Below are 124384 nucleotides of genomic sequence, written 5' to 3'. Positions count from 1 at the left end.
GTCAGGCTGATTAGAAAAAAAAATACTAATCAAATATACCGCATTAAGGACTCATAAATTACTGACCAAAAATACATCTACATACAATGATATATAATAAAAAACTGAATAATTAATAACTATGTTTCTTAACTAAACTGTCTGTAAAAATGAAGTTCAAATTAAAATACAGCTTTACCACATTAGTACAGAAGAATGATAAATAATGATAAATGGGTTATACTTGTATAGCGCTTTTCTACCTTCAAGGTACTCAAAGCGCTTTGACAGTATTTCTACATTTACCCATTCACACACTGATGGCGGGAGCTGCCATGCAAGGCGCTAACCAGCAGCCATCAGAGGCAAAGGGTGAAGTGTCTTGCCCAAGGACACAACAGACGTGACTAGGAAGGTAGAAGGTGGGAATTGAACCCCAGTAACCAGCAACACTCCGATTGCTGGCACAGCCACTCTACCAAGTAAAAACAAAGGTGCTACAATATGCAATATGAGTTGTAGAGATGCAACATATAAGATATGAAAATTATTTTTGCTTTCTTTTTATTTCAATCGTATTACAGTATCAACATGTCAAGATATTACCATTATTGAGAATCAAATATAATGCATTGCAAAGTACCCTGAAATTTCTAGCACTGTTAGTGCAAACATTACAGTCCCATTTTAACAGGCAATTATGCTTGGTTAGCCTATTCACTACATTTAAATTAAATGAAAAAACCTCAGCTCCCATGCCTGTAGCTGTCTGATCCAGGCTTTATTTTTAAATGTGTAACAAAGTCATTTTTTGTTTTACAAAGTTGTTATCAGTGAAGAAGTGGGGCGTATACATGAGGTCATGAAAACCCAAAACTTCAAAATGACTGTCCGAACATCTGTTTTGTCTATTTCGAAACTTAAAAGTTCACAACCAACACTGACATTAATAGTGTCTATCAACTGAGGTATATTTATTTTGGAAGGAGGAACTTAATAATAATTGTATAGGCCGTTTATTAGAAGCAAGGTCAATATTTGAGAAATTATATTCTAAAGACAATATAGTAACTTTCATTTACTGCATTCTGTTTTATGAATAAGTTGCAAAATGCAAAGGATTGTGTGCAGTATCAATTGTTAGACACGCACAAAAGTACACCAGGATCACCTGATGGAACTCGACACTGATCCCATCCATTATTGATTATCTGGTTGACACGGTAGAAACGTGACACTCTCCCAATATTTTGAGTAATCAAGTCCCACCATCCAAATGGCTACATTTTTCTTTGTCACAGCATCTTTTCTTTCCTCTCTATCTTTGAATACCTAACATATGTATGTCCTTGCAACAACATTATAATAGCTAAATGACCCAACAATAGAACTGAAGCACTATTCATCCATCCATCTATTTTTTTCCGTTTATCCGAGGTCAAGTCGCGGGGATAGCAGCCTAAGCAGAAAATTACAGGCTTCCTTCTTCCCATCCACTTCGTCCGGGGGATCCCGAGGCAATCCCAGGCCAGCTGGGAGATATAGTCTGCCCAACCTGTCCTATGGTTTCCCCGAACTCCTCCCATGTCTGAATTTTTGCCTCTGCCACCGCTAAAACTGCACACTGCTTGACCTGTCAATAACTGTCCGCTGCCTCGGGAGTCCCATGAGCCAAAAGTACCCGATAGGACTCTTTCTTCAGCTTGACAGCATCCCTCACCGCTGGTGCGGGTTTTGGAATTACCGCCACGACAGGCATCAACCACCTTGGGGCCACAGCTCCGATCGGCCGCCTCAACAATAGAGGTACAGAACATGGCGTACTCGGACTCAATGTCCAGCGCCTCCCTCGTGACATTTGTAGCATATTTCTGTTGTATTTCATTTCCTGATGCAGCATTGATGTAATAGCAGCAGTTACAATTTGCAGCATTTCTCCTTTGCATTTGTTTAATGGTGTTTGTTTGTTTATGACCTGTTGGCCACTGTAAGATACTGTCCCGTGATTAACTTATATGATATTAAATAAAATAATTTGTATTTTAGTAATAGCCAACATATCCATCAAGAAGCAGGTAAAACAATATAAATCAAGATAGAAGTTATGTATATATATATATATATATATATATATATATATATATATATATATATATATATATATATATATATATATATATATATATATATATATATATATATATATGTATATGCATACATATATATACATACATATATACATACATATATACATATATATATATATATATATATATATATATATATATATATATATATATATATATATATATATATATATATATATATATATATATATATATATATATATATATATATATACTGAACCCGGAATAAGACATCATGGTTAATAAAGTAATAATAATAATTGTTCATGTAGTTATTGGCACATGATTAATCAATTCTTACAGTTCGTTAATATTAATTTAAAAAGATTGCAAAACAATTCACGCACATTTTGAACTGTCTCGTTTCTAATAAGGCTAATTAATAGAATAAATATGTTATAAGCTTTAAGAAGTATTAAACATGATTGATGATTACATTTCATGAACTTATTGGTGAAAAGCATCTTATTGCTAATCAAGCTAAATTATCAATATTTCATGTTACAAAGTAAAATAAAGCCTATATATTCCTATTGTAAGTCTGTTTGCGAGATAAACACTTCCACAAAGTGTTCATGCAGCGTTCATAAAAGCTGGAAGAAATAAACATATGACCGATTGTCCCGGAGGCAGAGGAGGAACAATGAAGCGGCAGCAGATGATATAGAGATCACGACATAAACACAAGAGATAAAGACATAAATAGAACATCCAAAACGATAAATATAATATAATATACTGTATAAAAGATGAATAGAGCGGATCTGCACGACGAGCATGTCGCCTTGGCTTTTGTTGACCGAAACGAACAACGGAGGATGCTAACGTAGATATGCTACGGTAGATACGCTATCGTAGACAGGCTAACATGCTTCAACGTGCTTGTTCCCCAAACAGAGGAAAAAGAGTGAGTTGTTTTATATGTCAGCTATTATCAACTTGATCTTAATTCCTTTCAAATATCTTACCTCTTCCCGGAGTCTTCAGCCCCGTAGGTGTCAAGCGTCCCCAGTTGATGTGTATGTGATGCTAAATGTATGATGCTATATCTTCGATGCTATATATTTGATGATGTATTTGCTGTCCCGGGCTTCGGTGCTGATTAGATCCGTTAGTCCGTCAACAAGATCAGTTGTTTGCTCGCCTGTGGTGCTGAAGTGGACAGCTCACCGAGTCATGGCTGATAACATGACGGACTGGCACACAGCGTCCTCTGTCGACGCGGAGTTTGCTTTTTTATTTTCTATATATTAATTTAAAAAAATATATTAACAGTATTATTGGAACGCACACCCATTTTATATCAATACTACAAAACAGTAAGATGAACTGTTTACATAAGAATGGGGTTTCTAGTTTTTAAAATAACTTTATTGGAACACACACACAATTTACACAAACAATACAAAACAATAGTCGTGAAAGGAATGAGATCGTTGGGAAGATATGGAACATGAGAATCTTTCATCCCACCATTTAATTCAGAATATTGTCATGAAGTTACTTTACAAAAAAATGTGTGACTGCTAAATTACATTTATTCTTAACAATACAATAACACTTATTGTCCTCCAGGGGGCGCTGACTTCAAGCGCCCTCCAGATTGGCTGCTGCTACTCTGCGGCAAAAAAAAAAAAAAAGAATCAGCGCAGGTGTGCGCAATCAGCTGCGCTTGTCATGGCTGGCAGAAGACGGGGGCAGACTGAATGCAATAGCAACGCACAAACCTTCTTTATATCCACTGTGGGCGGTCACTGTGGGGAGGTAGCACTGCAGCTAGGGAGGAACGATCGCATGTGACTGAAGTTACAAACTCGACTCTTGACTTGGACTTAGATCAGACCTGGGCAATTATTTTGACTCAGGGGCCACATTAGTTGGTAAAAATATATCTGGGGGCCGGTGTGTGTTATGTGTATATACTGTATTTATATATATATATATAACCCTGCGAGGTGGGGACTTGTCCAGGGTGTAGCCCGCCTTCCGCCTGATTGTAGCTGAGATAGGCTCCAGCACCCCCCGCGACCCCGAAAGGAATAAGTAGAAAATGGATGGATGGATGGATGGATGGAGATATATATATATATATATATATATATATATATATATATATATATATATATATATATATATATATATATATATATATATATATATATATATATACATACAAACCCCGTTTGAGTTGTGAAATTGTGTTAGATGTAAATATAAGCGGAATACAATGATTTACAAATAATTTTCAACCCATATTCAGTTGAATATGCTACAAAGACAACATATTTGATGTTCAAACTGATAAACTTTTTTTTTTTTTTTCAAATAATCATTAACTTTACAATTTGATGCCAGCAACACGTGACAAAGAAGTTGGGAAAGGTGGCAATAAATACTGATAAAGTTGAGGAATGCTCATAAAACACTTATTTGGAACATCCCACAGGTGAACAGGCAAATTGGGAACAGGTGGGTGCCATGATTGGGTATAAAAGTAGATTCCATGAAATGCTCAGTCATTCACAAACAAGGATGGGGCGAGGGTCACCACTTTGTCAACAAATGCGTGAGCAAATTGTTGAACAGTTTAAGAAAAACCTTTCTCAACCAGCTATTGCAAGGAATTTAGGGATTTCACCATCTACGGTCCGTAATAACGTAAGCAGCTAAGCCTGTGACCTTCGATCCCTCAGGCTGTACTGCATCAACAAGCGACATCAGTGTGTAAAGGATATCACCACATGGGCTCAGGAACACTTCAGAAACCCACTGTCAGTAACTACAGTTGGTCGCTACATCTGTAAGTGTAAGTTAAAACTCTCCTATGAAAGGCGAAAACCGTTCATCAACAACACCCAGAAACGCCGTCGGCTTCGCTGGGCCTGAGCTCATCTAAGATGGACTGATACAAAGTGGAAAAGTGTTCTGTGGTCTGACGAGTCCACATTTCAAATTGTTTTTGGAAACTGTGGACGTTGTGTCCTCCGGACCAAAGAGGAAAAGAACCATAGGTGCAAAGTTGAAAAGCCAGCATCTGTGATGGTATGGGGGTGTATTAGTGCCCAAGACATGGGTAACTTACACATCTGTGAAGGCGCCATTAATGCTGAAAGGTACATACAGGTTTTGGAGCAACATATGTTGCCATCCAAGCAACGTTACCATGGACGCCCCTGCTTATTTCAGCAAGACAATGCCAAGCCACGTGTTACATCAACGTGGCTTCATAGTAAAAGAGTGCGGGTACTAGACTGGCCTGCCTGTAGTCCAGACCTGTCTCCCATTGAAAATGTGTGGCGCATTATGAAGCCTAAAATGCCACAACGGAGACCCCGGACTGTTGAACAACTTAAGCTGTACATCAAGCAAGAATGGGAAAGAATTCCACCTGAGAAGCTTAAAAAATGTGTCTCCTCAGTTCCCAAACGTTTACTGAGTGTTGTTAAAAGGAAAGGCCATGTAACACAGTGGTGAACATGCCCTTTCCCAACTACTTTGGCACGTGTTGCAGCCATGAAATTCTAAGTTAATTATTATTTGCAAAAAAAAAAAAAGTTTATGAGTTTGAACATCAAATATGTTGTCTTTGTAGTGCATTCAATTGAATATGGGTTGAAAAGGATTTGCAAATCATTGTATTCCGTTTATATTTACATCTAACACATATATATATATATATATATATATATATATATATATATATATATATATATATATATATATATATATATATATATATATATATATATATATATATATATATATATATATATATATATCCCAGGCACACATACAGCAGAATGTGTGACACTTTTTACAGCTAAAATATAGTGTCAAAAAACACACAAACTGCAGGATATTTCCGTGTAAGAGAGGAGTGACTGATGAATGTGTGAAAATATTTCCCGGTCTTATTCTTATATTTATGAGTTTGTCTGTGTGTTTTTTGACACAATATTTTAGTAAAAAGTGTCACACATTCTGCTGTACATGTGCCATACATATATATATATATATATATATATATATATATATATATATATATATATATATATATATATATATATATATATATATATATATATATATATATATATATATATATATATATATATATATATGTATATATACTGTATATCAGTGACGTGCAGTCAGTGGAGGCAGGTGAGGCAGGGCCTCATGTGCCATAATGGAAAGAAAAAAATGTAAAAAGAAAAAAAATGTATTAAATTGTTATATGTATCCAGTGATTATACTATAAAGTTATTTTCCATTTAACTTCACCAGTTTTATATTATTTTTATTCAAAATCGCTGAATTTTCAAATTTGCCGTTCAAATACTGAGAAGAGACGGTGCGGTGATCAGCAGCCAGTTGAGGTACGTCACTGTGTTGTGCCTCAACATGGATTGCGGACTCGGCTAACTGCTGGCCTGCTGTGCAGTGAGACCGTATTGCTATATGAACTATATTAGACATTTCCATAGTTTAGTTAGCTGAGGTATATAATGTACAATGTATTTTGTCAACAACTGTATGTGTGTAAGTATTTCTTGTGCTGAGCAATCATAAAACGGCTGCAAAAGACGCACTGGCTGAGGCTCGCAGTAATCCCGCCTCCTGGTGGTAGAGAATGCACCCCCGCCGTAGAATGCACCCCCTTACGGGAGTGTTATATCAACTAAAGCCCACACTTAAACTTTCCACGTGCAAGATTGAATCTATTTAAACAAGTTATTTAATAAGCCAAAAAGGGCAAAAACAATAATGTTCGTGTTGGAGGAGTTGTGAATGACCACAGGGCCACAACATTAGGTACACCTGCAGACTGCAGCACGGATTTCATATTTCATTCATTCACAACTCCTCCAACACAAACATTATTGTTTTTATACTTTTTGGCTTCTTATTAAATAACCTTTTTAAATATATTCAATCTTGCACGTGGAAAGTTTAAGTGTGGGCTTTAGTTGATTTAACACACCCGTCAGGGGGTGCATTCTACGGCGGGGGTGCATTAATCCAGCACAACAGCGGCGCATGGACTTCATTTATAAGTAAAGGTAAGACCATAATAACGTTTTTTTCATTAAATGTGCTTTTTTGTGTGCTACAGTTTGTATGTGTAAAGTTAAAGTTAAGTTAAAGTACCAATGATTGTCACACACACACTAGGTTGTAATGAAATTTGTCCTCTGCATTTAACCCATCCCGTTGTTCACCCCCTGGGAGGTGAGGGGAGCAGTGGGCAGCAGCGGCGCCGCGCCCGGGAATCATTTTTGGTGATTTAACCCCCAATTCCAACCCTTGATGTTGAGTGCCAAGCAGGGAAGAATGCTGGTATGAGCTTTTAAACATAACCCGTTAACTGCTGCCAATCAAATGGTGAATAAGATACTCTTTAGGGTTCATATGTTTGTAAATCTGACTGTGATGAAGTCAGTGCCTCACCAACCATGAACCTCACCGCACGTCACTGCTGTATATATATATATATATATATATATATATATATATATATATATATATATATATATATATATATATATATATATATATATATATATATATATATATATATATATATATATACATACTGTCGTTGTCAAAAGTTTACATACACTTGTAAAGAACATAATGTCATGGCTGTCTTGAGTTTCCAATCATTTCTACAACTCTTATTTTGGAGCACATACTTGTTGGTCACAAAAACATTCATGAAGTTTGGTTCTTTTATGAATTTATCATGGATCTACTGAAAATGTGACCAAATGTGCTGTGTCAGAAGTATACATATAGCAATGTTAATATTTGGTTAAATGTCCCTTGGCAAGTTTCGCTGCAATAAGGCGCTTTTGGTAGCCATCCACAAGCTTCTGGTTTAATTTTAGACCACTCCTCTTGACAAAATTGGTGCAGTTCAGCTAAATTTGTTGGTTTTCTGACATTGACTTGTTTCTTCAGCATTGTCCACACGTCTAAGTCAGGACTTTGGGAAGGCCATTCTAAAACCGTGATAACAACATCCAAACTTTTTCCACACATACAAATAAAAGATGCGAGCACTTTGTTACGTTTTGTACATTAAATATGCTAAAACAATGCATGTCAATATTTGATAACAGAAGTTCTTAACCTTTTTCACCTGGAGACCCAACGTTTTTAGCACAAATAGTCACAATGAATGAGTAATGTTATTCAATAAATACATGTAACCTACTTACAGTTTACCTGTAGGTGTAAACATTGTCAAATGATATGAAACCATGTGTTAATCACAAAGATTATTATTTATTGAACAGATAAAGCTGTGCATACATCATGCCAACATGGTTGATTACAAAAATAAACACTAATTAATAGTCAAAAATACAGCAAAAAAAGGGACTCATAAAAGCATATACGTACAATTATTAACTATCAGGAGTGTGTATTTATGGACACATCAAGCATCACATATAATTATTAAGTATTACATAATTAATACAATTACTCATCATCATGTGTGCCCTTAAAGAAAGCGCTTCTCCTTCTTCTTTTCATGTGTCACTCAGTCAACTGACACATTACTGCCACAAGTGGTGGAAAAGTATGACAATAAGTCAGAGTCGTGTATAAAGAAAGTATGGCCAATTCGGTTTCAGGCGATTTCCTCAATGATTGGTCAAAAGGCACTCATGTAAAGTACTATCTATGTGACCCCAGGGCGCCATGACTGCTACTAACTTTGAGCTGATGCTGTGTTTGCGGTATTCCTCTTTACTTTTTCGATGTGTAAAAATGCCCTTTTGTGCAACATGGGGCTGCGCCACCCACGAAAATAGTGGAAAGCTTTTACGTTGCTTTAACCCAAACCTGGAAATAAAAACGTATGGAAAGTGCTATAAGTTAAGTAAGATATGAGCAAAATGAGGGTAATAAGTTATTTTTTGGTCGTACTGTGTATTCTTTTTACGTTTATTGCGCCTTCAGGTGCGTTTTTAGAGTACATGCTGGTCACTTAACACTGCAGGAATGTAGCAGCTAGGCTGCAAAATAATACTTTCACAAAATAAGAGCATGTTTAATTGTAAGTTATTGACCTGTAATATGTTTAAAACTATACATAGACAAATCATTTTGGTTTATTTTGTCAGACAAACTGAGGTCCAAACGACAGCAATTGCATGCATCTGGGCACAGCCGCACACGTCTTTGATAGCAGTCATGGCGCCTGTTGTTTAGTTGGCCTTTATCTCTTTATACACGACTCTGCAGTAAGTAACACATTACTGTCACTAGTGGTGAAAAAGTGTATTACAAGTGACACATAACTGCCACAAGTGGTGAATAAGTGTATTACAAGTGACACATAACTGCCACATGTTACAGAAAGGTGTATTACAAGTGACAAATTACTGCCACAAAAAAAAAGGTGGTGGAAAAGTGTTTTGTATGAAGAGAGTTTGGCCAACTAAAAAACAGGCACCATGTTTGCTACCAAGGACATGTGTGGGTGTGCTCGGAAGCATGCAATTGCTGTTGTTTTGACATTGAGTTTTCAATACATCCATCCAAAACATGCTTTTATTTCACCAAAGTAAAATGTTGCAGCCATATTTGACACACTCTGCTGCTACATTCCTGCAGTGTACGTAAAGTAATACAAAGAACCTCCTACACGTATTACCCTCATTTTGCTAACAAAATTAGCTTTGGACCAACAATCACAGAGAAATTCTGAGTTTTCCCCATATTTCTGCACAATAACTCAGATATGGTAACACTGGTGAGCACAAGAGAATATGGTGCGATTTTTAGTCCAGAGCATATTTTGCATTATTCATTATTGACATATTTCTTGCCACTTTATGTTGTATATTTTTATGAGACATCCAGTTCATTTTATCATCTATTACACCCCAAATTTGGTTTATTTTGCTGTTGCAATGTCTACTCTGTCTATTTGTGTTTGAATTTCTCTTCTACTGTTACTTAATAGCAATATTTAAGTTTCACTGAAATTCAAATATTGTCTGTTTTTGTCAAATTATCCTTTAGTTTGTTAATTTATTCTGTTTGTATTTGTAAAAGCTTCTGTGTTCTCTCCTGAACAAAATGTAGATGTTGTGTCCTGTGTTTACCTCGCACAAGACGCTGTAATTGGTAGGTGTCTAATGTTGTTCGCTGTACTTGTCTTCTTTCTGGGTTGTGAGAAAAGCGATGAAAAGCTTTCCACAAGTTTCGCAGGTGGAGCGGCCCCATGCTGCTCCACCTACGTTGAAAAAGTAACGAGGAAGCTTTGCAAACACATAGCATCAGCTCAAAGTTGGTAGCAGTCATGGTGCCCCTTAGTAGCTTTTTGACCAATCATTGGGGAGATCGCCTGAAACCGGGTTGGTCATACTCTCTTTATACGCTCTATTACAACTAAAACATTACTGCCACAAGTGGTGGAAAAGTGTATTACAAGTGACACATTATTGCCTCAGGTGGTGGAAAAGCATACTAGAACTGACAGAGAACACAACTGAAGAACAAATATTTTCGGTGGCCCTCAAAGGGGCGCTTGTGGCCCAACAATAGAGGTTAAGAAACAATATCTGAACAAATCATTCACATCTTAGCTTTGAGTTATTGATTTAAGCAAATGGGTGTAATATCAAATGATATATTCCCTTAATGAATTAGGTTAATTTTAAAATACATTTTGATAATTAGGGGTTCATAATTGACCAGCTAAGGGCTGACAATTGCCTCAAATCCAGGCTAGACTAGTCCAATACGTATATATCTTATTCTCATTCATTAAATTCTCAGTTATTTTAAACCTTTAAAGCAAAGTATTGTTACTATTATTATTTTTCCTATAGGTTGCACTTCCCAAAAGATTGTACCTTGTGGTTAACAACATGAAATTGTATGAACAATTGGAGTAACACTCAAAGGACAAACACAGTAAATAGTAAACATTCTACCTGCTGCAAATATACAGTAAGTTTAAGTTGAAATGTTTTGTATTTAATAATAAAAAAAAAATTACTCCAGTGAAACTTAGCAGTATTGAGAGACTGTCTTTCAGTCACATGTTGCGTGTGTTGTCTAAAAGAGGCTGCATGGAATCATCCAGGGCACCATCCGGTGCACCCTGGGTTACGGCAAGTGTGGCCTGCTGTGGTAGGAGGGATGGGTCGGTCAGGATGGACGTGGACGTACTCAGGAGACAGAGTGAACTCAGGACCACTGCAGTTATCATTTGTAGATGATAATTATGTGTACAAGAAATGTAAATGTTGACCACATTGATATGAAAACATTTTCAGTCAATGATGATTGTATTATATGTTGTATTTAGGGTTGTACGGTGTACCGGTACCAAAAGCACTGCGGCCTACAGCCTTTGAAAAATACCAGTATTTTTCCTCATCCGCATACTGCCGTGCTGCCGTGACGTTGCTGAACCGAGGAGCATGTTTATTGCGTTAGCGCGCGCACCCACACAGAGCGCACAAGAAGAAACATTTATGAGAGGAAAACTGGCAAATAAAGTGTGGTATACTGAATACAATTGTTATTGGGGACGGCGTGGCGAAGTTGGTAGAGTGGCTGTGCCAGCAATCGGAGTGTTGCTGGTTACTGGGGTTCAATTCCCACCTTCTACCTTCCTAGTCACGTCCGTTGTGTCCTTGGGCAAGACACTTCACCCTTTGCCTCTGATGGCTGCTGGTTAGCGCCTTGCATGGCAGCTCCCTCCATCAGTGTGTGAATGTGTGTGTGAATGGGTAAATGTGGAAATACTGTCAAAGCGCTTTGAGTGCCTTGGAGGTAGAAAAGCGCTATACAAGTATAACTCATTTATCATTTATGTTGTAAACGTGTTATTATAAGGTTTACCCAGTAGAGGGCGAACTAGCCTTTTGCTGTCTACTGTAAGCTACTGGATTGTTCAGAGCTAGAAGAACCGAAGGTACTGAAGAAATGTGTCGGTACCATGCTTACATTGGACTGAGAATTACATTTCTAACTAAACTATGGGATGTTGTGCCAAGTTATTTTGGTCACGATGCAACATAAAGGCAATTCCACTTGTTAATAAAGAGGCGGCATGAAGCGTTGTATGAAGGTATTTGGGCTTCAAAACTATCGATCAAGGTGATGCTTTAAAGCAGGCCTGGGCAATTATTTTGACTCGGGGGGCCAAATTTAGAGAAAAAAATGTGTCTGGGGGCTGGTATATCTTTTTTAGGGACACTAATACAAAACCGATTGAATGCTAAAAACGTTATGACAGACCGCCTTTAAAAACAGAATGGAATTTTAAGTTTATTTTACTGAATGAGACACCCAGAATGTACATGAAAATAAAGAGTGTGGGGTTTACAATATTAACTATGACCAATAAAATACTGAATATTGACAACATATGAACGTCACACCTAGGGTTGGGTATCGTTTGAATTCGAACGATTCCAATTCCGATTCCGATTCTTTGTTTCGATTCCGATTCCTGACAATTCTCGATTCCAATTCTTTTAAGCGGCAGGGTCAAAAAAAAGTTTAGGATATTTTAAATGAGCTAGCTAACCTACAGTCTTTCTGAATTAAATAGTCTGACATTCTCCATCAATTTTAATTCTATTAACTTTTTATGAACTTTACTATAAATTCCTCACAGGGCTGTTTTCAACTAAAATATATATATCAAATCTATGAACTTGAATATAAATATTATAAATTATGAATACATTTTCCCAGGGGTACACTTTCCTCAAGAGAGCTTTATTTTTGAAAACCTCATGAAAACACATTTACACACACAAGTGTATGATGCTGCAGGTACTTAAAAATGTTACCGTGCTCCCACTGATGGGCTAACCTGGCGCAGAAAAGCAAATAAACAATAAGAAACAACTTGCAAAACCCAGTCCAGAGTAGCAGCAGGTACAGTATAAAATCAGAGACAGTTCTTGTTTAGGAAAATGACCATATCCGCCTTCTCAGGCAGGATGCGTGAGCGTTCTGGACAGATAGTGTCTCCTGCTGTGGAAAATACACGTTCGCTGGGTGTGGAAGAAGCTTGAACGCATAAATAGGAGAAAGCGCGATCTGACAGCAAAGGATAAGTCTTTTGTTGGTTCCACCGGACCACCACCATGCAGCAGGGTCGTCAGACATAAGTATCGGTGGAACGTCCTGGTACATCTGCAGCTCTCTCTCTCTCTCCACTCTTTTCTTGATGGACATGGAGCTCTGTTATTTTGCGGTTATTTCATTTTTTTTTTTGTAAAGTAAAGCCACACTTTCGACCGCCGACGCCCGCTATCCATGCTTGAGCTTGACTGACTCGCTCGGCTATGCTAACACTTCCGGCGGTGGGCGCTTCTTCGTTGGTGCTCAGCGGCTTCTTCTTCCGCTTCGGCGGACATACTTTTTTTTTTTTTTTCCGGTCGGCGGACTGGGTTTCGAAAATAGGAATCGAAATTTAAACTTTTGAACGGTACCGGGAGAATCGGAAAGTTAGTCCCGGTTCCAATCGATACTCGATACTCGATACCCAACCCTAGTCACACCCCCTCTCGATCGACATATTTTACAATCAAGCGAAACGTAACAAAAATGCAACAAACACAGCAAAATATGAACGCGAAGGGTAAAAAAAACACATACAATCTGATATATCTGATACATCATGAAGCTTTAGAACTTTGCTGTAAAAATCTTCTTCCGCGTCTGTCCCTGACACCCGCATTTCAGGCTGGCCGCATTGGAAACACTCTGTGGAAACGCTCCCTATCCACACTGCTTGGTGCCTCGTCTGAGCTGCTGTGTCTTAGATGACCATAGAAACTAATTACATGACCATAGTAACTAATATATCATGCAAAAGGGCAAATTCCAACCATTGAAATACTTTGTATAGTTCAAGACTTAAGGTCATTTTAAAACATCACTGCCCATCTTAACGGCAGCTACAGTTTCGATCTTAAAGATCTAAAAAAAATATTTTGGAATGTCCTGCGGGCCAGATTGAAAATCTTAACGGGCCGCGTGCGGCCCCCAGGCCTTAATTTGCCCAGGTCTGCTTTAAAGCGCCATGCTACAAGCAGTGCTTTAAAACGTGATTCACCAAAGGTGGCAAGACCACCTGTGCTTCAAACTTAGGTAAAAATGTAAAGAAAAATAATCCAGACCTGCAAAACGGGTTTAAATGTAATATAGTTAATATGTTGTGCACATACAGATACATAGACCCGCACACAGCTGCTTGGTTCGATGCCAAATAATTGCAAGTGAAATTACTGAATTTTGTAACACATTGCTAAAATGTTTGTTTTACCTGCTACATGTCTTATGTGTGTACTTTTAGCCATAGTATTGATTTACTAATTATTGTATTTGTCTTAAAGCACAGACCAAAACTGCCAACCATAAATCATGAAGCATTTGATACTATGTCAGTAAAGATTTTAATTCTATTCCAACCTAATCCTAGATTATGGCAGACTATATGTAAAATATAAAATTGTAAATTGTTCTTTGAGTGCAAAACGAAAAGCCCAATGTGTTTAATGCCTTTTATTTTTGTTTTAATCTTCTAAAATTGTTATTTGAGTGCAATAGGAACCATAATGTATTGTAAGATTTTTTTTATTAAAATGTGCTCCCCTCTATTTAAAAAAATATAGAAAAGTATCAAAAAATATCGAAATACATTTTGGTACCGGTACCAAAAATATTGATATCGGGACAACCCTAGTAGTAGTAGTATATCATACTTACTGGGTCTGAGGGAAGGCAGTGAACAGTGTTGGTCCAGCCAGGACAAAGTGGACTGACACAGTAATTCCACACTGGCAGTGGACACCATTTCATTGTAGGACTCAAACAGCGGCTCCATGATGACGCTGAACTGACGCCAAGTTAAGGACATAATTTTCATTTGTGCTGCATCAACTTATTGATTTGCATTCTCACATGGAACATATATTTGTTCTGATAGGAAACATCACTGTTTAGACACGATATATGTTAAATATGCAACTTTGTTTTATTGATATTATACATAGTGCTGTTAAACAATTTTAATTTCTGATCACATTAATCACAGGGTTGTTGTGGATTCATTTAAATAGAATTAATTTTTATATTGTATTAATACAGTTATACGTGTACACAATAATAGTACTTGTATAAACTGTACATTTATACACTCATATTGCATGTATAAACTGTACATTTATACATGTATACACTAACACTACTTGTATAAACTGTACATTTATGCATTTACACACTAATACTATTTGTAAAAAGTGTACACTTAGACAGTACATGTATACACTGACACTTCTTTTATAAACTGTACACTTATATATGTACACACTAATATTAGTTGTAAAAAATATACATTTATAAAGGTCAACACTAATACTAGTTGTAAAAAATATAAATTTATAAAGGTCAACGCTAATACTACTTGCATAAAGTGTTTCATTATACATGCATACACTAACACTATTTGTATTATCACTAATTCACATTACCACATTGTTACTTTAATATATCATGATGGCAAAGAAACAAGTAAAGTTGCTTTAATAAATGTATCAATAGCTGGCCTAATAAAAAGTAGATTGTAGGTGCAATGACTATTTGACTATTTTTTGTACTTTATAAAATGCAGCAACACTGGGATGGCTCTAATCAACTAAGATTCCAAATAAGTACTAAATAGTGTGTAAAAAGTATAAAATCCTATAAGTGGGCATTTTGCTGGTGATCTACTGAGATAGTGTGTTCATTTGATTACAAGCACAAAAATGGTGCAGATCAAGATATATAAATGAGGATTGTGTGTGAAATAACTGCCGTCACCACCATGCAGACACTCCTACATGTAATGTTTTGTCATGTTTTGAAACATGCAGCACACCACTTTTTATGGACAATTTGGAAAACACTACTGCAGTGTGATCTACAGGATCATATACCTCTTAGCACGCCAACGGTGCGCTCTGAAAGATGCTGGCACTAACTGTGAAGGTGCTGCAATGATCTCGACGCAGGAAAATTTGTGTTGCAAGCATACTTGCCAACTTTGAGATCTCAGAATTAGGGAGATATTCAAAAGCGGTGAGCCTTGTGGTTTTCTGACCGTTGTGTGATTATAACCGTTCAGCCACCGTGTTTAATGGAGAAGTCAGAACTACAACATTTGCAGGCAGCATACCCAATCCCCTTCGAGCTGTCCTGGATGAATTGAAATTATTTTTTCCAATAAATTTTAAACTTGCACACGTATTTCCTCTTCTTACTCGCTATGTCTGAGATAGGCCTGAGCCGATAACTAATTTTGCTCAACCATATATTGACCTACAAATTATTGCCGATAAACAATATTATTGCCATTATTAACCAAATTTACCACTTATGTAACGATAATACATAAATAGTGCATGTATATCCTTTCAAACGCAATAAACTTGTATTGCTCGTATGTTTTAACCTTGTAATTGAAATGTAAACTTTTAAATCTCCAAGTTAAATAAAACAATTAACACTAAATATACTTTGTTAGCAACATTTTTCACTCAAATAAAAATCACGACCAAAATAAATAAAATATGTTAGGAGGGGTTGGGGGCCCTCCAATGTACACAAGCAAAACAATAAACAAAATGGCTGCTTAAAGTATTGACAAACAAAGTTGCACTTCAATATTGAACATGTACGCGAGGTAGAGTTAAGTAGAGTACCCTAAAATTGTGCTCAAGTAAGAGCACTGTTACTTTATAATAATATGACTCAAGTAAAAATAAAAAGTATTAAAAATAATTACTTGAGTAAAAGTATGTTAGTATTCCGTGAGAAAACTACTCAAATATTGAGTAACTTGTGAGTAATTTCTGATCTATTTAGTAGCTATTTTTTAATGGTTCTTGAACAATAATTGTAGTCAATTTGAGCGTGCCTGATGAAACATAAAATTCATATTCAATGTATTGCAGAAAGTTTTTTCTAGTCGGAAGTGGAGTTATTGTAGGCTGAAATGTTAACATTTCTACAGACAAAGATTACCGCACATGATATAAATGTTTTTTTTACTAGTTTGAAAGTAGTCATTGAAGATTTGTGTGCTTTGTCTGATGTCATGTCACTTTTTACAGTCAGTATGTTTTAATGCACTAATTTAAAGTCTGATTTGTCAAATAATTTAGTGGTTTCTATTTTCACACCGACACGTGAAGTTGTAGTTCCCATGCTCTTATCTCTAATGTGACTGTTAGCCATACACAGTGTGCCTCTCTACACTAGGGAGAGATGGTGGTCATTTCAGCTTGTTTAGCTATGTGGAAATGTAAATACACTATAGTAGAAGAAGACAATGCTACATGCTAATAAGCTAGTGCTAGTAACTTTCAAGCTTAGGATATAACAGATAAGTAAACATTTCCACTGCTATTTGGTGTGGTTATGTTTTAATGTGGTTTTACATGACACTTGTGGTTAGAGACATTCAAAAAGAAGACACTTTTGGTCAACTGTTTTAGGAGGTTTCTGCTTACCAGTTGTCTCAAACAGTCGGGATGTACTGGTGTCATGTCACGTAAATAATTCATTTGGGAACATTCTGACACTTGTTAAACAAGTAAGTTTCTATTTTATCATATCACTGGCTTGTTATTCCTAGCAAGACTGTTTGATTGGTGGAATGGGGTCAAACATCACTAAAGCTTACGTTGGATTGGCGAAACGGAGTCATGTGACAGTGCCTTCCGGAAAAAGGCTCGCTGACCAATGAATATGTGTTTGCAAGCCCTACTCAAAAGATTATGAATGATTGTATAAATACATTTAACGGTCGGAATGAAAATCAATATAACGGAGTAAAAGTAGTGTTTCTTCTTCACAAAAATACCCAAGTAAAAGTAAAAAGTAAGTTACATTAAAACTACTCTGACAGGTACAATTGTTTTCAAAAATGTATTTAAGTAAATAGTTTGAAGCACGTTTTAGAGATGCTAGTTTTAAAACAGTATTAAATGGCAGCATGTATTTGGTTATGTATTCAACCACACTTTTTGTGAGTGCGGGCTAAGGTTGTGTGGTAGGGCAAAAAAAAAAAAATCACGATTAATTTTTTCATATCATCCAATCTCGATTAATATTACTTTTTTTTTATGTTTTATTAAATGGCTGATTGTCCTGTGCAGTATCTTATAACATACATTTCAGTCATGTTGACAGAGGTAATATAGGCTAACAGCTGACAACTGTCATTTTTTCATGTCTATAATTATGCTTACTAGAGATGCGGTAGAGATAATCCATGTTACGGTCCATACCTGGTTTTAGGGCCTTTTTTGGTATGTTTTGTGGGGGTAAAAAAACAAGTTTTCTTCCTTTCTAAGTTATTTTGTTTTGTTTTCTTGACATTACAGAGTTTCTTTGGTGTAGTGAATACAATACTTTTTTTTTTTTCCAAGTTAAAAATTACATTTATTATTTTTTTTAAATTTTTGTATTCAAATTCTGTAGCTTATATTTAATAGAAGTACTTTGAAGTGCACTTTGAATTTGAGGTACAGTTAAATAATGTGTGCCAACACATAAAATGTGGTACATGATTATTTCAGGAACAAAATGTTTTTTATCCACAAACACAAAAATAATTTGACCAAAAAGTGTCAGAGTTTTTTAGTATGTGTTATTTCAGAGGAGTTGAATCTCTGCAGACACATAAACAAAACGTCTGATTCAGAAATATTTAGATCTAAAATGCCTTTGTTTATTCTCCCAGTCGGAACCAATACAGTATAGTTCAGTCACAAAGACATGCGAGTGCTTGCGAGTCCGCTATCAGGGCAGGATTACTGTGCACCACAACGTGAACTCAAGCAGTCAGTGAGACTGAAGTATCTGCTCCTTCAAAATGTTGTGTTTCAACTTCTATACTTCTATGCTAGTGTCAGTCATATTTCTTTATTTTATTCTTCTGGGCTGCACTTCCAGCTGTGTAAGGGGGAAGAGGCACATCACTAATTGGACATTCATTATGTCGTGACGATTTATAAATGGTTGATTTATATTCATTATGTCGTGACGAGTTTGACTTTTGCAACAGTGGAATGGGAGGTCGCGCACACACGTACAAACACACGGGAATGAACACAAACACAACAAAATTCACAGACACACACAGTATCAAGGTCAATAAAGGCAGATTGTTCCGTGCATGATCAATCATTGTTGCTTTCCTACTGTTTACTACTGCGGTATCTTCTAACATTATTTTCTATAATTTTCGGCATGCTTGATCAGGGTAAAAATGATAACAACTGATCACTGTGATCAAACTCAAATTAATCGCGATCAACGATTACGATCATATCATCGCCCAACCGTAGCGCACACTATTTTGTACCTTGGAACAAACGCGCACAGCTGCTGACATGATGTGTTTTCTTCTGCTTCCGGGAAATTTTCGGGATGGACACTGAAATTCTGGACTCTCGCGGGAAAGTCTGGAGGGTTGGCAAGTATGGTTGTAAGACTTCCCACCATTTGTGCGTAACTGTGCCAGTTTGCACAATCATTCATAACGTGCTAAATGTGGACGCAAAATAGTTTCATCCATCCATTCATCCATTTTCTTCTGCTTATCCGAGGTCCGGTCGTGGGGGCAGCAGCCTAAGCAGAAAATCCCAGACTTCCCTCTCCCCAGCCACTTCGTCCAGCTCCTCTCGGGGGATCCCGAGGCCTTCCCAGGCCAGCTGAGAGACATTGTCTTCCCAACGTGTCCTGGGTCTTCCCCGTGGCCTCCTGCCAGTCGGACGCGCCCATAACACCTCCCTAGGGAGGCGTTCGGGTAGCATCCTGAGCAGATGCCCAAACCACCTCATCTGGCTCCTCTCAATGTGGAGGAGCAGCGGCTTCACTCTGAGTTCCTCCCGGATGACAGAGCGTATCTCTAAGGGAGAGACCCGCCACCCGGCGGAGGAAACACATTTCGGCCGCTTGTACCCGTGATTTTGTCCTTTCGGTCATAACCCAAAGCTCATGACCATAGGTGAGGATGGGAATGTAGATCGACCGGTAAATTGAGAGCTTTGCCTTCCGGCTCAGCTCCTTCTTCACCACAATGGATCGATACAGCGTCCGCATTACTGAAGACGCTGCACCGATCCGCCTGTCGATCTCACGATCCACTCTTCCCTCACTCGTGAACAAGACTCCTAGGTACTTGAACTCCTCCACTTGGGGCAAGATCTCCTCCCCAACCTGGAGATGGCACTCCACCCTTTCTCGGGCAAGAACCATGGACTTGGACTTGGAGGTGCTGATTCTCATCCCAGTCGCTTCACACTCGGCTGCGAACCGATCAAGTGAGAGCTGAAGATCCTGGCCAGTTGAAGCCACCAGGACCACATCATCTGCAAAAAGCAGAGACTTAATCCTGCAGCCACCAAACCGGATCCCCTCAAAGCCCTGACTGTGCCTAGAAATTCTGTCCATAAAAGTTATGAACAGAATCGGTGACAAAGGGCAGCCTTGGCGGAGTCCAACCCTCACTGGAAACGGGTCCGACTTACTGACGGCAATGCGGACCAAGCTCTGACACTGATCATACAGGGAGCGGACCGCCACAATCAGACAGTCCGATACCCCATACTCTCTGAGCACTCCCCACAGGACTTCCCGGGGGACACGGTCAAATGCCTTCTCCAAGTCCACAAAGCACATGCAGACTGGTTGGGCAAACTCCCATGCACCCTCAAGGACCCTGCCAAGAGTATAGAGCTGGTCTACCGTTCCACGACCAGGACGAAAACCACACTGTTTCTCCTGGATCCGAGGTTCGTCTATCCGGTTCCCCTTCTTAAAGAGAGGAACCACCACCCCGGTCTGCCAATCCAGAGGTACCGCCCCCAATGTCCATGCGATATTGCAATGTCTTGTCAACCAAGACAGCCCCACAGCATCCAGAGCCTTAAGGAACTCCGGGCGGATCTCATCCACCCACAGGGCCTTGCCACCGAGGAGCTTTTTAACTACCTCAGCAACCTCAGCCCCAGAAATAGGAGAGCCCACCACAGATTTCCCAGGCACCGCTTCATCATAGGAAGACGTGTTGGTGGGATTGAGAAGGTCTTCAAAGTATTCCCTCCACCGATCCACAACAGCCGCAGTCGAGGTCAGCAGCACACCATCCTCACCATACACGGTGTTGACAGTGCACTGCTTCCCCCCCTGAGGCGGCGGATGGTGGTCCAGAATCGCTTCGAAACCGTCCGGAAGTCGTTTACCATGGCTTCCCCAAACTCCTCCCATGTCCGAGTTTTTGCCTCTGCGACCGCTGAAGCCGCACTTTGCTTGGCCTGTCGGTACCTGTCCGCTGCCTCCGGAGTCCCATGAGCCAAAAGGACCTGATAGGACTCTTTCTTCAGCTTGATGGCATCCCTTACTGCTGGTGTCCACCAGCGGGTTCTAGGATTACCGCCACGACAGGCACCAACCACCTTGCGGCCACAGCTCCAATCAGCCGCCTCGACAATAGAGGCACGGAACATGGTCCACTAGGACTCAATGTCCAGCACCTCCCTCGTGACATTTTCAAAGTTCTTCCGGAGGTGGGAATTGAAACTCTCTCTGATAGGAGACTCTCCCAGCAGACACTCACAATGCGTTTGGGCCTGCCAGGTCTGTCCGGCATCCTCCCCCACCATCGGAGCCAGCTCACCACCAGGTGGTGATCGATAGAAAGCTCTGCCCCTCTCTTCACCCGAGTGTCCAAAGCATGAGGCCGCAAATCCGATGACACAACTACAAAGTCAAACATGGAACTGCGGCCGAGGGTGTCCTGGTGCCAAGTGCACATATGGACACCCTTATGTTTGAACATTGTGTTTGTTATGGACAATCCGTGACGAGCACAAAAGTCCAATAACAAAGCATCACTTGGGTTCAGATCCGGGCGGCCATTCTTCCCAATCACGCCTCTCCAGGTTTCACTGTCGTTGCCAACATGAGCGTTGAAGTCCCCCAGCAGAACAAGGGAATCACCCGAGGGAGCACTCTATAGAGTGGGTACTCTGAGCTGCTGTTTGGTGCGTAAGCACAAACAACAGTCAGGACCCGTCCCCCAACCCGAAGGCAGAGGGAAGCTACCCTCTCGTCTACTGGGTTAAAGTCCAACGTGTAGGCTTTGAGCCGGGGGCAACAAGAATTGCCACCCCAGCCCTCTCATTGCTTGCAACGCCAGAGTGGAAGAAAGTCCAGCCTCTCTCGAGAGAACAGGTTCCAGAGCCCTTGCTCTGCGTCGAAGTGAGTCTGACTATATCTAGCCGGAACTTCTCCACCTCGCACACCAGCTCAGGCTCCTTCCTTCCCAGCGAGGTGACGTTCCACGTCCCAAGAGCTAGCTTATGTAGCCGAGGATCACACCGTCAAGTGCCCTGCCTTCGGCTGCCGCCCAGCTAACTGCACCCAACCTCTATGACCCCTCCCATGAGTGGTGAGCCCATTGGAGGGGGGACCCACGTTGCCTCTTCAGGCTGAGCCCGGCCAGGCCCCATGGGGACAGGACCGGCCACCAGGCGCTCGCCATCGTGCCACACCTCTGGGCCTGGCTCCAGGAGAGGAGAGGGAGAGGGAAATCAAGGTCCTCGATTTGTACTTTTCATAAAGGTATTTGAGCAAAACAGTTTCAGGTTTGTTAAATCACATTGCGAGCACTAAATGATTGCCACATTAGTGAATTTGCATCTTCTGTGTGTAATAATAATTAGCATATATTCTGCATATACATGAAGACAAACACACTGAATGGATTGTTAACTATTCTGATTATTTAACAGACACAATCCGGATTTAGTAGAATATCTTTCCGTGCTATCAAATTTGCACGTGTTCTAATACATGCAAACCTTTAGCAAATGATACTAAATGTAATGTCAGACTAAATGTTTGATAATATTTTCTTATCGAACCATTAATTTCAGCACACATAACCAATGATGTCATACATTGAAACACTGCTGAGTACAGCTGAGTATATACACAGTTCTTATAACTGTGTCTTCTTAAAAAGTATGTATACTGTGTCTAACCTAATGTATTATTACCACAGTAAGGATACAATCCAGAACTTCCAGTTTTGCAGAGTCTGTGTCTGGACGTACTCTCTGAACTTTTTCCTCATGTGGTCAAAGTGCTGGCGTGTAATGGGCACGCCGGTGGCTGGTAGCTGCTGCTGGCATGAACTGTAACGAAAAACACAGTCAAGAGTTGAGATACTGTGACATACAGTGTAAGACTTTAAAGTTCATCAGCTTGTTTTGTGTATGTGAGCAGCTAGTGATCTAGCATCGCTTTGTATTGTTTTATGTTTTTATTTTATTGAATTGTTGGGTAAGTAAAGACATATGGTAATTTTCACGAGCATACAATAACAATAAACTTTATTAGGTCTTCAATCCAAGAACTTTCTTAACCTTGAGAGGCCCAGAGTGTTGATATAGACTTAGTAGACACAACGTATATTAAGTATATTGAGTTTTATTCAGACACCGAGGCAGCCGACATGTCAACATAGTTCCCTCCATTACATGCCATCTCCCAGCAGCCCCCACTGCCCCGCCTCCAGCATGAATAGCCGTAAAGGGAAACATAGAACTGTCGTAAAGTGTTCATTGGAGAACAACACACGTTAACAATCTCCCTCTTCTTTCTTTAAAATAAGAAAAACAAAAGCCAAGTGCAACAAGGGAAAAGGCAATTGAAAAACATTCAAGAAAATAACAAAATACAATCAGCATTCTCGCCTGTGTTTTTTTTTTTTTTTTTTTTTAAACAACAATTAGGGTGAATTCCAATTAGGGTGGATTCCACAGTCCTTCACATAGTGCTTTCAAGAGCACTAGGGATGATGCCCCCTTTTTCGTCAGACAGTCAGCTAGTTGGGCTTTTGTCACTGACCAGAGCACCTTTTTGATTGTTTTACTCTGAATGAGCTCCTTGATCCCGCTTATATCCAACCGAAGTCTCTTCTCTGTGACCTGTTTAGTGGACTTAAGGGCATCATAAAGAGAGTGATTGTCAGTCACACAGACCAACGTGGGAGCATTTAATTTGGTGGTCCCAGTAGTGAGCTCCGAAAAAAGAGTAGAAAGGAAAATAGCATTGTCTATTCCATCCGACATAGCGAGTGTCTCTCCCGCAAGGGTGCTCCGCACCACACGCCTGATCCTCTTAGATTGCCAACAGAGAGGAGAAAACTTCCCGTTTTCCCCCATGAGAGTGATCAATGTCCCTCCTTGAGTACCTCCATCAGGCAAGTTTCCCAGCGAGGCATCACTGAAGACAGTCAAGTTCAAAGCATCATTATTACCCAAATGTTGAAATTTCAGAGTAACCTTTCCTGCTTTAAGTTTACGAATCACCTTATTTGCATCATGAATGGACTGCACAGTAGCATTTTTCAGAATAGATGCCAAAATACAAGCGTCAAACATAACATCAGGTCTAGTTTGTTTTGCAACCCAAAGAATTTGTCCTATTTTTGATCTCAGCTGCTCTCTTTCCGTTTCACTAAGAGCTGAATCTCTCTGTATAGCACGTGCTGGCTGCATGTTTATGGGTTGCATGTTGTCAATATAGCCCTGCTGATTCATCTCAATTACACCATTTACAGTGGCAATGTCCATTCCTACATAGCAGAAATTATCATGTTCCTCACGTCCCACACGGAACGCACACTTCAGTCGAGGAATCACATCAGTTACAAAGTTTTGTGAACCTGCCCAGAGAAAATCATCCACATGACATGCAAGTACCCCTTTAACTTTGCATTGTTCATCCAACCAATAAAAGACTGCAGGATCCACTTGTGACACTTTACCACTTGTGCTCAGCATTATTTCTTTCACTCTATTATACCAATAAAGTGATGCATCAGCAAGACCATATACACATTTCTTAAGTTTCCATAGCACCCCTTTACTGTTTGCTTCTGGGGGGGGTGAACATGAATGTCCCTTGATAACTCCATGCCTTGCAAAAAGGCAGATTTAATGTCCATAGAATGGACCTTCCACTGATTTTGGCTAATCACTGCTAGCAATAACCTCAGGGATTCAGAAGCACAGGTTGGTGAATCTTTTTGCACCTGTTGGATATTGAACTCTTCAAAACCCCTGGCTACAAGTCTAGCTTTAGGCACAATACCGTTCTCAGTTTCTTTTAGACTACAGACCCAACGGGTGGAAACACATCTTTGGCCTGTATCTTCAACTTCTTCAAAAACATTATTATTGTTCCAGTTTTCAATCTCTATTTGTTTAGCTTCATCAAATGATATGTCTTTTGTTATAAGTACATCAGCATCCATGACTTCTGAATCGGACTCAATGCTGAGACTATTCACACGTGACAGATCAACAGCTTCTTTTTGACCATGACTCCCATCATTTTCAATAAATTGCAGGTTATACCAATTTTTATACCCTCCTGTGGCTTTGCCTGCTCTACCTAGGACTTTTGCTTTACATAGAACACTTTCATCACTTTTCATAAAGGTTACAGTATGTCCCGCTTTTACCTTGACACTGGACACAGGAATAACAGGGTTATCATTATAGACATTGTGCTCCATTTGAGTTTGAATTACATCATTATGAGTCACTAACGAATGAGCTCCCTCTCCTGCATTGGACTCTCTGTCACTTTCCTGTTCGTTATCAGCATCTGTGTTTTGTGTACTGAATGAGCCACCTGTGGCTCTGTTCACTACATCTGTGTTTTCACTGTCTGCTGCTTGATTCTGTACAATTATCTCACTGTTTGTGTCATCGAGAACCTCACTTTGAGCAGTTGTGTGTAACTTATTAAGCCTCAAGTGATGTACTCTAACAAGGATACCACCATGTCTTACAAATACAACAGCCCCATCCTGACCAATAACTATCCCTGGTCCCTTCCACTCTGTACTGTCAGCTCGTTTGTAATAGACCTTGTCTCCTGTCTCATATTTTTCATCTGTGGATCTGAGCTGCTTACGTAACGCTCTCCTTATTCTCTCTGAACATTCAGCTTCAGTGAAAGCCTTCCTAGAAGCATGCAACGCTGATATGTGTTGTCCTACCCTTGCACTAACAGTAGTGCCTTCGAGTGCAGGTAGTTTATCAATTAATACAGAGGGAAGGTTAGGGTTTTGACCAAATACCAGTTGATGTGGGCTATAACCATGAACACTGTGCATACAGTTCTTAGCCATAAGAGCCCAGTCTAGGGCAGTGTGCCAGTCACATCCATTTTCCCGTCTCACCTTCAGTAGGATGTCGGTGAGAGTCTGATTGTGTCTCTCCAACAGCCCGTTGCTCCAGGGACTGTATCCTGCTGTTGTCCTCGTCTCGATGTTGAAGTTTTCGGCCATGTCACGAAACTCTTCATTATTGAACTCTCCACCGTTGTCGCTGTACAAAATACGAGGAGGGCCGTGAACACTTATCCATGTGTGGATGAGGGCGTTGACCATTTCAGAGGCCTTCTTTGTCTTCACAATGCTTCCTGCACTGAACCGGGTGAATTGGTCGATCACATGTAGATACCACACTCCTGGCTCCAACTCATGCAGGTCCACCGCCACCGTCTCATTATATTCTGTAGCTAGAGGCAGACCAACAGCTGGCCTCGGCTTCGCTTTGCTGTATCTCTGACATATGTCACAATCATGCACTATTTGTTGCAAAATAGTGAGGCAGTCCTTGTCTTTATTACCCGAGCTTTGAATTAGCCTCTGCAGCCTGTCTGCAGATGCGTGGCCAAACTGTTTGTGTAGCTTGAGAAGGATTTTGCGCTTTTCGGCTGAAGACATGTTTTCTGTCACTGTCAGGACTTCATCTTCAGCTGTCGCTGCAAGTATCACGTCATCTTTCATTTGCTGTGTTGTGCTGTTTTTGTCTCTTATGTCCACACAGTAGTGTCCTGAGCTGGTGAACTCAAGAGGAATCTGCTGTTTAAACATCACTGCTCTGTCATTCTCCATATCTAAAACAGTTCCTGCCTTCTTCAGTGAGGACTTACTCAGCAGCAGTGGAATGTCAGCGTTGACCACTTCTGTCTCAATGTGACATTTTGTTTGTCCTATTTTGGCAGGTAGTTTCACTTTTCTGGTGGAATATACTAAGTTGCCATCTCCAAAACGAAATGGTCTTGAACTGGTGTTTTCTGTCCTCATCATTTTGTCTGTCTGCTCTTGACTGAGACAACTAACATAACTGTCAAGCCATTTCTCCCCACATACTGTACGAGTGCATGCCGTGTCTATGATGGCTGATCCCAGGGATTCAGTTATGAAAATCTCAGCGTCAGACATAGGGTCATTTGTCAACAACGTTATGTTAACTTCTTCTACATTTTCGTCTTCTGTTAGTCTTACTTGTTCGTTCTTCTTGTAAGGACAGTCCTTGGCCCAATGAAATGTGCTTTGACAAACGGCACATCTTGAACGCTTACCGAACTTATCCAATGGGTTGGTGCCCGGCAACGGTGTCCTTTCACTCTTCTGTTGAAACGTGTTCCGTCTTCCCTGTCCTTGTCGTTGTCGTTGTTCAGTGAAGAAAGCTGCATCTTGGTTTAGTTGAATCCCGTGCGACAAACCTGGCGCCGTTTTCGCTCCAAAAATCCGCTTGAGTGCCGACTTCATGGACGCAAACTTTAGGTCGGGGCACGCCGTTAGTGCAAGTTGTCTGTTTTTCTCATCGAGGCAGGCCGTGTCCAACAACTTGAAGGCTAACACAGCATCTGGAAGCGCCATGTCGTACTTTTTAATTCGATTGTATCGCTGCTCAAAGTCAATTATGTAGTCTGCCATTGAAACGGAACTGTCTTTCATTAAACGATCAAACTGGGAATACGCTTCGTACGCGCGGTCCTTTTCTTCTTGCTGAAACACACCGTCCAGTTTTGCTAGTAATGTCGCCATACCAGTGTCTTTGTCCAAGTCGTCTGCTGGTATCTCCATAGCGATATCCTTGGCTCGTCCTTCCAGACCCAAAGCCACAGCAAGCGCCTGCTTCTTCTTGTCGAGTTCGGTAACTCGTGCCCATATGTTAACTTCATTTTTCCAACATTCATACGGCCTGGTTTCGTCAAACTTCGGCGGTACTCTGTAGTTCGCAGCCATCTTCAAACCATCCTCTGCTACCAATGTTGATATAGACTTAGTAGACACAACGTATATTAAGTATATTGAGTTTTATTCAGACACCGAGGCAGCCGACATGTCAACATAGTTCCCTCCATTACATGCCATCTCCCAGCAGCCCCCACTGCCCCGCCTCCAGCATGAATAGCCGTAAAGGGAAACATAGAACTGTCGTAAAGTGTTCATTGGAGAACAACACACGTTAACACAGAGCTCACTCAGGTTTTAACACTGAATTAATGATCTTACTCTTAATATTAATTGTATTGGAGAACGGCAAACTCTACACATAAAGACCTCAAGCACGGGAATCGAATCCAGGACCTTCTCGCTGTGAGGCATGCGCGCTGACCACTCCGCCACTATGCTACCACATACAATTATGTTGCGCTAAAATAAATAAACCAAATTAATAATGAATATGGTTCTTCACTGAACTGTCAATAACATTTAAGTGCAAATAAAAATGCAGTTTCAGAATTTAGTTATAATTTTTGCACTTAAGAAACTTCTCTATGACTTTAGCTGGAGACTTTATCTGTCTGTTTGATATTGTTATTACTGCCACACATGGTGGAAAACTGTGTTACAACTGAGTTGCTACGGCCCATACGGAAAACAGTTGAAAAACATATATTTTTTGGCGGCCCCCTAGGGCAGTGATCCTCAACAGGCGGACCACGGTCCATGTCCGGACCCAGCATCGTGTCCGTCCGGACCTAGCACGAATTATAGTAAAAAAAAAAATTTAAAAAAAAAAAAAACTTTTTTTATTTTTTTATAATTATTATAAAAAATAAGAATTGTATTTATCTTTGAGTTATCGCTAGCGCAAGTCAACGTTCTTTGTTGTTTTTAGTCAAATATCTCCACGTTTCGTTTACACTTCTCACTCACTCCGTCTCTCAGAGCGAGAGACGGAGTGAAAGCGAGAGAACGCCACTCTGATTGGCTGCGGAATCAGCCAATCAGAGTATGGGTTGTCATTTCTATCACAACGACGCGCTGATAGGCTGTTACCAGGCACCTGGGTCATATACAGCGATCATGCGTCATGCATGGAACCTTTCGCTGCAGGCACACAGTTGTCTCGTATCGCTACTTCGCTAACTGTTCACTCGTCAGTCACTGAATGTGAATCAAATCACAATGGCATGCTCCAAGTTGGCTCAGGCTGGTAAAAAAAAAGGTGGAGAGGGAAAACCGACGTTTCAAGGAAGAATGGACAGAGGAATATGTTTTCATCCTACCTACTGCAAGTACCAGACCAATGTGTCTAATATGCTACAGTACTGTTGCTCTGGTGAAAAGTGAAAATCTGAAACGTCACTATCTGAAAGAGCACCGCAAATTTGAAGAGACATTTCCTCATGATTCAGAGCTAAGAAAAAAAGAAATCACGAGGCTGAAAAAGTCATATGAAACATCAAGCAATATTTTTGTAAAATGTATCACACAACAACAAATAGCAACAGAGTGCTCACTCAGAGTGGCATGGGTTTTGGGTAAACACAAGAAGCCATTCTCTGGTGCAGAAATAATTAAATAATGCTTGACTGAAGTGATGGGTGCCATGTTTGAAGGCAAAGAAAAGGAGGAAATGACAGCTAAAATAAATCAAATCCCACTCTGATGCCACAGCTACCAGACGTACTGAAATATTTATTTTATTTAAGTTCTTATTTATTTTTGTTTCAAAGAAAATCTTTCATGTATTTTATTGGATATTTATTTTATTTTTGTTAATTTTAAGAAAATGTTCAACTACTACCTACCTCCTGGTACTATATAAGTTTGACCGATAATAAACGGACCCAGCCTGTTTCAAAATAACATTTGTGGACCTTCAAGATTTGTACTTGAGGACCCCTGCTCTAGGGTGAGCTTGCGGCCTATTGTTAAGAAACACTGCTCTACTGTGTCCTGTGGGTGGCGGTAAATGTCACCATTCTTTATCTCAAGGCAGCATGGCAGTTTCGCAAAGTCTCTCTTCTGCTCGCTCTCTGTCAGTGGCTTGCGCTAGCGGGCCTTGTTGAGATTAGAGTTTCATGATAAATAATATACACAGGTATATTTATATATTTTATATATATTTAAAATTTAAATATGCCAGCATACCACAAAGGATACAAACTACTTTGACTCTTGTTTGATTACTCAATGTATTAATAAAATACAGGAGAGCTTCTTACGGTGCAGCGTCCACCTGCTGCTGTTGTCCGCCTGGCATGGCCAGGAATTGTCACAGGTGACGATCCCTGCTTTCTGCACACTTTAGTCTTAGTTGCCAACTGAATTTCCATTTTGTCTCTTTTCGTATTTAAAGTTGAAGTTGTTTGAATACTATTCATCATTCATCCAAGCACATTGCGTTTGAAATAAACTAATACAGCCAGCATAGATCAAACACAAACAATCCAACCAGTGGTTTTCAGAAAACACCTCAAGTGCACAAAGTTCCCATGTCAGCATATACCAGCACGAAGAAACTGTGCAACAAAACCTAGTCCAATACATTGTTCTCTTCGGATAAAAAGTATCAGTGTCTAAAGCTGAATTTAAGAAGCAAACAAAAAAAGTCTGGTGGTCCTTCCTGCTTTCCTGGCATGATGGTGCTGTTCTTTGGTGCTTGTGCGCAGCGCAATGATTTTTTGATATTTGTTGTCCTGCTTTCGCCGCTGAGGGGGGAGTAATAATTATTTTGTGTTGATGACGCGCTTTGACATCAAGAGTGCGTTTTGTGGTGTATTTATTAACACTCAGCTATCACAGCAATCACTGCATGGAATGATGGGACTAGGATGCCAAACTGATGCTATACATATGACAATGTTTAGCAAAACATGACATTGTAGTGATCATGTTAATTACGTCCGTGCATGCGCACACACACACACACACACACACACACACACACACACACACACACACACACACACACACACACACACACACACACACACACACAAACTTTCAGAGCTCTCTCGTCTATATGAGCATTATTATCTTTGTAAAAGTATGATTTTGGAAGTAACTCTTGTATTGGATCTATTGCTGGTCTGCTAAATGTTATCTATCAGTATTGATGGACTAGCACATACCCACATGCAGAAGTCCAACCAAGCTAAGTCTTACTTGATGGCAGAGTTCAGATGTTGGATCTCATCTTGAAGTCGCCGCACCTCCTCCTGCAACAGAGATCTCTCCTGCTGCATTTTGCTGATGTGCTTTGCAGTCTTCTGCAGCGTGGTGGCTTTGCTGAACTGAACCACAGACAAGATGCTGCATTAAAACAATATAGCACACAGTTTTTTTTTTTCCATCTGTGTGTCCTTTCTCAGCACCTTTATGCTGGGCTGAGAGCTGAGTGTTGTCACAAGGTTATGTAGAGTGTCAAATCCCAGTTTGATATTGAAACGCCTCTTCTGCTCAGCTGAGATGTGAGTTATCCTCCTGCTCTTCGTTTGCTGCACAATACACAACATGCGCGTCACACAAACGTTATGCTCAAAAACATCTCCTGAATCATCGACTCCATATACCGTAATGTACAATGTACAAACCCCATTTCTATATGAGTTGGGAAATTGTGTTAGATGTAAATATAAACGGAATACAATGATTTGCAAATCATTTTCAACCCATATTCAGTTGAATATGCTATAATAAAAAAGACAATATAACATACATCCATAAACGTGGACGCATGTGAAAAAGTGCAATATATTTATCTGTACAGTAATCTATTTATTTATTTATATATATTTATATATATATTTATTTATTTTATATATATATTATATATTATTTATATATATTTATTTATTTATATATGCACCTTATTGCTTTTTTTATCCTGCACTACCATGAGCTTATGTAACGAAATTTCGTTCTTATCTGTGCTGTAAAATTCAAATTTGAATGACAATAAAAAGGAAGTCGAAGAAAGACAACATATTTGATGTTCAAACTGATAAACTTTTTTTTTTTGCAAATAATCATTAACTTTAGAATTTGATGACAGCAACACGTGACAAAGAAGTTGGGAAAGGTGGCAATAAATACGGATAAAGTTGAGGAATGCTCATCAAACACTTATTTGGAACATCCCACAGGTGAACAGGCAAATTGGGAACAGGTGGGTGCCATGATTGGGTATAAAAGTAGATTCCATGAAATGCTCAGTCATTCACAAACAAGGATGGGGCGAGGGTCACCACTTTGTCAACAAATGTGTGAGCAAATTGTTGAACAGTTTAAGAAAAAGCTTTCTCAACCAGCTATTGCAAGGAATTTAGGGATTTCACCATCTACGGTCCGTAATATCATCAAAGGGTCCAGAGAATCTGGAGAAATCACTGCACGTAAGCAGCTAAGCCCGAGACCTTCCATCCCTCAGGCTGTACTGCATCAACAAGCGACATCAGTGTGTAAAGGATATCACCACATGGGCTCAGGAACACTTCAGAAACCCACTGTCAGTAACTACAGCTGGTCGCTACATCTGTAAGTGCAAGTTAAAACTCTCCTATGCAAGGCGAAAACCGTTTATCAACAACACCCAGAAACGCCGTCGGCTTCGCTGGGCCTGAGCTCATCTAAGATGGACTGATACAAAGTGGAAAAGTGTTCTGTGGTCTGACGAGTCCACATTCCAAATTGTTTTTGGAAACTGTGGACGTTGTGTCCTCCGGACCAAAGAGGAAAAGAACCATCCGGATTGTTATAGGCGCAAAGTTGAAAAGCCAGCATCTGGGATGGTATGGGGGTGTATCAGTGCCCAAGACATGGGTAACTTACACATCTGTGAAGGCGCCATTAATGCTGAAAGGTACATACAGGTTTTGGAGCAACATATGTTGCCATCCAAGCAACGTTACCATGGACGCCCCTGCTTATTTCAGCAAGACAATGCCAAGCCACTTGTTACATCAACGTGGCTTCATAGTAAAAGAGTGCGGGTACTAGACTGGCCTGCCTGTAGTCCAGACCTGTCTCCCATTGAAAATGTGTAGCGCATTATGAAGCCTAAAATACCACAATGGAGACCCCCGGACTGTTGAGCAACTTAAGCTGTACATCAAGCAAGAATGGGAAAGAATTCCACCTGAGAAGTTCCCAAACGTTTACTGAGTGTTGTTAAAAGGAAAGGCCATGTAACACAGTGGTGAACATGCCCTTTCCCAACTACTTTGGCACGTGTTGCAGCCATGAAATTCTAAGTTAATTATTATTTGCAAAAAAAAATAAAGTTTATGAGTTTGAACATCAAATATCTTGTCTTTGTAGTGCATTCAATTGAATATGGGTTGAAAAGGATTTGCAAATCATTGTATTCCGTTTATATTTACAAACGTACATCTAACACAATTTCCCAACACATATGGAAACGGGGTTTGTACTAAATGTACTTGCTTTAGGAATAACATCTTTACTGACACACACTGTTTATTATGTCTGACAGCGTGTGTTTAACTCTAATCTCATTTAACGTCTCTTAACCCCACATGCTACTTACTATTACATTATATCATCATTAGGGCTGTCAAACCGCATTTTGTCTATAGTTAACTCATAATTAATTAAGGCTAATCACAAATAAAACATTTTTTGTGTGAATGTGGACTGAATGAATAGTGCCAAGTGCTTTGGGTCTCTGGAAAAGGCAGTATTTAAATTCAATCCATTGTTATTATTTATGATGAAGTAATTTATTTTTTGGGAAAGTAACTAGTCAGTTTAATTATATTCATCCACCCATTTTCTTGACATTTATAATTTATTTGGATTTATTCTTATAGGAAAAGCACATATTAATAAACATATGTAATATGAAAATATGTCAGGTTTTAAAAAGGATAATTTCCACCTGAAATCCCCAGGCAGGTTGGTGCATACCGTACATGAAATTAAATAACATTAACATCAAATAAAAAAAACTGAGAAAGGTCACGATCACCACAGATTCATTAACATTAATAATTAAAAGAAAGCTAAAAAAATGAAAATGTAATAAAAATACAATAGAAAAGAGAAGTGTATATGTATTGCTTTACACACAGTCCAAAAAAAATGTCATGATGTAATAATGCACATAAACAAAACAAAATGTCAGGATGTAAAAAAATACAGATGACCTTTTATCATTGTGTTTATTAATTTGTGTGATCACAAATCTGGTTACTTTTAAAACAGTCCCTTAATTGAATATTTCAAAGCTGGAGGATTCCCTGTGGTAGTTTACAGTAATGTCATCATTTAGTGGGGGCGGAACTAATCCATGTAGACATGTATATATTAGACATCCATCCATCCATTTTCTACCGCGTGTCCCTCTCGGGGTCGCGGCGGTGCTGGAGCGACAGGCGTTTTTTCTTTTTTTCTTTTTTTTTTTTTTTATGATCAAAGCTTAGTTGATTGTATTTGTAAAGGATATTATAGAGATGGTAAGTAAAATATTTATTGTCCAAAATTGTCAAAGCTTTTTTGTAGAGTAATTCTATTGGTTTCAGGTTTGTTCTACCAGCTAGTTATACAATCATTTATGTAAGGAAATATCATGCAAAGCAGAAACATCATGGCAGCTTTATCAGTTAAAGACATTCTTATTTGATTAAAATGATGTGTGTTATATATATTTGTCTTGGACACCATTGTGATATGTTTTCTGAAAGAAAGGACTGAGTCCAATTTAATGTTACTCCTCTGTATTTAAGTTCCTTTACCACCTTTTGTTGTTTATTTCCAACTGAGTAATGTGTTTTTTTTTGTTTTTTTAGAAAAACATACAAACCGTTTTCTGTGTGTTTAGAAGGCAGGACGTCGTTAGACAGACTTGAACAAGTGTAAGATGAGAGTATCTAAGCAGCTTCTTCATTAGTTTTAGAACTTGTAAATATTACTGCATAATCTGCGTATAACTGTATGTCTACACTTTTAAAAATATCAGGAAGATTGTTAATATACAAGGAATATACAGTAAAATGGGGCCCAAAATGTATCATTGTGGTACCCTTACAGGACAATCTTGAAAGTATGATTTAAGTTAAGTTAAAGTACCAATGATTGTCACACACACACTAGGTGTGGTGAAATTTGTCCTTTGCATTTGACCCATCCCCTTGTTCACCCCCTGGGAGGTGAGGGGAGCAGTGATCATTTTTGGTGATTTAACCCCCAATTCCAATCCTTGACGCTGAGTGCCAAACAGGGAGGTAATGGGTCCCATTTTTATAGTCTTTGGTATGACTCAGCCGGGGTTTGAACTCTAACCACTAGGCCACTGAGTAGTAGGTTTTACCCTATTTAGGATAGTGCATTGGGTTCTGTTTGATAAATACTATTCCATCCATTTTGTGGCATTTGTGGAAAAATTTAAATATAATAATTTTGATAAAATTACATTATTGTCCACAGAATCAATTGGTTTTCTCAAATAAATAAAAAACTGTACCTACATATTTATTTATTTTTATCAGATTTACATACATGTAACATTTAAAAATATATATTGTTATTGCTGATTCAGTTGAATGATTTGCACAAAATCCAAATGTAATGGGGAGTAAAGGGGTTTGGACATCATTGAGATGTTCGATTAGTTGTTTTGCAACCCATTTTTCAAATATTTTTTGACAACACTGGGAGTATAATAATTGGCCTGTAATTATTTGTATCACTTCTGTCACCTCTGACTTATACACTAGGTGTATTTCTTTTAGTCCCCTCAGACAGTCTTATGTTTAATTGATTAATTTATTAATTTAATGATTGGACATACCAATGCTTCTGAATTCTTATACTTTCATGGAATCCAGCATCAAGATTGTATTTGTCCTCAGCTTTGGAATTCTTCAAGGTATTCATTATATAGAAAACCTTTGATACAGTTATTTGTTTTATGTTGAAAGTCTTTTGGGTATGACTTATTGAATTTTTCAATGAAAATATGGAAGTGAAAACATTTGCCTATTTCTTCCAGTGCAAAAGGGATACGTTCATAAATTTGGTCCTTACCTTACTTGAGTCTAGCTTTCCATACACAGGGAAGCTTGACTGTTGACATTCTGGATGAGAGACATTGTCTAAAGGGATGGGGGATGATGTTTGCCCCGAATACCCTACAAGAAGAAAATAAACAATCACATGTTGTAGAAATTAGTTACAATGCTACTGCAGTTGTACGTGTTTTAGTGACTCTTCTGGCTTGTATGTATCTCTGCTGATCTTACTTCAGTGGTCACTTGCCTTACTGTTTCAAGGCTTTGAGAAGTTGTATTGATCCATTGTTCATCTTTGGTGTAAAGATAATTATGTTTAAATAATTATTCTTATATTTATTGATCATTCATTGGTCATACACCTGTTCACTTTCTTGTTAGAGAACATCAGTTGTGGTGAAACATTCAACAGTTGGACGAATACATTTCAATGTTTAGAGAAGGTGAAATTAAGATGCAAAAGTTATACAGTGGAACTTCGATTTATGAACGCCTCTAGTTGCGACCTTTTCAGTCTACAAACCTTTTTTAAATCAAGCTAAATATGCCTCTGTGTGAGAACAATGTCTCGACGTACGAACGCTTCATTCATTCATTAATTTTGTGTACCCCTGGAAGCCTTATGGGGGCTACCATTTTGATGATATTCCTTTCTGTATATACGGGCACAAAACTTTTGAAGAGGCAGGGCCCCTAAATCACATCCTGTTTCCATTTTTGCAAGGACGACATGGCGACGCACGGGTTGGCTTGCAAATATGGAAGAAACAAGTCCACAATTGCAACCATTAAAAAAAGGATGTTTCTACGGTTGCTGACTTAACCAAAGGGGTTACCGTAAATATCTTTGCAAGGATAAAGAGAAAGAGTAAGACCAGGTCGGAAAGTTTTTGCTCGTGTGGGTAAATGAGAAGCAGCTAGCAGGTAACAACATTTCCGAGGCTATCATTTGTAAAAAGGCTCACGCTCTATCAAGCACTTCTAGATTTTATCGGCGAAGGGGTTTCTACCGCAGCAAGTTTTTAACTGTGATGACGTATAATACAGCTGAGGAGAAGGCACAACCAGGACATAAGCTAATAAAGGATTGCCTGTAACAACTCCAAAACTCCCCGACTATTCAAAAAAATACCACAATTATTCACCGATACAGGAACACAAGGTATAAAGGATTTTCCTTGGTTTGCTTTTTATCCTAGCAACATGGTTGGTAACGTTTTGGAGATCACCAAAGGCAAAGGGACTTTTGTGTGTGTGTGTGTGTGTGTGTGTGTGTGTGTGTGTGTGTGTGTGTGTGTGTGTGGTGTGTGTGTGTGTGCGTGTGTGTGTGCGTGTGTGTGTGTGTGTGTGTGTGTGTGTGTGTGTGTGTGTGTGTGTGTGTGTGTGTGTGTGTGTGTGTGTGTGTGTGTGTGTGTGTGTGTGCAGGCATTGGCAGTAAGCTGGCTGTTGTTGTGTTGTTTGAACAAATAAGAGATTGTTGGCCAGGCCCAGCCCTAACCAATCTGGCGCCCTAGGCAAGATTTTAGGTGGCGCCCCCCCACATCGGCAGTGAAGTGTATATACTCACAAGAAACCGAATAGCTTTGTCTTTGACCTTTTTTTTTACTTAAAGAAAGCAAATTAACAATCAGAATAGTTAACAAGATAAAAAAAAATATGAATAAATAAATGAATACAAAAAATAAAAAATGAATATCTAACAATTTATTGTCATCATTACAGTGAAATGCTGAATAGCAGAATGCAAAGTAACAGTATAATATATTATATGAGAATGTTATGTTATGATTATCTTTAACCGAATCACAGCAGTGCTCAAATTAAAAAACAGCATTCCCTCTCATGTGATATTGCTTAATTAACATTAATGATGTGCACTTTAACAACTAGGCTTACAACTATACCTAATATATAAAGGGGTGGAAAAGTGACTATTACCTGCAGGGCAAACATTAGCTAACCAGAAGGCAATAACAATGTAAACAAAAAACACCTGCTTAAAAGATCTAATACAAATGTCTCTGAGGAATGTAAGGTGGTGTTCTTTGGCAGAGTTTTTATTAACTGGCAAACACACAGAGAGCAAGTGCATACAACGTGGAATGAAAATGATAAACAGTACAACAGTGCCATCTATTGGAAAAACTACTGCATTACAACACTCCCACTTAGTTTTTTCAATGACAAAGTCCCTTTAAATAATATTATAGAGCCGTGCTCTCCTTTACAATAATATGTCAAACAACAACAACAAAATATTTTTGTTTTTTACATTGTTTTCACAGGAACTCTTTTAGTTTGTTTACAATAATTTCACTGAAACTCTGTCACACATTTTTTTCTTTTTTAACTTGCTTTGATCAGGCAGCGTTCGGCGTACACCTGTCAAGCACAACTAACCACTTTATCTAAATAGGGAAAAGTCCAATCTCACCTCTGAGATATTCAAACTTCTGTCTAGGCAGTGGTTTGGTAAGTATATCCGTCGGACAATATTGCAGTTCTATTTGTCCATTCTGCACACATTCACGGATGTAGTGATAGCGAATGTCTATGTCTTTGGTCCTGGAGTGGTTCACAGGATTCTTCGCGATTGCGATGGCTCCTTGGTTGTCTTCCAGGATCACTGTGGACATAGTTTTCACTCCGAGATCACTCAGTAATCTTTTTAGCCAGATTCCTTCTTGAGCGGCTTGACTGAGTGCGATGTACTCCGCTTCTGCTGTTGAAAGTGCAACTGTTGCTTGTTTCTTGCTGAGCCAGCTCACTGCTCCTCCACTCAGTAGAAAAACGTTGCCTGTTGTTGAGCGTCGGTCATCCTGATCTCCAGCCCAGTCAGCATCTGAGAATCCAATCAAAGCTCCAGAGTCTGACTGCTCATATTTGAGAGCAAAGTTCACTGTCCCTTTCAAGTATCGAAGTATCCTCTTCACAGCGGTCAGATGTGCAGCATCTGGATTTGCGTTGAACTTTGACACAGCACTCACTGCTTGAGCTATGTCTGGTCGTGTGGCCATTTCAGCATACAGTAGACTTCCCACCATTGACTGATAGGTATGCTGGTCCACTTGCTTACTGACACCATCACTCTTTCTCAATTTGACATTGGCATCAGCAGGAGTTGCCACAGGATTTGCATTATCCATTCCATATTTCTGAAGTATGGCTTCGATGTAATGCTTCTGATGAAGAATTACACGATTCTTCTCTTTATCTTGGATCACAGAGATGCCCAGGATATAGGACAGCTCTCCCATGTCTTTCATCTTGTAGCGCTCCTTGAGAGCCACTTTGAGCTCGTTCATGCTCTCAGTTGACTTTGTTATCACAATCAAATCATCGACGTAAACTGCGAGTATCTCAAGCTCTTTTCTTGATCTCACGAACACACAGGGGTCTGATGTGCTTTGCTTGAATCCAATTTCCATCATAAACTCTGTGAAAGCCTTGCTCCAACAGCGAGGAGACTGCTTCAGTCCATAGATTGATTTTTTTAGTTTGCATACCAGGTGTTCCTGCCCTGGTTTGATGTAGCCCTATGGCTGCTCCATGTAGATTTCTTCTTCCAAGTGCCCATTAAGGAATGCAGTTACAACATCCATCTGGTGTACATGTAAATTGTTTTGAATGGCAAAGGACAATAATGTACGAATAGAGCTGAAACGTACCACAGGTGAAAATGTTTCATCATAGTCAGCAACATACAACTGTGAGTAGCCCTTGGCAACGAGCCTGCACTTGTATCTCTCCACTCTTCCATCACTATGATGCTTGACTTTAAACACCCATCTCGATCCTACTGCCTTTCTTTCTCTTGGTAAATTCACCAAGTCCCACGTCTCATTTTCAAGCAGTGACTCATATTCCAAGTCAGCCGCCTCCTGACATTCTTTTGCATTAGGACTCACCAATGCTTCTTTTAGTGTGATTGGCTCTGTCACACGACACATATTGGCATGATGATCAACAGTCACCATATCAACAAACTCATCATATCCAAATCTCCTTGGAGCCTTTCTGATTCTTCCACTTGTTCTGACAGTGCTGTCAACTGTGACTTCATCATGTTGTGTTTCATTCTCATCTGTTTGTATGGTTATCTCATTCTCTGAACAGAATACTTTCATTTCCTGCTTCCAGCTGAAGTTTGATTCATCGAAGATGACATCACGACGGATTAGAATCCTTCTCTTCTCTTCATCATACAGGCGATATCCCTTGGCATTGTTTGCATATCCCACAAAACGAAGCTTTACAGCCTTTTTGTCCAGTTTTCTTCTTTCTTCATCTGGGATATGTGCATAAGCAATACAGCCAAACACCTTCATGTGACTCATGTCAGGTTTCTTTCCACACCATTTCTCATAGGGTGTTTCTTCCTTCAGAACCGCTGTGGGCAGCCTGTTCTGTATGTAAGCTGCGGTGGCTACAGCCTCTGGCCAGAACGTTTTTGGCAACTTTGCATGTGACAGCATGCTTCTAGCTGCTTCAACTAATGTCCTGTTTTTTCTTTCTGCAACACCATTTTGTTGTGGTGAGTGAGGTACAGTCATTTCATGGTGGATGCCTTGAGACTTCAAATATTCTTGAAACTCCTTTGATGTGTACTCACCACCATTATCTGTCCTCAGCCTTGTGACGCTTAGACCAGACTCATTTGAGAATGTTCTCTCAAATTCCTTGAATTTGCTTAGCACCTCATTTTTCTGTTTCAAGAAGTATACCTTGCAGCATCTTGTGTAATCATCAATGAAAGTCACAAAATATTTTGCTCCACCTATAGATTCAGTCTGCATGGGACCACAGACATCACTGTGAATCAGCTGCATCTTGCGTTTGGAACGAATTCCTCCAATCGACTTGAATGGCTTTTTCGCCAACTTGCCTTCCACACATCCTTCACAGAAGGGAATCTCTTTATCTGCAGAAAAGTTCACTCCGTTCACCAGATCTTTGAGTTCTTTAAGCTTGGTAGTGTGACCAAGGCGCTGGTGCCACAGGCTGGCCGCTACAGAAGCACTGTGACATACAGTTTCACTTCCTTTAATATCCAGCTGATATAGTCCATCAGCTCTTTGTGTTCCCATTCCTTGAATTGTTCCACTTTTTCCACGTATGTAGCAACGAGACTTTCTGAACTGCACTGTATTCCCTTTCTTGGTAGCAGCTCCCACTGAGAATACATTCCCAGACAGCTTTGGAACATACAGCACATCATACATTGTGACATTTTTTACATCACTTAATTTAAAAGTCATTTTCAGGTTGACATTTCCAATTCCTAGGGCGTCAACCACCCTGCCGTCACCCAGTTTCACAGACTGTGATTTCGTGAACTGCTGGTATTCTTTAATAATGCCTTTATCACACGTCATGTGTTTTGATGCTCCAGAATCAATTAACCACTCAGCCTGTTGTGGTCTGTCACTGTTTGCATCCCTGATCACAAAGGCACTTTCAGAGGAATCTTCTTCATCCTCACACATCATGTGCTTAGCCTTGTGAAATGTCTTTTTTGGTTTGTTTTTCAAGGTTGGACATTCACGCTTGATATGGCCTTCTCTACCACATTTGTAACATCTCCATTTGCTTTTGTCTGCTACTCCCACTATCTTGGAGCTATCCTGCACACTTCCCCGAAATTGTGATGACATGGCGGATGCACCACCTGACGTAGCACCACTGGAATCATTAGCATTCACTCGCTTTTGCTCTTCATTTATTAATGCTTGCTGAACAAACTTCAGTGTCAGGCTGTCAATCTTTGTTTCTAGTGCAGTGACAATTGTAGCATAACTTGGTGGCAAGCTACCCAACAGTGTTACAATTTGGTCTTCCTCCTCAATTACAGATCCAATTGCCGATAGCTGATCAGTTAGCTCCTTCATTGGTTTTAAATGATCAGTTAAAGCCTCTCCTTCCTTCATTTCACATCTGAAATATATTTTCTTCAGAAACAGTTTATTAGCCAAAGTATCCCTCTCAAAATGGGCTTTCAGCGTGGTCCACGCCTCTTTGGGAGTTTGACAGTTTGTTATCAGGTACAACTGGGGTGTACTTACATTTAGCACTAACATAGAGAACGCTTTCTCTCTCCGTCTTGTGAATTCCACCTGTGTTGCTGCATTAGCATCTGCGGCTAGCGTCTCCGTCTCCATTAGCATGCCTCATAGTCCTTTAGCCTTTAGCAAGTGTTCCATCTGAAACTTCCATGTTGCCCAATTCTCTGGTCCGCTCAGTCTGTCAATAAACATCTTATCCTCCATTGTGAGTTCCCACAATACCGTTTATCTTCACACAAAGTCCGTGCACAACAACTTTTTAGCGACGATCTGGGCCCATAACCTGTTCTTTGGCAGAATTTTTATTGACTGGCAAACACACAGAGAGCAAGTGCATACAAAGTGGAATGAAAATGATAAACAGTACAACAGTGCCATCTATTGGAAAAACTACTGCATTACAACAGGTGGGACCGTGGGAGTACAATTGCCGAATCATGTAACATTAGCTTAATGCTAAAGAGCCAGGTTACTATCACCAGTGTTGGGTTAGTTACTGAAAACCAGTAACTAGTTACAGTTACTAGTTACTTCATTTTAAAAGTAAGTCAGTTACTAACTCAGTTACTTACACCAAAAAGTAATGCGTTACTGTGAAAAGTAACTATTTAGTTACTTCTTTTTTTTTTTAAAGCTCCCATTAATGCCCTTTTAGACTTCATTTCAGTACTGTTATTGCACTGGAGCAGGGGTCACCAACCTTTTAGAAAGCAAGAGCTACTTCTTGGGTAGTGATTAATGCGAAGGGCTACCAGTTTGATACACACTTCAATAAATTGCCAGAAATAGCCAATTTGCTCAATTTACCTTTAACTCTATGTTATTATTAATAATTAATGATATTTACACTTAATCGAACGGTTTAAAAGAGGAGAAAACACGAAAAAAATGACAATTAAATTTTGAAACATAGTTTATCTTCAATTTCGACTCTTTAAAATTCAAAATTCAACCGAAAAAAAGAAGAGAAAAACTTAAAAAAAGAATTTATGGAACATCATTAGTAATTTTTCCTAATTAATATTAATTTAAAAATTTTGATGACATGTTTTAAATAGGTTAAAATCTAATCTACACTTTGTTAGAATATATAACAAATTGGACCAAGCTATATTTCTAACAAAGACAAATCATTATTTCTTCTAGATTTTCCAGAGCAAAAATTTTAAAAGAAATTCAAAAGACCTTGAAATAGGATTTAAATTTGATTCTACAGATTTTCTAGATTTGCCAGAATATTTTTTTGGAATTTTAATCATAATAAGTTTGAAGAAATATTTCACAAATATTCTTCATCGAAAAAACAGAAGCTAAAATGAAGAATTAAATTAAAATGTATTTATTATTCTTTACAATAAAAAAAATACATTTACTTGAACATTGATTTAAATTGTCAGGAAAGAAGAGGAAGGAATTCAAAAGGTAAAAAGGTATATGTGTTTAAAAATCCTAAAATCATTTTTAAGGTTGTATTTTTTCTCTAAAATTGTCTTTCTGAAAGTTATAAGAAGCAAAGTAAAAAAATTAATGAATTTATTTAAACAAGTGAAGACCAAGTCTTTAAAATATTTTCTTGGATTTTCACATTCTATTTGAGTTTTGTCTCTTTTGGAATTAAAAATGTCGAGCAAAGCGAGACCAGCTTGCTAGTAAATAAATACAATTTAAAAAATAGAGGCAGCTCACTGGTAAGTGCTGCTATTTGAGCTATTTTTAGAACAGGCCGGCGGGCTACTCATCTGGTCCTTACGGGCTACCTGGTGCCCGCGGGCACCGCGTTGGTGACCCCTGCACTGGAGAATAATACAATGTGTTGATCAACTTGACATGCATTTGCATCACTGAACTCTGCTAAGCAATGTGCTCTACATTCAACACACAAAGACAAAGATATGTTTCAAAGGGCCAATTTGTTTTTGGCCAGAACAAATTGACAAAACTATTTTAAATAGCTGCAACATAACATACATAAGTAACAAACAGCATAATAACAGCTTAGCTGTAAAGCAAGAAAGGCACACACTACATACACAAAGCCTAACCATGCATTTTTTCCTCAAGGAATTCTGACACAAAATCATGTCTGAAGCCCAGGACACTCTACACATTTCCCCAGTTTTAGTTTACAGATAAGGAAAGATTGGCCTGGCCCTCTAGCATCCCTCTTTATGTTTGTGAACTTTATAGTCTATACATTTAGAGTGATGTGATAATCAAACACTCTAGAACAGTGGTCCCCAACCTTTTTGTACTTGTAAAAAAAAACTTTTTTTTTTGGTTTTGTTTTTTTTGTCATAAAGAAATACAATCATGTGTGCTTACGGACTGTATCCCTGCAGAATGTATTGATTTATATTGATATATAATGTATATATTGTGTTTTTTATGTTGATTTAATTTAAAAAATATATATATTTATTTATTTATTTATTTTTATTTGTTGTGCGGCCGCGGTACCGGTACCGGGCCGCGGCCCGGTGGTTGGGGACCACTGCTCTAGAAGTCTAGAATGAAAGAGTATACAAGAGAATTGACAGCAACGTTCCCTCTAAGGTGCGCGCATGTGCAATTGCGCACTGCTCCAGCGTCCTCTGCACACGGCAAATCTATGCCACGCACAAAATCAAATAAAAAAATAAGTGCATAACAATTTTCGACACACGGACACGACAGAGAAAACAGTTTTCGTCATCATTGTTCAAATATTGTAATGTCTGTCGAGACGCTTTGAGGACTTGAACTCCATCCATCACTTTACTGAGCAAAACTCTTTATTGTCGGCCATAAACACATCACCAAAACATTAGTAAAAAAATGATATCTAGCACAAGTGGTCATTTTCTGCAGTACAAACCGGACCAAAAGCAACTTTGTTATATCAACAGCAGCCGCTCGCTCTTTCTCACTTGCGCCAACACATGCACATATGGCACTTAGCCAGTGATGCGTTTACAGCCACACAAAAAGTCAGACAACTCCAACACCACACATAAAGTGTCATTCCAGGTCGTTACACTATGATTTACCAATCAAATGTGTGCTTATTCTAGTGTCATTTATTAGGAATCTTAATTTATAAATATTAATCATTAAATGCTGTTAGTATAGTAAATAAATACTAATAAAAATATATTAAGTTGCAGGAATGTACACATGATCCCCTGCTTACATCTCATTGTGCAACATGTGAATGTTTTAATGGGAACTAAATGCAATGTCTGAAAGGGGTACAAATTATTTCCAAAGCAGGACCTCCACCCAGACAAACAATACAAGTACACAGTTCATGAAAAACAATAATTGTTGTTATTGTCATTGTAAGTGGGCCTAAACACTTATATTAGAAATGGAAATGACTGCTGTAATTTGATTATAATAATAAGAGAATGTTGTCTGTCTATCTGTGTTGGCCCTGCGATGGGTGGGGACTTGGGTGTGTACCCCGCCTTCCGCCTGAATGCAGCTGGGATAGGCTCCAGCGACCCCGAAAGGGACAAGCGGTAAAAAATGGATGGATGGATGGAGATTAAAGTTTTTATTTAGTCAAGTTTGGGACAGGTGTGCTGCTGGTGTAGCCACAGTGTGCACGTCTGATGTTGCTCACATGGGCTCCACTCAATGCTCAGGGACTTTTTGCGTTTGCTCACACACATGAACACTTACAGGGAACATTGATTGACAGAGTGTGTACCTTCAGTGCTGCATGATGAGCAGAGGCAGAGTTAATCCTTAAGTGGTGGTGGTGGAGGAGGGAAAGTAGCATTGGAGTCGAAGCATGTTGCTTATGTAGCTTGTTTCAGCACATTTGAATTGCTGTTTTGGGCAGTAGATGGGATCTTTGATCCAAAGCACAATTTACATTTAACTAAAATGTTATTTTCTTTGTGCTCGACAAAAGAAAAGTAGTGAAAATATCTCCATGTTAACAAACTCGACTGCAGCTCCGCCATGATCAGACACGCCCCCCTCCCTCCTCTCTCTCTTCCCTCCACACACTCACACTCACACACACGCACACAAAGAGCCACGTCTCTCTGGGTGGGGGGGCGTAATGTTGTAACAAATAATATTTCTACTAAATATGCTTTACTTTGCATTTTAATTAACGTGGGATTATTTTTTGTATTTAAAAATAATAGTACCAACTTTTTTTTTTTTTTTTCTCCAACATTTGTGGCACTGGCGTGGCGCCCCCTGATGGACGGCGCCCTTAGCATTTGCCTATACGGCCTATGCCACGGGCCGGCCCTGTTGTTGGCTTACATGTTGGTTTGAGATATATATGCATACAAATATGCATATGCATACGTATATATACAGTATATATACAGTTAGGTCCATAAATATTTGGACATTGACACAATTTTTGGTATTCCAGCTCTGTACAACACCACAATGGATTTGAAATGAAACAATCAAAATATGAGCTTTAATTTGAGGGTATTTACATCCAAATCAGGTGAACGTGTAGGAATTACAACACATTTTATATGTGCCTTCCACTTTTTAAGGGACCAAAAGTAATTGGACAATTGGCTACTCAGCTGTTCCATGGCCAGGTGTGTGTTATTCCCTTGTTTTTTTTTCATTTATTCCATTTACAAAGAGCAGATAAAAGGCCTAGGTGTCATTTCAAGTGTGGTGTATTCATTTGGAATGTGGGGAAGTCATCTCTCAATATGAAGTCCAAAGAGCTGTCACTATCAGTAAAACAAGCCATCATTAGGCTGAAAAATCAAAACAAAGCCACCAGAGATAGCAAAAACATGAGGTGTGGCCAAATCATCTGTTTGGTACATTCTTAAAAAGAGAGAACGCACTGCTGAGCTCAGCAACACCAAAAGACCTGGAAGACCACGGAAAACAAGTGAGGTGGATGACAGACAAATCCCTTCCTTTGTCAAGAAAAAGCCCTTCACAACAGTTGGCCAGATGAATAAAACTCTCCAGGAAGTAGGTGTATCTGTGTCCAAGTCAACAATTAAGAGAAGACTTCACCAGAGAAAATACAGAGGTTTCATCACAAGGTGTAAACCATTGTTGAGCCTCAAAAACAGGAAGGCCAGATTAGAGTTAGCCAAGAAACATGTAAAAGAGCCTGTGCAGTTCTGGAACAACATCTTATGGACAGATGAGACAAATTTCAACTTGTACCAAAATGATGGAAAGAGAAGAGTATGGAGAAGGGAAGGAACTGCTCAAGATCCAAAGCATAGCACCTCATCAGTGAAGCATGGTGGTGGTGGTGGCATGCGTGGCTGCCAGTGGAACTGGATCTCTTATATTTATTGATGATGTGACAGCTGACAAAAGCAGCAGAATGAATTCTGAAGTGTTTGGAGCAATATTATCTGCTCATATTCAGCCAAATGCTTCAAAACTCATTGGACGGTGCTTCACAGTGCAGATGGACACTGACCCGAAGCATACTGCGAAAGCAACCAAATAGTTTTTTAAGGCAAAGAAGTGGAATGTTCTGCAATGGCCAAGTCAATCACCTGACCTGAATCCCATTGAGCATGAATTTCACCTGCTGAAGACAAAACTGAAGGGGAAATGCCCAAAGAACAAGCAGGAATTGAAGACAGCTGCAACAGAGGCCCGGCAGAGCATCACCAGGGACCAAACTCAGCGTCTGGTGATGTCTATGGGTTCCACACTTCAGGCTGTCATTGACTGCAAAGGATTTGCAACAAAGTATTAAAAAGTGACAATTTGATTTATGATTATGTTAGTTTGTCCAATTACTTTTGGTCCCTTAAAAAGTGGAAGGCACATATAAAAAGTGTTGTAATTCCTACACCGTTCACCTGATTTGGATGTAAATACCCTCAAATTAAAGCTCAAAGTCTGCACTTAAAGCACATCTTGATTGTTTCATTTCATATCCATTGTGGTGTAGTACAGAGCTGGAATACTGAAAATTGTGTCAATGTCCAAATATTTATGGACCTAACTGTATATATATATATATATATATATATATATATATATATATATATATATATATATATATATATATATATATATATATATATATATATATGCAGTATATATTCTTCAAAGTGTGCATTTTTTAAAATAAAATGGGGACTTTTGTTGAGGCTAGAACCAATTATTCATGTATACATTGTTTTTTATGGGAAACTTTACTATAATAACATTTCGATTCAGGAACCATATTCAATAACCAATTTAGTTATTTAAAAAGGTTCCAGTGTATTGCATTTTGGAATCATCTTGAATATTCAAACTGAATACATCCCAATATAATAACATTTATGAGAAGTACATGTTTAAAATGTTGATATTGTTAAATACAAAATATGTAATTAGATGAGTTTTTTAAACTCTAACATTATAACCAAAGACCCTAAGAAGTTAAACAGCAAATAATGTACCTGGCAAACTGCTCATGTCTGTGCCGTACACCTGGACAGGTGATAGGTTCTCAGTCTTGGGAATGAGAAGAGCTGTGCTGCTGTGTGCAGCATCATCAGTGAGCAGGGCAGAGCCTTTGGAGGATCTTCTCTGTGTTTCACCAAGACTCCATGCAGAAGGTTTTAACACTGGCAACTCAGCATGCCAACGGTTTCTTTGCTGTAGTTGAGATAAAGTGGAGGGAGCCTGAGGGAGGAAGCTGGTCTGATCCAGTTATTTAGCCAGTCTGCCATGGCTTGAGGCAGACTTAACACATATATATACATTTACATACATACAGTATACACACACACACACACGGTGTGTGTATATATATTTATATATATATATATATATATATACATATATATATATATATATATACTGTATATATGTATATATATATATATATATATATATATATATATATATATATATATATATATATATATATATATATATATATATATATATATGACATGATAACAGCAGCATGTTTCTGCATAACAGAGGAGTGACCGACTGATGATTGTGTGACAATATTCAACAGTCTTATTCTTTTATTTCTGATTTTTAACATGGCACTATGAGTTTGTCTGTGTCTAATGTTTTTGGATACAATATTTTAGCTGTAATAAGTGTCACAGATTCTGCTGTATGTGTGCTGGGTTCCTCGTTTTAGGAATACTTTAAACATGTGTACGTTGTTCAGCTTTAATGAAAGGAATTCCTAAAACACTGTAGAAAAGTGTAAAAGCTAAACACAAAATACAAACACAATATGACTGGTAGAATGCTATTATGACAGACCACCTCAAAAACTGAATGGAATTCTACAATGTTTTAGCTTAATAAAAAAACATACTTTGTATATATTGTTTTTCAAATCACCTGTACATAATTTTTCCGGTTTTTTTAACGTGATTTTTTTATATACATGTTACAGGTTATATATATTTATTATTGAATGTATCAAATGGGATGAATATGTAATGGACCACTATGGAAACAAGCTTTTTGGCTTTGTGTGCTATCCATATGCCTTTTTAAAGCATTACATGGATTCAATTCTTTAACATGTCAATAAACTTTTCAATCAATCAATCAATCAAATTTGAAAATAAATAATGTGGGATTATTAATATCAACTATGAACGATAAAACCAGGCCTGGCCCTAACCAATCTGGCGCCCTAGGCAAGATTTTAGGTGCGGGGGGATCGGGGGGGCGTAATGTTGTAACAAATAATATTTCTATTAAATAGGCTTTACTTTGCATTTTAATTAACGTGGGATTATTTTTTGTATTTAGAAATAATAGTACCAACTTTTTTTCTTCTTTTTTTCTCCAACATTTGTGGCACTGGCGTGGCGCCCCCTGATGGACGGCGCCCTTAGCTTTTGCCTATACGGCCTATGCCACGGGCCGGCCCTGGATAAAACACTGATAATTAAGAACATGAACATCTCTCCTCTTTACTTCCCGAGATGACCGTCTCAAGGTCGATCTTTTACAATAAAGTGAAATATGCAACAAACATGGCGAAACATGAAATCAGAGGACAAAAAACACCCACAGATCCACATAGTAGAATCTATATAATATTACTTTTCTGCAAAAAAGAACTTTGTTGTAGAAATCTTCTTCCGTGTCCCTACCTGAAACTCACGTCTTAAGATGGCTGCCATAAACAAACCCTGCTCACTCTGACGTAGATTGCAGTTATAACTCATATAGCGCTCAAAAGCACAGATTCTAACCATTGAAATAGTCCCAATAAGGGCTGACCCTAACAACTATTTTGATAGTCCATTAATCAACGACTATCTTAATGATTAGTCGACTAGTCAAATAACCCTACACATATTTACTGGCCCTAAATTTTCCAGCGACTTTTAAACGCGGCTTAAGGTATTTTAAGCATTTACTTACGAACAACAAAGATGACACATTTTTATTTATACTTAAACTATGGTGCTCATACAGCTGTTTCAAAAATTGCAATGATTATTGAAATGTATTAATTAAAAATAAATGAAAGGCAAAGTGCTACAAAAAACAATTAACCTTGTTTATGTATTAAAAAATTGTTAAAATAGCAGCAATGAAAAACAACAAAACACAATGTTGATCTTCCTCAAAAAGAAAAGCATCTGGTGATGATGTGTTTCAAAAGCTGGTATATTGACTATTGATTAACTCTTGGCAGTTTTAGCACTCTAATAAACTCAATGTGTAGAATTCTATCATTGATTAATTCTTAAAAAGTTGGCTATTGTATGTTTAATCTTACCATACCTCCGCATTGGTGCCTGTCTGTCTCTGTGTGTGTCTGTGTGTATGTTAAGGCATTGCAAAATGACGCTGCTTTAAAAAGTACTTGCTGTGATGTAGACAATTTACCTGGCTGACTTTGGCTAAAATGATAAAGTTATTTTTCACACAACTTCGTCTCACACTTGTTAGGCTTGCGAGCAAGGCACAACCTAACAATCTTACCAATGCTGACACCAGACATCCGACATCATGCCTCCGCATTAAATGCTTGCGTATCACAGATGTACTGCCATAAAAACAAGGTCCACTTTGCAAAAAAAGCAAGGTATTCGTGTTTTTAACAAGATTAGGAGGAAATGTTCTCACACTTAACATGTTATAACTGGCGATGTTTTTGCGAGTGGCGGTGCGGCTCCGCTTCCGCCCGAAAAAACCCAAGTGATAAAAAATGTTATAATCGACATTTGTTGAAAAAGTCGACTAATCGTTACACCCCTACTCTTTATAGTTTAAGACTTAAAGTAGTTTGAAAAATGCACTGCACATCGTACTGCAGTTTCGATTGGTAAAGGTTTAGAAAAATAATCTGGGGACGTCTGGCAGGCCGGATTGAAAAGCTTAAAAGGGAACTGCACTTTTTTTAGAATGTTGCCTATTGTTCACAATCATTATGAGAGACAAGAACACTTTTTTTTAAATTTTGTTTCGCTTTTAAACATATAAAAATCAGCTCGGTTAGCAAAGCAGCTAATGGGAGCAATACATTCTACCTCTAAATCACTTTAAAAATGCATTCAAAAACCATCAACAATGCTTCATTTACATTCCATAACCTGTCTAACAACCAAGCTGTAGCGAAATTGTTACTGTAAGAGCGAACACTGAGGAACTCTTTCTATCGTAGTAACACATCGGCGTGCTACGGTATTAGCTCTAAAAGCTAACTACGGCAAGAGATGAGATAGCTTCTACAGCAACACGAAACACTGCTATAAAACACCAATTTGTAGTGACTGAAAAACATGAATAATCATATTACAGTATCTGTAAAGTATTAGCCCACATTTCATGGTTTGTTTGTACACAGCTGAGCTAGCCAGACAGTGCATGCACTGCAGTTGTAATAACACATATGGATGGTGTGCTGTGTGTATTTTGATCAATAAAAAAGGGTGTCACTCAAATGACAGGTGTTCATCTGGTCCAGCTGGCCGGGGATGTTTCCTGTTGATTTTGGGTAAGCTTGGCTCCAAGTTCCATATAAATAGCGTCAAAATTGCTGCAAATCCCGCTCCCGGCTTCCCTCTGCTCCAACGTTTTACTCTTCCTTCGTGCTCGCTTCTATAAGCAGCACTTATCTCCGGAAATGGAAGTTGAAGCTCAGTGTAACCAAAACGGTGATGGCAGCCTTCCACCTTTACAACAGTGAGGCATAACGTGAGTTTAACATCACTGTTGTGGACGTCTTTAAGTTAAAGTTAAAGTACCAATGATTGTCACGCACACACCAAATGTGGGGAAAGTTGTCCTCTGCATTTGACCCATCCCTTTGTTCACCCCCTGGGAGGTCAGAGAAGCAGTGAGCAGCAGCGGTGGCTGCGCCCGGGAATCATTTTTGGTGATCTAACCCCCAATTCCAACCCTTGATGCTGAGTGCCAAGCAGGGAGGTAATGGGTCCCATTTTTATAGTCTTTGGTATGACTCGGCCGGGGTTTGAACTCACAAACCTACCGATCTCAGGGCGGACACCCTTTTCTGCCGAACCAACATATCTCGGCATTAAGTTGGACAGTGCACTCACGTTTCGCCGACAACTGGAGTCACTACGCAAAAAGCTAACAACACGCGCTTTTGAGACGACTGGCTGGATCTAGCTGGGGTACTGGCGGTGTTATACTTCGTACAGCCACCCTTGCCTTGGTCCACTCTGCCGCTGAGTACTGCACACCTGCTTGGTGTTGAAGTGCTTACATTCGTCTCATAGATAAGCCGATTAACGACGCTTTGCGTTTAGTGACTGGATGCCTGCGTCCCACACCAACGGACAATATTTCCATCTTAACAGGTATTGAACCATCCGAGCTTTGTCCCAAGAGAGCCACACTGTCTCTTGCACGCCGAGCACTAGAGTCTGGGCACCTTCTTCATGACCGGCTTCTGTCTCCTCCACTTAAAGGACACCGACACCCATTTGTCCCTGCTGCATTGGAATTGCTAAATGACTTTAACCAGTCAAACGGCAGTGTAGCAAACTGGGCGGACTACAGATGGAACATGGAATGGCGGGAAAACTCTTCCAGACTCCATGATTACATCCCTGAGGCCAATACATCAACACCGGGAATATGCTTTCCCAGGTCTGCTTGGGTCAGGCTTAATCGCCTTTGTACTGGCGTCGGCCTCTTCCGCTCAACTATGTTCAAATGGGGTATGGCTTCATCTGCGGCATGTGAGTGTGGTGCAGAGGAGCAGACTGCAGACCACATCATAACATCCTGTCCCATATACCGCCATCCTAATGGGAATCGTGGTCTGGCAGGTGTGGACGAGAGCTTGGTCAGTTGTATAGTGGTTACACCTCTAATCAACATCTTTATCCAAACGAAGAAGAAGAAGGAGTAGCAGTATATATTTGGCTTAAAAAATATAAGGTTGTGAATCCTCATGTTTCCAAAAATAGTTGTCTTTGTTGTCGGTTACCAAGTCTGCCATGATTGGAAAACACACTTGTGTTTGATTCCGGAAATAGGCACACAAATGTGGCCAGAAGTCAGACGTGCGCTGTATAGCTCGGTTGGTAGAGTGGCCGTGCCAGCAACTTGAGGGTTCCAGGTTCGATCCCCGCTTCCGCCATCCTAATCACTGCTGTTGTGTCTTTGGGCAAAACACTTTGCCTGGTCCCAGTGCCACCCACACTGGTTTAAATGTAACTTAGATATTGGGTTTCACTATGTAAAAGCGCTTTGAGTCACTAGAGAAAAGCGCTATATAAATATAATTCACTTCACTATGGAAACAGAACTCAATGCGCGGAATAAATCAGACAATTAAAATGATCAAAATACGGTAAATATTAGACATATTACATATTGTTATGAACGTGTCTGTTACTAAATTATATATAGACTTGCAGTGTATATAAACAGTATATAAAACATTGCTGGAGGGTTTTGAAGTTGTTTTAGAGGGCATTTAAGGCTACAACGGTGACTCCCATTAGCCGCATTTTTCAAGCCTTTTTTTTATCATATTTAAAATCTTTTTTTTTTTTTAAAGACGTTTGTTCTTGTCTCTCATAATGATTGTGAACAATAGGCAAAATTCCAAAAAAAGTGCAGTTCCTTTTTAACATACGGCTCGCGGGCCGTTTGCCCAGGTCTGCTATAGACTGAATGCAAATAATTTCAAGCCAAACTGAACTCATACTGAACAAATTACTGATTGCGTTACTGCTTACCAAAGAACTGGGAGATGATGACCTCTGACCTTTGACTGCCACATGCCTGCTTTGTAAACCCACAGGCGATTTCCCTGTAAGCACAAATCAACAGTTTAGTCATGTGGTGTGTTGGCGAACAAACACGAGCTGAAGGGCACCTGTGGACAGCAGCTTAGCCAGGCAGCTAGTGGGTGCCAGCGGGTGGTAAGAAAGACCTCCAGGATGACCAACTGTCCTCAGTCCTGCTCTCTTTTGCTTGTGCTTCCAGCTAATTTCCGTGGTCGCCATTTGTTCAGACGCTGAAAAGCAGCTGGTTGCAACAGCAGGCGGCTGGACTGCTTGGGCCGGACCTGACATGACGGGCATGTAGCTGATAGACTGGCACGGAAGCTGCGGGTTTGTGTGCCCCGGATGAGGGTAGCTGTGGGCATGCTGAGTGCTCTCCATGGTGGAGGCGGTGTGAGTAATGACAGTCGGGGTCACGCTGGTGGCCGCTGGGTGATAGCCCATTCTGTGGCAGGGAAGTGGGCGGAAAAAAGGGATTGTTGTGGAGACCACATGATCAACATTGGTAGTCTGCTCCGAAACCAAAGGATCAGCGTGTGAAGGCTCTCCATATGTCCCATATGAAGACATGCTGGATGAGTGGAATTTGTTGACGTCCTGACTAAATCTGCTCGTCTCGCTTTGAGGAGAACATGATGAAGCCTGGACAGAGACAACAACACATACAAGTACTGCGAGTAAAGATTAGTACTGCTAGTACAGACTAGGATATAACATACTAGTACATATAGATAGAACATACTAGTACTGTGATTACATACTAGATAGATAGATAGATAGATAGATGGATAGATAGATAGATAGATAGATAGATAGATAGATAGATAGATAGATAGATAGATAGATAGATAGATAGATAGATAGATAGATAGATAGATAGATAGATAGATAGATAGATAGATAGATGGATAGATAGATATTACCTGAGTAGATTGGGTGTCAATGAGCAGCTGAGAAGTGTGTATGGGAGGGACAAATGAACTTTCAAAAAAGCCTGGGTCAGCAAAAGCTGTTGTCTGCTCGTATGTTGGGCCAAAATAGTTCATAAAGATGTCTGTAAAAACAAACATATATTCAAATTGTTATTTTAGTAAACCACTTGCATATTAATAATGCTTTTGAACCTTACTGTGATGGATGCTGTTTGTGCTTTATATTGCCATCTGTCATCTTATTTGATATTCAATTATCCACAACATATCTATATTTGCTGCATTCGGCATGCAGCTGAGATAGGCTCCAGCAACCCCTGCGACCCCAAAAGGGACGAGCGGTAGGAAATGGATGGATGGATGGATATCTACATTTCAGCACTAACACTTAATGAGGAGCCAAGTAAAAGTAAAATTATTGGTGATCTTGACATCAATAATAATAATAATTACACACAACATATTTCATAGCGGAGTGAACTCCAATAAAAAAATAATTAAAACACTAACTTGATTAAGGTGTACTATATAATTATGACTTGACAGGTTTAGCTTTGTGACAAAAAATGTGAATTGACTTCTGTCAATGGAATATACAACAAGCAGGAATATTGTTTTTTTCCTTGAACAATTATCATCTGAACAGCTGTCACTTGTTGGCTGCTAATTATGTTGCGGCTCAAGCACCTGCTGCCTCTCATTCTTCTGTGCGCTCCTCTGAGCGTGCCTCTGGACACGCCCACGGGCGTTCGTCTCCTAATGCGGCCGCGCCTCTGCAATCTACCGCTGATGAGCGCTCGACGCCTTCCTTTAACCAGCGTGTCCTGCGTTCCAGTGCCAGAACATGTCCACATGTTCCTAGCTCCTTTTCATGTGCCTACTCACTCTCTGTGTTTCCCCTCCTCGGTGCTCACTGTGTCTGGTCCTGTGTCGTCATCCTGCAGCTCCTCTTCAATTCCCTGGATTCGAGCTGTGTGTCTCGTCTCCCCAGACTCCCTCTGGTCTTCTTGCTGCCTTCTCGGATCTCAACCTCTTGCCTGGACATGGACTCTGACGCCTCGCTCCTGCCCTTGACCTCTTGCGTGCCCACGGACCTCCTAGGCTGCCTTGCCCCTTATGGACTTCTGTATCTCTCACAACACGCACCTTCAACAATGTACGTTAATACTCACCAGTTAAATGCATCACATAGTCAAACACCACGTATTTGGTTTACTTACAAACGTCACTCACGTGTGCTAATAAACACGCGTAAGGCAAAAAGACGTCTCTGCCTTTACAGTGCGTTCTGGCCATGGCAGAATCAGACGGTAGTGGCAAAGTGAGATCCACGTTCCCTTCCCGACCCCCCACGACTCCTGAATTCTCGGCTATGCACACGGTACTCCAGCAGCACCAAGATCGTTTTTCGACACTGGAGAACAAGCTTGAGGCTGCCTTCACCAACCTGCTGGCTAGAATGGACACTATTACCCCGAGCATACCGTCTTCCCCTGCGCCGGAACCAGGTGCTTGGCAGCCGCTCCCTGGAAACCCCTCATGTCTGGGAACCGAAGATTGCCAGCCTCAGACTTTTTGAGGGGGACTTTGACATTTTATTTTTAGTCCAATGTGAGCTAATTTTCAAACACCAGCCTTCTCGTTACGCATCTGATGCGGCCAAGATTGCGTTTGTTTTGTCACTCCTTGCTGGTAGGGCTCTTAGGTGGGTCACAGTAGCAGTTGACAGGAACAAAGGGCTGGGCATCCTGCCTTCCGCTAGGAATTCTGGGCCATTTTTGACCAATTGTGGACGGGGGACCGCCGCCGCCCATCTCAATTCCATTCAGCAGGGCTCCCGCTCTGTCGCCTTGAGTTTTGCACCCTGGCGGCCGACAGCAAATGGGGGAACAAGGCGTCTCAGCGAGGCCATAAAGGACATCTTATTGCGGGACCGACCAGCGTCTAACCAGGACCTCATCGTGCTGGCACTCCAGATGGACTAAAGGCTGATCGAGCGAAACGCGGAACAAGCCCACGGGCCCACAACATAGACGCCAGACCGGCATTCGTGGTGGCACGGACTTCCTTAAACTCCACTCATGTCTCCAACGCTCGCTCAGCTAACCAAACCGGCATGTACCAACCTATATCATCCCCCGTGCCGGCCGGAATGGAGGAGCCTTTGCAGTTAGGCAGGTCACGCCTAGAGGCGGAAGAACGCGAGAGGAGATTTCGGCAGCGCCTATGTCTCCACTGCGGGTTGGCCGGACGGCCAAAAGGGCAAGGCTCACGAACAAGTTGAATCCTAGTGAGCCACACCTCCGTTCTCCAAGCCAACAACGACCCTGGCATTCTTTTCCCTGCAACCCTGTCCTGGAGCTCAAAGAGTCTGACCTTTGGGGCCTACCTGGATTCAGGGGCAGACAACAGCCTCATGGACCGGGAGTTTGCTCACCAAGCTCGTATCACTCTTCTTCCCCTGGACATCTCTCTACCGGCACAAGCCCTGGACAGACACCCTCTCGGGCCCATAACCCACCGCACGGAGCCCTTATCCCTGACCCTATCGGGCTACCACACTGAGACCCTCAGCCTCTGGGTTCTGGATTCCCCAATCGCCCCGTTGGTCCTCGGCCGCTCATGGCTCCGGAAGTACGACCCCCATATATTTTAGTCCACAGGGAAGATCTTGGCCTGGAGTACTGCGTGCCAGGCTCACTGTCTAGGTCTGCAGTTCCCCCACCTTGCAGTCCTAAGCCCGCTTCACCTCCCACGGATCTCTCCAATATTCTCCCCATCTACCATGATCTGGCTGCTGTATTCAACAAGGAACATGCACTCTCTCTTCCCCCGCATAGACCATATTACTGCACCATTGAACTGGTTCCCAATGCTGCCCTTCCTACTAGCCGGCTATACAATCTTTCCCTACCCAAGAAACAGACCATGCAGGAATACATTTCGGACTCCCTCCCCTCCGGTCATCATCATCATCCCCTCAAAGTGGCAGCGGGCATCTTCTTCGTGGGCAAGAAGGACGGCTTGCTATGTCCCTGCATTGACTACCATCAACTGAACAACATCACGGTGAAGAACAAATATCCTCTACCCCTCCTGAGCTCTTTCATTGAGCCCCTCGCACCTGCAACCATTTTTAGTAAACTTGACCTCCGAAATGCATACCATCTCGTACGAATCAGGGAGGGAGATGAATGGAAGACAGCATTCAACACGCATCTGGGTCACTTTGAGTATAAGGTCATGTCATTTGGACTAACGAACGCCCCGGCTGTCTTGTAGGCATTAATCAACGACGTTCTGCTGGACATGCTGGATCGATTTGTGGTAGTCTACCTTGATGATATTCTTGTCTTTTGTGTAGTTTAATTTGTAAACAATTTGCTGTGCACTTCTCTTCAGTGTGAAGAACTGCACTTTACTACATTGTAAATAGTTTGCTGGGCTTTGTGTGCCTTTTACACTTGTTTGCAGTGTTGCTTTGTGTGCAAGTTCTTAAATTAAATTATCTGAACAATATCCAGTGTTGTGGTATTTTAATTAACTGGAATCCAGTGTGCTGTGGGGCCCTTTTGTAGTGAATCATACCTGAGCCATCGTAAATTAATCACATCTTTAATGGACATGTGAAAGTAAATAATGTGATAAAGAACATTTTACAACAATCAATATCAGGATATAGATATCTGGTCAGGACACTCCTCACTCTTTTGCCTTCACCTTCATTGTCCATTCTTGCAATCCAGCCTGTGCTTGGAGGCTGAAATTGGCGGTCATACTCGACGGCGGCAACCACTGACTGCTCGTTTAGCGGCTCCTTCATGGCTTCACAGTAGTTATAGAGTACAAAACACATGCATACACAACAAATGGTAGGTCAGTCTTGTTAATGTCCATGGGGCGGGAATACCCAAAGTATTGTTGTTGTGGGTTGACTCCACCGTTGGGGTATTCTTTTATGAGGTTATGGCATCAGAGGATAAGCTGGGTCACCCAAAAGAAAAACAGGGACCGGATCTTCGTCTTCCAGCAGTTGTTTAGGACACAAGGGGATGGTTCCATCTTTCAGCGGCGCTAATGGCGGAATTACCGAAGATGCAGGCATCACGCACGCTGCCTGGCCATTTCACAGTTACATCCATAAAGCAATACATGTAGTCACACAGCGCTTGTACGCAGTAAAAGTACCTGCTCTTTCTGTTGATGAAATCCGTCGAATTACACGGCATCTTCTTGACCTCAATATGCGTGCAGTCAATTGCACCCAAACACTGTGGCATACCATGGGCTTGATGGAAATTTACCACAAGATCTTGAACTTCTACCTCCGTTTTTGGTGACTTTATATACTCTGGACCTAGACGTTGAGTAATCGGTCGACATACATCGCAGACAATAACTGATACAGTCTGCTTTGCCAGTCCAAACGCATTCGCTGTTTTCCGTAGTCTAACCTCGTCGGCCAGGTAATACAAAGCACACGATACCATTTTTATCACATCCACGGAAGCCCATATTCTTGTTGTCTCTCCTTCGACAAATGGACAAAGTTTTTCAGTAAGTAGAATCACAGCTGACCTGGACATTCAAAAGATCTCTTGCCATTTCTCTGGCAAAACATACTCATTGACAAACATATCCCACCAGGCTGCCGTTCCCCAGGCTTTATCCAAAACCATCGCTCAACATTGCTATGTTGCCATCTGAGATGTATTCTATTCAAAATAGCTGCAATCGCGTGTTTCCTTCTCTGAAGGTATTCATGTGTGATTTCCACAAGCGCCTTGTACATGTAGAAGAAGGAGAAACACGGGCATGTCTGGATGACCTGCCTCCATCTTTCTAGTGGTTACCTCTGAGTGGAAACCGGTTGTTATGAAGCTGGCTGTGGTGCGTTCTTTCTGACGTCACTTCCTGTGTGGGGCGCGGTCTTTCTGAAGTCACTTCCTCTCCGAACTCCCTTTTCAAACGATCGATCAGTCCACACCGAGCTAAGAGCTGGAAATTCAAGAAATACACGGCGCACTTACCTGTGTAAAAAATTATCCAAGGAGGGGAACCTTAAACGATGGGTTAGTGTGGCTGACACAGGGTTTAGGCTAAATAATTATTTATTTATGGATTTATCTGGCTTAATATGGACAGGGCCTTAGCCTACAACAATTAATAGAAGTTACAAACATTCTGGTCACAGAAGGTGAATGAAATGTTTACTTGGAGGATTCCGACTAATGTGGACTGGTCATAGTCAATCCACAGCGATCATTCTGCCACACAATACCTCAATGCTAAGGAGGGGAAATTGCACTTCAACAACTGTCGTTGGCTTTGACAGTTAGGATTGCTCGTTTGAATCAAAACAGTTGTTTTTCTCATTACGATAAGGCAAAACCATCCTTGCCCAGGCACATACTCCTGTTTTTGGGTGGCAGTTGAAAGCAGGGACCTTAGTATCCGATCCTTGGCTATAGAAGCATGCTCTTGGGATGTGGAACATCAACTCTCTGGGTGGAAAGGAGCCTGAGCTGATGCATGAGATGAAGACGTTCCGGCTGGCTATAGTCGGACTCACCTCGATGCACAGTAATGGCTCTGGAACCAGTCCTCTCGATAGGGATTGAACTCTATTTTACTCTTGTGTGGCAAACAGTAAGAGGTGACGAGCGGGGGTGACAATACTTTTTGCTCCCCAGCTCAAAGCCAGTATGTTGATAGTTTAACCCAGTAGAGGAGAGGGTAGGACAACCTCTGGGTGGTGGTTTAGGTCATGACTGTTACACCAAACAGCAGTTCAAAGTACTTGTCCTTTTTGGATTCACGAAAGTGAGTACTGGAGGGTCCTCCCTTTGATGATTTCCTTGTTCTGCTGGGGGACTTCAATGTTCACAAAGGCAACAACAGTGAGACCTGGAGAGGCGTGATTGGAAAAAACGGCCACCCTTATCGGAACCCAGTGATGTTTTGTACCAGGACTTTTGTGCGTGTCACAGAAACACCATTACAGTGTTCATATGGGCACCTGGCATCAAGAAAACCTGGGCTGCAGTTCGATAATTGACATGTCCCTTGGGAAATATTGTGGGGAGTGCTCCAAGAATACCAAGTATTTGACGGTCTGATTGTGGCGGTCGGGTCCCTGTATGAATGATGTCACAGCTTGGACTGCTTTGCCAGCATTAAGTTGGACCCGTTTACTGCAAGGGTTGGACTCCGCCAAGGCTACCCTTTGTCACAGATTCTGTTCATAACTTTGGGTATTGAGGGGATCCGCTTTGGTGGCTGCAGGATTATGTATCTGTTTTTTGCAGATTATGTTGTCCGGCTGGCTTCATCTGGCCGTGATCTTTAGCTCTCACTGAATCGGTTTGCAGCTGATTTTGAAGTGTCTGGAATGAGAATCAGCACCTCCAAGTCCAAGTCCGAGTTCTTGCCCGAGAAAGGGTGGAGTGTGCCATATCGGGAGATTCTCCTTCATGTACTTTGGGGGCTTGTTAATGAGTGAGGTAAGAGTAGCTAATATGAACCACAAGCGCACTGGTGCAGTGTCTGTAGTGATGCATACTTTGCATCGGTCCGTCACGTTGAAGAGTGAGCTGAACCGGAAGGCACTGCTCTCCATTTACCAGTCGATCTACATTCCTATCTTTACCTATGGTCATTAGTTTTGGGTTGAGACTGAAATTACAAGATCACAGGTACAGGCGACCGAAATGAGTTTCCGCCGTTGGGTAAGGGGCTTTAACTTATAAATAGGGTGAGAAGTTATCCTTTTTTTTAAAGTAAGAATCAATAAATCAATAAAGGACCGAATTGTTAAGCAGAATCAAAAATGGAAACGGCTTCATAAAAGTCCTATTAATCCCCATCCTTAGGTGTATGTGTAATATTTCTGAACATCTCAGAAGATATACATGTAAATGTCTGCATACAGTAGGAAGTACCTGGTATGTCCATAAAGTCGTCCAAGTTGGGCTGCAGAGGCGTCAAGCCCGGTTGAATCATGTCAGCATTAGTCGTGTAATCTGAGGAGGAAGACAATTTATGATTTATACATTAGTGTGTTTATTTATTAATGCATGCGATTAATCACAAACAATGATCGTATTAATCATGTATGAACACCAACTAATCAGGTCATGTAATCCACAAAGGTTGAACCGATGCAACCGTACTCCTGTGAAACTTTTTCATTCTCAACATGTCCCTTTTTTTCAGGGGGTTGCAACCATAAAAACAATATTTAGCGTAAACAAATATGCAATATTACTGTACTAATGGTGAAAAAATATATGTACTCCTACTACTGTACTACTATACTACTGTTGAAGAAACATGCAACATTTTGAGCAGATGAAGAACAATCGCGGTGTGTCTGATTGCGGTGTGGCTCGGTTGGTAGAGCGGCTGTTGCAGCAACTTGAGGGTTGCAGGTTCAATCCCCGCTTCTGCCATCCTGTTTCCTTGGGCCAGACATTTTACCCACCTGCTCCCAGTGCCACCCACACTGGTTTAAAGTAGCTTAAAGATGTAGGTAATGGGTTTCACTATGCAAAGTGCTTTGAGTCGCTAAAGAAAAGTGTTATATAAATATACTTCACACTTTACTGTACTACTGTGCTAATATACTACTGTAATAATGTACTACTGTACTACTGCATTAATGTACTGCTTAAATAATGCACTAATGTATTACTTTACTCCCCCAACTGTGTTCAACCAATCAGCTTTCGACAGCACAGCCCGCCCCAGAAAAGGTTCCTGGTCACATGGAAAAGTTCCACCTAGCTAGGAGGAACTCTGAAAGGTTCCTTGAGAACTAAATCTGCCTGTGTAGTTTTTGGTGGAAACACAGGTGGAACTTTATTTATTTATTTATTTATTGTGTCGTGCAGGTTCAATTCCGACATATAATCTTTCTTGTGCACATACGTGTTTTTCTCTCACACTCAACACTTCTTTTCTCTGTCAATAATCTTTCAGACATTTGTGAACTCTAAACATGACCATACACTAACACCAGTATTTTGTCATTGAACAGTTTTGTTTATTTACAACTAAATGACAGCTAACAAGAAAAGCTTATGGCAAAGCAAAGCTTAGCTCAGGAATCCAAAGGGTAAACGACGTAACTTGCTGCATGAAAGCAAATAAGAAAACCAGACTGAGTGTGGTGAAAAACGGGAATAAGTAGCTCTCTGATTAGTGCCCCGGAGCAGGTGAGCATCCCGAACACTTATCAGAGGCAGGTGCTCAAAACAAGAACTGAGGGAGTCAAAAGCTAAACAAACATGATCCAGGCAGCAGATCATGACAGTACGTGGTGCTGGCACAGGGGGCAGCCTTGGAGCAGGCACAGGGGGCAGCCGTGTAGCAGGCACCGGAGGTCGACGTGGCGCTGGTGCAGGAGGTAGCTGTGGAGCAGGCACCGGAGGTCAACGTGGCGCTGGCGCAGGAGGTAGCTGTGGAGCAGGCACCGGAGGTAGACGTGGCGCTGGCGCAGGAGGTAGCTGTGGAGCAGGAACTGGAGGTAGCCGTGGAGCAGGAACCGGAGGTAGCCGTGGAGCAGGAACCGGAGGTAGACGTGGTGCTGGCACAGGAGGCAGCCTTGGAGCGGGCACAGGAGGAGACGGGGAAGATGGCGGTTTGAGAGGTTGGCGCGTTTTGACAGCGAGACAAAGCCTTCTTGGAAGGCTTCTGTCTTCGCTGACACGTCCGGAATGGCGGTGTGGCGATGTCGCCGGGCAAACGGAGTTGATGGGGACCAGCGAACCTCCAGGGCCCCACATCAGGTTCTTGCTCTCCTCGGGCAAATAGCGGAGCGTCGCAGTTTTCATCGCTTTTAGCACCCTCCACGTACCTTCGTCAAGCTCTTCAAAATCCGCTGCGGAAGAACAATATGCTGGTTTTCTTCTGTCACGATGGGGTCACACTTTACTGCTCGGATCATTCTCCCAAGATGCAGACGGAACTCCGGATGCAGCGTGCAGGTAAGAAAATGATTTAATGTCCATAAATCATTCAAGAAATTAAAAAATACAGCCTGCCGAACCCACGGGAAGCTAACGGAATAGCTAAAAAGAAAAGAATCTTAGAATCTAAAGGGTAAACGACGTAACTTGTTGCATGAAAGCAAATAAGAAAACCAGGCTAAGTGATTCATCGTTTCTATTACTGCAAAGTCTTATTACACAAATTTTATCCTGATACATCTCCACTTTGTGATCAATGTCAATCAGCTGAAGGATCACTGTCTCATTCGCTTTGGGAATGTCCAATTATTCAACCATTTTGTCCAGCATCTTCGTTTATTACTCGGGGGTATATATATATATATATAACGTGTCCCTGACAGGGATAATCTTGTTTGGGTGGTCTACAGAAACACAAAAACTTCCAAAATATAGTACAGCTGTGTTGCTTCTCGGGATGGTCTTGGCCAAAAGACTCATTCTCAAAGAGTGGAAAACCCCATCTGCACCGAACTTCAGGAACTGGTAAATGAACTTGTGAATGTAATGACTCTTGAAAAAATAAGATTTATAAACTCTACAAACAGAATAAATGGGAACTAACTTGGAAGCCTTTACATATATTGAATCATAACTTATAGACATTTTAAAACATTGCTGTATCTTTTTCTTAGTTGTATTCCTTTTTTATCCTTGTTATTATTTTTTGTATTGTTCCCACACCACTATTGCTTTTTTGTGTCACTTTTGATATGGTTTTGTCGCGGTTTACTTGCTTTTTTTTTGTCACTTTTAAAAAAAATTTTGCATCTGATCAAGCCACGAAAAAGTGACTTTCTTCTTCTTTTTTAAGTGTGAACGGTGGAGAGGTCCCCGGAAGGTGATCGAGTGATCACTTCCTGAGGATCCTTGATGCCGAGGAATATTCATCCGTCTTGCTATAGTCTGGTTCGTCTGCTGATCCTGAGCCAGTGCCAGCCCAAGTGCACCTCTCTCCTCAAGTGTGCATGTGAGTATGTGTGAGTGGATGTGTGCATGTATGAATGGTCTGTGTGAGCAAAGTATGACTGTCAAATGTGATTTTAACTGCAAAATTCAATAAAATATATTTGCCAAAAAAAAAAAAAAGAAGAAAACCAGACTGAGTGTGGCGAAATCCGGATATAAGTAGCTTAGTAGTGAGCGTCCCGAACACTAATCAGAGGCAGGTGAAAACAATCTGCAGTCATCGCAACTAAAAACACAAACCCAGGGGTGCTCAAAACAGGAACTGAGGGAGTCAAAAGCTAAACGAACATGATCCGGGCAGCGGATCATGAAAACAGTAAGAAGGTCCTGGGTTCAATCCTCGGGTTCGGGGTCTTTCTATGTGGAATTTACATGTTCTCCCCCGTAAATGCGCAGGTTCCGGGTACTCCGGCTTCCTCCCACCTCCAAAGACATGCACCTGAGGATAGGTTGATCAGCAACACTAAATTGGCCCTAGTGTGTGAATGTGAGTGTGAATGTTGTCTGTCTATCTGTGTTGGCCCTGCGATGAGGAGGCGACTTGTCCAGGGTGTACCCCGCCTTTTGCCCGAATGCAGCTGAGATAGGCTCCAGCACCCCCCGCAACCCCAAAAGGGACAAGCGGTAGCAAATGAATGGATGTCCATGTTGTGGTTGTCTGTCGTCACTCTCCACAAGAAGGAAACAGTATCTAGTCAACAACAGCTGCAGTTGCTCTTTTTAGGCACACTGCCCCTTAGTGTTTTGGACGAGAATTACATGTCTGGCGCCACCCCCCACGGAAGAACTATAAATCAAACAAGACGCCGTCGGGGGTAAGTAAGATACGCGACGCGAGAGTATATTCCATCCTTTACTGATTTGTGTAAAATGTAGTTTTATTTTAAATCATTAAATGGTTGGATGGATGTTAAAACCCTTCATCAATTATGCAAATTAGATGATTGTGTAATTCCCCTGACCCTGAAATCCAATGCCACAAATGTACTGTAGTTCTTTGGGAAAGACTGTACAATATGTTGTTGTTGTTATATTGTTTTAACAAGTGTGTTTTTTACGACAATATAACATAAATAAAAAAACTAATACAATTACTTCTATTGTATGAGTTAAGAAGAAACCATAAATCTAATCCATTATCAAGAATCTGGAAATGTAGAGCAATAGACGGCACATTTTACAATGATGACAGTTTGACTTTTGAACAGATTACTTTACATATAAAAGAGTTTTGAAACCACAAACATATTTTATGAGCTATACAGTACTCACTGTTTTGCCGCTCACTGGTCCAATGACATGGTTTTTGGGTCATTGTGAAGAGCGTGTCGGACACGTTGGAAAGGAGGAAGTCCAAGTTGAACATGTGGGAGTCGGCTGGCGTAGCTTCAGGTTGTGGATACATCTGACTGGACCATTTATCCACCTGGGCCTGATACAGTTGGCCCTGCAGAACATTGAATACATCAACAATTTTTTTTAAATTTCTAATCTAGTCTCTAGAAGGCTCTTGACAAAAACAAGCCAACATATCACAAAGTTTGAATAGCGGCTATTGTTTTATCAACAGCTCTAAGGAATATGCAATGTATATAGAACAACAGTACAATATCTGTAAATGCAAACAAGTTTAGCAGGTATTTGTTGTGGTCTTTCAGTGTAAATCAACAGCAAACTTTTCACACACAAAATAAAATCTTGCATCTTAATAGTGTGCAATACCAACCTCTTGACTAAAGCCAGATAGAAACCCAGAGAAAAATGTTGGCTTCATTCAGTCTGAGGTCTCATTTAAAGAGAAGTTTTCGTGACGTATTTATTTTCTTTTTGCCTCTTGATTTGCTGTCTTTTAGGGACTGCACGTGTGCGCAGTTAGAAATCACTGTGTGTGTGGGTGTGTGCGTGGCATATTACCTTTTTTTAAACATATTGAAAAGTACAAGCCCCAATCGTTACGCTAAATGACGTCTCACCATTTGAATAAGAAGGCCACTTCTTTGTCCGTGACCTAATTCTAGCAGGCATCCTCACGTGCAGATGAACAGGATGAAGAACTAAAATCCCATCAACACAAACCGTCAGCTCACCTCAGAGAGAAAAGTAGTTGCACACGCACAACTTGCAATTTCCTGTTTCCGGTGATTACCTTTATTGAGGGATGTCCTGGGTATACATTATTTGCATTCCATTCATATTTTTTTCATCAGTTTTTTTAGACGTTGTTGATTGACGTTGTTCTTTGGTAGCTTTGCGTTTTTCTTTTTTTCTTGTGTGCTAAACATACTTGGCCAATAAATCTCGATTCTGAATCCGATTGTTAAAGCCCCACATAAGAACTTTCAGTTTTGGTTGATTTTGGCAGTGCAAGTGGAGCAAAGCAGTAATGTTTTGCCTGAAGGAAGACCACATTTCTCATGAGGACCAGCGTATAGCGTCATAAATCATCCGATACTGCTATCACGTACATACAAACTGACAAATAATTTAGTATAACTGATCTTTCCATAGTAGGAACCTACATATTTTACTCAAACTTTATATTTGATGTTTGCAGTAATTGCATTGTTTTTTCTTTATACAGTACTTTTGAGTTTTTTGCATGGCTGGTCGTTCTCAGTGTGGAACTGCAAACGTTCAAGATAATTGTAACCACACAAATTTCTGATAGCTAACATTAGCATTAGCATTTTGATTTGAACTTCCAAAGGTACTTACTAGTCCAGCAGGAACATATCCTTGATTGTCTTTGTATCCGTGTAGCCTCCCTTTTTCCTTTTTTTTGTCTCCTCAGACAATACTTTTCTTTTTTTGTTTTTGTTTTGCAGTTTTGGCCATGATAGCAATAATTGCATGTAGGCGTTCGCATCAACTTCTGTCTCTGTAAAGAATGTGAAAAGGGGAAGTGACATATACCTTAAAGCAGTGTGCACATTATTTTGTGTGGCAGGGTTCCTGCCACCCTCCTCAAAGATGCTTAGTGTACTATATTTATCCCTGGGGGAAATTAGTGCCAGTGAAGGTGATAAAGACAACCCTAAGGCCAAGACAGAGGTGTCATTCCACTAGATGTAAATCAATGTATTTCCCAAAAGATATAAAAATATTTAATGAAGGTTGAAAAGGTTGAAAAGTTACTTGGTGCTTCTTTAAAGTACACCTGACATGTTTAGTGAACACGTACATTATAGTCCAGTGTCCACCACGTGACATGAATACCTTTATGTAAAACCAAAATTTTATTCAATAGAGGCTTTGCAGTCACGTGGATTTATCACGTGACTTTGTGTTACGCCGCCATCTTGCCGGTCAACCGGTCAGCTCGTTCCTACGTGTTCGTACAGATTCAGTTTGATTTCTGCGCTACATTTTCACCGATTTCATCCGAATTATGGCTGATTTGCTATCCAATGAAGTTGTGCATTTGGATGAAGAGTCCAAGAAACGTTACCGAGAGAAGTTGAACCTTGTTGGCACAACGGATCCGTACCTTTTACCGAGAAGCATGCTAAAATCACCTAAGCATTTTGCAACAGCCGACCTGCCTGATCTCTCATATCCAGACATTTATAATTACCTCGTCGATTCACCATCTCCGTACACTGGAAAGGACCTTAAGGCATACAAGAGTCTGGATGCCTACAAGTATTTTACAGCAGGTTTTGTGCATGATGGGCTGATATGGCAGATTCCAAACAAGAATCGATTTCTTCTCATGACCAAGGTAAGGAAAAAGCACACACAGAAAAGCCTACTCTCTGTTTACAAATCCGCGTAGCAGTAACAGTGTGATTGTGAAAAAACTACTGAAGTGATTCTAATGAAAACTCACATTGTTAAGCTTTTTTTCATTACAAAAGGCGTCCTGTTCAAAAATGCTTTTAATTAAAAAACTGTTTCACAAACTTCATATTGAAATTTTCCAATTTTTCTCTATGCATTACATAATTTCAAAAAACTACTATAGACTTTGTGAAACAGTTTTTTAATTAAGCATTTTTGAACAGGAGGCTTTTTGTAATAAAAGATTAGCCTGAAAATTTATCGTATTCAGTTTAAGGATGTGACCAAACAATATTATAAAAAAATTCTATCAAAAATTGCTTTGTAAAAAACTGTTTCCAGGAGCTTCATATTGAAATCTGAGAAATTAATTCCTACAATAAAACAACATTACATAATTTCCAACTATTCAGTATAGAGCTTATGAAACAGTTTCTACAAAAATAATTTTTAGAATTCATGCTTGATAATTCATTTTGGTTTCTTGCCCAAAATGAACCAGGTTTAAATTTTTAGGCTAATTTAATGAATGATTTATGAGAAAATGTACCAAATGCCAGGTAAAATATGCATAAATGGACAGTAAGAGGTCTAGCCTTGTATATTACATGTATATCCAAATTAGGGACTGATAATAATATAAGGTATGTCATATTATCTGTTTCAGGTAAAACACTCTCAACGGATGAATGATCCTCCCCTCAGACCTTGGGTAGCAACAGCGAAAGATGGTCAGATCCTGTGCTGCCATTGTACCTGCATGGCTGGATTGGGTGAAACATGTTCACATTCAGCAGCATCCCTGTTCGCCCTGGAGACATTAATACGTATGAAGACAGCCACTCCATGCACATCACTACCTTGTCAGTGGCTGAAACCATCAGCATCGCACATAGAATATGCTGAAGGATACTTTTGTCTTGCGAGTCCAATAACTCTCTCTACATGGATACGGACAGCAGCTAATCCTCTGGTGCCCTCAACATCTAGTGGATTAAGCTGCCTTCTTTTCGAATCTCAGTGTGCACCACATATTCACCAGCGGGTAGTTGATCATTTTCACAAGGGACAGACTGGGAAATATTGACAAGTGCTGCTGCTGCTGCCAATGCCCTCTCGCGGTCTCTCTTACGCTGCTTGAGATTTTGTCTTCTCTCAAAGATCTTCATTGAACATTTGAGTTTTTGTTTGTGAGGTGACTGGGTATGCTCAAATATACTTGGCACATAGTCTGGGGATAGTGGATCTTCGCTTTTTGCACCTGAAATAATTAAACAATCACATTATTCATAATGACTTCCATAAATAATTAAGCACGTTGTTGATGGGGATATATACAGTTCAATTTGTTTTGTAATGGCATTTCATAACTTGACATATTAAAAAACTGAATAGAGTGAAATCATTCAGATACCTGTCTGTTTAAGTTGCTACCGTTTTTATTTTTTTCTTATTTTTTCATGATGCCTCATCTGATTGGCTTGAAAACTTTACCAATAAAAATGTTAACCTTGTGCCAATGGCTTGAAAATTTTACCAATGTAGATTTTACCTTGTGCCAAATGAAGTAACAAAAAGCCTCTTGTTCAAAAATGCTTCATTAGAAAAAAATTGTTTCACAAGGTCCATCATAATTTTTTTTGAAATTTCCTAATGCATTCACTCATGATAATTAATTGTTCAATTCCAATATGAAGCTCAACATTTACATTGATAAAGTTTTCGAGCCAATCAGATGAGGCATCATGAAAAAATAAAAACGGTACCTAGCATCACACAGACAGAGGCGGGGGTGGGGGGGTGAACTGAAGAAATCATCCCATTCCCTGCCTTGCTGCTCTTGCTGCCTTTCTAAAAATGCACCCAGCATTTTCAACAATCATATTTGTATCATCCCATTTTGTATTATTTCACATTTTGTGAAACAAATCAGGGGTGAATAGTTTGTTTACATACCTGATATGAAGTGTTCATTGCATATCCTTGTGTACATCGTAGGTTTCCATCGTTCACGACAATACGCCGCGATCCGAAGCTAAGATTTGGTTTATCGCCTCGTCTATTGCTACATCCAACAGCACAGCAGGTTTCCGGCATTTCCAAGCTCAAATAGCAGCAGATCAAACAAGAAAGCGTGTGTGAGTCGTTGACCGGCAGTGAACTGGTGACCGGCAAGATGGCCGCCAAGCTAATGTCACGTGGCTGATGACGTCAGCTGCAAAGCCTCTATTAGAGTAGGGGTGTCCAAACTTTTTCCAGCGAGGTCTGTATTTAGTAAAATTGAAGGATGTGGGGGTCACTTGGATACATTTTGTATGTTAAAGAGGCTAAAAGCAAAACAATGTATGTTATATGCTAAGCTAGCTGAAAAAAATATCCAAGTTAGCAATGTGTTATAGGTGACAAAGAAAATTAGTGTCTTTTAATAACTAGGGCTGTCAAAAATAAGTTAACTCATGCGATTAATCACAAAAATATTATTTTAATCGCTGTTAATCATGAAAAATAGTATTGCATCACGTACATACGCAGATTATTTACACAATTTATTTTGCTCTTTTACTTTCTATTTTAACAGTAAAATTGCATTTGTGACCAAATATTGGGGTCTTTTTTTAATTTAATTAATGTTTTTAAGTAAATGGAAATCATGCGAGCAAGTTAATACTACTAGCGACACTTATTAATGAAAAATCAAATGTGTGATTAATCTGATTTTCAAAATGTATTGTTTGACAGCATTGCTAATAACATATAGTAATAATGAATTCATTGAATTTTTATGATCTGCAGAGGGCCAATAAAAAACGAGCTGCGAGCCAAAATTGACCCCCGGGCCCCCGGAATTAGACAATAATTTGTGTATTATGGACACATGTTGTATTAATACGGCCACCAGGAGGTAAAGTGTCCTCTCTGGAGAGCTTTTGACCTTCACTACAATCACTTTCACTGGCAGCTTGTACAGCACCTTGCAAAGGTGTTCATCAAGTTAATTAATGTACATGTGAAATAAACTTTAAACACATAACACAGCGTGTAAACTAAATTGGTGAAGCAATCGGAGCGTAGAACTGCTTCCATTCTTTATTAGTTAGTTTCTGTGTATTTTATAAGTTTATGAAGTTGATCATTTAGTTTCTGTGTACTTCATCAGTTAGTTTCTGTGTATTTTATCGGTTAGTTTCCGTACTTAATCACTTAGTTTGTCTTAGACATGATGTCTCTTCTTCTGCTTCTTCTTCTTCCATTCTGATTGACTTCGAGGTGTAACCATTATTATTGTCCGGCCGGAAACGGCGCTCAGTTAAGGTTGGTGTCGCAATATTGTTGTCCGGGTAAAAATCGGGAGAAATTCGTAAGAATGGTGGCACTAAAATCCGGGACTCTCCCGGGAAAATTGGGAGGGTTGGTAGGTATGCGGACTGGAGCAGGAGGAGATGCAAAAAAGAAAACACAGAAGACAGAGGTGAATTTTGGAAGACAGAGAGCGACAACAACAACATAAAACAATAACAACAAAGAACTACACCAGAAAATACGATGTATACACATATTGTAAAAAAAAATTATAAAGAAAAACTAATTACTGAAGTAAATAGTAGTAACTTATTAATCAGTTTCCGTACATGTTCAGTAAGTTTCTGTGTACTTGATGAGTTAGTTTTTGTAATTAATCACTTAGCATCCCTGTACTTTATTAATTAGTTCCTGTATTTGATCTGTTAGTTTCCCTGTACTTGGTCAGTTAGTTCCCATGTACTTGATCAGTCAGTTTCCATGTACTTAAATGGTTAGTTTCCGTAAAGTTAGTTTCTTTGTATTTGGTAAGTTAGTTTCCGTACTTGATCCTTAAGTTGCTATACTTGATCAGTTAGTTTTCGTACACAAGCAGTTAGTTCCTGTGCCTGCTTAGTTAGTTTCCATGTACTTGATTAGTTAGTTTCTGTTCTTGATCAGTTAGTATCCCTGTACTTGCTCAGTTAGTTTCCGTACTTGATCAGTTAGTTTCCATGTACTTGATCAGTTAGTTTTCGTACTTGATCCTTTATTTGCTATACTTAATCAGTTAGTTTTCGTACACAAGCAGATAGTTCTTGTGTTTGCTTAGTTAGTTTCTGTGTACTTGATTAGTTACTTTCCGTTCTTGATCAGTTAGTATCCCTGTGCTTGCTCAGTTAGTTTCCGTACTTGATCAGTTAGTTTCTGTACTTAATCAGTTAAATTCCGTACTTTATCAGTTAGTTTCCGTAGTTTATCAGTTAATTTCCAAACTTAAACAGTTAGTTTCCATGTACTTGTTCTGTTAATTTTGACACTTGATCAGTTTCTGTGTATTTGGTAAGTTAGTTTCCGTACTTGATCCTTAAGTTGCTATACTTGATCAGTTAGTTTTCGTACACAAGCAGTTAGTTCCTGTGCCTGCTTAGTTAGTTTCCATGTACTTGATTAGTTAGTTTCTGTTCTTGATCAGTTAGTATCCCTGTACTTGCTCAGTTAGTTTCCGTACTTGATCAGTTAGTTTCCATGTACTTGATCAGTTAGTTTTCGTACTTGATCCTTTATTTGCTATACTTAATCAGTTAGTTTTCGTACACAAGCAGATAGTTCTTGTGTTTGCTTAGTTAGTTTCTGTGTACTTGATTAGTTAGTTTCCGTTCTTGATCAGTTAGTATCCCTGTGCTTGCTCAGTTAGTTTCCGTACTTGATCAGTTAGTTTCTGTACTTAATCAGTTAAATTCCGTACTTTATCAGTTAGTTTCCGTAGTTTATCAGTTAATTTCCAAACTTAAACAGTTAGTTTCCATGTACTTGTTCTGTTAATTTTGACACTTGATCAGTTTCTGTGTATTTGGTAAGTTAGTTTCCGTACTTGATCCTTTAGTTGCTATACTTGATCAGTTAGTTTTCGTACACAAGCAGTTAGTTTCTGTACTTGCTTAGTTAGTTTCTGTGTACTTGATTAGTTAGTTTCCGTTGTTGATCAGTTAGTATTCCTTTACTTGCTCAGTTAATTTCCAAACTTAAAAACAGTTAGTTTCCATGTACTTTATCAGTTAGTTTTCACAGTTAATCAGTTAGTTTCCATACTTGAGCAATTACTATCCATGCAAGTGTATGATTGTGAATTGAACGCAAATCTTCTGCTTCTTTCTCTTCTCATTTTTCGATTGCTTCTGCAAGTTGACGTCACTGCTGAACCTGCAGATCATTTTTGTCATAAAGCACTACGGGAAGTAGGTCAAATTTGATTAAATGACATTAAATTCTGCAGCTATTTCCTGCCAAATAGAGAAGGTCTCAAAATGTGCAGGGGGTTTATTATTACTGCTGGCAATCTACATGCACACTTGCCCACACGTTGGACCATGACGCAAGTCGTTAATGACTTCTTTTTTCCGTCAACGTTTTCTTCAGTTACCTGCATGGAACACTTGCTGAGAGATCATAATGTTAAAATATTTTGTATGGACAGTCACTTAATTTGTATGGATAATCAGACCTTTCAATATTTTGTATGAAGGGTCATATATTTCGTATGGACAATCACACGTTCCAATATTTTGTATGGTGTATGCATGATCATAAACTTTGCGTGGACTATCATACGTTGCAATATTTTGTGTGGACAATCATACATTTTGTATGGACTATCACATGTTCCAATATTTTGTATGGCCAATCAAACATTCCAATATTGAGGCAGAATACGCCTTAAACATCACAACTCTTTGCAACAATCACACTAAAAAGTCCCTGGAGAAACTAATAACCCTGCTATTATCAGGTTAGGGTTGCTGAAAGTAGGGATGTACAATATGAACATTTCATATCACAGTTACTGTGACCAAAATACCACGGTTATTATTATCATTCTATTGTTAAATTTGGTCGTTATACACACAATAAGATCTTTTAACCAAGTTATATTTAAAAGATTAACTAAAACAAATACAAACAGCATACTTTCCTGGCAGAAGAAACATAAAATATTGTCCTGGCTTCTTAAGACCCATTTTATTTTTATTTGAGTGTTTAAATATGTTTATATTATTTTCTTTTCATTTGTAAAGGTTCTAGTGTTGTTGGTTTTTTTTTTAATGAAGATGGAAAAACCGGCGTTGGGCACTCGCTTCCTATTTATGTAACATCACGCGTGTTCACTTCCTGTTGTAGACACTGCGTCACATTCCTAATCATATTTATAGATCTGTAATTCTGTGCTGAGAGCAGAGCTTTTAGGGTCAATGTACACAACTAAATACTTTAATTGTTCTGACAGTTATGTGTTTATTTTGTAGTACATTGTTTCCTAATGGGGAAATATGTTAATGGCTCTTGTTTTCATGTAAGCATGTAAGCTAACTGGTGAGTTAGCGCTGGCTTGCTTCTACAGTAAGTGAGTAGTATCACAAGTGTGCGAGTTGATCATCAATCACACAGTTTTACCATCATTTTCATTTAAAACGGTAATACTGTCAGGAGTTTATCGTTACATTCCAATTGAAAGTAAGATCAAAGTCCTAGTTTTTTTGATAACTTCAATAATTGTGCATTATTTTATGAGTAAAATGGACAATGTGTGATATTTGTCTTCTTCGTTGTATTGTATTGCTTTAGTAAGTTTACTTAAGGATGTGTACAGTAAAATAATTGGTCATACCTCTTGTAGGGTTGATAAAATGCCATCCTTCTCTCTCTGAAGCTGCAAGAAAAGAAAAAAGAAGAAAACTGCCATTAATCAACATACTATCAATATTTCAATCATGTACAAAAAAACTAGAGGTTAAAAATTTTAAAATAAAATTAAATACATGAAAGCGAACTCTCTTCTTGTAGTATATCCTCCACTTGTGGTACTCGTTGATGACGACCTCAATCCGCCGCTTCCAGTAACTGCCCTCGAGAACAATGGCCTGTTTGGATTGACCAATCATGTGTTAGCTCCGTACTTCCCATCATGCCTTAGGAGTAAAACAATAACACAAAACACTTCACTGACTTCAGGCTTTCTGTGCGCATCTGCTTCAGATCCTTCCAACGGGGTAACAAAACCACAAACTGGATTCTTCCTCTTCTCCACATCTGGCATAGCACACGTACAGTAGTATACAGTAGTGTACAGTCGTGTAAGGTAATGTACAGTAGTATACTTTTGTATACAGTAGTATACTGTAGCATACAGGACTGTACCGTCGTGTATAATAGTGTACTGTAGTAAACAGTAATATACTGTAGTATACTGCAGTATACAGTAGTTTAATGTAGTGTACAGTAGTATACTGTAGCATACAGTAGTGTACAGTTATGTATGGTAGCGTACTGTAGCAAACAGTAATATACTGTAGTATAATGTTGTATACAGCAGTATACATTAGTGTGCAGTCGGGTACAGTCGTGTACAGTAGTATATGCATAGTGTCCAGTAGTATACTACAGTATACAGTAGAGTACAGTTGTATACAGTAATATGCGGTAGTATAGTACAGTCCTGTACAATAGTATAAAGTCGAAGTATACGGTAGTATATGGTAGTAGGCAACTAAGTGTACAGTAGTATATACAGTAGTCATATACAGTAGTATACAGTCATACACAGTAATATACATACTATACAGTAATCTATGGTAGTATACAGTTGTTCACAGCAGGATACAGTAGTTTGCTGTCATATACAGGAGTATAAAGTATTGTAAGAAGTATAAAGTGTATATGTTGCTGTTCAGTAGTATAGTATACAGTAGTATAAAGTAGTATACGGTATACCGTAGTGTGTAGTATTGTACAGTAGTATACAGTAGCATAGAGCAATGTATAGGGATGGGTACCGCTCACATTTTAACCGATACGATACCAATTCCCGGTACCTGGGAATCTATACAGATACTCAACGGTACCAATTTTTGGTACTTTTGTTTTCATAAAAAACATTTTTGCAGTTCATTATGATATATGCTGTCGAGTTGTTGTATCTTGTTTTATCATCAAATTTCTGAGTCTCAGTTGCCGATACGACACTAAGTTGCTCGTCAAAGACGTTAGACGTTATGGCACTAGTTTAAAGTTTAGGGTGTGTTGTTAATTTCAGTCTTTGCTGTCTGTTGCGCCCTACTTACTTAATTCTGTAAGTATTGTTCTTATTATGCACATTATGATTGTAGTTTTCATTAACATAAATAAATAATGATAAATGGGTTATACTTGTATAGCGCTTTTCTACCTTCAAGGTACTCAAAGCGCTTTGACAGTATTTCCACATTCACTCATTCACACACATTCACACACTGATGGCGGGAGCTGCCATGCAAGGCGCTAACCAGCAGCCATCAGGAGCAAGGGTGAAGTGTCTTGCTCAAGGACACAACGGACGTGACTAGGTTGGTAGAAGGTGGGGATCGAACCAGGAACCCTCCGATTGCTGGCACGGCCACTCTACCAACTTCGCCACGCCGTCCCAGATTTCTTTATTTCTTTCTTTCTTTCTTTCTTTCTTTTAGTTTATTTCGAACATGAACACATTTACATCATAATACATCACACAATTTCATATCATTTCATTTACATCATGCCCGAAAAGGAGTAGGAAGAAGCAAAGCTTATTTAATCCTACCCCTTTCCCACTTCAAAGCATTTACAATTATATAAAATCATTTACTGACCTTTTTATATAATAAAATTAAAAAGTTAATATTGCTAATGCTTATCAGTAGCATGTCAATAGCAAAGTTATGTTAGCATCAAGCTAGGGCATTTTGGAAAAGTGGATTCTTCCTAGGTTATTTTGGAGCATTTTTGAGTTAATTTCTTTGTTGGCATTGAAACGTGCAGCATTACCTAGAGGTAGTTTAGGTGAGTCCACTCTCAATGCTGCTGGAGTGAAAGCCAAGTGCCGAAGTGCAGAGAGCCTGCCAAGTTGGAAAATGGGTGTGACGTCACGCACAAACGGGACCGTTGGGTTTTATGTGAATCGGTGCCTGTTAGGTACCGGCGGGATTTGGTCGGTGCCCAAAAAAGTACCGGATTCGGTACCCATCCCATGTATTGTGTAGTATGAAAGTATCGAAGTGTAGGAGACTCACACTGGATAAACCATGCTCTCCAGATTGCGTTGTTCAGGCGGATCTTATCCCTCCACAGCAAGCGCAGCCCTTTAAAAGATTTCCACTTGGGAGAAACTATTTTGGCACTGCAAGAACAAAAACAAAGACATTTCCCGCATATATGTCAAGTCTTAAAAGGAACAAATCCCCTCTTTGCTCTTAAGTTGCAAGATAAGAAAGAAGCAAATAGCGCCAAGAATTGATGACAGTGAAACACACACCTTTGTTGAAAAGCTTTCATGAGTTTGACTAATAGATGCCATCTTGCTCATTGAGCGTTGTGTTTCCTTGACTCCATCTTGGTTTCCAGGCTAGAGACAAGACCCCCTAATGCGAGACACTCAGTGTTGCTGGGAAGCCAAGCAGGTAAACACTCAGCAAAGTCCAGATAAAGATGCACTCCATGCAGGAGGACATTGACTCTAGTCTTAAAATATAATAATACACTATAACGCACTACTGATGATGATGATGACTACTCAAACTAATACATAATGTGTCAAATCCTACATCAAGAAAGAGTTAAGCCTGTTTGTAATATGTTGGTGATTGATGACTGTAAAAAATGACAACTGTAATAAAAACTCAATTAATTTAAGCTTATTGTTACAAGCATGGATGATAAGTGTTGTTTCACATCCTTATGTTAATCCATTACATAATATAAGACATAAGAGAAAGTATCAACAATTCAGCAAAAATCCATCTATCTTTTCTTAACTTAACATGTAATGGAGAATTTGTTTGAATAACATAACATGTATATTCTTATATAATTAACAACATGTACATTTTTAGCAAACTATACAATTAATATCATCCCTATTTTTGACACTGTAGAGTACAATTAAATAACATGTATTCTTCATTGTACTATGTATTTAACACAACATGCATAGTGTTATGACACTATGGAGCACAATTAACATAATATGTTTTTTCATTGGACCATATATTCAACAAATATATTATATATATTTTTCCAATTAACATAACAATGTGTAACACATGAAAAAAAACCATGGGGTCCATTTGCTGAACACAGCTCTTTTCTTATGGACCCGTGGAAAATTGTAGAAATTAAACAAACTAACAAAAAAAATTTCAAAAAAGCGCGCCACTATAAACAAAAATTAAATGTTGATAATAATAACAAATAAAAACACAAAGATTTGTCTTAATTAGGTAAATAATTTATTACACTAAACAATTACATGTCTTTACTATATATTTAACAAACATTATTTTAAATACTGACTCTTTTTTGACCCTCGGGCCATTCCGTAGAAAGGAAACATTTGACTGTTTTCACTATTTACTGATGAGCCACAAGCGGAAAATAGCGATCAGAAATCGACAAAGAAAAGGGTACATTATAGAAATACCAGGTCCAAAGACATGACAAGTAGTTCTCCTGACAAAACATAACAATTTATTTTTTTTATCCATGATCGCTGTGAGGCTTAACATTGGAGCAACAGCCTGCTGCCGAGATTGCATTCAAAGAGATTGGTTAAGTTTCGCTTCCGTGTTTGGATTAATTTAATGCATTAATCATAAAAAGGTAGACTGTTACTGTAACTGTTTTAGTCAGATGGCATCAAAGCTCAACAGAAAATAAAGACGGAGGGCAGAACTTTTTTTTTTTTTTTATCGGAGACTTTCATGCCGTCAAGACAGCGTCTCAAACCAATCACACACTTACAGTTTCAAAATTATGGCGCAACACGTTATATCCACTCTAAATACATAACACAATTGAAAACATTCTTACATTACGATCATGCTCTGTCATAGACGTTTTGTACTATTTGTTATGTTTCTATCTAAATAAATGCTAGTGCATCAATTGAGTAATAGGACAATTCCTGGCAGATTGAAAAAAAAGTGTATATTCTTGTTCTGATTGATAGTCCTCAACTACAGAAAGTTAAGCAGGCTGAATATTACATATTACTAGAGAAGGTTAAAACATTGTCATGCAGAAATACGAATACCAATAATGTGTATGTCGATGTGTATTCCAATTTCTCTTTCAATATGCTGATATACTGAGAAAATGCGTTCCAACATTAGCACAGCTAATTGCGGTTTCTGGCTAAATTGGCCCTAGTGTGTGAATGTGAGTGTGAATGTTGTCTGTCTATCTGTGTTGGCCCTGCGATGAGGTGGCGACTTGTCCAGGGTGTACCCCGCCTTCCGCCCGATTGTAGCTGAGATAGGCTCCAGCGCCCCCCGCGACCCCGAAGGGAATAAGCGGTAGGAAATGGATGGATGGATGGATGGTACTGTATGTGCATCAGGCACATATGGGGTGGTATTTGCTTAGAAAATGGATGGATGGATGGATTTGCTTGGCACAATATAATGCATTACATGTCATGATTTTCTACTTTGTGTATTGACATGGTAGTAGGCTATATGATTTATGCGTAACATGGTTTTTGCGTAACGTGGGTTGGCTCATAAAATTGCACTTTGCACTGAAAGATGGTGATGTACATACATGGAAGATAATATATAATGCAGTGCGTCGAGGTTGGATGCAACATGGAGTTATGCTGAACGAAATGTGGCCGTAATTTTACTGTTGGCCTTGACTTGCCATCAAAGTAGTAATGTGATATATAATATATTATATATTATTGTATATAATTTTTTCGATGGTGGTCAAACTAGACATTTTAGCAGGGTAAAGCCAACAATCTGTCTCAACTCCCAATAAAAATATTGCTGTGTAACTTTGAAAATACCTTTGGCTAATCGACATCAGTAAAATGTGGCATAATTACTGAGTAAACCATCTTGCATAATCCCCCAAAAACGGATTAACTCGCTGGAATATAAAGACAATACAACATACATCCATAAACGTGGATGCATATGCAAAAGTGCAATATATTTATCTGTACAGTAATCTATTTATTTATATCTGCACCTTATTGCTCTTTTATCCTGCACTACAACGAGCTAATGCAACAAAATGTTGTTCTTGTCTGTACTGTAAAGTTCAAATTTGAATGACAATACAAGGACGTCTAAGTCTAAGTCTAAGTCCTGCAAGAAGCAAAAACAAGAGAAATCTACAGCGTAGGACTTGACGATTGCCATTTGAAGTTCCTTGGAGTAGGATTCGGATTTGGCTGCATATCTGGCAACCTCAGTCATGGAGAGTGAGAGGGGACAACAGAATTTTGACCGTGATGGCAGTACCATTTCTGGCCATATCACTACATATGGCACCTTTAACTACTTAGTTATATACCTTAACTGTTTCCAAAGGGTGCCTGTAACATGGCAGTAAAATGGCTGGTCAAACAAAACATTGTCTTTGACCCACTGCCTGCAGAAGCTAGCTTTTTAATCAGCTAAACAGACTCAATACTTCTACAGTGACGTTTTAGTGAATTTACCCGAGGTATTTGTGAAACTGAAACAATACAAACAGAATGCCATTGTAAGTTAATAATACTAAAAATCACATTCATGAATGTGTTATCATATTGGTTAATGCTAACGACGCTAGTAATGTCATTACATTACCATAGCACATACAAATATACATGAAAACACTCCTACAGACATCACACATGGGACGGTTTAGTAAGTATAAACCATTTAGCTATACTTTCAATCTTATAAACGTTGCCTGGAGTGATGAATGAAGAATCCATGCGAGTAAATTTGCTATGGAAAGCTAGAAGACTGAACGGCACTTCTACTTCCGGTTGAACACATTTAATGGTAGGACACTGCAGAGCGAACTTGTCCAAAAGATGGCACCATAGTACAAACATAAAAAATCACCTTTTCAATGTATTTTCTTCCTTTTTTTAAATTTGTTTGCAATATGGCTACCAGCGAAGAAAAATCTATAAATTAGCAGCACCATTTTTTAAGCCACAGGGTTTTAAAGGGTGGCAACAAAGTAGCGGTTTATCGTTCGGAGGGTACGGTTTATTAGGGCTGTCAATGCAATTATCAATCAATCAATCAATGTTTACTTATATAGCCCTAAATCACGAGTGTCTCAAAGGGCTGCACAAGCCACAACGACATCCTCGGCTCAGATCTCACATCAGGGCAAGAAAAAACTCAACCCAGTGGGATAACAATGAGAAACCTTGGAGGGGACCGCAGATTTGGGACACCCCCCCGGGCGTCAATGGACGTCGAGTGGATCTAGCATAATATTGTGAGAGTCTACGCCATAGTGGATCTAACATAATAGTGAGTAATTAGTAGTGATTAATAGCAATGAAAATATTTAATTGCTATTAATTGCATTTTGTCCATAGTTAACTCAAAATTAATCACGATTAGTCGCAGAAAGATGTAATTTTTTAATCCAACTTTTTTTATTGGCATTTTCAAATACAGAAAAAAGTGCAAGTCGAAACAGTACAATTTTAAAGTCAGAAAATTCTTCACACCCTTTCCCTTAAAACCCAAATCCCCCACCCACCCTCCCACCCCACTCAGGTCACACTAACAAGGGACATATGGCACAATCATATAACAAGTAAGACAGCAAAGACAGACATTCTCACACACACACACACACACACACACACACACACACACACACACACACACACACACACACACACACACACACACACACACACACACACACACACACACACACAAACCAGACACAGACAAACAGGGTGAAAGGAGAGAAAGGGAAAAAATAAAATTAAAATTAAATTAAATTAAATTAAATTAAATTAAAATAATAATAATAAATAAATGGGAGATTATTCCTCATCTGCGTCTGGGGATAAATCAAGAGAGTTGACATACAGCAAAAAAGGACTCCATGAGCTTTTAAACGCTTGAGCCGAGCCTTTTAGCGAAAACCTAAGTTTTTCCAGTTTTAGATTGTAGAGAACCTCTCTAATCCAACGGCCGTGTGATGGGGGGCGAGCCAGCTTCCAATTAAACAAGATCAATCGCCTGGCCAGCATGGTCGTAAAAGCAACAGCGCGTTTTAATGATACCGGGCACATGTTTGGCATACGCCAAAAATGGCTGATAATGGGTTAGGGGGAAGTTTTGACCGTATGCTTTTCCGATTGTGTCAAAAATTTCCTCCCAAAAGGAACATAGTTTAGAGCAGGACCAGAACATATGGACATGATCGGCCGGAGATTGTTTGCATCTATTGCAGGTATTGCTAACAGTGGGGTAGATTTTGGATAGTTTTGAGTTAGTATAATGAATTTTATGGATTACTTTGCATTGGATGAGACTACGACGGGCACATATTGAGGAGGAGTGAACCAGTTTCAGGGCAGAGTCCCAGTGTTGATCGGATATGTTGGTATTAAGATCGCTCTCCCACGAAGCTCTTATCACTGATAGAGAGTTTGGAGCAACTGAACTTAAAGAGGTATATAACACAAGATACATTTTTTATGATTAGGGCTCAAAGATAACAATTTATCTATAAGAGTTTCCGGAGGACGATTTGGAAAGTGTGGGAACTGTTTCTTTACAAAGTCCCTCGCCTGAAAAAAACGAAAAAGGTGGGAGTTCGGCAAATCGTATTTGGAAGAGAGTTCAGTGAAGGATGAGAACACTCCGTCTGCATAGAGGTCTTTCACAGTGGTGATACCATGATCGTGCCAAGTCATGAATGCGGGGTCAGTACGGGAAGGTTTAAATAATTGTTTTTTAAGTAGCGGGGAAAGATGTACATTTTTGTCATTAATAAGTGTACCCTTGACAGGTCAATTTTAAAGTTTTTAATACAAAGACTGGACAATGTATTTGCTTTAATGAAATGTGTTTTTTTAAACATGCTTTTTGAAACAGCTCAACACGAAAAATATATAACGCGTTTTTAAAGACAATAAAACAAATACTTGCAGTGCATTGGTGTCTCGCCAGATATTCTATTTTGTAGTATTAAATAAATTGTATTCCTGCTTTAGGAGCACTTTCATTTAGAGGAGAGAAATTACACTTCCATGTTTCACACATTATTAACACAAAATGTGGATTTTTACGATCATGCTTTGATTGTCAGAGATGCTAGGTGATATTTTTTCTACATGATTAAAAGTTTCTGATATTCTGTACTTTACATGTTGTACAAGTTAGTAGTAGTAGCAGTAGTTTATTTTGGACATAAAGAAAAAATAACATTACAGTAAGGTACAGAAACAGAAACAAATATTTCACAATGAAAACACATACAAAATGAAAACTATACAAAATGGTTAGGTTTTTTTTTATATCCAAAAAGGAGTGGTAAGAAGTGAAACATATTTACTCCCACCTTATTTTATTAATCAAATAACTAGCTTTCTTATCATCATTATTATTATATACAATGATAAATCATCTCCCAGCCGTCCCCTACTAATGGGATATTGCACCTCTGCGCCTTCTTGTCCCATCGCCTGTCCCCAAGTATGAAATTAGCAATCCAGAACTTCTTGCCATTGCACTAGCCCTGCAGAGGTGGAGGCATTGGCTGGAGGGCACCAGCCACCCATTCGTGGTTTACACTGACCATGAAAACCTGGCCTACATCTGTTCTGCACACCGACACAACCCTCGCCAGGCACGTCTGGCGTTATTCCTCACCTGCTTTAAATTCACCATCACTTTCTGCCCAGGATCCTGCAACAAGAACCAAAGGCTTTGTCCAAAATGTGCTCTCCATTGACTGAATAGTCTTTTGTAGCACCCATCATCCTCAGAATGTTGGTGTCTTTAGTGGGAGGTGGAGAAGCGTGTGACAGACGCATGCAAGGATGTTCCCCCAGATCTACCTTCCAGTTTTTTTTGACTGGGCACACAGTTCAAGGGTCCCTGGAAGCTGGTACTAGGAGGCACCAAGGGCAGCAGCTTCTGGCAATATGTGGTTAAGACGTGCCCCAATTTAAGTGCTTGGCTGCTGCTGACTAGTTGTCAGAGTGTTTATCCTGCAGTCGCGACCACATCAGTCAGTGTGTTCTTTGCAACCCCTCGCTGTTCAAGCTAGGTTGGGCCCAGTTCTATTTGGTATGTGTTTTTCTTTTTGCTAATGCCTTTTAGATCGTTCATGCTCACGAGTAGCACTCACCGCTCGTGGTTCCTCCCAGCAGCTCACTTAGTTGTTTTTGTAGCCTTTTTTCACTATTTTTGTCTAGTAATTGCTGTGCACTTTTGGTTCCCTCTTCTTCGCCGCTATTCTTGTGTTTTTGTGGATTTTTCCATCAAATCTTTTTGTTGTAACTTCCTCTGTGTTGTCGCCATCTCTCCATTCAGAGTTCTTACCAATACAACACCGTAACAGTTACGTGTAAGTGAAAATCATATGCCTTTCCTTTTTTTGTTGAGTGTAGTGATTATTGATTTGGCATACTAGCGTTTTGTTAAATAAAATGTAGCAACAATGATGAGATCAGCAGCATCGGCTCCTGGGCCTAATGGTGTCCCATACAAGCTCTATAAGAACGCCCTGGATGTTCTACACTTTCTTTGGAGGCTCATGAGGATAGTGTGGTGGAAGGAAATAATACCCAAGGCATGGCGAAGAGATGGTGGTGTGCTAATTCCAAAAGAAAAGGATGCAACTGACATAAGTCAATTCCGGTCAATCTCCCTCCTCAATGTTGAGGGAAAAATATTTTTCAGAATAATAGCACAGAGGCTGTCCACATACCTGGTAAGGAATAAGTACATTGATACATCTGTACAGAAAGCAGGGATTCCTGGATTCTCTGGTTGCCTGGAGCATACTAATAAATGATAAATAAATAATGATAAATGGGTTATACTTGTATAGCGCTTTTCTACCTTCAAGGTACTCAAAGCGCTTTGACAGTATTTCCACATTTACCCATTCACACACACATTCACACACTGATGGCGGGAGCTGCCATGCAAGGCGCTAACCAGCAGCCATCAGGAGCAAGGGTGAAGTGTCTTGCCCAAGGACACAACGGACGTGACTAGGAAGGTTGAAGGTGGGGATTGAACCCCAGTAACCAGAAACACTCCGATTGCTGACACGATCACTCTACCAACTTCGCCACGCCGTGATTTGGTACCAGATCCAAGCAGCTAGGAAGGAAAAAAGAGATCTCCATGTCATATTCCTCAACTTAGCCAATGCCTTTGGCTCAGTTCCACATGAACTCCTGTGGGAATCCTTCAACTTTTTCCATGTACCAGAATCCATCACTACACTGGTAAAGGCCTACATCCAAGACCTTCAACTGGGCTTCACAACACCTGACTTAACTACAACATGGCAACGGCTGGACGTAGGCATAATGGCAGGCTGTACAATCTCACCTCTGGCCTTCACTATGGCCATGGAATTCATCACCAGGGCCTCGAGGTGGGTGGTGGGCGGGGAGCGAACTAAGACCGGGCTCCGTCTTCCACCTGTCAGAGCGTTCATGGACGATATGACTACACAGACCACAACTGCAGCATGCACCAGGCGTCTACTTGCAAAACTGCAGGAGAAAATCAAGTGGGCCCGGATGAAAATCAAGCCAAGCAAATCTCGAAGCATCTCTATAGTCAAGGGACAGCTTAAAGATGTGAAGTTCTGCATTGGAGATGACCCAATACCAACAGTGTCTGAGCAACCTGTCAAAAGCCTTGGCAGATGGTACAGTGCAAGCCTCAAGGATGAAGATCAAGTGCAACAGTTACAGCAGGACATCGCCAACGGGCTGGAGAGGATCAACAAGACTCTACTGCCTGGGAAGCTCAAGCTTTGATGCCTACAGTTTGGTCTTCTCCCACAGGTAATGTGGCCAATTACCATGTATTAGGTACCACTAAAAAGTGTGGAGAAAATGGAGCGAACCATTACGTCATATGTGAAGAAATGGCTTGGTGTCCCGTGATATCTAAGCAACATCGGTTTTTACGGCAAAGGGGTCCTTGAACTGCCCCTCACAAGTCTAACAGAGGAGTACAAGTGCTCAAAACTGTCAGCAATGCTGCACCTCCCGTACTAACTGGATGGAAATGGACATCATCCAATGCTGTGGAGCAAGCTACATCTGCCCTGAGACACCAAGACATCGTGGGACATATCCAGCATGGAAGAGGAGGCTTTGGCCTGGCAGCGAGCAAACCATCTTGGCGCAAGGCAACAACATCTGAGCGGAGGAAGCTGGTGGTCGAGGAGGTGCGCAGGCAGGAGGAGACTGCGAGAAGTACAAAGGCTGTCTCTCTTGCTAGACAGGGGCAATGGATGCGGTGGGAAGGCCTGGAGAGGAGAAAGATCAGCTGGAGTGAACTATGGCAGATGGAAGCAAGCAAAATCAGCTTCATCATACGATCTGTATATGACGTGCTTCCATCACCAAAAAAACCTACATCAGTGGTATGGGGAGGATCCAACCTGCCCCCTCTGCCCAGCTCCAGCGACTTTCAGGCACATCCTGTCTGGTTGCAAAACCAGCCTCACACAAGGCCGCTATACCTGGAGGCACAACTTGATTGAGTTCTATGATATACACAGATCTTTGTGAAGGGGACCAGAGTACCATGTCTGGCCTAAGGCTGGTGGTAGCAATCTCAGGTGGAAAGATGAGTTGCTGGCCAACATCTACGAGCATCTTCCAGTCCCGGGCCATGGGTAGGTGTTCAGTTTCTGGCTTCGTTCTTTGGCTTTTCCTGTCCCTCCCGGATAAATGTTGTTTTTATTGGATTGCCTGGTCTTGGGGGTAAGGAATTGGTTGCATATCTCTTGGTCTCAAGTGCTGCAGCCAGGCTCTTGAGGAAGTCCTCAAGAGCCAGCAACTCATCTTTTCACCTGAGATTGCTACCACCAGCCTTAGGCCAGACATGGTACTCTGGTCCCCTTCACAAAGATGTGTGTATATCATAGAACTCACTGTCCCATGGGAAAAGTCGGTTGAGGAGGCCTATGAACGCAAGAAACGGCGATACACAGAGCTGGCAGCAGACGCAACTCAAAATGGCTGGAATGCGAAGGTTTGTCCAGTTGAAGTGGGATGCAGAGGATTTGTGGCATCTTCCACCATCAGATTGCTGAAGGAACTTGGAATTCACGGACAGGCTCTGCGGCAGATTATCAGGAAAAAAATCCCCGTGAAGGGAGACAACACTTCAACATGTTGAGCCAACCAGCAGTCCCAACTCCACGTTGAGTGCAAGGTACATCAACTTGTAGCTGAATGCATGATGGAAAGTGTTTGAAAATTAACATGTCATCGTTGTTCTGTCAAACGTTCTTATAGTTACACTTATGTGTTACATAAAGTTACTTGTTATTGGGCGCTATCGATGAGCGCGAGGGAGGAGTGTGTGCTCACAACATATACTGCAATATGTAATTCTGTTTATGTGTTTTGTGCTGTTAATGACCGCTGCTACTTTACGTTCCTTTTAAAACTTAGTGATAAAAACAGATCCTAGCAGAAACACTGCAACGTGTCACTATGTGTGTGTCAGTCAGATGATTATAATAATAATAATTAGCATCTTATAAAAATAATAATACATTTTATTTTCACTTATTTACAGTGGGCATGCAGCCCACTCTGTAAGTTGGATGCCACAGTTACAGTACATCATCATCTACCAACATCACACATACAATACTTCCAGAAGCAGCTGCTTCTGCTCCTTCGTCAAAAATGGCAAAAGACCTCACTGCAGCGCTAACATATTTCATTGCCAAACTTTGAGAGGTGTTCTCTGATGTGTGTAAGACTAGATCTCTCATATATCAACACTAGTGTTGTATACTAGGACAAAAAGAGCAGTTACATCTTCTGGCCATCATGTGCTTTCACATTTTTACATTTATTTATTTTTATTTATGTAATTTACTTTCTGCCATATTACTCTGTTATTAATGCTTATGTTGCTTCTCATATGCACATTTATTTTCTACATGTAACAGTTATCTACAATAATGTTTCTTCTACAAAGTATATAATTGTGAATGTGTTATTTGTTTTTTAAATAAAACTTAGTTAAACGATTTCAGTATAAGTACTATTTGAACACATTTAAAAATACCGCGAGAATAATGATAACCGTGATAATTTTGTTCACAATAACCGTGATAAGAAATGTTCATACTGTGACATCCTATAACAGACAATTGTAACGTAATTGTTTCGTCAAATAAATTGATAAAAACACTCCGACATGACTTTTCTTACATTTTCAACCGTTTAAGTAGACATTGCATAATTAACAATAATTGTAGCACCCCCCCCCCCCCCCCCAAAAGGGAGAAGCAGTAGGAAATGGATGGATGGATGGTATAAACAACATGGGCGCAGCCATTTTGGAAGCGTGTGGCAAAAGTTGACCGACAACGAAAACAGCCGAGTTGTTACGAGATTTTGCGAGAGATACACTATATGTATGTATATATATATATATATATATATATATATATATATATATATATATATATATATATATATATATATATATATATATATATATATATATATATATATATATATATATATATATATATATATATATATATACATATACGTACACGTTTGTATATATATATATATATATGTATGCATCATGCAGTGTATTTGCCCGGTTCCGGTTTGCTGTGAGTGACTGCTCGCTAACTGCTCGCTGTTGCGAAAAAGATAAGTATCGTTCTATCTGTGTGCTTCTAAATGTTTTACAGCTTTCTTTACTACTCCCCAAACATACTTCGTCGTCTTATTTAACTAGCAAATCACCCGATCTCTGTCTCGCCACTCTTCTCTCAGCTAGCTAGCTGCTAAGCTAACGAAGCTAGCGCGAAGAAATGCGGCGTCGGTCTGAAGGAATCTGCTCCTACACGTCGCGACCACTTCCCTGAAGACAGCAAGAACTTGACTCGGTGAAAGAAATACCGTGCTCTTCGTGCACCGTTCTCATGGATAGGTTGACTCTGCTAGAGGGCGCGCAACTAAACTTGAGGTTTTCCATCAAGCATGGAGTGATAGTTTAATAATTTATAAACGCATGCTTACCTTAACTAAAGCTAAATACTACTCAAATCTCATCTGCCTCAACAAAAACGATCATAAATATTTGTTCAGTACAGTAGCATTGCTAACCCAACAAGGGACTCCTCCCAGTAGCTCCACCAACTCGGCAGATGACTTTATGAATTTCTTTAATAAGAAAATTGAACTCATTAGAAAGGAGATTATAGACAACGAATCCTAGCTACAACTGGGTTTTATCAACACAGATACTAATATATACACGACAGATATTGCCCTCCAAAATAGTCTCTCTCTTTTTGATGAAATAACATTAGAGGAACTCCTACGGCGTGTAAATGGGATAAAACAAACAACATATTTACTTGACCCACTTCCTGGGAAACTTATCAAGGAACTGTTTGTAATATTAGGACTATCAGTGCTAAATATTATAAACTTATCACTTTCCTCTGGCACTGTTCCCCTTCAAAAAAGCGGTTATTCATCCTCTGCTCAAAAGACCTAACCTCGATCCTGACCTCATGGTAAACTACTGGACGGTGTCCCACCTTCCGTTTATTTCGAAAATCCTCAAAAAAATTGTTGCACAGCAGCTAAATGAACACTTATCCATGTTGCTGCTTCTTGATCTTAGCGCTGCTTTCGATACCGTCGATCATAATATTTTATTAAAGAGTATCAAAACACGTATTGGTATGTCAGACTTAGCTTTGTCTTGGTTTAACTTCTATCTTACTGACAGGATGCAGTGCGTCTCCCATAACAATGTGACCTCGGAGTATGTTAAGGTAACGTGTGGAGTTCCCCAGGGTTCGGTTCTTGGCCCTGCACTCTTCAGCATCTACATCAGACCTGGGCATTCTGCGGCCCGCGGGCCGCATCCGGCCCTTTGTGCGTCCCTGTCCGGCCCGCGTGAGGCCAATTATAAATTACAAAATAAATTTAAAAAAGTATCTATGTCGAGTGTGCAATACAACGGTGCTGCTTTTGTTTTGAAAATCGTTATTTGTATTACTTCCGTGTGGACGTATGCGTGATTGTGAGTGAATGTGAACAACTGCAATTACAAAATAAAGTTGAAAAAACATCTATGTCCTGCGCGCAATACAACTGTGCTGCTTTTATTTTGAAAAGTATTATTTATGGGCGTGTGTCCGTGTGTAACCTGCGAGTGAAGGTGCACATGCAGCGACAAGTGATGCACGGTTTACACCCGAGACGCCAAAAAGAGAAAAGTTGATGAGGAATGCCGTGTTTTCAACAACACATGAACTGCAAAGCAACGTCCCCTCACCTAAGGTGCGTGCCTGCGCATTTGCGAACTGCTCAAGTGTCTGCTGCGCGCAGCAAGTATATGCCGCGCACCAAATGAAATCCCATCTGAATTATAAACAAAATAAACATATTTATTCTATGTAATTTTGCAATGCAACTTTGAGTGACAGTGACAACAAGCGGCCCTAATGGTGTTCGTCAACACCGTTCAATTGAACACCGTTCAATTATTGTAACGTCTATCGAGATGCTTCGAGGACAGGAATTATATCGATCACTTTATTGAACAAAACTGTTTATATTCGGACATAACCACACCAAAAACATGAGTAAAACAATTCAATCTCGAAAAACTAGTCATTTTCTGCCGTACAAACCAGGCCAAAACCAACTTGTCATCTGTCACCAACACGCATAGCACTAAACCACTGGTGCGTTTAAGGCCACACAAAAAGTCGGACAACTCAAACACCACACAAAGTTACACTATGACTCCTCAGTCATACGTGTGCTTATTTTACTGTCATTTATTATTAATGTTAATTTATATATATTAGTCATGGAATGCTGTTACACACACTATGTTGAAGTATTACTATTATTATTATTATTATTTATCTTACGGTATATATCAAAAATAATATTGAGCAAAATTTAATTGAAATATTGTCGATGTGGCCCTCCGGCAGTGCTCGGGTAGCTCATGCGGCCCCCGGTAAAAATTAATTGCCCACCCCTGATCTACATGCTGCCGCTAGGTGACATCATACGCAAATACGGTGTTAGCTGACCAACACGCCAGATTGTAGTCAGCTGGAGGCGTGTCTTAATGAAATTAAACAATGGATGTCCGCTAACTTTTTGCAACTCAACGCTAAGAAAACGGAAATGCTGATTATCAGTCCTGCTAGACACCGACACCTATTTAATAATACCACCTTAACATTTGACAACCAAACATTACACAAGGCGACTCAGTAAAGAATTTGGGTATTATCTTCGACCCAACTCTCTCGTTTGAGTCACACATTAAGAGTGTTACTAAAACAGCCTTCTTTCATCTCCGTAATATCGCTCAAATGTGTTGCATTTTGTCCACTAGCGACGCTGAGATCATTATTCATGCGTTTTTTATGTCTCTTCTCGATTACTGTATTATTTTCTGGTCTCCCTATGTCTAGCATTAAAAGATTACAGTTGGTACAAAATGCAGCTGCTAGACTTTTGACAAGAACAATAAAGTTTGATCATATTACGCCTATACTGGCTCACCTGCACTGGCTTCCTGTGCACTTAAGATGTGACTTTAATGTTTTACTACTTACGTATAAAATACTACACGGTCTAGCTCCAGCCTATCTTGCCGATTGTATTGTACCATATGTCCCGGCAAGAAATCTGCGTTTAAAGAACTCCGGCTTATTAGTGATTCCCAGAGCCAAAAAAAAGTCTGCGTGCTATAGAGTGTTTTCTATTCGGGCTCCAGTACTCTGGAGTGCCCTCCCGGTAACAGTTAGAGATGCTACCTCAGTAGAAGCATTTAAGTCCCATCTTAAAACTCAGTTGTATACTCTAGCCTTTAAATAGACCCCCCTTTCAGACCAGTTGAGCTGCCGTTTCTTTTCTGCTCTGCCCCTTCGTGGAGATGGGGGGCACAGATTTGGTGACCACTGATGAATCGCTAGCTGTCCAAAGCCAGGACCCAGGGTGGACCACTCATCTGTGCATCAGTTGGGGACGTCTCTGCGCTGCTGGCCTGTCTCAGCTCAAGATGATCTCCTGCTGGCCCCACTATGGACTGGATTCTCACACTATTAACTAGATCGATCCACTATGGACTGGACTCTCACACTATTAACTAGATCGATCCACTATGGACTGGACTCTCACTATATTATGCTAGATCCACTCAACGTCCATTGCACCGGTTGTCCAGGGGGGTGACGGCACATCTGTGATCCCCTCCAAGGTTTCTCATTGTTATTACATTGGGTTGAGTTTTTTGTTGCCCTGATTTGGGATCTTGTGGCTTGTGCAGCCCTTTGAGACACTCGTGATTTAGGGCTATATAAGTAAACAGTGATTGATTGATTGATTGATTGATTGATTGATGTATGTGCCTGCTTTGGAGCCCCTGCCTCAAAAGAAAATAATGTTTGCCTTGGTGCCCTAAAATATGAGCCCTCCTTTAAGGCAACACTTAAAAAGTAAAAATTTGAGGCCTGTGATAGTCATGAAATATGTTGCAGATTTGCAGCGTGACCAAGTCGCACCGACCTCAATCTCTTGGCTTCCATCTGCTCCAAAAATTCACCCTCTTCTTTGTGCTGGCTTCTATAAGCAGCAGTTCAGCCTCAGAATTTTCAGCTTCAAAAAGATAGTGTGGTTATCCACATTTGTCCAAGAATAGTCATCTTTGTTGTCTATTACCAAGTCTTACAACACACTTGCATTTCTGGGAGTAGGAACACACATCTATTCACAGAAGTTGGAAGTGCGCTGCTATGGAAACGGAAATTAATGTGCCAGGAAAGAAAGTCCCAGTATTGATAAAAAAAAATTACCAAAATACGGTAAATATTGTACATATTACATATTGTTATTAACGTTTCTGTTACTACACTATATTTATACTTGCAGTGTGTGTATAGAACCTTGATGGAGGGTTTGACATTTTTAGATGGCTTTGAAGGCTATAACAGTTAGTCCTATTAGCCGCATCTTGCAAGCATTTTTTTAATCATGTTTAAAATCCCCGCGCCTCTCAAAAAAAAGGTGTTCTCGTCTCTCATAATGATTGATATGTAAAATTCCAAAAAAGTGCAGTTTACCTTTAAGTTTTAGATTGCACTTCGCACCTGTTGTTAATGTAATTGTTGCAAACTGGGTGAAAAGCACAGGTTGAAAAATCTGCTACAGTCTGAGCACTAAATCCATATTATGTTAATTATCTGCTGTTTCTCTATGTACAAAACTGGTGTGTTATCATAAAATGATATTAAGATGATGCAAATCAAAACTTGGATGTAAAATATGAAATAGTTTACTGCAAGAATCTTTTTTCATGCTCCAGAGAGTAGATTTTTTTCGTTAGCTTTCTTCAGGGATTTTTTCAAGCATGGTTATTAGATCCCGTGATGAAGAATTTGGGCAATTTACATTGATGTTTATGTACTGTGTTTCATTTATATTTAATTTATTTATCTTGTTTTTTTCCTTGTTCTTGTTACCTTTTTGTATTTAGAATTATATAATCAAATAATACAAATAATGTGATATAATGTTGCGTTTGATGGCAGAATTTGGAGGTAAAGGATGATTCGCCCAGGGCATAAATATAGCCAGGACTGCCTCTGCCTCTAGTAATAAAGTTATTTTTGATGCATGTACTTCCTCATGACACAACATGCACCTGCAAATACAGTGTGTTGTTATATACTGTAGATAAGACTAAAATGAAGTGTATAATTTCTGACGAAAATACCCCATATTATAGTATTGTATGTTTAGGAGCGAATGCTGCAATAAATTGTTATTAGCACATGGACACAATATGACCACATTCTTATAAAGGTAATAACATGAGCGACTCACCTGTAGGCCAGAGACATGCACTCGAACAGGCGGGTGAGTGTTGGGTCGATACTCAGGCTGCCGGTCCTGTACGGTCCATATCGGTACGTCTGGCACCAGGTCCGGTTCACCGTGTCGAAGTCGTAGCGGGAACACCTTCTGCCTCTCCGCTCGCTGTGCGGTGAGGACACCATGAAGTGGCCGCTGTGTATAACCTGCTTGTAGGGGTAAGATCCGTAAGCCAGCCCGCTGACTGCCGTCCAACAATGTTCCACTTCCGGTTCTGATTCAGAAGAGTCGTGGAGATCGCTCCCTCCTAGTGGACCGAGTGTGCCTTTGGCCGCCATTTCAGCCTACTTGGTCAACAGTAAAACAAACCTGCTCGTACTTCTGGTAACTGTGTGCAGTAGTTGAAGTATTTACAGTATTTGCAGTACGTATGTGGTGACCAAAAGGTGGGACGTGTTCTGATCTTATAGCTGCAAATCTTCCACCTACCTTGTCCATGTGTGAGTGATGTTGTGCAAGAGCATTCTAGCAACTTCCATGGTGTTAAAGTCCTCAACAACCTGACTGCTAATTATTAATAGGAACTAACATCCAGGGCCAGAGCAGGGGGGCGTGACGAGGGGCAGAGCTGGGACCTCCAGTGTGGAGAGAAGTGTCTTTTAATGCATTCAAACAAAAGTGATTTGTAACCATCCATCCACCCATTTGTTACCGCTTGTCCCTCTCGGGGCCTATCCCAGCTGCACTATCTGTTTTTTTAATAATCTAATCTATTTATACAACTTTCTTTACAAATTATTTTGTTGTGGTACTCATTGGGTTAAATTTAGTACCTTAGGTTCTTCTTTCATGCCAGCTCATGTCAATCAATCAATCAATCAAAGTATATTTAAATAACCCTTAATCACAAGTGTCTCAAAGGGCTGCACAAGCCACAACGACATCATCGGCTTAGATCCAACATCAGGCCAAGAAAAAACTCAACCCAAAGGGAACAATGAGAAACCTTGAAAGGGACCGCAAATTTGGGAACCCCCTCTCCCCGGGTGACCGGTGCGAAGGATGCAGAGTGGATACAGTTAATGTGAGAGCCCAGTCCATAGTGGGGTCTGCAGGGGAACATCTTTCATGTAGACACGTTGCGGCGCACATATGTCACCAACTGATGCATTAGGAGTGGTCCCGACTTCATGTGAAAGTCCAGTCCATATGGAGGCCAGCAGGGGATCATCTTGAATGGAGACAAGTCAGCAGCGCAGAGACGTCACCAACTGATGTAAAAAGGAGTGGTCCATCCTGGGTCAAAACTTTGAACAGCTAGCGCAACATCCGTGGAGGCTGATCCATGGTCACCTGATAACCTCTCCACGCAGGAGAGGGGAGCAGAGCAGAAAAGAGATACAGTATTCAACTGGTCCAAAAAGGGGTCGATTTAAAGGCTAGAGTATACAAATGATTTTTAAGATGGGACTTAAATGCTTCTACTGGAGGTGGCATCTCTAACTGTTACAGGTAGGGCATTCCAGACTACTGGAGCCTAAATAGAAAACGCTCTGTAGCCGGAAGACTTTTTTTGGGCTCTGGGAATCACTAATAAGCCGGAGTTCTTTGAATGCAGATTTCTGGCCGGACATATGGTACAATACAATCAGCAAGATAGGATGGAGCTAGACTGTTTAGTATTTCATACGTAAGTAGTAAAACCTTAAAGTAGCAGCTTAAGTGCACAGGAAGTCAGTGCAGGTGAGCCAGTATAGGCTTAATATGATCAAACTTTCTTGTTCTTGTCAAAAGTCTAGCAACCGCATTTTGTACCAACTGTAATCTTTTAATGTTAGACATAGGGAGACCCGAAAATAATACTTTACAGTAACTGAGGCGAGACGTAACGAACGCATGAATAATGATATAAGCGTCAGTGGTGGACAAAATGGGACACATTTTAGCGATATTACAGAGATGAAAGAAGGCTGTTTTAGTAACACTCTTAATGTGTGACTCAAATGAGAGAGGTGGTATTGATAAATAGGTGTCGGTGTCTAGCAGGACAGATAATCAGCATTTCCGTTTTCTTAGAGTTAAGTTGTAAAAAGTTGCTGGAAATCCATTGTTTAATTTCATTTAGACACGCCTCCAGGTGACTACAATATGCATGTTGGTCAGCTTTAGGGGCATGTAGAGTTGGGTGTCATCAGCATAACAGTGAAAGCTAACACCGTATTTGCGTATGATGTCACCGAGCGGCAGCATGTAGATGCTGAAGAGTGCGGGGCCATGCAAGAACCGAACCCCGACCCAAGACAGGAGTTAAACCAAGAAAAGCCTAAGTCTGACATACCAATGTGTTTTGATACATTCTAATAAAATGTTATGATCGACGGTATTGAAAGCAGCGCTAAGATCAAGGATCAGCAACATGGATGACGCATCAGCATCCATCGTTAGCAATAGATCATAAGTCATTTTTGCGAGGGCTGTCTCAGTAGAGTGATTTGCTCTGAAACCGGACTGAAAGGGTTCACAGAGATTGTTAGACTCTAAGTGTTCATTTAGCTGCTGTGCAACTATCTTTTTCAAGGATTTTCATGATAATGGGAAGGTAGGACACCGGCCAGTAGTTTACCATGAGGTCAGAATTGAGGTTAGGTCTTTTGAGCAGAGGATGAATAACCACATTTTTTAATACTAGGGGAACAGTGCCAGAGGAAAGTGATAAGTTAATAATATTTAGCATTGATGGTCCTAATATTACAAAAACAGCTCCTTGATAAGTTTCCAAGGAAGTGGGTCAAGTAAACATGTAGTTTGTTTTGTCCCATTTACACGTTGCAGGAGTTCCTCTCATGTTATTTCTTCAAAAAGAGAGGCAATATCCGTTGTACATATGTACATTCATATCTGCATTAATACAACCCAGTTGTAGCTGGGACAAAAAATGAGCTGTTTGGCCACATCCATCCATCCATCCATTTTCTACCGATTGTCCCTTTCGGGGTCGCTGGGGCCTATCTCAGTTGCATTCGGGCGGAAGGCGGGGTACACCCTGGACAAGTCGCCAGCTCATCGCAGGGCCAACACAGAGACAGACAACATTCACACACTCGGCCACAATACACAGCAATATGTTTGGAGGAGAAAAGGTGAGACCTTTAATACCAGGAACACCACACCTACCGTCAAGCATGGTGGTGGTAGTATTATGCTCTGGGCCTGTGTTGCTGCCAATGGAACTGGTGCTTTATAGAGAGTAAATGGGACAATGAAAAAGGAGGATTACCTCCATATTCTTCAGGGCAAACTAAAATCATCAGTTGGGTTGGGTCTTGGGCGCAGGACAATGACCCCAAACACACATCAAAAGTGGTGAAGGAATGGCTAAATCAGGCTAGAATTAAGGTTTTAGAATGGCCTTCCCAAAGTCCTGACTTAAACCCCATTGAAAACATGTGGGCAATGCTGAAGAAACAAGTCCATGTCAGAAAACCAACACATTTAGCTCAACTGCACCAATTTTTTTAAGAAGAGTGGTAAAAAATTCAACCAGAAGCTTGCCAGAAGCTTGTGGATGGCTACCAAAAGCACCTTATTGCAGTGAAACTTGCCATGGGACATGTAACCAAATATTAACATTGCTGTGTGTATATTTTTGACCCAGCAGATTTGGTCACATTTTCAGTAGACCCATAATAAATTCATAAAACAACCAAACTTCAGGAATATTTTTTGTGACAAACAAGTATGTGCTCCAATCACTCTATCACAAAAAAATAAGAGTTGTAGAAATGATTGGAAACTCAAGAGAGCCATGACATTATGTTCTTTACAAGTGTATGTAAACTTTTGATCGCGACTGTATATTATGTGTATATATATCTCTATGTATGTATATATGTAGATATATGTATATATGTGTGTGTATATGTGTATATATTACTGTATGTGCGTGGGTTTTGCTCGCAGGGTGTAGTGATGCGTGTAGTGTAGCATGCTAGAGAAACGTTGCATGTAGAAATGCATGTAACCCCCCTCCCTTAGTTCCTGCCGCTGACCAACCCAGCCTGGGTAAAGGAAGCCGAGTGCGTAAGCCTTCTGAGGTCAGTACATAGCCTCTCCCTCACCAAAATTACTATTGTGCCTCTTTGTGGCCACACACGGTAATTGGCATCTCGGGAAGCCAGGCTAAACCAGTAGGGGATCTTGGAGCTGCAGTGGCCCCTAGAGGTGGAGTGTGCAGGCCCACCCGGATGTGGACACACTCTGGCTCCCCACCAACCACTGCCCCACTGCCATGTGGGTAAACCCGGGAGGGGGGCGGGGGTGTATGACTACGGGAGTAAACCCGGAAAGAAAAATCTTTGGGCAGGATCTTTTGCAGTCCCCTGCAACTCCAATTAGCAGAAGGTCGTCGTGATTACTCATGCCACTAGAAGAAGCTGGTTGGAACCAAGACGGTGAGTGTAAGAACTGCGCACCCCTACACTCACCCAAATCTACTCCCTGCGCAGGCCCATAGTGCCGCCCCCCGTTCAAAGCCCTGTGGCAATGGGGAAGAGCAGTACTCAGCGAAACCCGCTTTCATGGCGAGGCGAGCACTCTCTAACGGAAGTTGGAGCAGGTTACACCTGCCAACAGGCATCAGCGAGAGACTGATGACCTGGCGGATTCCCCTCACGAAAGGTCGACATGCAACTGTCATTAGCGCATACGCACCAACTCTAGATGCTAGTGAGGACATGAAGGACAACTTCTACAGCACACTGGACTCCGTCATCCAGAAGACACCACCGAGTGACAAACTTCTGCTAATGGGCGACTTCAATGCTACGGGCTCTGGGAAGACGTAATTGGCAAACATGGCATCAGCAAGCTGAATGACAATGGTCTCAGACTACTAACACTCTGCTCAGAGCACCAACTTGTCATTACCAATACCATCTTCCAGGAAAAAAACTAACTGAAGACATCCTGGCAGCATCCAAAATCCAAACACTGGCATCTGATAGATTATATAATCACCAGACAAACTGACCAGAGAGCGTTCCAGATCACCAGGGCTATGAGAGGCGCAAAATGCTGGACGGACCACAGCTTGATTCGATCAAAAGTCAACATAGAAATTTGCCCGCAGCACCGCAAACAGCCTTCCAGCAAGAAGCTCGACTGCAGTACCCTTAAATCCCTCTCAGCCATTCACCATCTTAGAAACCGACTTGCAGCCGAACTGTACAGCACCCCGGAAAGCCCTGCCACAAGGACACAAACGCTACCTGGAACACACTGCGTTCTTCCATCTACCGTGCTGCTGAAGAATCAATGGGATTCACCAAGAAACGTCACAAAAATGCACCTGGCATTCAGGCCCTAACCAATCTGGCGCCCTAGGCAAGATTTTAGGTGGCACCCCCCCACATCGGCAGTGAAGTGTATATACTCACAAGAAACCGAATAGCTTTGTCTTTGACCTTTTTTTTTACTTAAAGAAAGTAAATTAACAATCAGAATAGTTAACAAGATTAAAAAAAAATGTGAATAAATAAATGAATACAAAAAATTAAAAATGAATATCTAACAATTTATTGTCATCATTACAGTGAAATGCTGAATAGCAGAATGTAAAGTAACAGTATAATATATTATATGAGAATGTTATGTTATGATTATCTTTAACCGAATCACAGCAGTGCTCAAATTAAAAAACAGCATTCCCTCTCATGTGATATTGCTTAATTAACATTAAGGATGTGCACTTTAACAACTAGGCTTACAACTATACCTAATATATAAAGGGGTGGAAAAGTGACTATTACCTGCAGGGCAAACATTAGCTAACCAGAAGGCAATAACAATGTAAACAAAAAACACCTGCTTAAAAGATATAATACAAATGTCTCTGAGGAATGTAAGGTGGGACCGTGGGAGTACAATTGCCGAATCATGTAACATTAGCTTAATGCTAAAAAGCCAGGTTACTATCACCAGTGTTGGGTTAGTTACTGGAAACCAGTAACTAGTTACAGTTACTTAATTTTAAAAGTAAGTCAGTTACTAACTCAGTTACTTACACCAAAAAGTAATGCGTTACTGTGAAAAGTAACTATTTAGTTACTTCCTTTTTTTTTTAAAGCTCCCATTAATGCCCTTTTAGCCTTCATTTCAGTACTGTTATTGCACTGGAGAATAATACAATGTGTTGATCAACTTGACATGTATTTGCATCACTGAACTCTGCTAAGCAATGTGCTCTACATTCAACACACAAAGACAAAGATATGTTTCAAAGGGCCAATTTGTTTTTGGCCAGAACAAATTGACAAAATTATTTTAAATAGCTGCAACATAACATACATAAGTAACAAACAGCATAATAACAGCTTAGCTGTAAAGCAAGAAAGGCACACACTACATACACAAAGCCTAACCATGCATTTTTTCCTCAAGGAATTCTGACACAAAATCATGTCTGAAGCCCAGAACACTGTACACATTTCCCCAGTTTTAGTTTACAGATAAGGAAATATTGGCCTGGCCCTCTAGCATCCCTCTTTATGTTTGTGAACTTTATAGTCTATACATTTAGAGTGATGTGATAATCAAACACTCTAGAACAGTGGTCCCCAACCTTTTTGTACTTGCGGTCAATGCTTGAAAATTGGGGGGGGGGGGGGGGGGGAGTAAAAAAAAAACTATTTTTTTTTGTTTTGTTTTTTTTTGTCATAAAGAAATACAATCATGTGTGCTTACGGACTGTATCCCTGCAGAATGTATTGATTTATATTGATATATAATGTATATATTGTGTTTTTTATGTTGATTTAATAAAAAATAAAAAATATATATATATATATATATTTTTTTTTGTTTGTTTGTTTGTTTTTTTGTTGTGCGGCTGCGGTACCGGTACCGGGCCGCGGCCCGGTGGTTGGGGACCACTGCTCTAGAAGTCTAGAATGAAATAGTATATAAGAGAATTGACAGCAACGTTCCCTCTAAGGTGCGCGCCTGTGCAATTGCGCACTGCTCCAGCGTCCTCTGCGCACGGCAAATCTATGCCACGCACAAAATCAAATAAAAAAATAAGTGCATAACAATTTTCGACACACGGACACGACAGAGAAAAAGGTTTTCTTCATCATTGTTCAAATATTGTAATGTCTGTCGAGACGCTTTGAGGACTTGAATTCCATCCATCACTTTACTGAGCAAAACTCTTTATTGTCGGCCATAAACACATCACCAAAACATTAGTAAAAAAATGATATCTATAACCGGTATAGCTCGGTTGGTAGAGTGGCCGTGCCAGCAACTTGAGGGTTGCAGGTTCGATCCCCACTTCCGCCATCCTAGTCACTACTGTTGTGTCCTTGGGCAAGACACTTTACCCTCCTGCTCCCAGTGCCACCCACACTGGTTTAAATGTAACTTAGATATTGGGTTTCACTATGTAAAAGCGCTTTGAGTCACTAGAGAAAAGCGCTGTATAAATATAATTCACTTCACTTCACTTCACTATCTAGCACAAGTGGTCATTTTCTGCAGTACAAACCGGACCAAAAGCAACTTTGTTATATCAACACATGCACATATGGCACTTAGCCAGTGATGCGTTTACAGCCACACAAAAAGTCAGACAACTCCAACACCACACACAAAGTGTCATTCCAGGTCGTTACACTATGATTTACCAATCAAATGTGTGCTTATTCTAGTGTCATTTATTAGGAATCTTAATTTATAAATGTTAATCATTAAATGCTGTTGGTATAGTAAATAAATACTAATAAAAATATATTAAGTTGCAGGAATGTACACATGATCCCCTGCTTACATCTCATTGTGCAACATGTGAATGTTTTAATGGGAACTAAATGCAATGTCTGAAAGGGGTACAAATTATTTCCAAAGCAGGACCTCCACCCAGACAAACAATACAAGTACACAGTTCATTAAAAACAATATTTGTTGTTATTGTCATTGTAAGTGGACCTAAACACTTATATTAGAAATGGAAATGACTGCTGTAATTTGATTATAATAATAAGAGAATGTTGTCTGTCTGTCTGTGTTGGCCCTGCGATGGGTGGGGACTTGGGTGTGTACCCCGCCTTCCGCCTGAATGCAGCTGAGATAGGCTCCAGCGACCCCGAAAGGGACAAGCGGTAAAAAATGGATGGATGGATGGAGATTAAAGTTTTTATTTAGTCAGGTTTGGGACAGGTGTGCTGCTGGTGTAGCCACAGTGTGCACGTCTGATGTTGCTCACATGGGCTCCACTCAATGCTCAGGGACTTTTTGCGTTTGCTCACACACATGAACACTTACAGGGAACATTGATTGACAGAGTGTGTACCTTCAGTGCTGCATGATGAGCAGAGGCAGAGTTAATCCTTAAGTGGTGGTGGTGGAGGGAAAGTAGCATTGGAGTCTCTGTCTCTCTTTACTAGCTTCGTCGAAGCATGTTGCTTATGTAGCTTGTTTCAGCACATTTGAATTGCTGTTTTGGGCAGTAGATGGGATCTTTGATCCAAAGCACAATTTACATTTAACTAAAATGTTATTTTCTTTGTGCTCGACAAAAGAAAAGTAGTGAAAATATCTCCATGTTAACAAACTCGACTGCAGCTCCGCCATGATCAGACACGCCCCCCTCCCTCCTCTCTCTCTTCCCTCCCCACACTCACACTCACACACACGCACACAAAGAGCGCACGTCTCTCTGGGTGGGGGGGCGTAATGTTGTAACAAATAATATTTCTATTAAATATGCTTTACTTTGCATTTTAATTAACGTGGGAATATTTTTTGTATTTAAAAATAATAGTACCAACTTTTTTTTTTTTTTCTCCAACATTTGTGGCACTGGCGTGGCGCCCCCTGATGGACGGCGCCCTTAGCATTTGCCTATACGGCCTATGCCACGGGCCGACCCTGCTGGCATTCACAACCTTCCAAAGGAAAAACGCAAGACACACTCAGTTGCTCTAGCAAACCCTCAATCAGCAGCCCTCAGGAAGAAATTGTCCACTATTAAAGCAGAAGCACAAAGAACTCTACGGCAGATGGTGGATCAAGAAAGCGGAAGAAATCTCTTGCAGATGCCAACAACACAGCTTCTATGATGCAATCAAAAACATCTATGGGCCCCAGAGCAGAAACATCGCACGAGGCACCACCCTCATAAAGGAACAACAGCACATTCCAGAACGTTGGGCAGAGCACTTCAGCACCGTACTAAACCAAAGCAAACACACAGACCCGACCATCTTGGATGAACTCCCCAGCTTCCCCTCTGTCCCTCAACTTGATGAGGTTCCTGAATTTCATGAAGTTCGGAAAGCAATCAATTGCCTTAAAAACAATAAAAGTGCAGGTTCAGACTCCATCCCAGCTGAAGTATTCAAGTGTGGAGGTTACCTCCTCACTCGCCGGCTACATCAGCTCATCTGTGCCATCTGGACAACTCGCAATGTCCCGCAAGACTGGAAAGACGCCACCTTTATTACTATATATAAAAAGAAAAGTGATAAATCGTCTTGTGACAACAGCAGAGGTGTCTCACTCATTTCAGTTGCAGGCAAAATCCTGACAAGGATCATGTTCTCCTGTCTGGCTGTGCACATTTCAGAGAACATCTTGCCAGAAACCCAGTGTGGATTCCGTAAGGACCGTCGCACAATGGACATGATATTTCCTGCCGGGCAAATAGAGGAAAAAGACAGAGAACACAAACAAGACCCGTACATGATTTTATCGATCTGTCGAAGGCTTTCGACACAGTAGACCAGACCTGGGCATTCTGCGGCCCGCGGGCCGCATCCGGCCCTTTGTGCGTCCCTGTCCGGCCCGCGTGAGGCCAATTATAAATTACAAAATAAATTTAAAAAAGTATCTATGTCGAGTGTGCAATACAACGGTGCTGCTTTTGTTTTGAAAATCGTTATTTGTATTACTTCCGTGTGGACGTATGCGTGATTGTGAGTGAATGTGAACAACTGCAATTACAAAATAAAGTTGAAAAAACATCTATGTCCTGCGCGCAATACAACTGTGCTGCTTTTATTTTGAAAAGTATTATTTATGGGCGTGTGTCCGTGTGTAACCTGCGAGTGAAGGTGCACATGCAGCGACAAGTGATGCACGGTTTACACCCGAGACGCCAAAAAGAGAAAAGTTGATGAGGAATGCCGTGTTTTCAACAACACATGAACTGCAAAGCAACGTCCCCTCACCTAAGGTGCGTGCCTGCGCATTTGCGAACTGCTCAAGTGTCTGCTGCGCGCAGCAAGTATATGCCGCGCACCAAATGAAATCCCATCTGAATTATAAACAAAATAAACATATTTATTCTATGTAATTTTGCAATGCAACTTTGAGTGACAGTGACAACAAGCGGCCCTAATGGTGTTCGTCAACACCGTTCAATTGAACACCGTTCAATTATTGTAACGTCTATCGAGATGCTTCGAGGACAGGAATTATATCGATCACTTTATTGAACAAAACTGTTTATATTCGGACATAACCACACCAAAAACATGAGTAAAACAATTCAATCTCGAAAAACTAGTCATTTTCTGCCGTACAAACCAGGCCAAAACCAACTTGTCATCTGTCACCAACACGCATAGCACTAAACCACTGGTGCGTTTAAGGCCACACAAAAAGTCGGACAACTCAAACACCACACAAAGTTACACTATGACTCCTCAGTCATACGTGTGCTTATTTTACTGTCATTTATTATTAATGTTAATTTATATATATTAGTCATGGAATGCTGTTACACACACTATGTTGAAGTATTACTATTATTATTATTATTATTTATCTTACGGTATATATCAAAAATAATATTGAGCAAAATTTAATTGAAATATTGTCGATGTGGCCCTCCGGCAGTGCTCGGGTAGCTCATGCGGCCCCCGGTAAAAATTAATTGCCCACCCCTGCAGTAGACCGAAAGCTTCTCTGGATCATACTCAGCCGGTTTGGAGTCCCATCCAAATTCCTCACAATTCTCCAACAGTTTCATGATGGCATGCAAGCAAGGGTTTGAATTGGTGGACAACTGTCCTACCCCTTCGATGTCAAGATTGGAGTGAAACAAGGATGCGTCTTAGCCCCGGTTATTTTCAACACATTCCTTATCGCAGTAAGGAATGTCTTCTACATTGACAATACCACTCTGGAAACGGTACCACACTTCAAATACCTCGGCAGCAGTGTTGGGTTAGTTACTGAAAACCAGTAATGCGTTATAGTTACTAGTTACTTCGTTTCAAAAGTAACTCAGTTACTAACTCAGTTACTTACACCAAAAAGTAATGCGTTACTTTGAAAAGTAACTATTTAGTTACTTCTTTTTTTCTTTTCTTTTTTAAAAGCTCCCATTAATGCCCTTTAGCCTTCATTTCAGTACTGTTATTGCACTGGAGAATAATACAATGTGTTGATCAACTTGACATGCATTTGCATCACTGAACTCTGCTAAGCAATGTGGTCTACATACAACACACAAACAATGTGGTCTACATACAACACACAAACAATGTGGTCTACATACAACACACAAACAATGTGGTCTACATACAACATACAACACACAAACAATGTGGTCTACATACAACACCAAAGACAAAGATATGTTTAAAAGGCCAATTTATTTCAGGCCAGAACAAATTGACAAAACTATTTTAAATAGCTGCAACATAATGGCACTTTAACTTGAACTTGAAGTAGATAGGATATTTGATCCAAGACACAACTTACATTTAACTAAAATGTTATTTTCTTTGTGCTCGACAAAAGAAAAGTATTGAGAATTTCTCCTTGTTAAAAAAATCGACTCTTGGCTTCGCCTTGATGTCTTGTTAGTTGTTATGATAGTAGCGTTTATGTGTGTGTGTGGCCCTTTAAGATATGACAGCATGTGGGTGAGGGACGTCAGTGAGTGAGTGGGCGAGAGAAGTGAGGGAGCGGCGACAGTGAGTGCTTGCAGGTGCTCTCTCTAGCTTGGTTGATGGCTGCGTCCAATAAAGTCACAAAGTCGTCATTCACCCTCAGCTGTAAAGACCACTTCCGGGTAAAGTGAAGGTTGTTAGCCCCGAAGGAACGTCTCCCCTGCGCTCCTCAACTACGGTATGGGAGTCCCCCCCCCGCCCCCACCCACAGAAAGCACGTACGCCCTTTCTTTTCCACCGCAGCGCTGCCACAAAACACACTCAGATCTTCTGTTTCTAGCCGATACTACATAAAAAATAACGTAAAATAACGCAGTAACGCTTCATGTAGTAACGGTAACTGAGTTACTGAATATAAAAAATAACACGTTAGATTACTAGTTACCGCCAAAACTAACGGCGTTACAGTAACTAGTCCCAACACTGCTCGGCAGTACTCTCTCTGACAGCTGTAATGTTGATGCAGACATCCAAGCCCGCATCAACCTTGCCTCTGCTGCATTTGGATCTCGGGTCTTCATCAATAAGAACCTAAAGAGAGCAACCAAGGCAGCAGTATACCAGGCATTATGTGTGTCCACACTACAGTATGGCTCTGATGCCTGGAGCCCTGGACACAATACACACGACACATCAAATCGCTGGAGGCTCTTGGCACGCAGACAACTACGTTGGCTAGGTCATGTGATGCGCATGCCTGCCGCCATCTTCCACGACAGGTTCTCTACGGCCAACTCCAATGTGGCCAGAGGTCTGCAGGAGTTAAAAAGTTAAAGTTAAAGTCCCAACGATAGTCACACACACACCCGTGGTGAAATTATCCTCTGCATTTGACCCATCCCCATGTTCAGGGCCGGCCCGTGGCATAGGCCATATAGGCAAATGCTAAGGGCGCCGTCCATCAGGGGGCGCCACGCCAGTGCCACAAATGTTGGAGAAAAAAAAAAAAAAAGTTGGTACTATTATTTTTAAATACAAAAAATAATCCCACGTTAATTAAAATGCAAAGTAAAGCATATTTAATAGAAATATTATTTGTTACAACATTACGCCCCCCACCCAGAGAGACGTGCGCTCTTTGTGTGCGTGTGTGTGAGTGTGAGTGTGGGGAGGGAAGAGAGAGAGGAGGGAGGGGCGTGTCTGATCATGGCGGAGCTGCAGTCGAGTTTGTTAACATGGATATATTTTCACTACTTTTCTTTTGTCGAGCACAAAGAAAATAACATTTTAGTTAAATGTAAATTGTGCTTTGGATCAAAGATCCCATCTACTGCCCAAAACAGCAATTCAAATGTGCTGAAACAAGCTACATAAGCAACATGCTTCGACGAAGCTAGTAAAGAGAGACAGAGACTCCAATGCTACTTTCCCTCCACCACCACCACTTAAGGATTAACTCTGCCTCTGCTCATCATGCAGCACTGAAGGTACACACTCTGTCAATCAATGTTCCCTGTAAGTGTTCATGTGTGTGAGCAAACGCAAAAAGTCCCTGAGCATTGAGTGGAGCCCATGTGAGCAACATCAGACGTGCACACTGTGGCTACACCAGCAGCACACCTGTCCCAAACCTGACTAAATAAAAACTTTAATCTCCATCCATCCATCCATTTTTTACCGCTTGTCCCTTTCGGGGTCGCTGGAGTCTATCTCAGCTGCATTCAGGCGGAAGGCGGGGTACACACCCAAGTCCCCACCCATCGCAGGGTCAACACAGATAGACAGACAACATTCTCTTATTATTATAATCAAATTACAGCAGTCATTTCCATTTCTAATATAAGTGTTTAGGCCCACTTACAATGACAATAACAACATGTATTGTTTTTCATGAACTGTGTACTTGTATTGTTTGTCTGGGTGGAGGTCCTGCTTTGGAAATAATTTGTACCCCTTTCAGACATTGCATTTAGTTCCCATTAAAACATTCACATGTTGCACAATGAGATGTAAGCAGGGGATCATGTGTACATTCCTGCAACTTAATATATTTTTATTAGTATTTATTTACTATACTAACAGCATTTAATGATTAATATTTATAAATTAAGATTCCTAATAAATGACACTAGAATAAGCACACATTTGATTGGTAAATCATAGTGTAACGACCTGGAATGACACTTTATGTGTGGTGTTGGAGTTGTCTGACTTTTTGTGTGGCTGTAAACGCATCACTGGCTAAGTGCCATATGTGCATGTGTTGGCGCAAGTGAGAAAGAGCGAGCGGCTGCTGTTGATATAACAAAGTTGCTTTTGGTCCGGTTTGTACTGCAGAAAATGACCACTTGTGCTAGATATCATTTTTTTACTAATGTTTTGGTGATGTGTTTATGGCCGACAATAAAGAGTTTTGCTCAGTAAAGTGATGGATGGAATTCAAGTCCTCAAAGCGTCTCGACAGACGTTACAATATTTGAACAATGATGACGAAAACTGTTTTCTCTGTCGTGTCCGTGTGTCGAAAATTGTTATGCACTTATTTTTTTATTGGATTTTGTGCGTGGCATAGATTTGCCGTGCGCAGAGGACGCTGGAGCAGTGCGCAATTGCACAGGCGCGCACCTTAGAGGGAACGTTGCTGTCAATTCTCTTATACCTGTATACTCTTTCATTCTAGACTTCTAGAGCAGTGGTCCCCAACCACCGGGCCGCGGCCCGGTACCATTACCGCGGCCGCACAACAAATAAAATTAAAAAAAAATATATATATATATATATATATATTTTTTTTAAAAATTAAATCAACATAAAAAACACAATATATACATTATATATCAATATAAATCAATACATTCTGCAGGGATACACACACATGATTGTATTTCTTTATGACAAAAAAAAAAAATTTTTAAATAAAAAGTTTTTTTTACTCCCCCCCCAATTTTCAAGCATTGACCGGTCCGCAAGTACAAAAAGGTTGGGGACCACTGTTCTAGAGTGTTTGATTATCACATCACTCTAAATGTATAGACTATAAAGTTCACAAACATAAAGAGGGATGCTAGAGGGCCAGGCCAATCTTTCCTTATCTGTAAACTAAAACTGGGGAAATGTGTACAGTGTTCTGGGCTTCAGACATGATTTTGTGTCAGAATTCCTTGAGGAAAAAATGCATGGTTAGGCTTTGTGTATGTAGTGTCTGCCTTTCTTGCTTTACAGCTAAGCTGTTATTATGTTGTTTGTTACTTATGTATGTTATGTTGCAGCTATTTAAAATAGTTTTGTCAATTTGTTCTGGCCAAAAACAAATTGGCCCTTTGAAACATATCTTTGTCTTTGTGTGTTGAATGTAGAGCACATTGCTTAGCAGAGTTCAGTGATGCAAATGCATGTCAAGTTGATCAACACATTGTATTATTCTCCAGTGCAATAACAGTACTGAAATGAAGGCTAAAAGGGCATTAATGGGAGCTTTAAAAAAAAAGAAGAAGTAACTAAATAGTTACTTTTCACAGTAAAGCATTACTTTTTGGTGTAAGTAACTGAGTTAGTAACTGACTTACTTTTAAAATGAAGTAACTAGTAACTGTAACTAGTTACTGGTTTTCAGTAACTAACCCAACACTGGTGATAGTAACCTGGCTTTTTAGCATTAAGCTAATGTTACATGATTCGGCAATTGTACTCCCACGGTCCCACCTTACATTCCTCAGAGACATTTGTATTAGATCTTTTAAGCAGGTGTTTTTTGTTTACATTGTTATTGCCTTCTGGTTAGCTAATGTTTGCCCTGCAGGTAATAGTCACTTTTCCACCCCTTTATATATTAGGTATAGTTGTAAGCCTAGTTGTTAAAGTGCACATCATTAATGTTAATTAAGCAATATCACATGAGAGGGAATGCTGTTTTTTAATTTGAGCACTGCTGTGATTCGGTTAAAGATAATCATAACATAACATTCTCATACAATATATTATACTGTTACTTTGCATTCTGCTATTCAGCATTTCACTGTAATGATGACAATAAATTGTTAGATATTTATTTTTTGTATTCATTTATTTATTCATATTTTTTTTTATCTTGTTAACTATTCTGATTGTTAATTTGCTTTCTTTAAGTAAAAAAAAAGGTCAAAGACAAAGCTATTCGGTTTCTTGTGAGTATATACACTTCACTGCCGAAGTGGGGGGGGGGGGGGGGGGGCGCCACCTAAAATCTTGCCTAGGGCGCCAGATTGGTTAGGGCCGGGCCTGCCCATGTTCACCCCTGGGAGCTGAGGGGAGCAGTGAGCAGCAGCGGTGGCCGATTTTTAGAAGTAATCTACACTTCACATGTAATATGTTGTTGAATAAACATGTAATAATTCCATGAGTGTTGGGTTTCAGCAGCACAAGCGTGTATGTGTGCTTCAGGCACTTTTAAAAAGTTTCATAATGTTCAGGCTGGTTTTAAAGATAACGTCTGTCTAGTACAGGGGTGGGCAATTAATTTTCACCGGGGGCCGCATATGCAACCCGAGCACTGCTGGAGGGCCACACGACAATATTTCAATTAAATTTTGCTCAATATTATTTTTGATATACCGTAAGATAAATAATAATGATGATAATAATAATAATAATTAATAATCATAATAATAATTTAATTTAACCTAACTTAACTTTATACAAAAGCAGATTGCTTTTGATGGTCACTTTATCCTGCATTATCCAACATTTTTCCCCGTCAGATTTGGACAACCATCTGTTGTTAAAAATAGTTTTTAATCACATTTATTTTATATTGTTTTTTATATTGGTTTTATATGTAATTGTTTTTTTTTATTCAGTCATTGGTGGAGCTAAGGATAATATTTGAATATTGTTTTTAATATTGTTGTGCAGCACTTTGGAACATTTTTGTTGTTTAAATGTGCTATATATGTAAATAAAGTGGATTGGATTGTCACACCTGCCAGCTTGTCCCATTTCAGTCCTAACATGTCCAAATACGCATTTACCTATGTGAACAAGTCATTACCGGTTGTCTCTTTAATTGACTGCATGGCTGCCAGCTACTCCGTGATTTGAAAGTCTGCAGTTATCCCACGTTAAGAAGAAGAGCAGCTGGGCGGTGTCACGTACATCACAGCTCTCATCCAAAGTTAGCGAAAAACAGTCCATGTCTCCGGGCATACAGCGCAACAAAGTCCAATAAGCACTCCTTAATAAACTCTCCGTCAGAAAACGCCTTACTTTTTCTGGCGCTTTTGTGAGAAATGACGAAACTTGTCCCGACAGCTGCATCTCTGGGGGTGTGAAATATGGCAAAAAGTCCTTGTTGGGTTTGCAGTTTTACCATCAACGCATCGGCCTCCCTTGCACGCGCTTCATCAGACACATTCCGGTATTTTCCCTCGTGTTTCTTCGTGTAGTGGCGATTAAAATTATATTCTTTAAACACAGCAACCTGTGTACCACACATTAAGCACACGGCTTTACCATTAATTTATGTAAAGAAATACTTGGCAGTCCATGTCTTGTTGAAAACACGCCATTCGTCATCAACTTTTCTTTTTTTAGCGTCTCATCACTTGTCTCTATGCACCTTCACTCACAGGTTCCCCCCGGACATACGGCATAAATAACACATTTCAAAATAAAAGCAGCACAGTTGTATTGCGCGCACGACATAGATGTTTTTTTAACTTTATTTTGTAATTTGTGATAGCGCCATTCAATTCACTCACAATCGCACACGTCCACACGGAAGTAATACAAATAACGCTTTTCAAAACAAAAGCAGCACCGTTGTATTGCACACTCGACATAGATACTTTTTGAAATGTATTTTGTAATTTATGATTGGCCTCACGCGGGCCGGACAGGGATGCGCAAAGGGCCGGATACGGCCCGCGGGCCGTACAATGCCCAGGTCTGGTCTGGTACATTGGAACATTGTATGTCTAGTACTGTATATAAAATAAACAGATGTAATGCCACCAAGCCAGCTTTTGCAGGCTTCTGGTTGGACAAAACGTGTATGACATCAGGGGCCGTACTTATCAAGCTTCTTAGAATTACTCCTAAGAAGTCTGCTAAGAGTTGACTTCAGAGTAAATAAATTATTCGCTGAAAGCTGCACTTAAAAGTTAGTTATCAAGCGTCTTACTCACACTTTCAGCGAAGTGTAGGACTGAATCTTAAGTGTCACACTCAGAGCTGAGTTACGACATTACTATGTGCCATAAACGGAATTTTAGGTGACGTAATTTCTGTGTCCATAGAAATGACCAATCACGGAAGGGAATCCCTTGTCTAAGAATAAAGAAATATCTTAGAAATATTTAAGTGGACAATGGGAGTGTATATTTTGACAATAAACTACAAAATAATACAAAACAAACAAACAATATTGGCAATGAATCAAAAATAAATGTTTCCTTTTTGTTGCACCTTTCCTGCTTCCTGCTCCCAGACCGTAACAATTAGAGGCAGGGGAGACACTTCTCCAGGATGTATGCTCGGGGCAACACCCTTCACTTTACCCGGCAGTGGGTCTCCACAGCGGACGACTTTAGAGTGAATGATGAGTCCGGCGATTAGTTGCAAATCTTGCTTTATTGATTGCTTGCACACAGCCAATCCAACACAAAACTAGTCACCGCTCGCACTCACAATACCGCTCCCTCTCTTCTCTCGCCCACACACTCACTGACGTCACTCACCTCACATGCTGTAACCTAGCGTATGTGTGTGCCACACACAGACGCTCATAACAATTTCTTTCCAATTCATTAATTAGGCAACTAATTTGAAACTGGTGTGGGTGGCTCTATATATACTAGCCCACTGCAGCCACATGCAGAAATCAACAAGGAATGGAAAATTATTAAATCTGTGACAAAAATAATACCCGCTCAGTCTAAACGATACCGTTTGATCAGCTGCTCGTCATCAAACAAAGATGAACGTTCGCGCACGTCTCTCGCCTCAGTGCCATCCCCTGCTGGCAACTCCTAACCACTTAAGACACCTCTGAAGGTCTCTTAAATATCGTGGAGAGTAGGAGTGATTCTTAGACTTAAGAACGTTGATAAAAAGCTTTTATTCTTAAGTTTGAGAGTAGGACTAAATTTCGCAAATTTTCAGGACTTAAGTGTAAAATGGCACTCTAAGAAGCTTGATAAGTACGGCCCCAGGTGTCTGCATTGGTGTGTAAACAGACAGTTTTTAAACTACACTTGATGTGGATTGTGTTAACCATGGTTATGCGTTTTTCAAACTATCTGTGTGTGTCTAAGAGACCCAACATCAGCAATAATTTCAAACAATTATATCAAAGTACTTTATTAGACATTTAATTCTCTGACTAAGCAATGCTTTTGTACGTTGATTCAAATGATCTTTTAAGTCTGACTGCCAAACATTACATTTTCTTGAGGGAATAATTAGTTGGACAAGTACATTTAGAACAGATGGCATAAATAGACAAGTTTACATTGTCAACATGTGTCGTCAAACACGTCTGAGCTGAGCCAAAGATTGTTCTAGTGCAGCAAACATTAGTTTTAGTTTCACAGAGAAGTGTAATCTATAAATACATTAGTTACATTTCACAAAGCTATTGAGATCTTCAAGGAACTTTATGTACTCTTGATGTTCGATAGCAGTGCTCAGTTCCATCAGTTCATCAGCAAATGTGTTGTCGACTCCCCGGTCAGCAAGAAAGTCCATCATGTGATCATAAAGGGCCTGAAAGCAGACATATATTCAATAATATTATTAATCTTTGTTACCTGACACGCAGAGCAACTTTTATCACAAATACACTTTTGTCACACAATGTGTTTGTGTTACTAAAAGTACAACTGTTTAGGTTGACATCCTTAATGCAGCTTGTGAAAAGTGTGTCAATTTTAATGATATTCTGGTGTTTTGATATATTTTATATTCCTATCTAACAGGACTACTAACACACCCTCTCTCGGGGGTGTGTGCGGTCAGAGAGGACCCTATGTATCGCGCATATGCCAGTCAACGCGCGGGATACAACCCAGAAGCAGATGCCATTCAATAAAAAACAGCAACAATTGTAATGAAGAGGAGACTGCATTTTGAAACGCATCAATGGTAGAAAAAAAAGAAACTGAGATTCAAGAATGTTGCTGAGGAAATGTATAATTCGTACTCCTGAACAGAATACAAATGAGATGAAAAATAATGAAGTAGGTATATTAAAGGCGAATAACAAACCACTTCATGCTGCATTTGTGCACTCCTAAATGATTAACTAAAAAATTACAACTGGCAAGATAGTCCAGAACAACAGCAAGCCTCATCTGGAACAGTATCGGCTGGGACAAACGGTCTTTTCCTTCGGATTTAAAAACTATTTCCACCAATCCACAGAGCCTTTTGAATGAACTCCGAGATATTCAAAAGTTTTGTTTCCATGATTCTCCGTCCGGAAATCCCTTCGAGAAAACTCCCACCAGTCTTTCTTTGCTCTACTTGGTGGTAGATAGCGAGTGTTTGGAAATGTTATGGCCACACTTCCTTGTTGTTGTGCGACTTGGGTGACGTTCAACTGCCTTGAGAATCTTTGTAAGTTTCTAGCCTGTGTAGTTTTTGGTCTCTATGAGTTCATGTTTGTGCATGTGTCTTAGATGTTCCCTCCATTAGCATACGAGGTTCCTCGTCTATGGTATATGTTTGATATATACGTGTTGTGTGTTCCAGTAGTAGCATATCAATGTTCTTTACCTTGTAGCCATGCAACAAATCTTTTCTACAAGCTAAAAATTCTACCTCCTATAATACTTCCGGTTACACAGAGCGTACAATAATACAAAGCTAAGTGACGTACACACACACACGGCACTTCCTGTTTACTTTTCAAAATAAAATGAAAATAAAATAGATCCTAGTTTACAAATACTTATATCCAGGTACTTTTGAATGTTTTTTAACACAATCCATAAATGAAATATGAATTTAGCTAATTATAACATATGAAACGTATTTATGCTTCAACTATTTTTAAACTATACCTAGTATTATGAACTATTAATTTTCCTAAACTTGTGTATTTATAGTTTACCCTACCTACATAGGCAACATTCCAAAAAAGTGCTAGTACCCTAGAACACAGTGGATTAGGACTAGATAAATTTGTCAACAAAAACATGAAGGGTTTGTTCTGTATTCATAGTAAATCAGAAAGTGCACATTTTGGAGGCATAATTCAAATGCCAGAGCAAATTGTCAGGTGAATGAGGTATTAATGTACATAACATGATAATAAACTCACATCATTTAGAGAATCTTTGGTAAGTGTGTAGCTGTTGTCTTTCCAATCTTCTTCACCATCTGGCTGGAAGCTAACTTCAAAGATGCCAAAGATGTCACTCTCTTCTCCTTCGCCGTGACCCATCTAGAACAACAGATCAAATTGACTTTGTTGGCCTTTCAATCAAATGTTTATGTCATAACATTAATGTAGTAAATGTACTAAGTATGCAGTAAAACAACAACATGGCATCGGAATGTGATCAGGGAAAGACAAATGAACCTTAAAAATATGATTGTGAAGAAAGCCCTACCCGAAAAAAGAAATTCAAAAGATTTTAAAAGCCTCAAGTTTCCCTAATACCATTTGCACATGCCTCATACATAGATCATACATGGTGTACATAAATATAAATCAAAACATGAACAAACTAAACAAACAGTATAACATTAAATTTACTTTATATGCTGTAAAAAATATTTAAAAAATGTGCATTGTATGCTATAAAATGTAAGTAAAAAGTATGGTAAATGCCATAAAATATATAATATGTACCGTGTATGCTGTAAAACAACACTAAATAGCAGTAGAAAGTTGTAGTTAGTCTGTTAGATCCGGACCTTGAAAATGACTGGCCTATTTGCGTGTAGCATTCTCTTCTTCTATTGTAATTTACATTTCCACATACCGTATTTTTCGGACTATAAGTCGCACCGGCCGAAAATGCATAATAAAGAAGGAAAAAAACACATAAGTCGCACTGAAGTATAAGTCGCATTTTTTGGGGAAATTTACTTGATAAAACCCAACACCAAGAATAGACATTTGAAAGGCAATTTAAAAAAATAAAGAATAGTGAACAACAGGCTGAATAAGTGTACGTTATATGACGCATAAATAACCAACTGAGAACGTACCTGGTATGTTAACGTAACATATTATGGTAAGAGTCATTCAAATAACTATAACATATAGAACATGCTATACGTTTACCAAACAATCTGTCACTCCTAATCAATAAAACCGATTAAATCTTATACGTCTAGTCTCTTACGTGAATGAGCTAAATAATATTATTTGATATTTTACGGTAATGTGTTAATAATTTCACACATAAGTCGCTCCTGAGTATAAGTAGCACCCCCGGCCAAACTATGAAAAAAACTGCGACTTATAGTCCGAAAAATACGGTAGTCAAGTAAGCTGATATGACCACAATCGCCCCCTGGTGTACGAGAGGCACATTGTGTCTGGCCAACAGTCACATCAGAGAACCATCCATCCATTTCCTACAACGCGACCCTCTCGGGGTCGCGGGGGTATCGCACCTACCCCAGCTGCACTCAGGCAGAAGGCGGAGTACACCCTGGACTAGTCGCCACACAGACAACACTCACACACTAGGTTCCTAAATGTTTTCTGTGCAACTAAAATGTTTCATTTAGTAGCACTGGTGCTCCTAGTGAAAAAAAGCTAAGCGTACAGCCCAGGGGCCGTACTTATCAAGCTTCTTAGAGTGCCATTTTACACTTACCGGTAAGTCCTGAAAATTTGCGAAATTTAGTCCTACTCTCAAACTTAAGAATAAAAGCTTTCTATCAACGTTCTTAAGTCTAAGAATCACTCCTACTCTCCACGATATTTAAGAGACCTTCAGGTGTCTTAAGTGGTTAGGAGTTGCCAGCAGGGGATGGTACTGAGGCGAGAGACGTGCGCGAACGTTCATCTTTGTTTGATGACGAGCAGCTGATCAAACGGTATCGTTTAGACAGAGCAGGTATTATTTTTGTCACAGATTTAATAATTTTCGATTCCTTGTTGATTTCTGCATGTGGCTGCAGTGGACTAGTATATATAGAGCCACCCACACCAGTTTCAAATTAGTTGCCTAATTAATGAATTGGAAAGAAAATGTTATGAGAGTAGCTAGCTAGTAGCTAGTAGTAGCTAGGTTACAGCATGTGAGGTGAGTGACGTCAGTGAGTGTGTGGGCGAGAGAAGAGAGCGAGCGGTATTGTGAGTGCGAGCGGGGACTAGTTTGTTTTGTGTTGGATTGGCTGTGTGCAAGCAATCAATAAAAGCAAGATTTGCAACTAATCGCCGGACTCATCATTCACTCTAAAGTGAAGGGTGTTGCCCCGAGCATACATCCTGGAGAAGTGTCTCCCCTGCCTCTAATTGTTACGGTCTGGGAGCAGGAAGCAGGAAAGGTGCAACAAAAAGGAAACATTTATTTTTGATTCATTGCCAATATTGTTTGTTTGTTTTGTATTATTTTGTAGTTTATTGTCAAAATATACACTCCCATTGTCCACTTAAATATTTCTAAGATATTTCTTTATTCTTAGACAAGGGATTCCCTTCCGTGATTGGTCATTTCTATGGACACAGAAATTACGTCACCTAAAATTCCGTTTATGGCACATAGTAATGTCGTAACTCAGCTCTGAGTGTGACACTTAAGATTCAGTCCTACACTTCGCTGAAAGTGTGAGTAAGACGCTTGATAACTAACTTTTAAGTGCAGCTTTCAGCGAATAATTTATTTACTCTGAAGTCAACTCTTAGCAGACTTCTTAGGAGTAATTCTAAGAAGCTTGATAAGTACGGCCCCTGATGTCATGCTCGCTGCAGCTTGCCTCTTTTGTCAGCATCATCGAGGGACAGAAGTTAAGAGTCTCTAAACACTAGTACATTTTATAATAACACCAGAAGAAGATGCTAGATTAAGATCATAAAACTGAATTATTTGACAAATCAGACTAATTTAGTGCATAGAAATGTACTGACTGTGAAAAGTGACAATGTCAGACGAGGCAGCAGAAATCTTCAATGATTTTCAAACTAGTAAAAAGAACATTTATATCATGTGCTGCCATCTATGTCAGTAGAAATGTTCGCATTTCAGCCTACAATAATTCAACCACTAACTACAGAAAACATAATGCAACAAATTGTATATGATTTTATATTTTATACATATGCACACAACTACAATTGTAGTGCAGGAACAATTACAAAATAGCTACAAAAAAATCATTAGTTACTCACAAGTCACTCATTACTCAGGTAGTTTTTTCGTGGAATATCTTTTACATTGAACAAGAGAGCAGTCTACCAAGTCAAATGTATTGCGTACTAAACATACTTGGCCAATAAAGCTGATTCTGATTGTTGTTTTGACTGGCTTGTTAATGAAGAGATAGTTGATCCATTGCTCCAAACAGTTTACACATATTTAAATTGTTTCCTATGGAGAAATGTGCTTTACTATAGGAACTTTTCTATTGACGAGCCATGTTCAAGAACCAATTTAAGTTCATAAATAAAAGTTCCACTCTATGTATGCATGTATCTATAAAAAGTTTATGTATGTACAGTACCTCGTCTTGCAGAAACTGGCAGTCAATCGCCAGTGTGTGTTTAGCAGCCTGTTTCGTGACTTCAACAACAAAGTTGGGTGTTGACAAAATTTCCAACTGTGAAGATGATCAGGGTACATTTAATTCAAAGTTACTACATAAATTACCACATAAAGGTAAAGATACGAATTATATTACCTCTTCTCCTGACTTCTGCTGTGCTTGATCTGCCTCTTCTGCAAAGTTGGGAAGTATGCTGTTGTTGATGTTAAAGGTTACAGTAATTCTGAAAAACAAAAAGAACAAATATATTACCATGATTGGGACTTTCGGCTGATCAAGGTCGGTGCAAGGTGTACTTAGCAGGGGCTCTGTGGAAATGTGACCTTTTTTATATTTTATTGGCACTTTCGCTAACTCCAGCCATCAACTCCACTATACTTTTTACTGGCCTGTCGTGTGCAGCTTTTTTTGTGGATTGCGCCTGTTAGTTTCGCAATGTCTGGCCGAGGAATTACATTCTCCTCACATTTTAAACATTCAAGCAATTTTCAATAAAAGTACGGTAACCAACATTTTAACAGTAGATTTATCTTCGAACTAAAGTTCCCCGACCAGGCCATGTAGTATCTGTTCTCTGCTCTCGCGTCGTGGAATACAGACAGTGTCCCAGGTGTGCATAAGCATGTATGCCCCGTCATCCCTTTTGATTATTTTGGTCCCTCGCTTCCTAATTTCCAAAGCCTCCTTAATCCATCTCGTCTATTTATTTGACTTGAAATGACTTGTCCTTGTGTTTAGAGCAGTGGTTCTTAACCTTGTTGGAGCAACCGAACCCCACCAGTTTCATATGCGCATTCACCGAACCCTTCTTTGGGGAAAAATAAAAAGTTTTTTATTTTTTAAATTCAAGACAAATGTATATGTTTTTTTACTGAGGCCGACTCACCGAACCCCTAGGGTTCGATCGAACCCAGGCTAAGAACCACTGGTTAAGAGAGTCAGTGCGTCGCGTCTTCTGTGGTTTAAAGTTGTGTTTTGTATTTATTGTGGCTTTTGTAATTGTGCTATAACTGAAAGTTATGACATTGTAATGCCCGGCAGTGGAGGAGGAGAGACAGTCAGAGAAATACGCTGCTAATCCACTCTTTATTCTCTTTTTTTCCCCCACATAAAAATCGTTAAGGGAACTGCTAAGGAACCGAATCGTAAAACAGAATCGAAAGTGGAGACGGAACCGGAAAAATCGTATCAATTCCCACCCCTAATATTTCGGTTTGCAAAATGGACCTTTTTTTTTAATAAATTCTACCTAATTTTGTTTCATCTTTAACTCATTACCAATGTAATAGTTTCAACAAAATAAGCTAACAAAACTAAAAATGATTGGAAAATGTTGCAACATTACTTTCAAGTTACATCAAGGTAACAATATTTTAACAGGGCTCTAATTTAACCACGGCAAATACCGCGACCGCCTTTGTGACTTGCCGTAATGCCCTAAAAAATTGCCCAGCATTGACGGCAAGAACATGTCGTGACCGCCCTTGCCTTTTTACTTGTTAATGGACTAGGGATGTAACGATAAACGGTATAATGATAAACCACGGTAAATTTCCAAATTGTTAGTAATTCAGTTTAAAATTTTCATTACTGAAAAACCGTCATTTATTAATGCATTTTAGGCAACTGCTTACTTCCTGAATACTGAAGTGCCGCAGAATCTGCGCATGCGCAATAGAGCCGATTGGCTCAGGAAACATGGCGGCCACTTCATTGACTTTGCTTTAAAAATGTTCCCTCCGAGCAAACGTAGCTGATCGCTTCGTTTCACTTCATTTCAATCGCTTCTACTTCCGTGGAGTCTCGGTGTGCGATTAAGATCGCAATGCTGTTGGGAGGAGAAAAATATTTGATGTTGCAGTTTCATTTTGAAAGTGCAGCTAGTGTCTTTCCGTCAGCTGCTGGGACTGAGAATTACCATGCAGCAGGCGATGTGTTGGGAACTTTGCCACAACTTGTTTATAAAGTCTGTAGTTTTGTTGACAGGGATGCTCATTCGTCCTTTAATTTAACTGCTAACTTTGTTAGTGTTCCAATAACATCAAAACTAGCTAAAATGTTTTGTCATATCATCGAATTGACCGCTGGCAGAGTAGTCGGTGAGGCACAAAGATTGTGTGTTAGATGTGAGAAGTATCACTCTTTATTTTTGTTGGTCAAACTATTGCACTGAAGTACATGGTTGTTGTTGAACAAAGCTTGTTTATTTGACTTTATCTTCATTAGCCAAACTGCATTGTGTTTTATATTGATATCAAAAAGTAAACACCATGTTTTTTACATTACTTGTGTTTTTTTAATTCCACAAAGTAATTACTTTAATAACCATTCATGTGACATAGCATTTTATTAATGTTTAAGGTATATAATGAATTCCTATACGACCAATTTCTGCTCAATCTCTCAATGGATCTGTCCAGATACAGCATGTACATGTACACACATTGGTACATGTAAATGTGTGTACATAACTTAAAAAATACCTCTCTCTTTGAAAATGTAAAAATAGAGATAACGGCTTCATGTAATAAAAAAAGAATCGGACACGCTGATACTATTAATGAACAAAAACACAAATGTTTGTCTTTAAATATATCGATCTAGAATCTAGAGTATTTGTATTAGATATTACAAATTACAACACCAAACATAGTGAATAATCATGATTAATAATGGTGATTTCAATATTGATGAAAAAAAATCGTAATTATTATTTTGCCCATAACCGTGCAGTCAAATGTGTAAGACTTGACCTCATATGTTACCACTATTTTTATCTACATGGACAAAAAGTGCAGTTACGTCTTACGTCAGAAGATACCGTCTTGCAAATTATTCACATTTATTTATAGCATTATTTTGTTTCTGCCTCATTACTTTGTTTATAATGCTTGTGTTGCTTTCATATGCACGTTTAACTTTCTACTTGAAGTACAAGTTTTTTAAAATTAAAACTTGGTTAAAGGATTTCAGTATAAGTAGTTCTTGAAAATTCTGAGCACATTTAAAATTACCGCGATAATAATGATCAATCAATCAATGTTTATTTATATAGCCCTAAATCACAAGTGTCTCAAAGGGCTGTACAAGCCACAACGATATCCTCGGTACAGAGCCCACATACGGGCAAGGAAAACTCACCCCAGTGGGACGTCAATGTGAATGACTATGAGAAACATTGGAGAGGACCGCATATGTGGGTAACCCCCCCCCCCCCCTGTAGGGGGGGGTTACCGTGATAAGAAATGTTCATACCGTGACATCCCTATAATGGACAATTGTAACGTAAATTGATAAAAACACCCCGACATGTAGCATGCAAGGAGTGGAATAAGTGTCAAAAAATGGAGCTAACTGTTTTAATGACATTCACACTAGGGATGTCCCGATCCGATATTTGGATCGGATCGGCCGCCGATATTTGCCAAAAAATGCGTATCGGCAAGGCATGGGAAAATGCCGATCCAGATCCAGTTAAAAATAAACTGCGGTCCGTGTTTTCCAACGCACCGATTTAAATAATATATTCCACTTTTCTGCTGCTCCCTAATTTCCGTTCCGCATTTTCCAGCACACCTTCAACACATCCACAGGTCTGTGGATTCTCACGCAGTTGCTTTTAGCTGCTGGCATTACACGACAGGCTCTTCTAACTCTTTTCTGTGTCTCCCTCTCACAGACAGCAAGCGCACCTTACACACGTCACATACTGTCACGTCATACGTAGGGATGATACTCGAAACTGGTTTTCCCGGTTGTTCGATAAGAAAAGAACCGAGTCCTCGGACTCGAATCCCTTTTTGAGAACCGGTACCCGTTATCGAGACCACTATAGTAAAGAAAAAGAGTTGGTTCTTTATTCGAATCCCTCGGAACGAATCCCGTCCCGACCAGAAATGCTCCGTGTGACATCACAAGAAATGGCGTCACGTAGCTCAGTCATTAGGCGCAGATAGCGAAAGCAGGAAAAAATGGACGTGAAAAAGCGCTCCAAGGTGTAATAAAGTTCAAAACAAAAGGTATAATCCAATGAATGACTTTACTGAGAGATTTGAGCAGGGTACAAACACATGACGAACACTTTTACGACCAACCGGAAACATAGCAACCAGGCTAGCAACGCACCTCCTTTACGGCAGCTGTCGCAACGTTCTTAAAGCAACCGCAGCACATACATATATATACAACATATCTCCCTTTTTTAACTTTTGTTTTTCTTTCCTTGTAAACAAAACAAAATCACACTGTATATGTGTTGTCTGTCTAATTATAAATAATGCAGATGAGGCGTGTTGGCTGAGTTCTTGACGTTTACTTTCACAGCGTGCTCATAACCTCATTCTTAGCTGCTTGGTGACGACATGCAACAACACTTTTCGGGGCTACCGCGCATGCTCGTCACTCCCGTTGCATGCTGGGTAGTGTAGTTGTTATATTCCCTAGCTCAAAACATCTTTCCCCCTATAAAGAAATAATGTTAACTCAATAAAGTGTATTTCTTTTTTTTAGCTTTAACTTTTCATTTTTTAGCATTGTAACCACATTTGCAAACCATTTTTTTCTTCATAGAATGTTCTTTCAATAAAGAAATAAAGT

The 124384-nt window shown here is 39.9% G+C and overlaps 2 protein-coding genes across 6 annotated transcripts in view; both read right to left on the bottom strand.

The window, feature by feature from the left end:
- Positions 1-3506: 3506 nt before the first annotated feature.
- LOC133650827 (carbohydrate-responsive element-binding protein) lies at positions 3507-95840 on the bottom strand. Of its 5 annotated transcripts, none has more exons than XM_062048504.1 (17): positions 95202-95840; positions 78346-78452; positions 76269-76351; positions 76081-76182; positions 75930-75971; positions 66758-66932; positions 62450-62530; positions 55500-55630; positions 54669-55218; positions 54529-54602; positions 48775-48973; positions 36328-36431; positions 31656-31778; positions 31447-31574; positions 23245-23368; positions 14886-15015; positions 3507-3744 (listed from the first exon to the last, which is right to left on the bottom strand). In XM_062048504.1, exons 1-17 carry the CDS (start codon positions 95525-95527, stop codon positions 3740-3742), a joined length of 2484 nt encoding a protein of 827 aa, XP_061904488.1. In that variant the 5' UTR covers positions 95528-95840; the 3' UTR covers positions 3507-3739. The 5 variants fall into 5 exon arrangements, 4 of the variants coding, with proteins under 4 accessions (XP_061904488.1, XP_061904486.1, XP_061904487.1 ...); XM_062048502.1 differs by lacking the exon at positions 3507-3744 and adding an exon at positions 9343-11348; XM_062048503.1 differs by lacking the exon at positions 3507-3744 and adding an exon at positions 9343-11348 and having other exon boundaries at positions 76093-76182.
- Positions 95841-114405: 18565 nt separating this feature from the next.
- The window catches only part of c1qbp (complement component 1, q subcomponent binding protein), a 17560-nt gene continuing 7581 nt past the window's right edge, over positions 114406-124384 (bottom strand). The window contains exons 3-6 of the mRNA XM_062046456.1: positions 119924-120011; positions 119747-119842; positions 116385-116507; positions 114406-114826 (exon numbers count right to left, since the gene is read on the bottom strand). Coding sequence (XP_061902440.1) covers positions 114677-114826; positions 116385-116507; positions 119747-119842; positions 119924-120011 — 457 coding nt within the window. The 3' untranslated portion in view covers positions 114406-114676. The remainder of the gene's footprint in view (positions 114827-116384; positions 116508-119746; positions 119843-119923; positions 120012-124384) is intronic.

This window comes from Entelurus aequoreus, linkage group LG05 (assembly GCF_033978785.1).
Source record: "Entelurus aequoreus isolate RoL-2023_Sb linkage group LG05, RoL_Eaeq_v1.1, whole genome shotgun sequence".
Taxonomy (NCBI): Eukaryota; Metazoa; Chordata; class Actinopteri; order Syngnathiformes; family Syngnathidae; genus Entelurus; species Entelurus aequoreus.
The sequence above is the reverse complement of the archived record's forward strand: the minus strand, read 5'-3'. Positions and strand labels throughout refer to the sequence as shown.

What these genes read in the sequence shown, in the direction of transcription:
- LOC133650827 (XM_062048502.1), bottom strand. Translation starts at nt 95,527, where the DNA reads ATGGCGGCCAAAGGCACACTCGGTCCACTAGGAGGGAGCGATCTCCAC. An exon ending in AGAAGAGAGTTCGCTTTCAT is followed by an intron (nt 75,972 to 76,080) that starts GTATTTAATTTT and finishes CTTTTCTTGCAG; the next exon opens with CTTCAGAGAGAGAAGGATGG. An exon ending in AGACATGAGCAGTTTGCCAG is followed by an intron (nt 36,432 to 48,774) that starts GTACATTATTTG and finishes TTCTTCTTGTAG; the next exon opens with GGTATTCGGGGCAAACATCA.